General features: G+C 46.6%; 1 protein-coding gene across 1 annotated transcript; it reads left to right on the top strand.

The window, feature by feature from the left end:
- Nucleotides 1-5657: 5657 nt before the first annotated feature.
- Nucleotides 5658-104555, top strand: LOC144729102 (disco-interacting protein 2 homolog C-like). Its single transcript, XM_078609030.1, has 38 exons — nucleotides 5658-6075; nucleotides 30576-30647; nucleotides 32481-32609; nucleotides 36184-36309; nucleotides 37968-38045; nucleotides 42884-43012; nucleotides 45072-45188; nucleotides 48295-48492; nucleotides 49155-49246; nucleotides 50751-50861; nucleotides 52049-52172; nucleotides 52653-52762; nucleotides 54951-55053; nucleotides 56160-56224; nucleotides 56981-57074; nucleotides 57775-57894; nucleotides 59099-59213; nucleotides 60314-60462; nucleotides 63440-63576; nucleotides 65303-65383; nucleotides 65886-66013; nucleotides 67337-67451; nucleotides 68147-68348; nucleotides 70925-71031; nucleotides 72220-72300; nucleotides 73044-73167; nucleotides 73547-73668; nucleotides 75142-75253; nucleotides 76566-76675; nucleotides 78487-78617; nucleotides 83382-83550; nucleotides 85509-85679; nucleotides 89082-89143; nucleotides 89612-89669; nucleotides 90672-90746; nucleotides 92497-92671; nucleotides 94203-94326; nucleotides 98105-104555. Exons 1-38 carry the CDS (start codon nucleotides 5994-5996, stop codon nucleotides 98355-98357), a joined length of 4551 nt encoding a protein of 1516 aa, XP_078465156.1. The 5' UTR covers nucleotides 5658-5993; the 3' UTR covers nucleotides 98358-104555.
- Nucleotides 104556-144179: the final 39624 nt, after the last annotated feature.

Consider the following 144179-nt stretch of genomic DNA (forward strand, 5'->3'; position numbering starts at 1 on the left):
TGCTGCTTCTCCTACATTAACATGCTGCTTCTCCTACATTAACATGCTGCTTCTCCTACATTAACATGCTGCTTCTCTTACATTAACATGCTGCTTCTCTTACATTAACATGCTGCTTCTCTTACATTAACATGCTGCTTCTACATTAACATGCTGCTTCTCCTACATTAACATGCTGCTTCTACATTAACATGCTGCTTCTCCTACATTAACATGCTGCTTCTCCGACATTAACATGCTGCTTCTCTTACATTAACATGCTGCTTCTCTTACATTAACATGCTGCTTCTCCGACATTAACATGCTGCTTCTCCTACATTAACATGCTGCTTCTCTTACATTAACATGCTGCTTCTCCTACATTAACATGCTGCTTCTCCGACATTAACATGCTGCTTCTCTTACATTAACATGCTGCTTCTCCTACATTAACATGCTGCTTCTACATTAACATGCTGCTTCTCCTACATTAACATGCTGCTTCTCCGACATTAACATGCTGCTTCTACATTAACATGCTGCTTCTCCTACATTAACATGCTGCTTCTCCTACATTAACATGCTGCTTCTACATTAACATGCTGCTTCTCCTACATTAACATGCTGCTTCTACATTAACATGCTGCTTCTCCTACATTAACATGCTGCTTCTCCTACATTAACATGCTGCTTCTCCTACATTAACATGCTGCTTCTCTTACATTAACATGCTGCTTCTCTTACATTAACATGCTGCTTCTCCTACATTAACATGCTGCTTCTCCTACATTAACATGCTGCTTCTCCTACATTAACATGCTGCTTCTCTTACATTAACATGCTGCTTCTCCTACATTAACATGCTGCTTCTCCTACATTAACATGCTGCGTCTCCTACATTAACATGCTGCTTCTCCTACATTAACATGCTGCTTCTCTTACATTAACATGCTGCTTCTCCTACATTAACATGCTGCTTCTCCTACATTAACATGCTGCTTCTCCTACATTAACATGCTGCTTCTCCTACATTAACATGCTGCTTCTCTTACATTAACATGCTGCTTCTCCTACATTAACATGCTGCTTCTCCGACATTAACATGCTGCTTCTCCTACATTAACATGCTGCTTCTCCTACATTAACATGCTGCTTCTCTTACATTAACATGCTGCTTCTCCTACATTAACATGCTGCTTCTCTTACATTAACATGCTGCTTCTCCTACATTAACATGCTGCTTCTCTTACATTAACATGCTGCTTCTCTTACATTAACATGCTTCTCCTACATTAACATGCTGCTTCTCCTACATTAACATGCTGCTTCTCCTACATTAACATGCTGCTTCTCCTACATTAACATGCTGCTTCTCCTACATTAACATGCTGCTTCTCCGACATTAACATGCTGCTTCTCCTACATTAACATGCTGCTTCTCCTACATTAACATGCTGCTTCTCCTACATTAACATGCTGCTTCTCCTACATTAACATGCTGCTTCTCTTACATTAACATGCTGCTTCTCTTACATTAACATGCTGCTTCTCTTACATTAACATGCTTCTCCTACATTAACATGCTGCTTCTCCTACATTAACATGCTGCTTCTCCTACATTAACATGCTGCTTCTCCTACATTAACATGCTGCTTCTCCTACATTAACATGCTGCTTCTCCGACATTAACATGCTGCTTCTCCTACATTAACATGCTGCTTCTCCTACATTAACATGCTGCTTCTCCGACATTAACATGCTGCTTCTCCTACATTAACATGCTGCTTCTCTTACATTAACATGCTGCTTCTCCGACATTAACATGCTGCTTCTCCTACATTAACATGCTGCTTCTCTTACATTAACATGCTGCTTCTCCTACATTAACATGCTGCTTCTCCTACATTAACATGCTGCTTCTCCTACATTAACATGCTGCTTCTCTTACATTAACATGCTGCTTCTCCTACATTAACATGCTGCTTCTCCTACATTAACATGCTGCTTCTCCTACATTAACATGCTGCTTCTCCTACATTAACATGCTGCTTCTCCTACATTAACATGCTGCTTCTCCTACATTAACATGCTGCTTCTCCTACATTAACATGCTGCTTCTCCTACATTAACATGCTGCTTCTCCTACATTAACATGCTGCTTCTCCTACATTAACATGCTGCTTCTCCTACATTAACATGCTGCTTCTCTTACATTAACATGCTGCTTCTCCTACATTAACATGCTGCTTCTCCTACATTAACATGCTGCTTCTCCTACATTAACATGCTGCTTCTCCTACATTAACATGCTGCTTCTCCTACATTAACATGCTGCTTCTCCGACATTAACATGCTGCTTCTCCTACATTAACATGCTGCTTCTCCTACATTAACATGCTGCTTCTCCTACATTAACATGCTGCTGACATACTTGGACTACGCCCATCTATAAACCTTTATAAACAGTTTGCCTATTGAGGCTAACCCCCCTTTTCCTGATGACGACCGCTTGTGTTGCGATCGAAACGTCACGGTTTAAAAAAATTGTTTTACTTTTTTATTATTATTATTATTATTTTTATATCTATGCGACTTTACCGAATAACCCAAAGAATATAAAAAGACTAAAAGCTCTATTATGGACAAAATTGGCATTGTTGTGAACAAAAAAAAGATAAGCAATGTCTCCTTCATATATAACTCGTTTCTCTGCTATAAAAAAAATAAGTAATTGTTTAACGCAACCCAACAGCCCCATGGCATTTTGTTGGCGATTGACTCCATTTGAATGCAGTGTTTATTTTATTACAAACGATGTTTTATTCAATTCAAATGCAGGATTATTTAACGTAATGGTTGTTTATTTGTTATTCCCTTTTTTGTTATTTCCACCTCTCATAAAGCGGAGAGAATACATGATGTAACTCAACACATTCGTCAATTACACTGTGGCCTAAAAGGGAAAGACAGGTGATGCTTCGGGAAATAAACCTTCATCATGCCACATTCGTAGAGAAGGCCAGAGAGAGAGAGTCTCGATGAGAGTTGGGAGACTACACTTTACACCAAGGGGCCTGATGAGAATTACATTTAAAAAATCTTTCCTGATGGAAAAGGTGTTCATACCCTTCCAGTGAAGGTTCTCCAAAATCCAGCGAAATTTGGGATTGTGGTCTGGGGTATGGAGACCGAACGGATTTATTTACATATTCTTGGTTTTTTCGGTAAAGTCACGTAGAAGGGAAATAATAAAGTAATATAAATATTAAAATAAAAAAATATTAAAATTATTTTATTATTTCCCTTATACGTGACTTTACCGAAATAATAAAATAATATAAATATTAAAATTAAAAAATATTTATATTATTTTATTATTTCCCTTCTACGTGACTTTACCGAAAGAACCAAGAATATGAATTCCTGCAGTCACGAAAGCTTTAAATCAAAAGGATGTATTTACTTTAATACATTTTCTCTGCGATTATTTTTTAATAGTTACGTGTATTTTTATCGTTATTTATGTATTTTTTTTTATTTGCCAAGCAGTGGTGTTTTGTTTTTGTATTATATTATCTGTGTAAAGAACGGGATAATTGATGTGCAGCGTTGTGGGATGCAATTGCATGAATTACGCTCTATAAAATGAAATGATGACACGTAAACTTAATTTTATTAAAAGTGAAAAATCATAAAATACCAGTAGCAGATTGCTTTATGGGTTGACCGTTGTATAGTGAAGTAAAAACATGTATTTTCATAATCAACTAATTATTGTATTGCTTGCGCAATTATCACAAATCAAGTCGACAGGGATCCAAGGTGAATAACAAAAACTCCAGACATTCATCGATACCAGTGCTACCTTAAAAGGTAAAATATATATTCGGTGACGTTTCAGGTAACGGACCTTTTTCACAGCACGTGCTATGAAAGAGGACTTGTTGTATATGTTTTCCTCGCAGTACGATCGACGAATGCGTTTAGTAGTTTATCTGTGCACATGCACCACTGCCAATGAAGCAGCAGTGGAAGCAGCAGCAGCAATCACCGAAAACTATTGTGTTATACTGGTAGGAACCTCCTGGTTACACCAGCCCACAGGGGATTATTGTGTCCGTCCGCCGTGCAGGGAGGGGCTGGGTGGGAATGGAGGGGCTTGGTGGGGAGGGGAGGGTGGGGAGGGGCTGGGTGGGGAGGGGAGGGTGGGGAGGGGCTGGGTGGGGGGTGGGAGGGGTGGGACTGGCTGGGGAGGGGCTGGTCACCCCGTGGTGCCCTTATAAAACTCAACGTTTAACCTACTCACGCCGGCTTGTGCCCGCCCTCACAGTCGGGCATATTTGCGGAATACACCACGCCGCCGTTGACCCTGGCCATTGACCGAGCAACCCAACGTTCCTACCAGCTCATTCCGCAGGAATGTGTTCTTGCCGCGCGACTATCTGTTCAGAAGCTAAATACCAATGTCGAGGTCTCCTAGCCACGACGAGAGGGCTTCAGAAGAGAGTTGGTGTATTTTGCCATTGCTCAGTTGAACATGCTCCATATCTGCCAACCCCTTATCAGTGCAGGCCAATTCAGACCTTATTGGTCACCCAGTGCCCTTATAAATCTCAACGTTCATACTACAAAGTCTCATCACAAGGGAGAAACACAAACAAAAAGACAAAACAAATGAAAAAAAATGTTGCCCATTGAAACGGCTGTACGCCGTATGGACTTGAAAACGTACTTGTACAGGAATATGGGTAAATCGTATGGGTTGACAGCTATGGAGCTCAGACTACAGGTTGGTTTGCATGACCACAATCGCACTCTGGCTTGAATCTTCAATGTTTATGTATCTCTACGAGTTTCTGTGGTATCTCTATGGCCACAATCGAACCGTGGCTTGCATCTTTAATTTTCCATTCATACAGCTAATCTGGCTGTGACGGTCCCACCTGATGACGGAAACTTGTGTTGCCTCCGAAACGTCGTGATTTTTGTTTTTATTTTATTTTACTTTCTGCGTGGCTTTACCGAAAGAACCTAAGAAGATGATTCCTTGCAGTCACGAAAGCTTCAAATCTAGAATGAAGGAGGTGTGAGCACTAAGAGCCCTGTTGATGCTTCTGTTTTAATTGAACGAGGGCGAATAAGGGGAGGGGGGGGGGCTCTGGGGGGGGGGGGGTCCCTGGTACGTGGGGCGGGCCAGGGACCCCCACCGCCTCCCTCGACGCGGGTGGAGACGCTGGAGGGGTGAGGGGGAGGGGCTGGAGGCGGGCTATAGGGGAGGAGGCGGGGGCGGGGTGAGGGAAGGAGGCGTGGTCAGGGGGAAGGAGGCGTGGTCAGGGGAGGAGATGGAGGCGTGGTCAGGGAAGGAGGCGTGGTCAGGGGGCTGGAGGCGTGGTCAGGGGAGGAGACGGAGGCGTGGTCAGGGAGAAGGAGGCGTGGTCAGGGGGAGGAGACGGAGGCGTGGCGAGGAAAGGAGGCGTGGTCAGGGGGAAGGAGGCGTGGTCAGGGGGTTGGAGGCGTGGTCAGGGGGAAGGGAGGCATGGTCAGGGGGAAGGAGGCGTGGTCAGGGGGAGAAGAAGGCGTGGTCAGGGGTAAGGAGGCGTGGCGAGGAAAGGAGGCGTGGTTATGGAAAGGAGGCGTGGTGAGGGGGATGGAGGCGGAGGCGGAATCAAACTTCACTCCTCCCGCCCCAATCCCAATCCGTCTGTCTCATCGCCGCCGCCGCCGCCTCCTCCTCCTCACGCGGCTCCTCCGCGCTTTGCTGTCTGGGTCGCTTTGCCGTCACTCCCGGCGCGGCCGCACGAGAATATTCATTTTTAGTTTGGGGTTTTTAGCTCGGGCTTGTTGGCTGTCGTTGCGGCGTTAGTTTTGTTTGGAGCGAGTTTTGTTGTTGTTGCTGTTGCTGCTGCTGCTGCTGTTGTTGGTGGAAATCTTGAACCGGGGTCTCGACGTAGAGAGATTAGGGTGGTGGGGGGGGAGAGTTTGAGGAGGTGGTGGTGGAGGAGGCAAAGTCGACGATGGACGAGGCGGAGAAGAACGGCGCTTTGCCCGCCGAGGTGAGGGCCCAGTTGGCGGAGCTGAATCGAGAGTTTGCCGAAGGTAAATCAACAAACAATGACGAAGAATGCACCGACGCAGCTCGTACGCGTGTAGCACGCTTTGTGTGTGTGTGTACACCTCCACTGCTGTGTGTGTGTTTGTGTTGAGCCCGACTTGCACAGCACGCTGGTGTGAAGAAGGGCTTGGTGAATGGGACGAGTGGTTGGTGCTTAGCGGATGATGTTGCCAGAAAGAGGCACGGTGGGTTCTGATTAATTCGATTATCACTCGCCGATGATGATGTTGTTGTTGGGGCCCTGGCACGCTAATCGGAACTTGCGGTGCGCTAACCGACTGCGCCACCGCTCCTCGACGCACTCATTTAGGTGGTTGCGTAAGGCCAGCGGTGGAAATTCCACGTTCCTATGCTCGGGTCCAGTTCAGCCATGACGAGAACTCACTGTTGGCATCCCACAAAGTGGTATCAATTTTATCGACCTCTGACGGGCTAAGTTAGAACTCACCCCAGACCGGGGCTTATAAATTGGCAATCGTCACATTGCGATTCAAAAACCTCGCCAACATTAATCGATAATTGAGAACGCAATGTTACAGAGGAGGGAGCGGTGGCGCTGTGGTTGACGTACCGCACTATGAAAGATCGAACTGCAGATGGATTCCCCGGTCACGGCTAACATTAGTGGCGAGTGATAATCTGAAGCGGTCCTTGGGACCACACTTTAAACATGCCACACTGATCAGCGTGGTTCAAGTATAGGTCTAACAACTACAGTGATTGACAGCGTGGGGGGGGGGCTTCATCCAGCAGTATATTGAGAAAGGGTTACACAGAATCATTGTTATTAATGTATTTTTGTCATATAGGGAGATTACGCGTCACAGTACCACTCCCGCAGGAGATGGAGCGGTGAAATGGTTTTGTAGCAACACTGGCGACGGCGTGATGAGGAATTCAAGCCAGCAGTGGATAGACCATTGCTGGTGATAAATGGTAGAAATCTTGAGAACGTGCGAGTTTGCGTTCGAGTTAAGGCTGTTGGTGGAATTGTGAGAATGGCCCCACCGATTGTTGGTGCAAAGTTGAATGCGGTTGGGTTCCCTGGCTTGGCTTTGTGTCGTGGGCATTTAAATATCAAAGAGCCATTGTGTTTTGCTTTCTTTTTCATGTATTCTTCTCTTTATGCCTGGGCCTTCATTCCTATGCTGCTGCTACTGCTGCTTCTACTACTGCTGCTAGCTGCTTGTGAGCTCTGCGATGCGAAGTGTGTTCTTGTGAAAGGGCCATGTGTGTGTATGTAGGTCGACTCAGCCTTAAATGAGTACCTGGTACGATGTGTAAACATTGTCACGAGGGAGACAAAGGCGTGGTGCTGGCCACCAACCCACCCCCATCGTGTGTCATGCTCGCTAGCAGCACTTGCCCCAACATCTGTTAAAGGCCGCATTGGGGATCTTTGCTTCGTCACACTGATCAGTGTGGGTTGGTGACGATGGGGGGCATAGTACAGTTAAACAATTGATTTGTAGCACTGCGTTCACCCGACACCACAGCAGCCCATGACACTTGTTTGTCAATGGTGGTCACCCATCAAAGCACTATCCTCAAATTTGGTTAGCTTATGATGTCTTGACTCATCCCGGGTTATTTAGTCGTAGACATTAGTTTGTATACATTTGTGGCTGCGTATGTGTTTATGTCTGTGTCCAGTTGATCCTTTGTTGTAGCTTAAGTACTGCTCATTGACACATTTGTCTCATGCAGTGGTGGTGTCCCATTAGGGCGGTCTCAGAAAGCAGGCATTAATGCATCAATGCCCCCTCAGAAAAAGAGGTGCCGGATGCGTTATCTGACAGGGTGGATGACAGGAGGAGGGTGGCATTATGCAAATGGTGAGCTTGAGGTCATTTTGTGGCATCAGATCCAATGTGTGATCAGCAAGGGTAGTTCAGCATGTGGTTTGGCGGAGTGGAGGTGACTGTGATGGTGACAGTGGTAAAGGCATGCATTAGTTTTTTTTATGATGCTCCACAAGCCAAAACACTCGTTGAGCTGCCAGATATTTGGCAGGTTGGAGGTGACAATGAGTTTGACGATTCTGTTAAAATTAAAGTGAGGGCCCTGTTGTCAAATTTAGTTATTATGTTGATTCATCCTTTGAAAGAATGGATCATCGTAGTGTTAGGCTTGATGAGTGAATGAGAAAGTGGCACCTTGGAGGGAGATGTTGCACCGAGATGGCACTGCCCGCTTTAATCGTATCGCTGGCAGCGATTCAGATATACATTTAGAAATATGCGTTGAGTTTTGATTTGAAGCTTTCGTGACTGCAGGAATCCATACTCTTTGGTTCTTTCGGTAAAGTCACATCGGTAGAAAAATAAAAGATGACGACGTTTCGAATAGATCACGACGTTTCGATGACGATTGCTTGTGTTGCGATCGAAACTTCGTGATCTATTATTTTTCTACCTACGTGACTTCACCGAAAGAACCAAAGAGTATGCATTGAGATTATTTAGATAATTTTGGTGCTATAAATGTCCAAATGATGAGCCACTTTGTTGAGCTATCATTTGTGGCCAGGTCACTTCTGAAAAATAAGTTAATACCTCAGTGGGCTTTGCTGGTAGGATGGGGATGGTTTAGTTTTGTTAATGTGTTTGGGTGATTCGTTTACCTTTCTTGTACTTTGCACGATAATCATGTTTTTGTACTGTTTGTTGATGTAAAGTTTCAATTCTAGATTGATGTAAAGTTCTTACCTGCCTCGATTGGACATCTGTGAAAAATAGCTTTATAGCTCATCGGATTCCTCCAGCATAAACAAATATCCTGATTCTGATTCTTTTGAATCCGTCAACTGGCTCACTCGCAAACCAGTGGGACAGCGGCAGGAGCGTTCCCTAACCTCGCCGTGAGCGTATTACTACTAACTTTGGTGATCAACCAGGAAGAAGACTTCGCTCGAGGATCATGAATTGTGCACTCATTATCTTGCTTGCTCTTCGTACGTCTTGTGTTAAGCAACAGGCACACAAACGTGCGTAACATGGCGCAGCCGAGGTGCTTCGATCACGGATTTGGATGCATTGAGCAGCGGCTGTCAAGTTAAAGCCCACAAGAAGATGCAGCAATACGCGTTACAATGGCTTGTTTTGTTTTCGTGCCAGCTGCCACCTGCAAGACGCATACTTGGCAGTGGGGAAGGATATTTTATAGAAGTCCACATTATTTCGTGAAACACAAAGGGTTAAGTTCTACTTGGAGGTATTTAAACTATGGGCAAGAAGCTTTTAAAAAAAATCCACACGGGTAAAGTTACAAATTCATTTTTCATTCCATTCCACAAATGCATTGCCTTGGGTTTTGCATTTCAATTTTATCGGCAGGATGCGAAGGGGCCATCCATTTAGTACGTACGCATGGAGGCGGGGGGGGGTTAACCCAAATGCGTATACTTGCGTATGGGGGATCTACTGACAAAGTACGCATAGGGGGGAGGATTAAGCCTCGATAATAATTTGTCTACATTGGCCTTCAAATTAGTTAGATAGTCCGGCGGTTGACTATCTGTTTGCTTGAACACGTTAATATTATTAATCCTTGATCCTAGATTTGAAGCTGGTGAGACTTTCCCCTCATTTACTTGATACAGCTATCGTGCTGTGACGGTTCCACCTGAAGACGGAAGCTTTTGTTGCCTCCGAAACGTCGTGATTTTTATTTTTATTTTATTTTTTATTTTACTTTTATTAATTTTTATTTTTTTACCTACGTGACTTTACCGAAAACACCTAAGAATATAATAATCCTTGATCGTTTCTGAGTGGATTAAATGTCGGCCGTTCTATAGGATTCGGGTGGGGGGTGCGTTAAGCGTACGTACGCACGCACGCGGGTGGGGGGGGGTATAAAGTCCGCGTGCGTACAGGGAGGGGGGGAGGGCTCTGGGGAGGGCTCAAGTTTTGACAGATTGTTTGCGTGCCTACTAAATGTATGGCCCCTAAATCCAGTTCCAAGTCTGTTGGCGCAGTTGGGTGGGGTGACGTACGCACCTCTGAGTTGTCGTCGTGGTGGTGGGGAATGGCGAAGGTGCATCTGCCAGTCATCTCTGCCAGTTACCCCACACACACATGGGCCGGTCGCATTACCTTTTGCCAAAGAGCCGTCTCTTTGGGATCCCTGGATGAAATGCGTCTTACAATCACTGGTTATATCACTGCCACTTAGTCGCAATTACCGTTGCTGTTCTTTTGCACATCTGCCAGTCATCTCTGCCAGTTACCCCACAAACACCTGGGCCGGTCGCGTTACCTTTTGCCAAAGAGCCGTCTCTTTGAGATCCCTGGATGAAATGCGTCTTACAATCACTGGTTATATCACTACCACTTAGTGGCGAATTACCATTGCTGTTCATGTTCTTTTGCACACCTGTAATATGATGAAGTAGTTGGTCGGTTACATAATAGTTGGAGCAATCATCTGATGTGCATAGTGTCAAATATATCTTTTTTTATTCAAATGTGATATCTCTGGACTCATAAGCATATTCAAGTAAGAAAGTCTCCAAAATATGTGCACCACTTAGAAGTGCACAAGAGTCCCATTGAAGGAAGGGAGATTATAAGTAATTATGCGATGTCATCGTCCGGGGACTGTTGTGATGCAACGCGATGTTTGGCTATGAGCTGTGAGAGTTCTTGGTGCAAAGTTCCGCTTCTCATTACATGAAGCTGATGACACAATTGCAGTACAATTGTTCTGAACAAAACGCGAGCAAAAGTGTCATTTTTCGATTTAAAGCTTTCGTGACTGCAGGGATTCATCTTCTTGGTTCTTTCGGTAAAGTCACGTAGAAGGGAATTAATAAAATAATAAAAATAAAACATAATAAAATAAAATAGATGTGTACGTCGTGAGAATTATTTTATTTTATTATGTTTTATTTTTATTATTTTATTACTTCCCTTCTACGTGACTTTACCGAAAGAACCAAGAAGGAAAAAAGTGTCATTGTTGAAAAGCTCTCCTGAAAAAAAATATCTTCTAACTTGGTGAGACTTTCCCTTTGGACATTTCTCTGTGTGCTGTCAAGAGGTACTTTACCCGCAGACTTGCCTTTCTACCACTATTATTGGGACCTCAATCACAGTTATACAATCACAGTTATCACACCAAGCCTGCCATTGCTACTCTCCAGTCACCGACATTCACGATTGTTACCTGCGCAGTGACGGCACATTGCGAAACAGTTAACTCTAACCTTCTAGGGCTATCAATTCCTACTCTAATGGAGCTCTTGAGTGACAGCTATAAAATCTGAAGTTACCTGATGGAAAAAACCCCATGCCCAAATTCAAGCATTTCTAGACATTGCCTAACAGCACCGGTGGGTGCGTCTGGTATTGGTCTGACAGGATAAGTGCTACGGAGCCTAATTCATTCCACTGAGTAGTGATGCATCTCTATCACTTACAAGCCACCGGTGTGCGCTCAAGGGAAGTCGTCACGCTCTGTTGGTGACCCCACTATAAAGGACCTCCTTGTAAAAGCTGAAAAATGAGATGTGCGCCGCACCATGTGACTGCACCGTGTTGTTTTTTTGTTATTATGAGTTCATCACCATGCAAGGGCAGCACATTTCCCATAATGCTTTGAATGTTCAGGGAGAGCGGTGGCAGAGTGGTCTGCGCACTGTGGTGTGAACTTGCTGATCTGACAGGTCTCTGAACCGGTACTGACCCCCCCACCCTCCTTTTACTAGCTATGCTCTAGCAGTGGATTGACAAAGGTGCTAAGTATTTGAATACTATTCTAACAATTTATATCCATGCAGCAGTTACCAGTGGTTCAAAGGCTAAAACGATGTTAATGCTTGGGATGTTGATTTATTGAATCATAAAATCAACATCGAAAATATGAATGTCTTTGTAGCCTTCAACGTTCTGCTTATAAATTGGATTTTCATGCTTTGAGTAGCATACGTAATTAAATTGTACATGGAGCAGCTATTTAATACTGAGCAAACACATTATGTAAACTTGTTACCTGCCCCTCACTGTATTAGACATATATGCACAGTTTTCTGTTTTATATATTTATAGTGTAGCTTCGGTGGTAGAATCTACAATTCCTTGTTAAACTAGTTTTACATGGATCCTCATGGCAGGCATGCAGAATGGCAAACATACATTGTTTATTGCACCTTACAATCATTGCGCTTTGATGGATGTAATTTCTTTTTGCACAGAAATAAAGCCAAGTTTGGTTAAATCAGTGCGTAGTTTAATATTGTCCGTAAGTTAGTATTATTTATTTATGTGTACGTTAATTTAGTGTTTTAGCATGACCGAACCGATCGTGCGGGCAAACGGTTTCGTTTGTTTTCTGGAAACAAATGTTTAGGGCTGGAGGCAAGTCTTAGCATGCAGTTTTACCGTGTCCTATTTCATCGGCTCATTCAATCCATAGCCGCCAGATGCAGTCGCAATTGCAACATTTGCTGGGAGCTGTGGTCCCTGCAATTTGGCCAAGACTGTAGAGTCTCATCGGCTCTCACCGGCAAGGAACGGATAAAATCGGTAAATGATGAGAAGTGCCCTATAATTACAGAAAACTAGTTCAGGCCAGAAAAGCATGAGTTTACAACAACACACCAACACGTGTAATAGGCACTCATTATTTGTGCATTATGAAAAAAAGACATCAGGATTTCCTGAAGAAGTGCATTGTGGTCCTCTTGGCACAAGTCACCGGTAAAAGTAAAATTGAGCAAATATGAAGGACTGACAGCAGCGGTGGCAGCGAAGCAGAGATAGGCATCTCTAGACCAGTTTTATTCTCATTAGAACACATTATGTAAACTTGACAGGATAGTCACCGATGCTCATTGCTGCAAAGTCTGCCTTTGGGCACTGCGTATGTGTGGGGGGGGTCTCCATTTCCACGCCATGAGGCTCTTTAGCGTGGCCAATGCCAACAAGAATCAAATTTGTTAATGACGAGAAAAATCCATCATGACAGAAAACTCGTGCTGAACTAAAAGCAGTGCAGTTGCACATCAATACAGATCTGTAGCCAATTTCAACAACTTGCAAACGTAATGGATTTCTTTCTCACCCACTGTATGCGTGTGTAACCTTCATAGCGTCATGCAATCTTGACTGCGAACTCGGTTCCAGTTTGTCGGCAAGCTTCCTTTGAAACCAGATCTTACATCAGCCACGTCTTTTAGCTTTCGCGTGTAGTTCCTGTACACCGCAGAGTCGGTTCATGTAATTTTGATCTGTTGCTACGACGCACTGTAAGTTCCTTTTCACAGAACGAGTCTTTCGACGGCGTGCGCTATTTTGAGTCTCCACCCCCCCCACCCATGGCTTCGACAGTGAAGGTGAGCACGCCATGGCCCATGGCGCAAGGAGAGTTGGCCTGCCGCCTGCCTTTTGTCATGAGACGTTGTGACCGTCATGGGGCACTAATAGGGTTTTCCCCCTTTTTTCTGGCAACAAAACTGACACCTTTTGTAAGGAATCATGCTTACATTAACCACAATACTTGCAGTCAAATGCAAACAAAAAAAATAATCTGATAATTTATGCATTGTCTTTGAAACTGATTGGTCCACACCAGAGACAGCTTTCTTTAGAGCCTAGTCTCATATGGTGTTCGACCAGATGACGCCAAAAGGCGCACAGTTCAAAGACAACGCACTACCAGAGTAATGAGAGCTCGGGGTGAAAAACCCTATTAGTATATTTTGGTACTGGCAAAAGGAGGTCCCATGATGTCATGGGGCAGTCGCCCTTGCTCAATCAAACGTGAGCCAGCCAACTCGCACGTGCGATTGTTTATGTCCCCGCTCGCATCATCCCTACGGTGGTCTTGCCCAAGCAAGGAGGTGGGGGGGGGCATTTAATTTAGAGCCATGCCACTTCTTTGCCGTGGGGGGCAGTGGGGGTGGAGGAAATCCATCCTGGAATGCGGTGCCATAACTTAGCAAGCTTTGCAAAATGTTTGTTTCCCCCAAACGAGTTTATTTCATTGACATTTATAGCCCAATTGTGCTTGTGCAATCGCCTTAAGAGTGACGCGCCATTATTTGTGAATGGCTGTGGAGGAGGAAACGCAGGAACGTGTCCGGTGTGTTTTCACGAGGCACACTGGCATGATAATTACTTGATTGTCGGCGAGCGGCGAGGCATGATTTAATTGGTTGAAATTTGATGGTGACCACTTCGCAATGTATGCGGCGAATTGCATGTGGGGCTTGTGTTCAGATTTTATATTACTTAAGATTGGTGGTTCAAATTACATGCAAATCATATGCACATTGTATGTTAATGTTTCATTTGGGTCAACGGAGGGCGCAAACCTTCGCAAATTAAGGAGGAAACACGAGAAACAATAGAAACAAACCGTAAAAATTGAGACTTAAATCGTGACCATGAATCGTGACAGGTCATTGAGTCGCTTGGTGGTGAATCAGTACATCTCTACTCGATCTGCCTCATTGTACAGTTGTATGTTGCTTTATTAGCCTATTATTAACCATACTTTAGACTGTGATCAATTATAATAATCATAATTTAAGAATAAAAAAACTAAAAAGAAATCCCTTCACAACCAGTGTATTTAAGAACTGTGGGTCACTGCAAGTTTGCCACGTCATAGACCACATTTAGGATTGTTAAGGTTCATTAGAGGTAATTTGTTGCAGGGAGAAGACCACTATGGGACTACATTATTATCAATAAGAGGACAGTGTAGCAAAATACATTGTTTCACTGTACTATGCACCCATGTCTATGCTTCCTGAGCGCACTGAGTACATCAAATAACCTCCCATGACCCAGGCAAACTTAACGAAGTTATGATACAGCAGTGAACATACAGTCCCCGACTTACGAACGCCCGACTTACGAACGCCCGACTTACGAACGTCCGACTTATGAACACCTGACTTATGAACACCCGCACTTACGAACGGGCTTCGCACTTGCCAACCGAACCGCGGAACGTTTTTTTTCCGGCGCAACAATCCTACACGAGATGTAGAGTAATGAGTCGCAGCCTCTCGTGTAATGCACAACGGCATTGAACCGGCCGGCGACATTTTGCGTTTAAGCACAGTACATGATTGTGTTTCGACTTACGAACGGTTTGACTTAGGAACGAACGGGTTTCGGGAACGTAACCCGTTCGTAAACAGGGCACTGCCCGTATTGACAAAAGTGATATACGTGGTGTACACGTATGAGACTGCTTCCTATGGAGCCGAGGGAAGCGCCGGGTCCGTATTGTAGCAACCAATTATGCCAAGCCTGGCTGTTCCCCGCGCTTGTGCCAACGCAGCGTGATAACCGACACGTCCCGATGAGCGGGGATAAAAGAACTGCTGACCAAGTGGCTTGTTGTACTCTCGGCCAACGTAACATTTTTTTTAAACACTCTTTTATTATCCCTTTATTTTCTGTCTTTTATATTGTTGTTTTACGAAGGTCGTCGTTTGTAGCTGTGCGAATTCTGCCTGCTGATTTCTGCTCTCATCTGTATGTACAGTGTGGCGGAGGGCAGGGGCGCAAATGTTAAGCAGCCTCCCGCTTTAAAGCTTTCGTGACTGCAGGGATTCATCTTCTTGGTTCTTTCGGTAAAGTCACGTAGAAGGGAAGTAAAATAAAACATAATAAAATAAATCTCACGACGTTTCGGCCACAACGCAAGCAGCCGTCCTCAGGTGAAGAATTAAAGATTATTATGTTTTATTTTTATTATTTTATTACTTCCCTTCTACGTGACTTTACCGAAAGAACCAAGAAGACAGCCTCCCGCTGTGAACCTCGGCGAGCTGAGTTCGATTCCTGGCCCTGGGTAGTATTAGCGTCGAGTGATATGTCAACTGGTTCTGGGCCCCCCCCCCCATCACCAACCTGCAATGACCAGGATGGGGAAGTATGAACAAATACTGTGACCCCTATTGCATAAAGGGAGGCTTTCACCCAGAAGGCAAAGGGCTTAAAATGATTGTTTTTTTAATGTACAGTGCAATTTTTTTAACTGGATAATTTTAAACCGTTCAACAATCCTGGAAGCATATTTGAGAAATAACATAATTTTAATCCCTTATCTGTGATCCAATTTCACAATAAAGTATTTTATAATCATTCGGTCATTGTCCACTACTAGATTATTGCATTTCCAAGTCATCACCATATCTCATGGTCTTGCGGTGTCACGATCCATCTCACTCCTGCACGTAAATATTGTCTTTTGTTTAATCTGGTGAGAGCGCATTGAGATTTATTATTTTATTTTGAATGGAGACATGTGGCCCTTGGAAGAGCAACACACATCTCTCATGGGTTGACTTGCATGTGACTATAGTAACAGATTTCCCTCGAGAGATGTGCAATTTCGGCCTTTATCTAACAAGTCCTTATGTAACTACAGTTACAGACATCTCGCTGAAGAGAGGTCTCTGAAAAGAGATGCGTGTTATGTTAGTTACGTGAAGACAGTTGTTGACAATTTAGTTGGAGGTTGTGTTGAATTTGTGTGAGAATTTGGTTTTGACAACCAGCATGTTGGCCTTAACTCTGTTGATGTTCCTAAACCATGAGTGGGAATTGTGCATTCCTATGGCAGGGGCGAGTATATCGACAGGTTAACCTGCTGTTAGACTCCTGACCAAGTGGGGAGCAGCCTTAGTAGCTTGTGCTCGATTTACCCACCACAGTGAGATGATGGGCCGAGTCAGACCATTACTGCGAATGGAACTCGCTACCTTCTGATTATGAGTAACAGGCCTTCTGATGCAGATTCTCCCCAGCCTGATGTTAACCGTTACACTACACATCATTTCATTTGGTATAAGGTGCAATATCTATTTAGTAATTATACAAAACAGCTCCAGACCTGTTACCATAAATGTAAACGTAACAAAAGAAGACATCGGTGGCTTCATTGTCCATTGGCGTGTATACAGCTTAAACTTGCGGCTATAATGAAAAATACGATGTCATCCAGCGTCTGGCTGAGCGGCCTTTATCAGAAGGGTCTCCGCGTTTCCTTTTCTCACACCCAGACAACGATGAATCAGGAAAGGCTGGCGTCATAGGCGTGTGCGTGTGTTCCCCACACTCTTGAATGTGTTTGTTTTGCTTGGCTGTAAAACTAATATTCGTTGATAGTGAACGAAGGGTCATCTGGCATGCGCCACGCATGTCTGCGTATGTATGTTGAACTTTTTTCGCATCGTACGTAGCCAGCCGTGCTCATCGGAGGTGCACTGTTGTAAGGGTTAGATTACTGCCCTATCGTTCTGTAATCCACACTTAATTTTGTCGGCGTTCACTTTTCCAGTGTGCAATTATTTAGTATTTTTTTGTCAATTTTCCAAACTTTTTATTCCACTTGTCCTATAGGAGTTTAGCGTTACATCTTCAAGTGACCTCTGCTGTACATCTCCATGTGTCTTTCTGTAGAGATGTCATTTGAATGCCAGTGGAACTAATTAGTTTAATATTCTCAACGCTGGAATTTATTGGCAAATAAAGTCAACAGTTTAAGAACAAAATTTTTTATACAGTAATTGGTGTGATCAGACTGAGACCAACAATTCCTGCTATACTTGAAAACCCAGTTTAATTACCACCGGTTTTAACCTGGATTTCAGAAAAGTATCACAGTGTTGGGATTAAGTGATCTGAGCCACCAACCATCTTTTGTGTTTTTTAAATGCTGCTGTTGATGCCAGGGATAAGACCTTTTTATTGCTGCGTTTTCATGACAATTAGAAACTAGACCCAAGCTACGCTTGGGCTGACATTACTCAGATCCTGTCCTAAAAGACAACTTCTTGGGTTTGTCCTCTCCACTTATCCCACCGCCCTATCTCGTTCCTTCTCTCCATTGTCAGGAAACTAAGTTTAGAGTGCCCTGCACGAGAGACACATTAACTTCATGCGCGACGGCTCGGAGGTCATTCTGCCTAAAATGCGGGCAGCCCCCTTGTAAAGGCGAGCTACTCAGGTGGGCCGCGCGGCCTGGTTACAGCTCGTTTGGCCAGGTGTAGCTGCCGTGGGAATCCGGTCCAGTGCTGTATGTTCCTTGGAAGGCTGCAGAACTCTTGAGAGACTTGGTCGAATCTCGTGGGGATCACTGGATTCTAACCTGGGATATAAGCAGTGCCAGCTCATTGCTCTGATAGAAGTGTTGACATTTTAAGCTGCCCAGCTGGGTTTTATAACATTGATATTTGTTTACCAGTTAAGCTCGTTGTAACGATCATTGTCTGCAAGTTTAAGGCCACCTCTTTATTATTTGAACCGAAAGCGAGCAGGTGTTTGTAATTATGTACCTTTGTACTGTGTTTGGTTGTATGGTATGTACTATAGAAAAATATTTGTATTTCATCAATTTCTTGCCAACTAAACCAAAAGAAGTTTAACAGCTGGCATATATGCTCCTAAATGTGTTTGTTTATTTTCAATGTTAAACTTAATGGTGTAAAAAATACATTAAGCCGGTTTATTTCACCGTGTGTGTGTGCGCGTGTATATTTTGTATTGTTAAAACATCAGATGCAAACGCTTGCAGACTGCAGTGAGCCTCTATTTTAAAGAATAAAATATTTTAAAGTCTTCCCGCGAATTATGACTTGTTTTTCCAGCCTGCACAAGTCGGTGTAAAGTTCACGAGAAATGAACAAAAACACAATTCTTTCCCTGCTTTTTTTTAGTTTGAATGTTATTCCATTTCTTTCCATTTGCCGCGTTGAAATGTCACTCGGTATTTACAATATTTCGCAAGTGTTTCCTCTGGCAGAGGCCTGCATCTTGGCCTGGGGCATAGAGAATCTGGGGGACCTGATTCCAGATATGTATCTGCATTTGGTTATTGATTTGTTGGTTCTGAGCTAGTGGAATAGAGAGTTCAATTTCAACTTTAAAGGTAAATTTGTTTAAACAGGTGGAGAACTCAAGAGGCCCGAGACTTTGCGTGGTCTCAAGCAAGTTCACGAAAACACCGCCGGTCATTGGGTATTGTTAAATGCACATGAGTGATGTGCGTGCGGTATTTTTATCCGCACGCTTATCCATGCTTAACAGAAGTAATCATCTTCTGCCTGATATTTTAAGCCTAAGTTTGTTAATAAACTACAACAAACTCAATCTTATGCTTGTTTAGATAAAAAAAAACCTCGTAACGTATACGTGGGGAACAACCAAAAACATTTATGTCATCTTCGAAAGAAAGAAATATAATTAAAAGTGACTGACGCCCTCGTTTTTCCCTTGTTTAAATGCCTGAGAATCCAACTGTCCTGCTTTTACAGGCCTATCTGGGGTGGACAGAGGAAGCATGGTGCCTTATCTGTGTTTTCCATTACTAACCACCAGAAAGTAGAGAAATAGGTTGACTTTTTTTTTGCTCCTTTCACGGCACCGATAAGCGTTACAAACATAGTTTTACTCTCACGTCATTTATTCAGCCCCTGTTGTTTGAAATTCCCGATTAACAAATGTGAGCGGTGGGGTGCAATGGTTAGGGCACTGCGCTGTGAACTCGGAAACCTGAGCTCAATTCCCGGTGATGAACCGGTGTTGGCCCCCTCCCTGACAAGTGTGGTGAAGTATGGTCAGACAAGCCCGCTTGACATGGTGTAGGGAGGCATTCATCTAGCAGTGAATTTACTGAACAGTATTTGCTTAATGGTGATTTAATACACATGAGACTGTAATTGCAGCCCTACCACATGTTATAGTTCATACTACGCTTGTCTTTGTTTCTGTACTGGGTTATACAATCTGTACAAATGTGATGAACAGTATTGTGTAGATTTAAGTTGAGAAAGACCGTGGTTGAGCAGTTTTGGCAATTGTGTCAGAATTAAACGGCACAGCCAATTAATTCGTAGCGGCTTGTGTACGAGTTAGCAAATGATAAATTGTATCTAATGTTTCCTACGTTGTCCGCCACTCCTGCACCACCTCCGCTTAGGCGTGACAGTTTTTATTTATTTTGTTCAGCACACTTGACTCACGCGAGTGTGTCTGAGGAGCGTGGTGCCTCATTTGTTTCCAAATATCCGGTGTCCCAACAGGGGATTCACTCGTTTATCCGGGGGTGGGAGGGTGGGACATGACCACGGGTTATCCGTGGCGAGATGTTAACCAACTCGCCTGGTATACAGGAAGTCGTGGGTTTGATCCCAACCCTGACGCCTGTTGTATATTTGGAATTTTCCTGTCTTTCTCCCAGTAGTCATGTGGATTTTACTCCAGGTCCTCTGGTTTTTCCCTTCTACATTTAAAAAATGCGTTTAGAGTATTTGGCTGTTATACATTTCCACACGATAAGCCACTTTCTTGAGCTATAATTTGTGGTCAACTCGCCTCTGAAAAAGAGCTGGATAGCTCGGTGGGCCTTACCGGGTAAAATTTAAATAGTATTCGTTTAACCCAGGATAGGTCTAAGAGCCCCGCCCACCTATAATGTCACCACACGAGGCGTGGCCATCCGGTAACCAAGGGCCATGGAGATAGAACCTCGAGGGCGTTCTGTGACGAAACTTAGGTCACGGAACGAGGTCGCAATCACCACCAGGCCGCTTACCCCTCAGGTACCAGTCTTAGGTGGTATCTCTCCTAACAGAATGGCAAACGAGCTAGCTCCCTTCCCATAACCGTCATCTCTCGGCAGCACTTACATCGCAGGCAATTCAGCATTCACTGTCAGGTACCAGGATCCGTACTTCCAGTTATTCGACCCGAATAACTAACTTTCAGCATGGTCTGGAACCCAGATGTTCAGGAGGCCATGCCCACCAGATATTTGGAAGAGAGAACCAGGATAAATGAATTGACTGTATTAATTAACTGTAAGGGCACCATGGTGCAGACGGATGGACCAAGAGGGGACCGTAGAGATGAGAGGGTGTAAACAAAACAGTGCAAATGAGACATTACACTGCAAACAAAATAGATAATTGACTCGAATTGGGATCTTAAACCATTCCAAATAATCCCATCACGGAAGTGTAAAGAGATTAGTGGGATCATTCAAAGTATTGCACTTGTCATTCCTGCTGTTATACATGCCATGTTAAATGTCATATGCGAGTTCCTTTCACGAGTGCCATGCATGAGGTTAAGATTGCTTACTAGATTTCCATTATACATAGTTCGAAAAATTGTTCTGATAGTTTATTTTTATCATGCATTTGTCATGTTTAGAAAAATTTCCCTGCTTTCGTTCCGTGCAAACCTCTGCATAAAAACCTCCTGTCCCGGGTCACCATTTAAAAAGAACCTCTTAGCTCAATGGGCCTTGCCCGAAAATAAACGCACCAACTGATTGCACGCCTGCTGAGCGTGCTCCCTTAGTGCGGCAATTGCTTGTGTGCCCTTATTGTGACGGTGAGCTGAGATGTCCCCTTCTCCGTGTCGGTAGGCCGTTGTTTATCGTGTCGTGCCGTTATTGGCGTGATGTTAAATTTGTGCTGCGTATCGCTAATGGGCCCCCCGGGTGTGTGGTTGTGCATGGGCCAAGGTGATGTCCCTGTTTAGAATGGTCATTGAATTTTGTTTCAACACTGCCTTAATAACCACAGATCACTTACGTTAAATCCTGGACGTGCCATCGACGTGCAAATTGGAGCGTTCAGCGTGTTGAGTTCGGCAGTGCCGCGTTTGGTTTACAGGTTTTTTGACCAGTGCCACGTTTGGTTTCCGAACTATTTATTCTCCTCCTATGCGTGTTGGGTTGTTCCTGGACACTGTGGTTTCCTCCAAACTCGCGAAAATACCCGAAAGGAAATTGTTAAGCATACCGATCAGGATTCTCCAATATAGGCTTCTGAATCCTCTTTGGCTTATCTGGGTAAAAGTAGAGTAATTTCTTACTCACTTGAGGCCTACATGTAGTACCCAACTTGCGTTCGAATATGCACGTGTGGTTTGTTCGGCCTGCAGTTATTTTTATTTCAGTGCAGACATTTTGCGCACGCGTAGACAAATAGTGTGACATTCATACAAGGGGACTTGCGCGCAATTTGACACGCGGCTTTGAAATGTTATCTGGCCCGATTTTAAATAAAACTTTGCGTTTTGGCTGTTTGCTTTTGAACCAGGTGCATTGCAGCTATTTCTAGCTAGTGGAGATTAAGATGTGTTCTCTTTGTGTCGAGGAGCCCTGAGAAGCAATTGTAATTTTTTTCTGGGACTTTTAACAAAATTTCCATGCTGTTTTGCTTTAGTTAGCTTTTTGCGTGCAAAATGTACCACTTCCGTCTCATTTCATTTTCATTAATTCGGTGGCAATTATTGTGCCCATTAAAGCAAGCCCCCCCCCTCGGCGGACTCCCATCCAAAAGCAAACCAGGCTCAGCCCTGGTTAGCGTCAAAAGATCTGACGCGCTTGGCGGGTGCACTAAGGGGAATTTGGTCGTAGGCTAAGGAACGAGTTGCCTCCAGTGATACCTTGGCTGCATTCCTTCAGGGGACACTCAATGCCGACGTAGTGCTTAACCCGCTTGGTAAACGTGTCGAGACAAAACTATTTAAATTTTAATGGGCCGCCACAGGTGCCGTGACGCGCTTGTACACGTCGCCGCCAGCGCCGGTGGGGGGGGGGTGTTGCTCATCGGACGCCTCGAGTGAAAGAGAAAAAATGGAATCGTATTTCGTGTACGCGTCGGTGACGCTCGTTCCCTGATTTAGAATCGGAGCGCTTGCGCTTTGGTTAGAGCAGCCCGTTCGCAGTTGGAGGGCAGTGTTTTTCAAGCTCCAGTTGTGGGGCAACTCGTCACATCGGCCCTTCAGTGTTATTGCTATTATTCCTACGGGCCAATATCATAGGAGTACCTGAAGAAGCTACCAGCACGTGGAGCAAAACGGTAGACATCGTGCCGAACATTACACGGCAAAAAGCTGAAAACAACATCGGAGAGCTTTGCAGCACAACCACAACAACCTACGCAGTAGCAACACGAGTTATACTTGTCTGGAAATTGCCAGCAGTTGTGAAACTTGCCCCTTCCATGGGAATGTGTAATTTCCTGGCTCAACTTGCCAAGTGGATCCTCTCTCACTGCCTAGCGTTTGTTGGGGCATGGAGACACTTTGCCATTTTTCTTTTTTATACACTGCTCATCTCAAAAATCGATCGGTTGATATCGAATATCAGCTTCACTTTTGTTGTTCAGCAGAGCGAGCGGCTTGCTTGCTCCGTGCCACCGCTCGGCGTTTCCCACGGCACACGACAAACATTCAAAATAACACAATCCTTATGCCGCTGCCTCGGCAGATTTTCCTTTTTGCCTCGTTTTAATAAATAATGCTGGGAAATATAATGTAGTGCCCAAGTCCTTTGGTTGATGTTATTTTATTACGGCGATGAAACCGGCCAAGTGCCTCGCGGATTATTTTTAATGGATTATTTTTCCTTTTGGAAAAGTGAAATGGGTGACTTTAAATCGTGGGGCCGCCAGTGTGGACATTTTGCAAGGTTGAGCGCCGCTCAAGGTACGCTGGCTCCACTTGTCACGTGTTTTGCGTGCGATGGCGCGTGGATAACGCTTGAACCCGAAGGGTATTCCGTGTTCAGGGTGTCCTCCCTTAAACCCTGACCGCTCCAGTCCAACGCCTTCCTCTGGTCATTAAATCGGGAGCTGCTGAGTTGTAAGTACAAGGTCTCCTTTGCACAGTACGTGCGCACTTTTAATATCGGATGCACATTTGCAAAGTGCGTCTGATATTGAGCTGTGTCAAAACTACAGAGCAGCAAAGTGTATCCTATGACCAATTTACCTTGGCTGTCAGATCTTATAAATGAAGCACAGTTTAGCATGGTTAGTACTTGGATGGGAAGATGGCCAGGGAAATTCGATGTTCCACGCTTGGTTTGCGAGGTGGCAGTACAGCAATAGATAAATGTAAGTTGAATTTCTTTCGCACTGTACGTAGCCAACCATGCCAATCAGAGGTGCGGACTTATATCTGTATGTGCCGAACTTTTGAGTGTTACCCTTTGTGTACGTGTCGGTTTTCTCCGGCCACTGCAGGGTCCTCCTGAAAAAACAAAGTATTCAAATTTACTGAGATCTCCCTGCCTCTAGAGGGCATTACAGTAGAGAGAGGGCATCGTGTTCATTATTTCAACAAAGCAATACAGAATGCGGTCAACGGGCTGACGTTTGTTTATTTCCTCTTGATAGGTGAGCGTGTGTTTGCTTACATGAGGAAGTTTGTCGAAAGAAAACGGCGAGAGGTGGGGAAGAGACAACGGTGCGCCTGCATTGGCACTCACGGATCAGAGGGACACAGCGCCGGGTGACAAAGAGTGGGGAAACTGGCCAGGAGGCCCAGTTTCATTACTTTTGTAGCCCAGGGTTCGTGCCAGCCATACTGCAAATCGGAGAGGTCTAATGAGCAGGATGATTTGTGTACTATAATGAAGGCCCATTGCCTGAAATGTTGCCTGTTATGTACATCTAGATCTTACGTTTTTGTGACTGCATTGATCCGTACTATTTAGTTCTTTCGGTAAAGTCACGTAGGTATAAAATAAAATCAATTAGAATCACGACGTTTCGAAAGCATCCTGATGACGGTAGCTTGTCTTGCTTTCGAAACGTCCTGATTCTAATTTATTTTAGTTTATACCTACGTGACTTTACTGAAAGAACTAAAGGGTATGTTAAGTACATATATATCAATATATTTCCGTTAAGGCGATGTCATGGACGAATATGTTGAATTTAAATTAGGAGACCACCATAATGGCTGATTTTGCTGGTGCTTTCTCTTGTGTGTGTGTGGTGGCCAGAGTGGGGTGGGGGCGCAAAGAAGGCGGCGTTGTATTAAACTTCATTCTACCCACACGTCACAGTGCTGCTGGTTTTCATCTTCAGCTTTGCTTAAATGCTTTCAGTCTGCTTTGGTAATTTGCATCTGAATAGAAAACATTGGTCAAGATGGAAATCTGCACGGCAGGGGTGGGAGTGCAAGGACTGCTGGTGTGAGGAATCAGGAATCTCTTTTTGTAAACTTAGTTCTTTTTTTTATCAACAATGTCAAATAGGAATGTGCTGAATTCCCTCAAATGATTTGTGCAACTCCATTTGATCGTCATTGTACACACATGCGGTCTTATAAAAGGTGTATTTGTGTTTTTTGGCCAACTCTCCCATGCTGGATTGATGTCTTGCAAGAGATGGGAATAGCCACACTTTACCCCACCACCACCACCAGCACATGCCACCTTGCAGATCGACTAACTGTGATGTACCAGTTCTATCCTGCGGCGTTGGCACGGGCATGGGAGTATTCATAAGCTTGTCCATTGCTTTAGCTGCTGCGCGAGGAGCTTGAACCCAGCGACCTCTGGACTGGAAGCCCCGTGTGCTGACAATGCACCATGACAGGGTCCCCACGTGTATACTTCATAAATGCATGAGGTCATATATTTTTTTCTCCCGATGTCTGCGTGTGGGCTGTCTTCTGCGGGCACTCCCGTTTCCTCACCACGTGAAACGTAAATACCCCCGCTCAGCGATTGGCCAAAAACATCCCAAGCGAAGGACTCTCTTGATACACGGTGGATGGAGGCTTTCCTAGGTAAACAAATGAAATTAAATGTAAAGGGCGCTGTTGTTGGTGTTGTGAAAGATCACGCGCTCGCTCGTGTCTTTCCCCCAAGGAGGAGAATTTCACGTGAAAATGTATTGGCAGCAGCGGTGTAGGTTGTTTAGAGAATTCCCGTTCCGTGCTGTATAAACGGTGAGAGGTAAACCACTTGCTGTTTGTTCAGCTACCCCAGCCGCTTGTGTTTACTGTTTGTGCACAAATGCTTTACTTACCTCCCCCCCCTGCTGATACGGTTTCCAGAAGGTAACATTTCGATCAATGCTTTCATTGTTATAGTGTTAAGAAAGTCTGCCAAGTTGTGGTGTCATCCTGTGTACTTTAAAAAAAAAAATATGTGCTTTGATTGAGGGAGGTTTTTTACGACAAATATTTTTATGCGCGTTATTACAGTATCTCTATTGCTGCCTAGTCAAAATGTGGATGCTTAAAAGCCAGAGATGAATGTAAAACGGACTCCAACTCGGTGTTTCATGTGGAATAGGATAATAAATGTGTTACTTTAAAAACTTAATATTTTTAAAGATATGACATTTTTCGTATGCAGAGGAATTTAAATGGAAATTTCGTGGATTTACCACGTGGTGACCTGTTTTCTTATGAGTAACGCCACGGATAGGGTGGAAGCTTGACGTTTACGCGGGACAACGTTAAACACATCTGAACTTAGGTGTACTTTCACCTAAAAGTTGATTGTCAGCTAAAGACATCTTTAATTGCCACTGCCCCCAAATATCAGTTGGGTGTTGCAGCTTGTTTGTTCTCGTTGTGTTTGTTTGTGGGTGAGGATACGGAGGTGGGTGGGGTCAGAGGACCAAGTCGGACTACTCAGATCCAGATTTTGAATCTGGACAGCCGCCTCTGGTGACATTGAACTCTCAAGTCTTGCGAGTTAATGTCCTCAGCCTGTTCCGCCCGCCATTGACTGCCAAATCAAACACAATAGTTAAATGTCGTTTTATGTTGCACGCCGGCTAATTTAGAGCTTGGAGAATTTACTATTTCAGTTTTATTGCGAACGGCGGCGCTAGTGAGGATAAAAGAGGCCTATTGAAGTAAGTTATGTCATGGTCTTCTGGTGACGTCTTATGACACAGTAGTGATGCATTACTTCCCGCATGATCTCTGGGCTTATTTAAACTACTAAACATGTTTTTTTTTATTTTACCAGGTAAGGCCCACTGAGCTATATATATCTAGCTCTTTTTTCACAAGCGACCTGGCCGCAATTGATAGCTCAACGAAAGTGGCTTATCATGTGGAGGTTTATAGCAGCCAAATACTCTAAATGCATGTTTCTAAATGTGGAGGGAAACGCTGGAAGACCTGGACAAAAATCCATGCGACCACGGGGAGAGAGACGAGAACACTCCAAATATACAGGCATCATCAGGGTCAGGATCAAACCCACGACCTCCTGTATACCAGGCGAGGTAGTTAACATCTCGCCACCTGGGGTCATAGCATTTCACAATATTACCCCAAAAGCACAGTTGGGATACAATTGTGGAAAATATGCAATTTATTTGGTAAATAAGAATTGCTTAACGGGGGATGCCCACGTCCATACCCTAATTATCAGGGTACATTACATCTGGCCTGATGTATGTTACATGTTGTTTGTATGTTACATGCTGTTCCGCCCTCCCGTTGATTTTCCCATTGTGTTCTGGGCTTGTGAAAAACCATGCTTGGCTTTGTGATGTTAAACCGACTCCTTGCCCTGCATTAGTACATCGCAAGTATTGTTTAATACGTCGTAAGTATCGTTTAATGTGGCTGGGTGGGTGACTCGGAGGTCAGAACGCCGAGCTTCTGCTGAGATAGTGGTTTCAAATCTGGGTTACAGCCACTCGCGATTAAAACCACGGACCCTCAAGCGGAGCAGGTTGATCGTCTCAGCCTGGTCACCAATGGCTGCACTAAAATCCATCGCGTTAAATTAGATTTTTGGCACTTCATTTGTATTTATTCCAGTTTTGACATGTAAAATACCCATATGACTTTGGGACAAACAATCCCATTGCAGAGCCTGTGCGAATGTGTGACCCCTACTGTGTTAAAAGACTAAAAAAGCCACTTGAAGGAATGCATTGGGAGAGAAGGCCTGTGAAAAATATTTTCGGTGGGCCCTTTGCTGACAAAGCGGTGGGGGGCGTTGCTATCCAACTCCGTGAGATTTCCAAATCGATTCCTGGTCTCCTGCTATGATGCCGCAAGCACAGTTGGAATAACTTTGAGGGGGTGGGGGGACAAGAGAGAACAATTATCGTCAATGATGGAAATATCTTAGCCGCTCCCAGTGAGGACCATCTCTTGCTTGAGATGTAATGGAAATATTGTGATTGCGTGGAGTTTGTCATGCCTCTACTCTAAGCTGTAAAGTCAGTATAGTAGTAGGATTTGTTTGTGCTACAGCCAAGACTTGATTCCTACTGCTTGCAGTTTCCGCTCGCCAAACTACTCTGATGTGTTTCGTGGGTAAAATTCTGCAACGTGCATGCAAGTGTGAGCTGGATGTGACTGAATTAGGATAGTCTTGTGAATGCTGCATTGTCACGCAAGATGTCACACTCTCATAATGTACAGCCCTTTGTCTATTCACTCCTGGGTAAAGGCCTCCCAATGCTTGTTGGTACTTTACCACACTGGTCAGTGCAGGTTGACAAATTGGCAGGCATGTATGTACTTATGGGATTTGTACTGATGTACTTAATGTATTACGATTTTATTTTGTATTATTTGCATACCTTTCCTTTTACTCTTCACTGCTATATTTTTTTGCATTGGAATTTGTACTCTTATGACTTGGTGACCCACTCCTGCTGGACATTTGTGAAAAAAAGCTTCGTTGCTCATCGGATTCCTCTAGTCTAGATAAAGATTCTGATTCCGGAGGCTGAGAGCAGTTCAGATATGACTCGCCGCTGGTGTTAGCCCATTTCCAGGTATCAAACTTTGGGCACAATTTCATAAGCGGTTGAACAATGTAATGTGTTTGAACTTTTTTCACTTTGGCAAAGCTTGTGTTTAAGAAACACAGCAGTTGGATATTAATGCTATTGTTTACTATAACCTGCAATGAATGCTAATCTTTGTTGCATTCATTGCTGGACCTTTTGACGTTGTAAGGTTAACACTCAGAAACTGAACATTATGTTAATGAAAACAAAAGTTAAGGCACAGTCATGCAATTGTTTGTGCCTCGATTAAAAGGAGCTTTAGAGAGTCCCTTTGAAAGGTGTTTTGGCCTACTCTTCCATGCTGACCAGATGTCGTAATATTATAATTGAAAACATATATACACACACTTGTGTATTATTATACAAGCTTATGTGTATAGGATGCAGACCGTTATAGCCAATGGGCTAAATATAATAATGAATAAGAATACATTTGGCTTGCAGTATTGGAAAAGAGTTTAATAAAAGCGGTAATTTATTTTCCTTTATTCTACTTTGAACTATTGCCGCAGGTCTGCATCGTGACAAAGCAACAAACGCAATTCAAGCGGCGTTTTATAACTTCAAAGAGCACAGCAAACCCCACTTTGTGCAGAAATTATTCAGAAATACTGTCTGGGTTTGTGCACCCTTGGAATTCCATCCAGTAGCATTCCTTATGTCAACTCAGTCGGTGAAGGCAGAAGGAAATTAGCTCAAGTTGGGTCCAGGGTTCACAGAGAATATCTGCTGAAGTAGCCATGGTAGGATGCATGAAACTGGTTTTGGATCAGGATTTGCATTTTGTTGAAAGAGGGGTCCTCAAGTGACACTTGGCAGGAGCCGATCAAGATTGAATGGTTACTAAGAGCTTAGCTCGTGGTCTCAGTCCAGTCACGGATATTTGCATGGGAAGCCCATTGTCGGGGAAAGGTAATTGCACTCAATTTGGGTACGAGCCTAGCTCCAAGGGCTATTTAACCAGATGTGTGCCCAGTGAAGACACTAGGGCTGCACAACAGAGTGCGCACAAGACCAGGGAGACCCCTCAAAGGATGGTCAGGCCCCACTCGTGTGATATCATTTCCCAGATGTTCACCAACATGCCGTGTGACCTGCAGCTGTCAGTGGTGGGTTTTGCTCAGTTCAAGTTGAATTGTTTGGCGCATAGGTGTCAAAAATGCAGCAATGATAAGGCTGTTTAAAATAAAGAGTTAACACTGGTAAAAAACAGAACCGAGATAGCTGGCTGTCTTGTGGGTGTCGACTCGGCCATGGGGAACATGTCCGAGCTGGATTTTCCACTGCATGCATCTGCACAGCGCTTGCTGTTTGTCTCTTGTATTGAATTCCTTGTTGCTGAGACAACTCGCTCACAAAGGACCCCACTGTGTGAACTATTAATATTACGTGACCCAATTAAGTGCCTTTTCAAGGTTAATTTTCACTCTTGCCCTGCAAACACGCAAGCTTTTGTCAGAAAAATATTTAGTTTTGCGTTCAAATATGAAGCTAACATTCAGTGGAATAAATTGTATTTTTGTTCCATTGAATTCAAATTGTCCTCCTTGATCAACGATGATTGTGCGCTGCCTACATCGGACGACGGTTTTGAGTCGGTGTTGAAAATTCCATATTCCTATGGCCAAGGCCAGCCAACTAAGTGCTGTTCTACGTCCCACAAAGGGATACAACCTCATTATATGGTGCTCATGTTTCTCAACCCGGTACGATCAAAGTGATGATTATGGCGCCGCTGATGATGATAATGAATTTGTTGGGACGATAATGCTGGTGATGATGAGGATCATGGGACTGAGTTGACCCTGGTCCGAGTGTGAACTTGCAGTCTTATAAATGAGGAACCATGCTGTTATTACCATTTGGGCTGTGAATTACTATCGTTTATGGGGAGAAACATAATTTTTTTTAAACAAGGTCTTTGTTTTGCAGGTGACCTCACGAGGAAAGGATATGAGAAAAGAAGACAAAAGCTGCTCTCACCATATTTATCGAAAGTATCAGGTATGAACTTTTGTGCTCGTAGAACGTGGCCGTTATGTGGAACGGATGACTGGTCGACATGCTAACAAAAGAGCCTTTCATTGCGGTTCACTCATAAAAATGTGGCACTTTAACCAAACGTCAAACCTGTTTCGGGCATCCCGAGGTATTTTCACGCACACACGGACACGCACAACAACAACTGCCATTCGCCACTAAGTGGCGGTGACGTCACCACGACGCTTGTGCCAGGCTATGTGCACGTGAGGTGTCAAAATGCCCGCTGGCAGGAGGTCACGTTTAGCCCCCTCGATCCGGCCGAACAAAAGCTGTTTAGGCATGCGGTGGCTGGGCATGCGGGCTACATGACCCAGCCAACGCAGCCTTGCCTGCCGGAGGAGCTCACCGATGGGACTTTGCCCAGATCTTTCAAGGATTTGTGAGCTTCCCACACAATCCAGACTGGTTAAACCCAGGATGGATCATAGGCAGGCCAGCCTAAATGTTTCTAACTGGCAAAGATGTTCAATTAGGGGGTCCACATTTCGCAAGCGTACAGAAGGGAGGGAATGACTGTGGCCGAGAGGACCTGAAGCTTCGTGTGGAGCGACAGATCAGGTAGCTTCCACACAGCGTTACGCAACCGATGAAAAGATAATGCCACTCGACTGATTCGGAGTGAGACGTCTGTTGTCAAACCAGAGCCGGTCATGAGAACACTGCCCAGGTATGGGTAACTCTCCACTCTCTCCACAACTGCCCTATCACCAATTGGAAGTTGTGGAGGTGGAGTGTCTGATGGTACAAAATACCCAGGCAGGTGCTTAGTTTTGGTGGGGCTGATTGTCAGTCCACACCTTTTAGTGGCAAGCTCCAGGTTCAGCAGCAGCACCTCCAACTCCTCCTCTGAGTGAGCAGCAATTACCAGATCATCGGCATACATAACGTGGTTGAGCAATAGGGAGCCATCCCTTGACCGCACCCGGGTATTGATCGGCCTCCCATTGTATCTGTACTAGATGGAAATTCCTCCGGTACAGCTATTGAAAGCTTCACGAACTACTTGGTCGAAATAGATGTTAAATAATGTGGGAGCCAGAGGACATCCCTGTCGCACCCCAAAGTGAACAGGGAATGGCTCCAACTCCCGGCCACATAGTTTTACCCGGGCCCACTCACCATCATGAAGGTCCTTAATGATCGTGAGCAGTGGGTCAGGGACTCCGAAAGCACGAAGAACAACCCAGAGCCCAGGCCTACTGATGGTATCATAGGCCTTGACCAGGTCAATAAAGCAGAGCTGTAGATTTTGTTGGAATTCCCTACACCTCTGCTGTAGCAAATGGACAGAAAATATAGCATCTGTGCCGGACCGCCCTTTCCTGAAACTGCATTGGGGCTCCGCAAGCCTCTCCTCAGCGTGCCTGACAAGGCAATGTTGAATAATCCGGACACACACATGGACACACGTGCACACTTGCTTAAATATTGAAGTTTGGTATGCAGTGTAAACATTGATAAGCCAGTTAAAATATTTACATTCCAATGAAATGTGAAATCTTAAAAAAATATATCTGTTAATTAAGGTGTGTGCATGCATGTACACGGTGCCTATTTATACTGCATTAGCTTATTGCTCATAGTCGCTGCTTTGTGGTAATTTGCCAACGTTTATTTGCACAGTGTATGTGCGTTGCGTGTGTATCGACGACCAGTCCTGGGATCTGTTGCGCAATAGGTTGAGTGCATGGTGTTCTGCACGTGCTCGTGTGTGTGCCCCGTGTGCGTGCCCGTGCGTGCCCGTGCGCGCGTCTCCTCGCGTGGTGTCCCCACATCCGCGCGTCGCCTGGGCAGGTGGCTCGAGCACGGAGAAGCTGCCGATGCCGAGCCCAAGGCTTAGTCCGGCCCCGAGCCCGGGTCCGCCGGCCTCCCCACAGGACTGGCAGAAGCAGGGCGGCCACGCGGACGAGAGCTGCCAGTCAGGTAACCCCCACTGGTTCATTGTCTGCACGGACAACATCGGGTTCCCACTCGAAGTGGTGGTGGTTGCTGTGGTGGGGGGTTGTTTGACCCTACTTTACTGCGCTGGTTTTGTGTGGGTGGTTGAAGGACCGGGGTGGAGGGGTATTAGGATCCATTCAGATATTTCTCATCACCAATGTTAGCAGTGGCCAGGAATCAAACTCAGGTGCCTGGGTAGCACGGTGTGTTACTTCATATGCCACTGAGCACATTGTTAATTTTGGCAGCTGCCTGACTATGCTGCTGTAACCACAAGCGAAACATCACGCCCAATTGTCAAATGTTCTGGATTGCTCTTCGGCGCACTGATGTGCTGCTGAAGCGGGTAATAAATTGGCACATTTGTTCACGTGGCGTCTTTATGAACGTTTTTCTGTTCCGATGATGTGCGTGTACGTCATCAGTTTTTCTTCTGCAAGGAACCGGAAGAAAAACTAAAATAAAATAACTTCAATACCGAGGCTTCCGCAAGGCCACGCGGAAGGGCGTGGCACAGTTTGGCGCCAGCTATGGTATAGTGCCGTTGTCGCTACGGTTCTCTGCAATGAGTACAGCGTCTTTAAAGACAATGGCAATTTCATTGGCATGCAGTGAGCGTTTATTCCTGGGCATATACAATATGTACCCCCGAGTGTGGATGTTGAATTGACTTCAGAAATAGCTCAGTTACATCACCTTCCTGGGACATTCTCTCATACAGAATAGTTAACTTGTAGTTGCAAGAGTTCCATTAATTAAAATGTCTTAATCTCATGACACTATACTAAGCTCTTGTGACTCACTGATTTACACCCCAGTCTTGGCAGGGAGTGATATTCTGGACCGATTGGCACGTACGTGGATATCCATCAATCAGATATTTAATTGTCAATGGAAAGTCCCATTTTGCCAGTTACCCAGCGAGTTTGCAAGGGAGGTCCGTAGTGCATTAGAAGGGAATGAAGAGCAACAACATCACAGAGGAACAAGGCAACAACGGAACGGATATAAATCAACGCATAAGTCCATTTTGACTCGCCATTTTGACCCATTAGTATTAGTAGTGTAATGGCTGACGCGTAAAACAGAGATGGACAAACGAGTGACACCGGGAAGATGGGGGCGGTTCAGTTTTGCATGGCCGTGGCACTCACTGTTGGCCTTGGTTAAGGGCGGCTGAGCTTGTTCACACCCATTCCCACCCGAGTGCTCTAGTACGCATGTACAATGGAACCATTTTTTTTGCTGCTCTCAGTCAAGGATTGGGTTTCATCCATTTGCTTTGTCTCGTGCTCTGGGCCGTTGAACACTCGCGTATATAGCACATGACCAGGTACTGTAGTCGCTGTCCTGCGCTGCCAGCGTCATGGATTATTGCTCAAATACAATGCTGCCTTTCTCTTGAGGCCTGTCCGAAGAGTCGCGAGTGCCGTCTGAAGGCACTTGGGCTCCGCGGTCTGTTATGATTAGACCCAAATAAATGCATGCTCCTTGAGTGGTGGAGAAGATATTATGTTTGTTTACTCAGAAAAGTCAAACTGAGTCTCTTGACTCTTTTTCAGGAGGGTCTTGTGAAGTTTTCGCAGAAGGGGGGCCATGATTGCAGTGTGTAATTTCTGGGTAATTTCCCGAAATTTGGCAAGTTTAGACTATTACACTGGCACACCACCCTTTCGAATGACGGTTCAAATATTTTTCAGCGATGTTGGCCATGAGCGGAAATCGAAGTCGGGTCGCCGGGTTCTTAGCACAGTGCGCTATCCACTACACAAAGATCCCCGGTATAGCCTTCGACAGGCTGTTGGGGCAAGTGCTGTAAGAGAGCACCTATGAAGGCCAGAACAGCACCACACAACCGCCTTCAAACACATTGAGTAGATAGGCGCATAAGTGGTGAGTACAAGTTATTGAAACTTTAGTTTGAAAACACTCATTGCGCAATCCAACACCCTCAAGGATAACTAAACTAAGCTATTTTATATTTTACCAGGTAAGGCCCACTATGCTATATAGCTCTTTTTCAGAAGCGACCTGGCCACAAATGATAACTCAACGAAGTGGCTTGTGTGGAAATTTAAAGCAGCGAAATACTCCAAATGGCATGTTGCTTCTAAATGTGGAGAAAAAAAACCAGAGGACCCGGATAAAAATCCACACGACCACGGTAAGTTTATGCAAACTCCAAATATACAGGCAACAGGGTCAGGATCGAACCCACATCCTTCTGTATACCAGGAGAGGTAGATAACATCTCGCCACCATGGCACCCCCCAACGCCACCGTTCAACCTCCGCCCGCCCCAGCACTCTGGCACCAAACATTTACCTGTTCCCACTGGGCATGTAATAGATTAATCAAATTAATTAAGGTAAATTCTAACACTCGCAAGAGAGTTCAGCGAATCGCAAGAGAGTTCAGCGAATCGCAAGTGAAAGATTTTATCATTTACATTTCACGTGAACGGAACAGTCACGTATTGGGGGAAGCAGTGGTTAAGTGGTTTGGCCTCTGTGCTAAGGGACACGAATTTCAATTGCTGGCCATGGCTAACATTTGTGATAACCCCCTACCCCCTTCACCATCCCACGCTGACTATCAAGGTGAAGCATGAACAAACAACCACCATGACCAACAATAAAATGGGGAGGCCTTCATCCAGCAGTGGAAATTTACAGCAGCCAAGTACTGTAAACCGGAGGACCCGAAAAAAATCCATGTGACCATGGGGGAGAGAGACACGCAAACTCCAAATATACAGGCATCGTCAGAGTCAGGATCGAACCCATGACCTCTTGTATACTAGGAGAGGGAGTTAACATCTCGGCACCGCAAAGCTTTTACAACTCTGTCTCTTCTTTCACTGCTCATCATTTATGACTGATGCGGTTACCAGTGTTGCTGACATAATTGCCTTTTCTTCGTCTCAAAATACCGGGCATTTGACCTTTCATTGAAATATTTGGCATTTCTCTCGCACTGTTTCATTCGAACAACAACATTGAGTCTCTAACCACGGGGACTCTCAAGTCTCGATACAACGTGTGTCGCCAATGTCATGGGGGGGGGGGTCATGTGGAGGTTTAGAGAGATGAGACTCGATAAAATCATAATGCTACCAAGTATGTGCATGTGTGCAGTCTCACTGACCCAGCTTAAACGGCTGTCTAATTATAACGATTTAATATGGGATGGATAGTACTTGTATGGGTGACCACCATGCATGACAGGCTCCAGGGCCTCGTAGTGGGCAGCGGAGGGCGGCAATGATTTAAGTCAATTGCTTTGCCATAACCGTGTGCTCCCACATATATGCTCACCACCTTCACCAACCCACACTAACCACTGCAAAGAAGTACGATCCAATCATGCCCATGACCCGCACATTTTAGGGAGACCTTCATCCAAACGGTGGCTTGACTACTGGCTGCGCATGTACAACTATGGACGAGAACTACAACGGGAGCGGCATCGTATTCTGTAATGGACACGTGAAACGTTGTGCAGCTTGTGCCGCAGTTTGTTTATGAAATGCGCACCACCTCTCGTGTGGGCACAGACGCGCACGTGGCAGCCGTGAAAGCGGCGCTGGCGAAGCAGGGGGAGGCGCAGCTCATTCTGCCCATGCCCTCCAAGCGGCCGGCTGCTGCCCCGGGGCATTACAGATCAGAGATGCCCCAGCAAGGTACGTCAACCCCCCAGGCATGGTACCGACGATGTAACGTCCTGCCTTGGTAAACTGCGAACTGGAAGAAAGTTAAAAAAAGGTTAGCTGGCTTGATACAGGGCAGGACGCGTCGCTGCAAAGGATGGTGGTCGATGGACGAGACTGGCGATAGAATGCCAGCCAAAGGAGGGAAACGTGCCCGAGAGAGGACATCCACCCGCGGTATATGGAGCGATGAGATCAGCTCGCGTGCAGGAGTGAGACGGATTGTGGCATCGCAGGACCTTGAGAGATGGTGGACGGTGTTAGGAGGTCTTCATTTAGCAGTGGATAGACCATGAATGATGATGATGGTGAAGAATCTCCAGACTTGCAAAACAACACTTTAAAAGTGACATGTTAGCGAACGCAACCGCACCATTTATACGCCGCTATTGCACGTTCCCGGTGCGCGCCAATGCATGAGAACGCAGCCAGGCCCTTCTCTGATCCCACCGGACCCACAATCCTTCCAGAAAATCATATTTAATTCCAAGAAATGGAATTGCGATATCCTAGGCTGGGAATTGTGACGATCTCTCACAGCTCTGCTGACCCCAACATGTGTGGCTTTTCAGGAAGTAGGAACCCTAAAAGTGTTGAAGCACAAACTCACCACACTCCCTGCTTGGATCGGTGCCCGTTAGTTAAATCCACACACACTTGCCAGGATTTTATTTTTTCTGAATGTAGCCGCCCTCCCTTGGTAGACGCTGACCTTTTCTGAGAGGTGATTAATGTGGGAGGGTATGAAAGCAGAGGGGGCGGTAAGGGATAGCATATTTTATGAAGTAGGAGCACATTTGAACCATGGTGTTATAAAATTTACATTTTGCTGTGACACATCTTTACTTGAATCTCTCCATAGAGGTGTGTGCCACTGGTAATAAAAAACAACACCTGGTATTTAAGACATTCAACCTGTTAACGATTTATGATTTGAAATGTTGACTATTGAGTGTCAACAAAAAACATTGAGTTAATATTTACCCAGGAAAGGCTCAATGAGTTTCCATTCTTTTTTTTGTTCAGCAGTGTGTTTTCTTTTGAATATCCAGTCACTAGGGGAGGAAATTAGAGCACCTCGGGAAAACATTATACTGTCAGGGAATAGAAAGTCACATTTTGAAACCACGACGATGGTGGTGGTGGTGCGTGTTTTCAGGGTGAGCCATTTCGTGCCCACTACTTTGCTTGAAATATTTGAGGTTAGGCCACAGCTCATTCCCCAAAACGATGTCAGGTTTTATATAATTAATAATGCACTTTATTTATCTAGGAAATCCTTATTTGAGTATAAGGACATTTGCAGGAAGGCCCTGTATTGGGATGTGTTTGATCAGCGCTTGGTCTGGGAGAAAACCGGACCACTCTGAACAAGAAACAAACTCAGTATAGGAAATATTAATCATTTAAAAAAATTCAATGATCCTTTGAAGTATTGCTGTCCCTTGACCACATCACAGCCCTACTCTCAGGCAGTCCTCCAATGCACGTTTTAACCATTTTCTCAACCCTGCCTAGCTTCCAAGACACGACGACCTTGGGGGAGTAATTGAGTGTGGTTTGTCGTAGGCGAAAGTCGTTTTGATCTGTCCCACTGCTTTTGCTGGATCGCTGTCGCTCGTTCTTTTCAGGGCCCTTGCAGAGTCCTGCCGGTCACACACGCATTGGTGTCAACGTCCTGGCAGACTTCAAGTCGCCCTCACTCCCAGGTAACGTTCCCAGCATTGTTTGGTCGGTTCGCGCTGCGTCGTGAAATCTTAACGCTCGATGACCCGACTCGTCTTTTGTCGCCTTCCTTTGCTTATGATGGAGCCATTTGATAGACAGAGCATAGTACTTTTGTAACTTATGGGTCCGTGTCCTCTTCTTGGTTCTTTCGGTAAAGTCGCGTAGAAGGGAAGTAATAATAATCGGGGAGACAGCGTCTCCCCGACAGACCTGGTCTTCACCTGAGGACGGCTGCTTGCGTTGTGGCATAAACGTCGTGAGAATATTTTATGATGTTTTATTTTTATTATTTTATTACTTCCCTTCTACGTGACTTTACCGAAAGAACCAAGAAGATGAATCCCTGCAGTCACGAAAGCTTTAAATCGAAATTTAGGTCCGTGTCCTGTTCAATTCTCTACAATAATAATGGTCATGTATCAGTCTCCTGCTGGATAAAGGCCTTTGCATGCTGTGTTCATCATGGCAGTTCTTCGTTCATACTTCACCATGCTGGTCAGTGCAACTGGTCCAGGATCGGTTCAGAATATGCGCTGTTAATGTCAGCGGTGGCCTGGAAGTGAACTCCGGTTCGCAGGTTTGTAGTGCAGTGCCCGACATCACTGCACCACTTGCCCTTCCCCAATTGTCTCTAAATACACATGAACAAAATAGAGGAGTATTCCTTTTCCCAAGTCCAGCGAATAACAATGCGGAATGTTTTCGTAAAAAATTCCGTTGCAATATGCTTTGGATTTATGTTGCATCTACGGGCAACCACATCTCAAGACTGTACAAAAGCAGTGTAACATGTGCGGGGAGCAAGTAGGAATATATATATATACACTTAACGTATACATAGTATTTTGTAAGCTATGACACGGTCATCGGCAGGGGAGAAGATAAAAGTCTTGAGCCTGAACAGGTGAAGTGAGTTGATAATAAAAAAAAAAATGAAGTCTCCGTTCCATTGCTCCTCGCCCACAAATGCATTTGAAGCACACGGACGGGCGCAAAATGATTCTCTGCCTCTGAATTTTCCAAGTGCCCGGCGTCTGTTTGTCACCAGATTGGCGCTTTGCGCACCCACCCCCCCAAATCAATTTCCTAATCGGATCCGAGGTGTACAGTGTTTCGCTTAGCCTGCTTGCCATATGTAACCCCAATTGACGCCCGTCAGCACAGTGAACCGTGTAAACACTGCTCTCGGGTTAAAGATTCTAATGCGCCAGCTTTAGGAGGCATCGATGCTCTCAATGCAGGCGAGATTAGCGGCAGCCTACGTGCTCCGCACGTGCACTTGCGTGTGTGTTGAATGTGCGTGCCGCACCTGCTGTATGCGGGCGCGTGCATGCAAATGTACGTGCGTGTAGTGTAGCGCTTGGCACGCTGCGCTACGAACCCGGCCACCCGAGTTCGATTCACGCTCACGGCCAACACCAGTGACAATTATCTGGACCAGTCCTGGGCCTCCTCTAGGTCGACTCAGCCTGGGGAGACAAAAATGGCCGGGCGTGGTGCCTGTCACCCACCCGTCGTGTGCCGTGCTGGTTTTCATAGGTGTGCTGCTCACTAACATCACTTCCCCCAACAGTCTGTTAAGGATATACAGGGGACTTTGTTATCAAGGAGTGTAATGGATGTGTTAGTTATTACCTATAAAGTCCAACGTGGCACACGAGGGGGGTAGTGTGGTCACCGCTACGCCCAGACCGCCTTTTCTTTGCCCATTGCGAGTTTGTTGACCCACCACACCAGGTACGGTTTGGCCGAGTCTTCTATTTGAGGTTGTGTGCGTTTGTGGCTGTAGGTTTATGTGTTCCATGGCCATTGTAAACTTTGTACTTGACCACTAATCAAGGTACAGCACAGCTTTTAACTTCACGGTAAACCATAGGCACGTATTGATGCGCGTATTGATCGGCGCGCTCGGGGATGCGTACATTAGATTCTGGGAGTGAGGACGTGTTCGCTACTCTGCGTCCGTCCGCTAGTCACTTAGTTTGTCTTAGCAGTGAGCCTTTCCCCTCAGGGTCTCGGTTCTTGATGCTGCAAATGATATCGCTCGTGTTGCACTTAGGCGAAATGGAGGGGGTTAAACTTTACGAGCGAGACGGAACATTCGAGACAAAAAAAATCCAAGCGAGGTGAAAAATGTACCGATTGTTCAATGTAATTGTAACGGTTAATTTATTATTAGATGTATAAAATGTATAATTTTTATAACAAGCATCTCACTGTTGCCATACTCATTGTAATATACAGCGAACCTATCTGTATTGGGCATTTGTGTGCACAAACACGTGGTAAGTTGGAGTAAATAAGAAAATATGTTGCGGTCATTGGCAGGTAATTGAATGAGACTTCCAATTACCCGCCTCAATAACTCTAATTGCCTGCGATGTGGTTCTCTTCCAATTATCCGTGAAATTTGTGTAATCACGATAGCCTCCTCCTGACTTTAGCAACATAATTGGTGTCCCTGTGTTCGTGTATACACCAGTCGCGTTTGTTTTTAAGTGTGCCTCTGGGGAGGAAAGGCATTTGTGGGATAGGACTGATACGACTGTATCCCAGTGACACAGGTTCGATTTGTCATTGGCATATTAATTATGGTTCTTTCGGTAAAGTCACTTAGAAGGGAAACAATAAAATAATAAAAATAGAAAACAATATTGTTTTTTTTTGTTTCCCTTCTACGTGACTTTACCGAAAGAACCAAGAATATGAATCCCTGCAGTCACGAAAGCTTTAAATGGAAATATTAAATATGGTTATCTGAACCTTATGCGTTTCACATAAACACCACATATAAACCCATCTATTCGTGGAAACAATGCTGGTTTGTTATCTGCGTTTAGCACTGAATGTACATCTCGATGTACGTCTGAGATTTGGTGGTGTCCTGCGGTTTATCAATAATCCGGATTTATCTGCTCACCTCCAGACCGCTGTGGTCAGGTCTCAATTAATCCGGATCAGTCCCCAATTATATACACATGGGATGACATTGTTAGTTTTTTATAACCAGAAATAACTTAAAAAATGTTCCTTGCTTTTTTTGTTGCTTCATCGTTTATCGATAAGTTAAAAATGCCTATCCGAAGACAGGAAATGTCAGCCATAATCGAGGTTTTTGGGTGAGATTGCGTAAATATGAATGTGTCGTTAAACCGGCCACCACCCCACACAGCCAGTTAGTAAGGTTTGTCACGTAAATAAACCATGCCAATTTGTTACTAGTTCAGCACACCGGTGTGTTGGAGAGTAACCCCACAACATTTACAATTCGAATACGACGTTTCGCCAGTAATTACAACTAGAATCATTGGCCGGACAGCCAGAGTTGTGGAGAAATCCTCCTCTTAAATAGAGGGATAAATGGGATGTCGTGACTTGTGAGCCATACAGATGCGAATCTAACCCAAAAACTTCTCGTGGATTACTTTGGTCGCGAAAGCCTACGTGTTAAACAGGAAATGTCAGCGAGAGTGGACGTGAATTCATTAAAGAGGAAATATTAATCTGCCAAATGACTTAAAAGTCCGGAGCAACCCTAAAGGGCTGCGTTGAATTTGGAGAAGTTGATTAACTGCATTTCAAGTAGAGTTGCAACTCTTTGCCTCCCACCCCTTCCCCCCGGAAAATCAATGGATTGCTGTGGCTCACGGTCATCGTTGGTTTCAAGAACCATTTATTTTACATTACGGCAAGTGTGGTTTCCACTAATGGCCACAGCGATCACGTGAACCCATATTTGTGTGAATATGCGCTCACGTGTAGACTCTCACGCGATGTTCAAAGCACGCATTGTGAGCTTCAGAGAATTGACTGGAATACAGTGATACGTTGTTGCATTTTTAATTTCGATATGTCTTCGAGGACAGTGCCATTCACAACTCGGAATCCTCTTTTCTTCTGCCAGATCTCGTGGTTATAAATTCGACACCTGACCCCCCCAAGGTCTACTTACATAATCTCCTTCGTCGGCTCGAGGTTTTCTTGTCTCAGCTCATGCATTCCCGGGTTATACATTCTTGCGATGGTTTTTTTTTTATTTCTCTAAGGGCTAAGGTTATCCAAACAGGTTCATTGTCCTTTAACTTTGCGCAAGCCATCCTGGTTAAAAATAAACCACACCAGTCAGCTATTGCTCGTCTATATATGAGCAGAAACTTGCATGCAAATGAAGAGACTAGACGGTGACACTTTCCTCTGCATCCTTTTAGGACACTTTGGGTCCGTTGCTGTCAACGAGCACCTGTTGAGGCCTAGGCAGCGCACGCAGGGGTGGTATGGTTAACACAATGCCTGGCCGCCTTTGTTTCCCCAGTGCTGATGTTTACACACACTGCACCAGAGGTACTCACTGAAGGGTGAAACAACCTTGGGGATGCTCAGGACCAGTTCTGTTATCACTTGCCACTTATGTTAGCCGTGGCTGGGGAATTTAACTCACGTGACCAGGTCTGTAATACGTTGTGATGACACTGCGCCACCACTCCCCGAACGCAAAGTTCCCCCAATATAGCCTTTTGCAGACTGTTGAGAAAAGTGCTGTTAGCGATGCAAAAAACAACCGTTAGAATATCTGCCAATTACCGCTAATTGATGGTGATGACACCTTATCGTCTGTGCCAGGCTAGGTATACTTTGAGGCAAGGTGAAGGATCGAAGGCTCGCTTGCAGTCGGTCACATACAGAACCAGGTGTTCCCGGTTAACTGACTGAGACGCCCGACAGATGGCACCACCGCCTGCACTGCGCACTGTGTCACACAGACGCGCGCGCACGTTAAATACACGGCCGGTGTATTTCTGCGTGTGTATCGTTGTTACAGAGAGCCCGTCCCCGCAGCCTGACATCACCAACAACCCCCCACGCACATTTCACATCGAGAGGCCGCAGGTGGTTCCTTTTCGAGAGCAGCAGAAGATTCAGAGCGAAGAGCGGACAGAGTCCGGGAACGGTGAGTGCTAGAGGACATCTTCCCCGCCCGTTTTACTTTCACCGTCACGCTGGATTTACGCGTCGTCAGTTGTGACCAAGCCACAATCGTCGAGTCGTTCCTTGGGGAGACCGGGAGGAGCCGTTGTTGATCGGCGTTTAATCGCCGGATTGGTGACGGCATTTAGTTGGAATTTCACACGTAACAGAGTGGGCCGCGTTGAAGGCTGCCATCTTCCAGTTCGCGATCATTAACTCGGGACGAGAGAGAGCATTTTGGGGTTTGTTTGTTTATCACAGGTGGATTCCTGGGATCCGAGTTGAGAATTAGAGCGGTTGCTGGCTCATTGCTATGATGCAGGCAGCAAGCACTGATTTAATTTCAGTGTTTTTTTTATTGAATTGGCGTCAACGATACTGCTTTTGGGGCTTCTCTGATTACTGGAACAAAGGTGGAACGATTGATGTGTTCGGTCAGCAAAAAATGGAAAGTGAATGCCTGTTGATGATGAATATAACATGTACATAAACATATATGGAACTCGTTTATTTAACATGTTTTCACAAATACGTGACATGGTTTTCTTTTTGTACGCATCCATAACATCCTAACCTCCTACTTGTGGGCATATAACTTATATCTACACCATGCGTACATGCGTGTACACATGTATGATTCCCGCACGTACAGATACATTCACTAGCACATTGTCTGTGCATTCAGACAGAGACTCAATCCACTGCTGGATGAGGGCCTTCCAATGCCATGCTGGTCACGCAGGTTTTTTTGGCCGTACTTTACCACGCTGGTTGGTTTTGGTTGGTGATAGTGGGGAGCAAATATGGATCAAAGTACAACCATTCATTTTGCGGCACTGCCCTCTGTTGAGAACATCACCCCACAGCAGCCTACAATACCTGTGTTGTGCGTAATCATTGCCCATCCAAGCCCTCATTCATCCTCAACCCTGCTTAGCGTCAACGATCTGAATAGATCGGGTGCGTTCCCAGTGATTTGGTCAAATGCACCTGCGCATACAACCACGCTTATGTCCTGTACGTTAATGGCAAACGCAAATATTAGTTATTCGGACATCAACAGGAGATGTTTGGTTTGAGTCATACCTGCGATCCAGTTGTGTTAATCTGGATCCTATTTCTGGCTGTTTCATGGTTCCACCTCCACAATAAACAATATCCTTACACAAAGGGAAGTAAATAGATTTTAACGAGACCGATTTAATCGAACTGCTCATGTAAGACGAGGTTAAAGCATTTTATCGTCTTAAAACGTGAATTGTCGCACACCTGAAGGAAGTTTTTTTTTATTGTTCAATGTTTTAGTCAAAGCGTCTGCTCCTAAACGCATTTTTATTATTTTACTTGTAACTGGCTTTGGTATTAATCTGCTTTCTATCAGGTTCAGTGTAGCACTGGTCTAAGAAATACCTGGGGAATTAAGTTGGTAAAAATGTCAAATTTGGATTCAGCACTCTCGAAATCTTTCAACTTTTTTCTAGGCTTGGGTTGAACTTTTTCCCCCCACAATTATTTGAGGTCCAAATGCAGATTTTGGATGATGATGTTACATTGCAATTTAGTACCCTACAAAACCTTGAGGTTAAACAAAAAAAAATTGCCCTCAAATATTTGTGGGCCAAAATCGGTAATTTAGCTTTTCAGATTGTAATAGGTATAAGTGTACACTCAACCATATTTGGGCCAAATTTCAGCTTTCCAGCCCATTTTTAGGCACCTAAATTTATTTTTTAATCATCAGCTTCATCAGCGACTCACTCACTCGTGGACTTTCAGTCTATATGTTAAAGTTAACGGTGCAGGGCTGCAGTTACGAGCTCACACCACTGCCGGCAGAAAGGCCTCCGCTAGAGGGTCCTCAAGAGGCGTGCCGCTGTAGAAGCTATTTGTCAGACTTCTTGGAAGAGGCGGGAGTGCCAACACTTTACCCCACCGCACCGCGAGAACTAACTTTTTACTTGCCATCTTTTTTTGATTGATAGAGCATGCAGATCCTAATTCACCATGTGCCACCCCCCATCCCCCCCGGTGTCTTCTTACAGGAGCTGTGAGCAACAGCCACGTGTCGTCCAAAATCCAGCAGCTCCTCAACACGTTGAAACGACCCAAACGGGTGCCGGTCAAGGAGCTCTACACCGACGATGAGGACATGCTGGAAGGTATTGGCGTGGCCGGCGCTTCGTACCCAAATGCAGTGCGACTCCCCTTACCGGAGGAGGGGGGGGGGCGTACCTTACGTTGGCATCCTGGCACGGGAATTTCCGCTTTGGCGACGCCTGTGGCCCTGCGTAGACTTGTTTGGGTGAAACTGCTCATACAGTGCTGCCTTTTGGCACCAGTGGGGGGGATGCATGGCTGTGGTCGTGACAGCCGAATGCGTTTAAACGTAATGCAGCTTGGTTTTTAACATAGCCTGACTGTCCAACCGCTAAGGCGTCCCCTCAACAGTGGCGCTAAAAATATTAGTTGTTTTTACTACATATGAAATATATTCTTGGTTCTTTCGGTAAAGCCACGTAGAAGGGAAACAATAAAATAATAAAATAAAATAAAGAATTTTCTTGCTGTGCTTTTCACACCTGATGACGATTGCTTGTGTTGCAATCGAAACGTCGTGAGAATTTTATTGTTTTATTTTTATTATTTTATTGTTTCCCTTATACGTGACTTTACCGAAAGAACCAAGACTATGAATCCCTGCAGTCATGAAAGCTTTAAATAAAAAAATACATATGAAATGTTGCCAACATTTCAACTGCACAGTTCCAACTGCTGTCTAATTATGATTTATTACAGTTGATACCTTTATTGACACTTGGTGGAAATGTTAGGTGGATTCGGGTTTTCCATGAACCTGCCAGGTTTCCATGCAGCTGTCTCTTACATTCCTGTATACATATATATAATGTAAATCACACAATGTAACCGGGATTGGCCCAACATCTCAGTGCTGAAAATGATATACGAATCATTCAATGAGGATTACACACACAGCAGCATCATCATCCTCGACTGCAAAAACTTGGCAAGACCCCTCTTGTAAAAAAAAGTCTTGAGATAGTGAGGCTTGCCTGGGTAAAAAAAAACGTAATAATTATATTATAATAATATAGTAATAGTCAGTAACATCCTCTCATCAATCCACTGCTGGGTGAAGGCCTCCACATTTTGTTGTTGGTCATGGTGGTTGTTTGTCCATGGGTAGGGGGTTATCGCTAATCTTAGCCATGGCCGGCATTCAAACTTCGTGTTCCTTAGCGCAGAGGCCAAACCGCTTAACCAATGCTTCCCCCAATACGTGACTGTTCCGTTCACGTGAAATGTAAATGATAAAATCTTTCACTTGCGATTCGCTGAACTCTCTTGCGAGTGTTAGAATTGACGTGAATTAATTTGATTAATCTATTACATGCCCAGTGGAAAACATGTAAATGTTTGGTGCTAGAGAGCTGGGGGAATTGGGCGGAGGGTGAACGGTGGGGTTGGGGGTGCCATGGTGGCAAGATGTTAACTACACAATGTTTAAATTTCGATTTAAAGCTTTCGTGACTGCAGGGATTCATCTTCTTGGTTCTTTCGGTAAAGTCACGTATATGACTTTGCGCTATAGTTTAATTAGCATATGTATGTCCCAATGGGCTCGCCTGTCTGTGCTATGGAAGCTATTGCTGTTGCAATTATCTACAGATTGTTTATATTATAGCTCTATCCATATCGCTGCGGTGGCGAGATGTTAACGACCTCGCCTGGTATACAGGAGGTTGTGGGTTCGATACCGACCCTGACGCCTGCTGTATATTTGGAGTTTGGATATTCTTCCCGTGGTCGTGTGAATTTTTCTCCGGGCCCTCTGCTTTTCCCCTCCACATTTAAAAGCAACACTTCTGTATATGTCCATACGATAAGCCACTTCATTGAGTTATCATTTGTAGCCAGGTCCCTTCTGAAAAAGAGCCTGATAAGAAAAAAGAGGGTTGGGTCGCACACCCAAGATGCTGAGTTCAAGCCCCCCCACACTGTACTGTGTTAAATAAAAACAATAAACCTCATACGTAAAGGGTCACACCAGGGTTTACAGACTGTGAAACTCTTTAAGCTGGCTCACTGGCTTGCAATCGGCGCCCGACTGTTATCTTGAGACCGCACCGCGCATCTGGCTGTGCGTCGCTTTATTCGACATTGCAGAAAATATTGAAATATTGCGCGGGCGGGCGTGCTGGCTGGCGAGCACTTGACCCCTCGTTGGGGAATTTTGGTTTCCTGTTTGCACGCGTACACAAGTGGAATGTGTTTCACAGCTCATTGCCCCAACCTGTGCTCATTCGGCGAGCCTGCCCGCGCCGCCGTGTGCAGATGTGAGCTGTGATTACAGAGTGGCGGCGCAGTTTACTTGGGGGGGGGGGGGGGTGGTTTATTGAGCTTGCTAAGCCAAAGCACCATCGCGTGCGCGCCTCTGTAGCCCTGCCAATGTTAACAGTCGCTGCACGCCTATTGCACCTCCCAACCTCAGCTGTGCGAGTTTTTTTTTTATAGCAGTGCCCACGTGAGATTCCATCTCATAAGCAACAACTGCCAGGCACAAAAGCAAACATCTACAATGTCAGTCAGATCAGTCTTAAGTGAGCCCCGAGCGAATGCAGGAACATGTGGTTTCATTTTGTGGTGCCGTTTTCTCCACGTGTTGAGATGGCCTAAACAAATCTATAGAAATTCATTTTAACTCGCTAATTAGTGCAATTTCATTGTTTCTCAAAATATCCTATCAGTTATCCAGCCAATTAATGAAGAAGAAACCGACTTAAATGGAATTGCAGATAAGTAGGTGAAAGAACTTGGCACGAAAGTGAGGGAACCCATTCTTTCTGTTGTGTTCATGGTGTATGCTAAGCAGCATTTGGCCTGGATAGCGCTCAGATGGGTGGCCACGATGTACAAAAACAGCTGCTCTCGGCTGCTGTGGGGCTACGTTCTCAGCAGAGGGCAGTGCAGTAAAATCCATTATTGTACTGTACTAAGCTCTAACGTCTATGTACCGCACCTTCTCAACTCACACTGACCGATGCCTTGAAGTATAGTAAACCTCATGACTGGAACGGTTTGGGGACACCCTCATCCAGCAGCGGAATGACAAAAGGGGCTGTTACGTGTACACATGTACGACGCAACATATTCAAGGAATTTAACCGATGAATGATGATGGTGGATATGACTGTTATAACTGCCCTTTGGCACGCGCTTCTTTTTTTTTTGCCTTCGACAACCCAGTTCCGGTCCAGGACCCGAACCGACCCCGGCCGGAGGGGGCGGAGATGATCCCGGTGCAAGGAGAGCCGCTCGGCGTGGTGAGCAACTGGCCGTCGGCGCTGGAGGCCGCTCTGCAACGATGGGGGATACAATCGGCCAAGGCGCCCTGTCTCACCGCCCTCGACACCAACGGGAAAGTGCTCAACACGCTCGCGTACGGTGCGTGAATTGCGGCGGTGGTAACGGTTCGCCCCCTCCCCCCACCAAACTATCGCCCCCGCCCCACCCCCAACGGTTTGATAAATTGTATGGATATAAGTTCAACATCTTTCGCGCACCGTACGTCGCAAACCGTGCTAATGGAAGGTGCGGCGGCAAGACGACAAACTAACACGCTGGACATGGGTTGCGATCCACGGGTGGACGTGGATCTCAGGACGAATCGGAACAAACACTGATGTCATTCGCAGACAGTAATTTTCATGACGGCTGATGTGTATGCAATTCGATTCAAGAATTGATGCTCTTCAAAGCTTTCCAACGAGCGTCGAAATTCGTTTATATACTATCTCTGTCTGTAATGGGGCAGGGGGCACGATAACTCTCATAAAGATGGCACGATAAGAACCAAACTCGTGTAAAGTTCATCTTCTTACTCTGTTCGGCTATTACCACATGCGAGAATTCGTCAACATTTGTTGCTTAATCCCCCACCTTCCGCATGGTCTCCGTCGTATAAACTTGCACACTGCTATTGGGGAGTCATGCGTGCGAATTGGCACGATCGTAGTGGGTACGCACAAGTTCTGCAATTTTTTTCTAAGCCATAGAAATGTGATCGTGTACTCGGTATGTTTCTGTTGTTGTTGCTTTGTTTACAGGAAAACTGTTCAGCAAAAGTCGTAAAATGGCCTTCACGCTTTTGAACAAGCTGGGCACCAAACAAGATCAGCTCCTGAAGCCCGGTGACAGGGTGAGACGCTTGAACAGCCCTTTACTGGAGATGGTTTATCTTATTTACACGTAACTGAGGGATCGACGGTGTCGCTGAGTCACAGTGACCGAGGCGACGGTATTAGTTGGGTATGCTATATCGTAATGCTTCAACGTGAGGGATCATGGGAAGGTTGCCACATCCTCCTCCCTCGAGCGTTTCAACGACGCCACGCCCAAAGCGGTTGTTAAGTGATTCACGATGCTCGATATTCAGGTTTGGCTTTCCGCAAAACAATCTAGCCGCCGGCCACCAGGAGAGGAGAAAGACTGGAGATGTTATTTCTGTGAAGTGAGTGTGACATTCGAAGTAATCCTCAATTTTTCTTCAAGCTCTCCGCTTGTATCCAATGTGAAGCGGGGTTGACACCACTCCACATTTAACTGTGTTTGTGCAAAGTTGAGTAGCATGGCCGTTATCCAGTCGGGTTTTTTTCTTTCTCTTTAGTGACTACCACTGGTATCTTGTGCTGTGATTCATGCATTGTGTTTACAGCCGCCTCCCAATTTTAACCTGCCTGTGATTGGACAGAATACAGCACGAGGAGCTGATTATAACGATCATACTCCGTACCTGTGCCATCAGCCTTTTGTTATGCTGCTACCGGATAAGTGCCTTCCAATGCTGTGTCGTCAGTGCTATTTGGCCTTAATTTACCATGGTGGTCAGTGCTGGTTGTTGAAGGTGGGAAGCATGGATATCTCTTCTTCCGTATGGCATTTTTGGGGATTGCAACAGATTACAAATTTATGTCGCTGATGTGTGCTTCAGATCGCCGTTGAATGATCCGATTGGGGGCAGTCGTTCACGAGATGTTGCACGGTGTGAGATGTCGCACCAGTCACAAACCGGACTGTGCCCCCCTGCTGCCCACAACATGTCCTCCACAGCAACCTATTTCACCTGTTAAAGAGCATCATGAATGGTATTTTTCCATCCAGGCACTGTCATTGCCAAAGCTGTTCAGCTTCTGAAATATGAACAGATCGGTACATTAATGGGCAATTTGGTGAAAGGCAATTTGTTGAAAGGCAACATTCAAAATCCGTTTATACGAGGTGCGTATAAATACTCACGTTGCTCATGAGTACGATACATTTTGTGGAAAGACATAACACGTCACTATCCATAACTTTATTGAACGAACAAAACTTATTTTTTATAAGTGAAACGAAACCTAACGTGTGTGTGTGGGGAGCGGTCGTGTAGCGGTTAGCTCCGTACCCGGTGACCCGAGTTCGATTCCTGCTCATGGCCAACACCAGTGACAATGATCTGAACCGGTCTTGGGCATCCCGTAGGTCGACTCAGCCTCAAATGAGTACCTGGTGTGGTATGTAAACATCACCACTGTAGAGACAAAGGCGGTCGGGCGGAGTGATGTCAGCCTTCATAGGTGCTAATCGTTAACAGCACTTGCCCCAACAGTCTGTTCAGGCTATATACGGGGGATCTTAGTCTTTGTCTTTGTGTGTCCGTGCAGGTTGCGCTCGTTTATCCCAACAGCGACCCCATCGCCTTCACGCTGGCGTTCTACGGCTGCCTCCTGGGCGGCCTGGTGCCCGTGCCCATTGAAGTGCCGCTCACAAACAAGGTAAAGCTTTGGTTACGATTAACATTGAGGCCATTGTGTGTCTGTATATTGAGCTTTCTTCCTCACCCATACGTAGCCAACCGTCCCAATCGGAGGTGCGGGGAAAAATGCAAAGCTGTCACCAACTCTTGTAGGGGGCGATATTGCTGCATTCTTTTTACTCAATTAAAATATCTTCAATTATGTATTTATTTGTTAATTGTCAAAGATGGACTGTGATGCCAGCATGCGTGGCCTCCTCTCTTTAAAATAATGTCACAGGATCTTCAACAACTGCAATTTAGTGGATGGGGATTATTGAATGTGAATACACCCACAGTTTTTACCATGGCAGTTATTTTAATTACTATTTGCTATAAATATTTTACCAGGTAAGACCCACTGAGCTATATAGCGACTTGGCCGAAAATGATGTCTCTAGGAAGTGGCTTATCATGTGGAAATTGATAGCAGCCAAATACTCTTAAAAGCATGTTTCTAAATGTGGAGGGAAAAACCGGTGGACCGGAGAAAAAAACACCTCCACGGGGAGAGAGGCACCCAAACTCTACATATACAGGGGTCAGGGTCGGGATCGAACCCACAACCTCCTGTATACTAGGCGGGGTCGTTAACATCTCGCCACCGCGGTGCCCCCAAGTTTCATGCTTCGAGCCCCACAGCTTCGTGCCAATGGGCTCGAAGCATCAACCTTGGCAACAAGCGGCAAACACGCGACCACTTGGCGGCAAACACCTGACCGATTGGCCGTGTCAGAGCTCTCTGACGTACACATTGCTCAGGATCTATTTAGGTCATCATCCTACAAACCATTGTAATTTTACGTTTGTGTTCGTCAATAAATGACGCCTATTTTTAGTTTGCTCAGCCATGTTTAGAGAGCAGTGATTGTAGAGTCCGCAGACTCAGCAGCCTGCTCGTTTCACCCTGCTAAACGTCCGCTCAATCGCTACAAAGTCACTTTCTCATCCATGATCTCCTGCTGAACAGCATCATTGACATTCCTGTCTCGCTGAAACTTGGCACACAACATCTGAGCTCCACTCCCTCTCTGAAGCTGTCACGCTCCTGGCGAATACACATGTTTCATTTATGATGTAGAGGCTTTTGGCACACTCTTTAACGCTCCGGGAAGGCTTTGGTGAGCTGGTAACCCTTGATAATTGCCCGCATTTCAATTCCGCCAGGACACGGGCTGCCAACAGATTGGGTTTCTGCTGGGCACCTGCGGCGTGACCGTGGCTCTGACCAGCGAGCTGTGCCACAAGGGGCTTCCCAAAACTCCTGCTGGTGACATTTTCCAGTTCAAAGGTCAGTGCCATTGCTTGTACCCCCCCCCCCCCCGTCGCGCAATGAACTCACCATGAGGAAGCTCGTTTGGGAGCTGACCCCGTAAACGGTCATGATGTGTCACCTGGCCACTGATGTGTATAGCAGTCAACCACTAGAAAATTACTCGCACATTGAAGGCCCCCCCAGCCCCCCCACTGATCGAAATTGTGGACTTTTGCTGGTGTTGCCTTGCTGTCCTGGATGTCCCTGGGACCCATTGGCCCTGGTGGCTCGGTTTCATCGTCTGAGGCTGTTCCACGGTGTTGCTGTCTCTCCTCTCTCCCAATGTTGGCCTGCCCCTGACCCCTCTTCTACCCTCATGTAGTTGTCTTCGTTTTCGTAAAGCGTCCAGAGACGTTGCTATAAGTAAAATGGAATTGTTTTTGTCGTTCGCGGCTCTCCCACTCATTGCGGTCGCGCTTTTTCTGCCCGCTCGTTCTCCCCCTCTCCCCTTGTCAGGCTGGCCCAAGCTGCACTGGTTCGTGACCGATTCCAAGAATCTCTCCAAGCCGTCCAAGGACTGGATGCCCCAGATGCGCGACGCCAATGACGACGTTGCCTACATCGAGGTGCACATGTCCTCACGGAGGACGGCGGTCGATCGGCTGCAGTCTCTCTGCGTCACCTCTTTGCGTTGTTGCGTTATTGTCTTAATGGCTGTCAAATTAGCTGCTTTCTCATTTTATTTTGTTTTGCAATTTACGTGTAAGTCATCAGTTTTTCTCCGGAACGGAACCGGAAGAAACAATAAAATAACCTTATCGGTACCGAGGCTTCCACAAGACCAATGCGGAGGGAGGGGCTTGCGGCACAGTCTGGCCCCAGCTATCGTAGAGTGCGGTCGTGTTGCTACAGTTGTCTGTGGTGAGTACAACAACATCTTTAAAAATAATGGCACTATTTCTTTCTCTAAATAAAATTAACGCTCGCCACTTGCGCGTTCCGAGATTCAGCGATGAACGGCACAAACCCTGCAACTTGCAGACTTCTCGGAATGGGAAAGGGTTAAAATGCAATGCAGCTACTTCTGCGTTGGCTCAGAACGGCGTTTAAATGTGAATGCATCTCAGGCAGTTGTACAAAAGTGGGGGGGGGGGGGGCGCACATTGGGAGGAGAAGTAATGAAATTAGTGACAAGGAAGACGGTGGAAAGAGTGTGGGGATGTGGTGTGAGAGGTAATTGGTGCAATGTGAGGAATAATTTGAACAGGGGGATGGAGTCAGCACTGTAATGGAGAAATGCACAAGAGGCCAATTAGAGTTTTTTTGCAATTACCTACAGCCATATCTCAAGGTGTATCTGTTGTATTGCAATTGTGAGTGCCGAGAGAGTCTTTGGAGTGTAGTAAAATGCTAGTAAGTGTGCTGCTATTACACTATGCTGCAACATCACGTGAACTGCTGTCATCCTCGCAGCGGCTTTTGGCGAGCCATCGAACGTAAATGGTCATTGCATCGTGTGCTTTCAGATGCGCTCTTGCGGCCGTCTGGAATGCTCTTCCGATATTAGGAAGCCACTGGAGCAATGCACATTTTAAATATAGATGGAAAACGTATTTCTTGAGAACTGCTTTTTGTGTTTAGTTTGTTTTCGTTCCCCCGAACCTGCGATTAGCACGGTTGGCTACGTATGGTTCGAAAGAAGTTGAACGTACATAAATACAAACCACCTGGGTTCTCAATGCCTGGTCATATACAAAACCAATGGCACTTTTATATATTAACAAGACAGTTGCTGTGAGCAAGTTTAATTTAATTTACAGTCTCTTGCCTGCAATTCTAGTGGTTGGCAGAGTTGCTTGTGGAAATGGAGGTTTTGAATGGTCGGATTTACACTTGCAATCATCTTATTTGGTAAACGAGTTACTGACAATTTTATCGGGCTGAACTCCTACTGGATTGTGATTAAATTTAATTTGGATAGTCATTTCCCCCTTAACCATTGGTAAATGTTATGGCCAGCTCTCCAGATAATCTGCGTTCCGGGTGCGTTACGCGTAAAAATTATGAGTTATGGATTAAATTTAAAATTAACGTGTAACGAAGAGGCAAATACAATTTTTACTGCATGACTTAAGTTCGCATAACAGATAAAGACTGACGCTAGCGCGGTCAAGGAATGGCCATATGATCCCCAGGGCCCATTAGGGGGCGTTTGGCAACGTGTACCACTAAACTACAGTACATACTTTGAGCTGGTCTCTCAGTTATTGTTTGTTTTTAGGTCAAGGCCTTTCACAGTAGTCTAAAGTAACATCGCAGTTAACGTTTAAGGCTCGAGCTAAAACTACACGCCGTAAGGTAGCATTTACGTTTGTAGATTATTTATGGAATTGCTTTTGGTTTCAGCTGGTGTTGATTGTGTCTCTTTTTACTCACATGGTGTGAAAATTGCTAAGTATATATGCCAGTCTGAAGCCTCCTCATGGAATATTAGACGGTAATGGCGCAGCCCTGCAATGATTTGCTCACCCCACTGCTGACGGATGGATCTCTGCGAGAGAGCGCTCCATAGAAATCCTCCAGTGGTTATAATTATTATAATTAATATTTTTCTCATGATGCATTTTCAGGAGCGTCCTGCTCACTTTTTTTTGGAGAGTGGGGGGGGGTTTGCAGTGATCCTTATGTATATTCCACAGTGAGTAATTCTCAGGTAATCTTTTAAACCTGGCCAAAAATAAATACGTGGTGGGGGAGAAAACGTGGCGGCTGGGCGTACGGTGCCTCGAGTAACGCTCACGAACGCTTCCGCAGTACAAGACAAGCAAGGACGGCAGCGTGATGGGCGTCGCTGTGAGCCGGGTGGCAATGCTGGCGCACTGCCACGGCCTGACGCAGGCGTGCGGATACACCGAGGGTAGGACCCCACCCTCCAACCACGTCCGCACCTACATGAACGCCTGCGTGCCCCCGCGTGTGTTTGTGTGATTTATGTTCGGGTGGAGCTGTGATGTTTGTGGTTGGCAAAGCTGCGCTGCGAACTCGGATGCCCGTCTTCGATTCCTGGTCATGAATGATAACAGTGGCGATTATCCAAACTGGTTCTGAGCCTTCACCTAGGCTGATTCGGTATCTTGTGTCGTGGGGAGACAAAGGGGGCCGGCTGTGGTATTGGCCACACATCACCCCGTCGTGCACTGTGCCAGGCAGTCATAGGTGCTTACACTTGTTCCTACAGTTTGTGTAGGCTATATGGAGGCTCTTTGTCAATGTCATTTATAATTTTCATCAGCTTATCGCGGAAAGCCACAGCTAGCATTGTGACTCGGCTTTCATGATAGTCATGTATTACGATATTTATGCCCCCTCTTGAAATATTTGCGAAATTCTGTTCTGCAAATCTGCTTCAATTATCTCTCAGTCCAGGATAACAGTTAACAACCACTCATCAAGACAATTACTACTCAACGGCTCAACGAGATACATGCCTCATGAATACAATAAGGACCACCGTCATCCCGGCGCCCATGATTATTTGCAATGCACTGACCAGGGTGCGCTCAAAGCCCAGAGCCAGCTCCCAATTTTTTATCAAAGTGGAACTCCATAATAGAGGTTTTTTTGGGGTAGATCGCATCAACATAAATGTGTCTTTCAACCCGCCACCACCCAACAGCCAATTGGAAAGGTTTTTTGCGTAAACAAAACGTGCCAATTAGTTACTAGTTCAGCACACCGGTGTGTTGGAGAGTAAATGCACAACATTTATAATTCGAGTACGGCGTTTCGCTAGTGATTACAACCAGCTTCATCAGGCGATAGCCAAATTTCTAAAGAATTCCTCCTGTGTCAGTCTTGAAGTGGAACTGCTTAACCTGCCGCTTGTCTGCGCACAGCTTTGTCACCCTTTTCCCCCCTGTATCTTGGTTGGCACGTGGCCAGGCTCGTGTGCCATCGGGGGGCAGGCTGGTGCGGTGTAAAGTGTGGTCCCCCCCCCCCCTTCTCGTGTTTCGCCCCGTGCAGGAGAAACTCTTGTCAATGTGTTGGATTTCAAGCGGGAGGCCGGGTTGTGGCACGGCATCCTCACGGTAAGGCTCGCGGTCGCGGCACGTGTGGGCTTGTCCTGTTTCGTTGCTCGCACTGAGGCTCGCTCGTTCGGACGGAATGTCCAGACGGTGGCCTTATGTGCCCGTGTGGTGCCCGATAACAGTGTTGGGCGTTGGGCTGCAGCTACTCGCACTTTGTGCGAAGCGCTCGTTCGTTGTCAACGTCTTTGCCCATCACTCCTTCTTTGCCACTGTTTGGGCGCTGTACCTCTGATTGGCACCTCCGATTAGCACGGTTGGTTACGTACGGTGCGAAAGCAGTTCAACGTACATAAATACCTACATATGTAAAATAAATCATGTTGGGATAGTGGGTATTACCTGTCCTTGTTTTGAGCAATGTGGCCTTACTGTAAATATTTGCCTGGCAGTAATCCAAATCTGTAACCTCTAACCCTCATTCCAGCCATAATCCTAACCTTCATGCCAACCTCAACTATAATTGCTGCGCAAATTTCTGAATCCCATGGTGTTTGGAGTGAGTTTCATTGAACGGCAGTTGCGTTGTTCGTGCGAGGTAAGGCGGCATACAGACCACAGAGTTGAGAACATTTTTTAAATAACCTGGCAGGGGTGGCTCTTCGGCGCACGTAGAACCCGTTTTACAGACGTGGCTTTTGGCTCCTACAGCTTAGCGTCAATCCACAGAGAAGCCCCCTTTTGTTGTTGCTGCCAGAGCAGTGCACAGTTTTTGATGAATGTTTGTTGTCCTCTGCCTCCTCCGCACCCTCCACGCAGGGCGTGATGAACATGATGCACATCGTGTGCGTGCCCTACACGCTCATGAAAGCCAACCCCCTGTCCTGGATACAGAAGATCCACGCCTTCAAGGGTTAGTTCACCTCCACTCGCTCTGTGCCATTTACCGCCGAGAGATTTCTTCGTCCGTGTTGGCAGTGGCTTGGAAGCTTGAGCTGTGGATACTCTTCTACCGACTTCATTTGTCGTTGAAAGTCAAGCGCCTTGCTGCTCAAGCAAACATTTGGGGGTAGCGCTTATCTCCAGTAAGACCCTGAGCCAAGAGTGGAGAATTCAACATTCCCACACTGAGGGCCAATATCTCCATCGGACAAACACTGTTGACTTCCTGCAAACCCGTACTCCCTTCATTGACTCCATTAAGATGGTTGGTTCACCCAACTGGGATTTGAACTCCATAACTTAACGACTGAGAGCCGCTTGCTCTGACCATGGCGCCACGTGACTCAACCATAAATTTCGTGATCATCATCACCATCATCAGCATCAACCATGATCTGTTCAATTGTGCACGAAGGCCTCCCCAAGCAAGCTTAATAAGTGTTTCAAAAAAACGGAGGCGATTTACTTTGGGCCTAATTTCAACCACTATCTGTCTGGATCAGTGACCCGGAAAACAAATGTTGGCACTCGGCACACTGCATCCTCTATATCTCTCGCTATGGCTGTGGCTACTAATCACATGCCACCTCCCGGCCTACTGCAGTCTACCAGTGGAAATGATTGTTAAGGCTGTACGGGTGATCTTTGTTTCTTTGTCTTTGCGTCTGCAGCAAAGTTGGCGTGCGTCAAGTCTCGGGACATGACCTGGGCTCTCATGGCCTTCAAGGAGCAGAAGGACCTAGCCCTTGGCTCGCTGAGGATGCTGGTGGTGACGGACGGCGCGTACCCATGTAAGGGAGGCATGCACGTGGTGCCACCTGAGCATCGGTCCCTTTTTTTTTCTCGATCCATTGTCGGGGAGGAGTGGACCAAAGGTCGCCGTGGTGTGCGTGGAAATAAAAATATTATTCACCCCTTTTCCACGATGCATTCTTTTGAAGCAGGGATATATTCTTCTTGTCTCATCTTTATGGATGTGGCACTTGTAGTTGATTAAACTTTTCCACTCGCCTTTGGTGTTTCTGTGAACACAGTGCACTTAATAAAATGTTTTATACTTTATTGTTATGCACGTTATTCGATACATGTACCATGAGTCTAAAATCACTTTTAATTGGGGAAAACTTTACAAACTTATATACTGTTGTTCTTGCATGTGTCTGGAGGAACGGTAGCGTAATTGTTTGTGCCTTGTTCTATAATAATGTTTTGTTTAATATTGTGGCATTCATGCACATTGCATCTCACAAATCACTGAGCAACCACAGACAAACTGGAAGGCAGCCATGCTATGAGTAAACAATTGCCCAAGCTTTGGAGTCCTCTATATATCAAGCTGTTTTCTGCCAATTAGTGTTTATATGATCTAGGCTTTTTGTGTTTGGTGGCTGTTCCATGGACATCAATAGCAAGTGGGGTCTATATCTGTACTACTAGGCCACTTTTAGGTTGACTTAGCATGATTTTATGTTATACTTATTATACTTGTTTAGCTAGGAAAGTAATTTACTAGCGTCCTGCCAAGTTGTCGCAGAAGGGGGCAATGGTTGGTATGCATATTCAAATGTTAATCAGGATTTTTTGACCATGCTTCACCATGCTGGTATTGTATGGGTAAAAATGTTAGATTTTTATGTTTAATTAACAGTGTGCCCCCATATCTGGTATCGTTTGTTAGTTCTTTGAGGCAAGGCATTGAGAAAGGTTACAGACTGGCAAAAATGGAGAGACTGATGCAGAACACATAGTAAAAGTGGCCTAAATATATCATACTGGTGTAGCCTTTACGTTCTGCACTCTAATCATAGCTATATATTTCCTCACATCTTTGAGCAAGACATTCAAATTGTGTGGTACACGCTGTTTTGTTTGTATGTTGATCTTCTTTCGTGCCGTGCGTAGCCAACCGTGCGAGACTGAATACCTCATGGAATCAGGCTATGTGCGTATCACTTCATTGCAGCGTCCGCACGCGCCGTGTGTTTATCATTGCAGGGTCCGTGGCGACTTGCGAGGCTTTCGTGAAGACGTTCCAAGGCAGGGGCCTGCGTCGTGAGGCCGTGTGCCCCTGTGCCTGCTCACCCGAGGCCCTCACTGTATCCATGCGCCGGTGAGCCGTGCTACTGCTCCCATTCCATGCCATAAATATCGGAACTATTTAATTGTAGCCACGGCTGTCACCGATTATTGATGTTCATGAATGTATAGTTACAGACGAAGCGTTTGACAGGTCTCCCATTTAGTTATGAAAGTTTCTAATTGACCTGTTTTCGAGAGAGTGTATCGTCACTTTCGTGCCGATATGTTGCACTTCACCGGCACCACCACTCGCGTTGTATTGTCAGTTTGCCTCCATGATTTTACTTCTCTCAAAACAGAGCCACTGGGCTGTTGTTATTCACAATCTCAGCGTGTGGCGTTTGACCATGATGTGCAAAAGCAAGTGTATTACACATGCCTGTTTGAAACCACAAACTCACTCGGCTGCTATGATGCTTAATGCATGTCTACTTAACGTGTTCTCTGGTATGGTGGAGTGGCAGATGTATATATAATGTATATATGAAGTTGGCTAGAATGGTTATTTGAGCATTGATGGACTTGTGATTTATGTGTATTGTCTTTTGATGGCATTCTAACCGCGAACACTTTACACTGCACTACAGTGCTGCACTACAGTACGTCTGTATGTATGTTGAACTCTTTTTGCACCGTACGTAGCTAACTGTGCTAATCAGAGTTGCAAGGGGAAGGACAGCAAACTAAACAGAAAAAGCAGTTCTAAAAAAATACATTTTCATTCTAGATTTAAACGTACATAGCTCCAGTGGCTTCCTAATATTGGAAGAGCGTTCCAGATGCCCGCAGAAGCGCATCTGAAAGCGTGCTGCGGTGCAGTGACCATCTTTGTTCGATGGCTATCCAAAAGGTAGCCTTATCACATTGGCCCAGGATCTGATCATTTCTGTAAAAATAAATTCCATGGCATGCACAACAGGTGCACGTTTGCACACGGTTTGTGTTTAATTTCCATTGAAATCTATTTTTTCCCCCCACCAAACAAACGCACATTCACGACAACCCAGTTTTTCGTCGGATACCTTCCACTTGCAATCGCTTGATCTCTCCGATCCCCCTGCAACTGCCGCGCTTGGGCAGAACTCTCTCTCTCCTTAGGGTGCAGTCGATAACCGCGCTGTTCGCCCACAGGCCCTTGACGGAGGGAGGCTCTGGGTTCCCTCCGCCCGCCCACTCCTCCCTTGTGCTTTACGGCCTGAGCTACGGCGTCATTCGCCCGGCGACGGACGTCTCGCAGTCCGCGCTCGCTCTGCAGGACGTTGGCAACGTCATGCCCGGAGGTGAGGCTCCCATCGGCTCTCCGAAGGCGATGGGAAATGTGCACACCGATTTGTGGAAAGTCAACAATGTGGGGGGGTGGGGGTCATTTGATCGGGGAAAAAACTTGGCCATTTGCCGTGGAAATGTGGAATTTCCACCGCTGGCTCTGGGTCGATAGAAGAGATTAGTGCTGCCCCATTTGCTTGATTGGAAAGGGAGATTCTTGGATTTTTATCTGGCAATCCAAATGCCAGGAACAAGCTCTTGTCGAGACAAACGTGTGTGGGAGCATCTTGGGGCCATCTGATACAAGAATGAAGCTGCTCCTGAGAAGGCGCTTGGAAAGTACAATCACAAGGTTGGACTGCGCTGCCATTTTCAACGCGTGATGTCACCGAGGTGTGACCGGTTTATATGCAAGCGATAAGCTATTGGAAATTGTTGGCATTTGCTCAAACGTTTGTAAACTGTGTCCTGCTGCTATTATTTATTCAGCGATAGACAACTGTGGACCGGTTTCATCCTCATCAGGACTCATCAGCGGAGTTTAGTCATGAGTGCGCACTGCTGCCAAGTACTTCCCAACTATGGGGCGTTCACCTGCTTGGCTAATGCCAGCAATATTCAAATCTGCAAATGATGCAAAAACCCTATCATAGGTGCAACATGAGGCATATTGTAATCTTCGGAAAAAATATCCTTACTCAACACATTCCCAAGAGACACTACTGTGCCCCTCTGACTGCACTAAATTGACATTGCCGTGTACAGTGCATTATGGGATTGCGTGGTGATGTGTCATTGGGGTTAAAGTGTCATGTTTCGTAGTAGCCACAATGAATTCAGTGCAGGTGTTGTGGTATGTGAGGGAAAAAAACCGTCACTTTCCTTCCTACGCAAAGTTATTTAATTCATGCCATTTGCACAAATAATATTTTTAATAGTTAAACAACATTGTGCTTTGGTTTTTCAGTAGTACCTTCCACGATGCTCTGTCGATGAGTGCTGATATATATACCAACATGATTCTGAAGCTTTAGCTTCATCTTGAATCATTTAATCGTTCAATTTAATCTTTCACCATTGAACCAATCCCAGCCATTGACAGTCACTTTAACCCTAAAGGTTATCCTTCCATTATCCCACTCAAATCTGTTGCTGTTACCTTGAGAAGCTTCATTGCCAAAAGCAAACAGCTTCCTTCTTCTCATCCCATAAAATCCCCGACTTTCAATCTCTAGGTTTTACGTGCAGGTATCAGCGCATGCGTGAAAACATTCCTAAAGTTTCTCCGGAAGAAATCGCATAAATGATTTAAAGTTTGGACAGAATGCAACCTTTTTCTTGGGCTCCCAAAGATGACAGGAGTCTGTTTTCTTGAATTATTTATGGGGTTTTTTCTTCCACAGCATCATTTTATATTCTCTTATATGCCTTTAACATAAGATAGCTACAAACAAAAACGTATTTTTAAGTATATAGGTTTTTCTCTTCCTTTGATATCGATGTGTTTTTGTGCTTGCTTGTTGTCCTGTGCGACGCTGTAACCAACTACAAGGGTGGATATGTCGGGCGATGCACACTCTTTAATCTGCAATAATACTAATAAAGGACACGAGGAGACGTATCCCCACGTTATGGACATATTTAGTACCACGTGGTAACACGCCCCTTCTAATTTGTCTCTGGTTAGCTCGGTCATGTGACCGCGCTCCAAATTTGCAGAGTAATGACCTGGCAACTTATATTAATTGGAAATGTTTGCCCCAGTGGAGTCTCGCTTTGACTCAAGACCATTTTAAGGGGTTTCCTGTTTCAAGGTATTCAGCCAATTATTAGTTTTGAGTAAAAACACATGCTATGAAGAAATCGACATCCAGATTTGTATTTCCATGTAAAAATGTAAACTGGCTTCTAGCCTTTCGGCCTGTTTGCGCAGGAGATTTGTGTTGACCGGCAGCGTTTGTTTGACCTCGTAAACTCAGGACAGAAATTTAGAATTTCTTGAGGGTGCTCATCAGTAATCAGTAGTGTTGAGACTAGGGTCTAAAGAAAGCTGTCTCTGGTGTGGACAAATCAGTTTGTAAGACAATACACATAACCAGAGCATGTTTTTTTTCGCATGTTCACCACAAGTACGTGTGGTTAATGCAGACATGATTCCTTGCAAGAGGTTTCTGTTTGGTGTTTTAACAGCTCACCTGTTTTATTGACAGAAAGGGTAAAACCAATTCTTATGTTCTAGTTTTTCCAGGCGTTATTGGCAAGATCACTCCTCTGCCAACGGAATAATTATTATTTTATTTTGTATAGATATTAAAATTTGCACTGTAATGGGGCATTCTGTGTACAACCGTAATAAACATAATTTAACTAATAAATAACTTGCCTTTGAGCGATAGGGGGAGACGGCCTCTGTGAAAGGCCTGAAACGCATCCCGGATACCGTTGAACAATTAATTTTTTTCGTCTCAAAATGTGTTTAATGCTATATCAAAAAAATAATGAATATTTTTTTAAACTTCGTTTTGTAAACATATGTGCGACTACTTGTGCCTGCGGCCTTTAATTCGATTTTTTTTCAAACGCCTTGTTAATTATTTTCTCTGATCTCTGTTCTCTCAATGGGCTTGCACCTGACTACACAATGAATGAATAAACACGTTTCAGCTGCTGCTATGTGCTGTGTATATGGTGCAAGCTAGCCAAACATGTAGCTTGTTTTTAAGCGCATTCAGCGACTCGGGCTTTGTAAATACCATCAATTGTATCAGTGAGTGTGCGTGTGTATATTTTGTGTTATGTGTGGGGAACAGTGGCGCAGTGGGGCTGACCACTGTGTTACAAATTCAACGGCCCCAGTACTTCCTAGCGGGGCTCCCTAAAGAACCCTATCGTGGATGTCCTTCCACCAGCAGCGACGTGAACCGGCATTTGCAGCGGTGTACCTTTAACCTGTGAATTGACGCACATTTTCGTTGGGTGTGTGCGGCGCAGCGATTGCGTGTGTGGTGCGGCCCGACGGACTCCCACAGCTGTGCCGTGAGGACGAGGTCGGAGAGATCTGCGTCCGCTCACAGGCCACGGCCGCCTCCTACTACGGCCTTGCCGCCATCACCAAGAACACCTTCGAGGTGGGCAGTGAGCTCCACGATGCACCAAGGGCTTCATTTCAGCCATGTCAGGCTGGGTCGGCGACCCCGGTAATGTCCGGGAAATGATTAAAACTTTCCCGTTCCGAGATGTGTCTGCACGTTTCCGGGCGGGTGTCCTGTTCACCGTTGATTCTCGGAACACGCAAGCGGTTCAGCGTTAGTTTGTTTTTAAAGACGTTGTACTCACCGCAGCAAACCGTAGCGACACGACCGCACTCTATGATAGTTGGCGCCAAACTGGCACACGCCTTCCTGCATGGCCTTGTGGGAGCCTCGGTACGGATAAAGTGTTATTGTATTTTTATTTTTATTCCGGTGACGTTCACGTACGTACATGTTCATCGTCCAATAATAATAATTTCAACTTGTAATGCACCGCCTCCCACGGCAAACTAGGGACGCTAGCATTTACTGCAATGTTAATAAAAAGAATCCGTGATTAATTTCGATCATGAACCCTGGATTTGTGACAATTCATCAAAGGGTCAGCGGGCTGTGAATCATTCCAACCCAAGTGGGCAGTGCAATGATGCACCCCTTCCCTAAAGACCTCAAATAAAAGCTAATTTACAACAGAATAAAAAGTACATCTTTGAATCAGGGACTCTTTTGTGCATTTTTTTTCTAAATCCACTTAGGGGTAAAGTCATTCATTTAACGAGGTGTGTGAGCCCATTACGATGGTCGTACCTTGCAAAGCAGCAAACCACGTACTCTGTGCGCCCACTCTTGCTTGTACAGTACAGTACGTTTATTTTTGCATCTTTCGGCTCTCTTTTAAAAGGTATCGGTTACATTTTAATGTGCAGCAGCGCGCGTAGAGATGTATGTCCAGTGCTGTTCATTAATGCTTTTCTGTGGGGTTTTGTGGTTTCGCCAACTATGCGTTATGTGTTCCGGGAACGAATGTGGTCATCGCTCTCGCATAGTTCTATTTTTTTTATTTGTTGCTTGCACGGCATTAGCTGTTGTCTGCCGTTACCAAATTAATTACGAAAGTCAGTGCGACACAACCGATAAGGCCTTACGATGCACACCAGGCCATACTAGATGGGCTTGCGTGTTTGTCTGTGTCTTTGTATATATTTGCATTTGTGAGCCGTGGTTACCTACCACTGCATGCATTTCAATCCCAGTGGGTCCACTCACACCGGAGTTTTTATTCCACACACCGCGCACCAGGACAAATGTATTATTTTGCCATCCGCTATCATGGGCCCCCATTATGTCTCTTTGTACTAAAATGAGAGCATCTGCTGTGATCTCATCAGCATCCTTATTGACTGGGGAGATCAAGGTGTTTGGTTTTGTTGGTAGTGAGTCACACCACTCTTATACATGTAACCCTGAATAGCTTTCTTGCTTACAACACCAAGGGGGGAGGGGTGGGGGGAGCAGTGCCCGCAGCGTTTAGCGTACAGCGCTATGAACTCAACGATCAGAGTTCGGTTCCTATCCACTGCTCACACGTTTGACGAATGATATTTGAACCAGTCCTGGACCGTACTCAATTGCCACCGATGAGTGTTGTTGACGGTAGGCCAATACAACCTCCGTAAAGTGGCACGGCATGGGGGGGAGACTTTAAACCTGCAGTAGATTGACAGTTTTTGGACAACAGCGCCAAGCCCGGCGCTCTTTAATAAAAAAGAAGGGTCTACAAATGGGAACTGTCTCTGCGCGTGTGTGTTGTGTGTCCATGCAGGTGTTTCCAGTGAATGTTGTGGGAGCTCCGTTCTGCGAGCATTCCTTCGTCAGGACAGGCCTGCTTGGTTTTGTGGGAGCGGTGAGTAACGAGTCCCTTCGCAGTCGCACTGTCATCTGGTCTTCTGTGGTGAATGGTACCCAATGGAATATGTCAGCAATGTGTGTGTGTGTCGATTCGTCACTGTTTTGGGCGTCCAAATATTTGTGGTTGGGTGTGCATGTTGCTGTACGTGTCTGTGTATGTGTATGCATGTGGGTGTTGCTGTGCTGCATCTGCCAGTCATCTCAGTTGATCAATCTGTGGCACCAGGATCTGCCCCGTGACCTGCTGGCGGGCGTGCGACACCTTACGTGGCCTTAAAGTGCACATCGCCTGGCACAAGCGCCGTGGTGACGTCATCACCACTTAGTGGTGAACGGCGGTTGTTGTTGTCGCTACGCTGGGAGCCAGAACGATAGCAGTAGGAACACGTGGATCAGTAGAACACGTCCGATTGTATGCATGCATCCCGGTGTGGCTGAATTGTGCTCCCAAGGTGTTTGTAATTTTATGTGAGGTGTATGCCTGTCTCGCTGTGCAGGGTGGACAGGTGTTTGTGGTGGGTCGCGTCGAGGGGGTGATGACGGTTGGCGGACGCCGCCACAGCGCCGATGACCTCATCGCCACTGCCCTGGCCATCGAACCGATCAAGGTGGTCAACCGTGGCAGGTGAGCGAAGTTTAAACAAATTCAAAGTCATCATGAGAGAGCGGAGTAGGTCATGGGACCAAGTCCTAAGTCAGACTGCCGAGGTTTTGGTTTCAAACCTGCGGGTTGTCATTCGGAGCGTAAGAGGCTCTAGTGCAGAGCGTTTTATATCCTCAGCACAGTAACGTCTGTATAATTGTGTGAGTTCCTCATATATTAAGGATACATTATACAGTTGCAAGTGTAGAGAGTAGCTCACCTTTTTGGAAAGCCAATTAGTGCAATCTAGAGGGCGATCAAGAGAAGCAAATTTAAAAGATTTTGATAAAAATCTTCAAGCGGGATTTTTTGGGCTTTTCCACTTCAATGTGAGCGGTGTCCTTTGTGCGATAAATTTTAATCGGAGCAAGTTAAGATTTGCAATACCTGCTTTTAAGTAAGAAAATGCTTATTCATTTGCATATGAACATCTCGTAAAATTGTACTTCATTATAGTGGTTGGTTAACTTGGACGTTCCCACTCGGGTCTGTCAAATCACACGAGCATTTAGCGAAGGGAGGTTGAACAAATGCAGTGGCTTTCCTAAACTTTGGCCATGACGTCTACGCACAGCAGGCTACTGTCATAAACTCCAGGGGTGGTGGCTTGCTTTGATGCGCATGTAAGCGTGCGCACGCATGTGTACGCATGGACGTGTCCACTCTCGAAAATATAACTTTTTTTGTATCGGAGCTATCACTTGTTTTGTGATGGTAACCAGGGTGCGATCTGAACGGCTGCATTTAACCGAAGCCGCTGGCTCTTGTCACTTCCTGCAACATGAGAGACGGCCCCGTGGTGTTTTCATCCGTGCTCATTTCCTGCGCGGAGAGCTCCCATCGAGAGCGCGCACGGGAAAAACAAACCGCACTTATCAGCGGCGCCGGCTGCTGCTGCTGCCGCCGCCGCTGGGGAACAGGACACGTCGGTGTCACGAGCATTGTGGGTCAGGAGGTTGTGACCGCCGCGTGACTGTTTTGACCCCTTCTTGGCTATCCCAGAATTCCCAGGACCAAGGTGAAAGGCATTGGGAGGTAATCTAGGTCATCCCGTGCTCGCCTAGGTAAAAGATTTCCCACAAGGTGGGGAAGTCGGCAGAATTTGTACTTCTGTTGTATGGCGTATTGCAGAGATACGAAACAGATTTTTGGAACAGCAACAAAAAAAAGTTATAGATCGATGTTTCGGTTCTTTTAGCCATTGGACGAGGTGTAAATGGTGCACTAAGGAGAGTTTTTTTTTAATTTATTCACGGTGGCGTGCTGGCACGAGTGGAATGTTACACTTGCTCCTCTATCTGTTAGGATCGTGGCTTTCTCGGTAACCATCCTGCGGGACGAGCGAGCCGTGCTCGTCGCTGAACAGCGGTCTCAGACCTCCGAGGAGGAGTCGTTCAAGTGGATGAGCCAGGTCATTCAGGTGAGGAGAGATTTTACTTCCGCACGATTATTTTCGATGCGAGTCGCAGTAGTTGTGCGTAGTCGTAACACGCGGTCCCTCTGAAAACATTGACAGCTGAACCTGTGGTGGACATTTCACATCCCTATGGCAGGGGCTAGTCATCTGCATAGTACTCAAACAGCAATATCTTAGTGATAATAATGAGGACCACGTTATCACTGTTAGCGGTGTCCATTATTATTATAACTTCATTTGGTTAGCACTCGTTTATGTTGGAAGTATTCTCATCGTGAATACGGTGAATATTGTCTTGATCATCATCCATTTTGCATGTAATCATTAGAATTCGAAACATTTTATTTCATTTTACCATCATTTTTTAACCATCATTGCCCTCGAACAAAGATGGTCACTGCATCACACGCTTTCAGATGTGCTTCTGCGGCCGCCTGGAATGCTCTTCCTTCCGACATGAGGAAGCCACTGGAGCTGGGCACTTTTAAATCATCTCAATTGAAAACGTATTTATTTAGAACTGCTTTTAGTGTTTAGTTTGTTTTGTCGTTTCCCCGCACCTCCGATGAGTCCGGTTGACTACGCACGGTGCGAAAGAAGTTTAACATCCACACGTAGATACATACATACGTGGTCATGGTGGTCGTTACAACCACCATCACCGGCACCTCCTGACACCTGCGCTTTGCCCCCTCCAGGCTGTGGACACCATCCACCAGGTGGCGCTCTACTGCGTGGTGGTCGTACCGGAGAACTCGCTGCCCAAGCTAGCGCTGGGTGGCGTCGACCTGTTCGAGACGCGGCAGCGATTCCTGGAGGGCACCCTGCACCCGTGCGGGGTGCTCATGTGCCCGCACGCTGCCATCACCAACCTGCCACGGCCCCGCGAGAAGCAGCAAGGCAAGTGGCGGTCGTCGCTGGATTGAGGGGGACTCTTTGGGGTTTTCTCGAGTGGCAGTGTTTTTTTGAGAGCGGCTAAGCGGCAAATCTAGCGACTGCTTTGGACGAATTGCATAATGTGAGTCGGGAACAATTTCAGGTATGGCTTTTTAGGAACCTGTGTCCCGTTTCCTTCGCTGAAGACTTGGTACATTGTCTAGGGACATATTGACTTCAAGCTTTCGTGACTGCAGGAATTCATATTCTTTGGATCTTTAGGTAAAGCCATGTAGATAGGAAAAATAATAACAATATCACGACGTTTCGATGGCAACACAAACAATAATCTTGACATGAAAAAACAAGACGATTGCTTGTGTTGCGATCGAAACGTCGTGATATTGTTATTATTTTGATTATTTTTTCTATCTACGTGGCTTTACCGAAAGACCCAAAGAATAGGGACATAGTCTTGGTTCTTTTGGTAAAGTCACGTAGATAGAAAACTAAAATTAAAAGCAAAAAACCCACGAAGTTTCGATCGCAACACAAGCGGTCTTCTTCAGGTGGAAAGAAAGAAAGGAAAAAACGTTTTGATGTTCGTTTTGTGACTTTCCCCCTGAAGGAGTTGGCAACGCTGAAGGCAGAGATCGTTTTCTTGCTACGATCGCACGAGCCTCGCTCTCTTCTCCGCCGCACCAGCCGACGGCAATGTTTAATTACGCCGAGATTGTGATGCCAAGACTTGGTGTAAGACGCTGACCCCCACTTAGAAGTGGGTCAGGGCATGCCGAGCGCTTGCTAAATGAAGGGAGATTTCTTAATGAACTTTAATTCTTGACTTTAAGCTTTCGTGACTGCAGGAATTAATACTCTTTGGGTCTTTCGGTAAATTCACGTAGATCGAAAGTAATAAAAGTAATAAAAAAAATCAAAGTTTCGATCGCAACACAAGCAATCGTCTTCAGTTGATGATATCATTTCCCAGGTCGACGTAGCCCTTAAAGGTTTGGGACACATTCCTGCAGACGTGGCGAGATCGGAAATCGCTGCAATCATAAATAACGCTAAAACCAATTAGCAACATCAGCAAGGATGAGCGCTTTGAACTTGCTCAACTGAAAAAGAGAGATGACATTGTCATCCTCTCAGCTGACACTGTCATCATGGATAAAAACACATACAGTAACAAAATTTAGGACCTACTTAATGATGGCAGCTATACCAAAATCAATAGAGATTCTACCAACCGCCTGGTTACGAAAACCAACAATATCATCACTGATTCGACATCTTTAATCGAACCAACCAAGCGTCTCTCTCTAAAACCCTCTGCTGCTAGACCACCCAGATTTTATGGCTTACCAAAAATCCATAAAGAAGGTACACCACTCTGTCCTATCTTCGCCACCATTGACTCACCCACCTACAAACTGATTTCTCTCTGAGACCTTGCTGCCATTCACTGGCAGACCACCTCAGCTGTACTTAATTCAGCTCACTTGGTATCTCTAATTAAATACATCTCACCATCTCCAGGTGATTTGCTTGTCAGCTTCGATGTAGTTTCTTTGTTTACCAAAGTTCTTGTGCCTGACACCATTGCAATCATTGAAGATTTGGTCCAACAAGGACTGAATGTTGGAATGGTACATTCTACAAACAAGTTGATGGTACCCCAATGGGTTCTCCCTTATCTCCAGTGGTAGCCAATGTTTTCATGGATAAATTTGAGACAGATGCCATCCAGACATCCATCCTACGTCCTTCCTTGTAGAAGAGATACGTAGATGACACGTTCGTCATCTGGCGACATGGCCTGCCAGCTCTGAACCAATTCTTCAACCACATCAATTCCATACACTCAGCCATCAAATTCTTACATTTACTTGCAAATTCCATCTCTAGCCCCGCCCACTTACTCTTGTGTTGTACCCATCTCAAACCAATATAACCTTTGGCTGCAGTAGTTCTCTCGCTACATTTCTTACTGCCTCAGCAGTCCGCCTGTTGTATTTTTTCACCTGAAGACAATTGCTTGTGTTGCGATCGAAACGTCGTGATTTTTTACTATTTTTATAATTTTTTATCTACGTGACTTTACCGAAAGACCCAAAGAGTATAACTTAAATTCATAAAAAGTCAGTCAATTATATGACCACTCTGAGACTTGCAGTGCACAATGTGATGGTTGATATGCTCTGTAAATGTGAATTTGTTAATTATTGTATTAATTAGAATTGACTGCCTTGGTATTCCACACTAGGCCAGGGTGGTCTTATTTGCCCAGCCTGGATCCTTACCCCTTATTTAACCTACTGCACCTCTCTTATCCTCATCTCCTTTCCAGAATCTTGCTTTATATATTTTTTCCTGAAAGAAAAAAAAAAGCATTATTCCTTGAATTTTATCATATGGCTCATTAATGTGAGGTTTCTTTTAAACACTATAGATACATATTGCCGATACTGGGCATGCAGGGTCAATGCTCAGTGTGACGCGCACTGCAGGCGACCTTGGATAATCCTTCCCGATGCGCGTAACCGGTGCGTTTAAGCCGTGGTGCATTAATGGACCTCGTCGTGTGTGCTCGGCAGAGATGGCACCGGCGAACATGATGCTTGGAAAGCTAGTGACTGGGAAGAGGATCGCTGAGGCTATTGGTCGAGACCTGGGCCAGAAGGACGACGATCAAGCCAGGAAGGTGACCGTTTTTACGATCTCAATCGGTTCCATTTGCTTGCAGGTGTCACCACCACCAGTGTGTGTCAACAAACATAGGGCTTTGACTGTGAAAGGACAAACGTTTGTTTTGTTTGAGATGTATTTTTTACTCCCGGCGTTCCGTTCGGCAAACTTAATTCGGCGGCTTGGCACCGATGCGCAATACACACGCGCACGGCTGTGGCACGGCGCCGTCCGTTTGAAGTGCCGTACCCCGGCAATGTAGGATGTGGCTTGGCTTCTGCCAGGGCAGACGGGGCTGACGCACGTGGCAAACAGAGTCGCAAGAGACGTGCAGTCGTTCATCGCAAAAGCGCCGCGGTGTTTTGGTTTTGCGGTGAATGTGAATGCAGGCGTGGGGGGTGGGGGGGGGGAAGCGCCTGTTGGGTATGCGAGTGCCGCGGCTCTGTTTTGTGTTTTTTGTGGAGTTGCCCTCGTGCCAAAAGTCTCACGGAAGTCCCGCGGTGGTGCTGTTCCGCCAAAGAATTGCGCACATTGGACGCGACGTGGGGAAGTGTTTTTCCTCGAGCGGATGTGTTTTCTTTAATGTCTGAAACGTTCTGGCTTGTTGTTTTTAATGCCTTTTTCACAGTTTTTAATATATCCAAACCGCAGGGAGAAATAAGTGAGACTTCGGTATGAATAATGCACAGTGTGTGCGCGCGCGTGTGTGTGCATTGTTGGCTTGTGCGGTTGCATTCATGGGAAATGGTAATGCAGAGGTTTGCACACCGGTGCTAGGTGCTGTCATGCTTATGGCCTACTGGGTACAGGGTTCTAACTATGATACAATTGGTATCTAAACATGACATGGGCTTCACCTATGTTGATAAAAAAAGAGAGATTAGGTCACACGCATTAAAAAACTAAATGAATTACTTCATTACACTCATCTTGTGTGACTGTATCCCTGAATTATCAGTGGCTAGTACAGTGAAAAAAGAAGGTTACTCTGCATTCGGTGGTTGTTTATGGTGTCGATTTCTCAGAACGACGAGACGTGACGCGCCGCCGTGGAATATTACCCTCCGCAGCACGCGTGCGTTCATCCTCAAGCGGCGCGTCCTTTCTGTGCTTTTTTGTCAGCGTCCGCTTTGCTCGAGGAGCTGTAGCTTGCAGGCACGCGAGCGTGACTGACGTAGCCGTGTTTTGGCGTTTGTGCTGCCAGTTCCTCTACCTGTCGGACGTGCTTCAGTGGAGGGCTCAGACTGCGCCGGACCAGAACCTCTTCACGCTCCTGAATGCCAAGGTAGATGCCGGTGTTCGTCTCGCCGTGGTGAAGTCACCCTGGCTCCTGCAATGGGAGTGGCTTAGAGACGAAGGTCGCGTCGAGGTCACCGAGTGCGTCGCCTCGCTCAAACGCGCCGGGGGGCGGCGCAGTTTGGAGCCAGCGGTGGGAATTCACACTGCTGCTACGGGCAATTGATAATATATTTTTAGTACGCACTGCTATTGTGGAAGGAGAGGCTGAGAGTAATCTTGACAGTCTTCATTTAAGAAGCCTAACGAAGGAAACTAATCTGCTAATTTGTACTCCCATAAGCACTGTGTTCGGGCTTCTGCCCCGCGGAATTTCTGTGCCCCCCTATTCCCTTGGTACTGCTCACGTTTCTGTGCCAGGCTCTTGTGGAATAAAAAAAAGCCTAAAAGTTGTATTCATGTCGAATACAAATGCAGTCACGTCACAATATGCTTTAGACAAAGAACAAAAAACACCTTATGGTAGAAGGGGGGGGGGGGCGCGGGGTGGTGGAGGAGTCGGATCAGGGAACCAACTGGGGAGAGGAGGGAGAGCAACACCGAGACATCAACAGCAACAACGATGAGCCCCGCTTGGCAGCCAGGGGCAGCAGCAGCAAGACATCGCCAGGGCATGCTCTGTGTAGTCCTTTTCCAGTGAGTCCCTAAGCATCCACCAGTGTCACCAACTTCGCTGTCTTTTGAAGATGCCGTGCGAGACATGTGCTGCGCTTGCATGCGTGCGGTGCACAGGGCGCGGTGGCCTCCACGATGACATGTGTACAGCTGCACAAGCGTGCGGAGAAGGTGGCCGTGCTGCTCACGGAGAAGGGCAAGCTGAGCAAAGGAGATCACGTGGCGCTCATCTACCCGGCCGGTATGTCAGCGAGTTCTCCCGTACTCGCGCGTGCACACACGCACTTGTAGAAAGAAAATAAACCTCAGCGAATTGGCTCGGTTGTATTGAGCAGCTTCACACCGATGGAGAGTTGATGCTCAGTGATGCTAAACTTCAAATATTAGTTGCACTGTTTTTTATATGCATCCATTTCACACACGACTGTACAATAACCTCAGTAATTCAGCACAAAACTTCACTGCCCTTCACAGTGAGCATTTGCATGCTATCACAGTTTTTTTGTAGTACACCCTCCATGGACACTGGTGATCGTGCAGTTGAAGTAACCGATGGCTGGAGATTTTCAGCAACAGCGAGGGACATGCTTCATGCTCTGTGCGTATTGTTTCCGTGCCAGGCCTGGACCTGATAGCGGCGTTCTTCGGCTGCCTGTACGCGGGCTGCGTGCCCGTGACAATACGACCGCCAACGCCGCAGAACCTGTCCACAACGCTCGCCACCGTCAAGCTCATCGTCGAGGTGACCTTCGCTAGAGGCGGTTGCGTGCGCGTCTCATGCGAGAAGAATGATAACAATAATATTTTGCGTACCAATTCACAATGGATGGAAGGCCTCCCTACGCCGTGTCGATTATGGGGACTGTTTGACCATACTTCACCACGCTTGTCAGTGCGGGTTGGGGGGGGGGGGGTTGCCTAGGACCTGTTCGGACAATGACTCGCCGCTGATGTTAGCCACTCCTGTGGGCTTTACCGTTTGTCGCCACTAGGGGTCAATAGGTGGTGGCAATCGGCAAAGGCTCGGCCACAACTTGGTGCGGTCGCTGGGGAGAAGGGGTGTTGAGAGGGGGGGAAGAGTCATTTCACAATTAGAACAGGCACCGCCGAAGCCAGTAATAAACAGACTACATAGAAACCAAATGATGTCTTAACCTTTGTATGTTTTCGTGAAAGTGATTTCTTGCTGAAATGAGCATTTAAGTGGCGATCATCTCCTATTTACAGCCCTGATCCAGTGGTGGAAATTCCACATTCCTATGGCTGCACCTATGGAGGGGGAGTGGGGAGATGGCGGGTGAGGGTGGGGCAAGTTTACCATAGGATGACCTTTGGATTGTGATATAATGCCTCCCAGCATTACCAGATGGCAGCGATGGGATCCAAACCCTGGAACACTTGCAAAGCTGGCTTACGTGCAAAGTAGCTAAGCAGCATTAGTTTGCTAAGCTGTGCGGTGAAAAGCAAAGTGGATGTCCTGCGTGGCTGTGCAGCCTCATTCCTGGGCGACTCAACCAGTTTTTATGGAGTTGGCAGTTTGCTTCTGCTAAATCTGCCTTCTATGAGGAGTGCGTTATGAAAAATGTATTTATATAACCTGAAATGTGTTTAAAAATAACATGTGTTGGCTTCATTCGAATTGTTTACAATTTTCTTTTTGATATTTTTATGGTGTTCTCTACAGATAAGCCACACACACCTTATTTCATCCACTCAAGTTAAGATTTCAACATAAGCCTATCTTCTAGACAATTTGTGGGTTATCAAGTTTTTCCAGGTCGGCTATTTTACTCGGTCACACCATGAGCTATAAGGTGAACTCGTAACAAACTGTATGGCATCGTGTCCTGGTGCGAGAATCCTAATTAGGCGGAACAGCCACTGTTGTATTTGCTCATAGTTATTCCTTAATGAATATGATAATGAATTTGATAAAATAGAGGGTGTTCATAATTTTTTTGACGAGCATCTAGATGGAAATGATCATTAAGAGGGTGCTGCGGTGGTGACCCTGATGCCCGTATGTTTGGAGTTTGCATATTCTCCCCTTGGTCGCATGGATTTTTCTCTGGCTCCTCCAGATGATAAGCCACTTCTTTGAGCTATCATTTGTGACCAGGTCACTTCTGAAAAAGAGCTATGCAGCTCAGTGGGCCTTACCTGGCAAAGTAAAAAATTATTATGACAATGAAATGTTTCCCATTTCCATCTGCAGACAAGCAAGTCAGTGTGCGTGCTGACCACGCAGCTGCTCATGAAGCTGATAAAGTCGAAGGAAGCTGCTGCAGTTACCGACTCTAAGGTCTGGCCCCCGATGATTGATACGGGTAAGAATACATCCCTGGTCCAATTGAACGTGTGCACTTTTATATTACGTTTACACTTTACATTTAACGCACGTATGTGACGTTTGCGGTCGTGTGCCATCATGTGGACTGCCGGTGTTGTCTTCACGCATCGAACGTAGCCGTGTAGTCCTCTTTGGCCTCCATTTGTCAAATCAGTCTTGGTACAAGAGCTGAGCCGTGGAAATTTCACAACTCGTCGGATTGAACTTTCTAGCCACCTGCTTCTACTTAAGTGACTTGAGGATACACTCGCATCGGCATTGAATTCAGTTCATCGTTCATGTTAAGTGCAGAAAAATAAAATTAATCGGCCATGATCAGTGCACTGCTGAATGAGAAGGCTCTTCAAGCTGCCGCTGTGTCTCTCAGTTCTGAGAAATAACAATCCACAACGAACACATCACGAGCCGATTTAATTGCTTACCTTTCTGTCTGTTGTGTTCCTCCCTTTGGCTGCCACTGTCACTCATCTCGACCACAGGCCCTCATCCCTGTGTGTGTATATATATAGAAGGATTTTTTTAACTTATAAATAATAAAATAGATTACTGTTTTTTTTATCCACAGTTGCAACTGTGATTTCTCACAAACAGTTCACCTTTAAATATTCACCAATGCTCTCCACTTGAATGCCAATTAAGGTGTTAACACTATGACGTGTAAAAATAGGACATGTAATTAGGGCACGTAACTATTATTGCATTTAAAAATCGAATGTTTTTTTGTCTCTTTATTTTTGCCATCTGTATCGCATTGTTCCTCATTCTGTCTCATACTGAACAGTTGTTTGCTCAGATAGTAGCCTCAGTGCATGATCATATAATTAGCAGAGCATATACGCATGCATTTAAAATAACCATTTCTCACACAAATGATTCTACGAATGTATCGTGAGCATAAGAATGTATCTGAATCAATGACTTGATGCATCATTACATGCCCTAGTAATAGCAACAGCAACAATATAATTTGTACTTGTTCACCATCTAAATGCACTCATTTCTTTAGAAGTGCTTTTGTGCTAACTTTATTGTCCTTCCTCCGCACCTCCGATCTGCATGGTTGGCCACGTACGGTGCAAACGAAGTTCAACACGTGTACACGCGTGTGTCGTGACGCTGTGCAAAGCGTAGTGAGAAGATAACAGCGCGTTGTGGTGGGAAGTGACCGCCGCGAGTTGGAGAAGTGCTGACCTAAACAACAGCGGAGCGAGACGTGGCCATCGACAGAGTAGGAGGAGACGCTGATTCTCCTTGTTTGGCTGCCTCTCTGTGTGTGCGTGCACCCACAGACGAATTGCCCAAGAAGAAGCTGTTTCAGATCTACAAGGCACCCACGCCGGAGATGCTGGCTTACCTCGACTTCAGCGTCTCCACCGTCGGGATGCTGGCAGGAGTCAACGTACGTCGGCGGGAGTGTAACCGTTACCACGCTGCGCTGCAGACCCGGCAACCCGAGTTCAATTCCCGCTCACAGTCACTCACCGGTGACGATTATCTGAACCGGTCCTGGGACTCCCCTAGGTCGACTCGGCTCCAAACGACTACCTGGTGCGGTGTGTAAACATCGCCACTGGGAAGACAAACGGATTGCCAGGTCTGGTGCTGTCCACCCACAAACCTCGTGTTCCGAGCTGGCCTTAATAGGTGCTCGCTAACATCACTTGCTCCAACAGCCTGTTAAAGGCTATACGGGGGATCTTTGTCTTTAGATTTGTCATTGTGTATATGTATATGCACATGCTGTAACAATAACAATAAAAGTAGGGAGCGGCAATGCGATGATTCGCACACCGCGCTATGAACCCAGCGCGTCTGCGTTCGATTGCCCTTTGTGGCGAAGATCAGTGGCCAGTGGTATCCGAACGGGTCCTGCATCTCTCCCACAACCCTTTGTCAGACCACTGCTGGATGAAGGTCCTCCCGACATTGTGTCAGTGACGGGGATGTTTTCAGCATACTTCACCGCAATAGTCACTGTGCATTGGTGGAGCGTGAGGGTCCGGAACCGGTTTGAACATCACTCGCCACTGATGTTAGCTATGGCCAGGAATCATGCTGTCCACTGCGCCACCGCTCCACCGCTCGACCCCTTAATCCAGGGGTCGGGAACCTTTTTGACTGGGAGAGCCATAAAAGCCAAATATTTCTAAATATATTGCATTGAGAGCCATATAGTATTTTTAACGTATAATAAATTCAATGTCTTACTTTTAATGCAACTTCTGGTGCTGCATGGTTTTGCTGATGGCCTTGTAGTCTGGTTCGTACATGGTGAGGTTGAGCTTCATGCAGGCGTTGAGGCCCCGTGACCCGTGAAATTTATCTTCAAAACTAATTTCTGTTTACTTTAAAAGGACAGTATTATTAAGCAATATCACAAGTATTTTAAAATCAGTTCCAAACTGATTTTTTTTTTTTTTTTTCAACTCAAAATTGTCTGGGAGCCATATGCCGTCACCAGAAGAGCCATATATGGCTCGCGAGCCATAGGTTCCCGACCGCTGCCTTATACTATATTCATATATATATGTGTGTGTATATACACACACACGCACACAGCTTAAACATCTCCACACCTAATTGAGCAGCGGTTCGTCGCGTGTCTACTGGCGACCCTAAGCTGTTGGCAGAATGTAACCATTTCTGTGGTGAGGACCAGTCTGTCAAAAGTGTAGCCACTCTTTTGTTTCTGCACCCATTACACACACACGTAAGATTGTAGTTCAATTAAATCATGTAAACGAGTGTTTGGCACTAGTGTACAAACGCAAATGAAAAAACAACTCATTAATGGTTTGTTACTATGAAAAGTATAAACTACAAGAGGCAAACATTTCAGGCAGTGACCCAGCTTCTGAATAGGGAGGGAGGACATAATATATTGATTTAAATTTGGAGACAGTGATTGATGCCCTTTATCTAACCCTAGTATTATATATATATATTTACACACGAAATATGTTTGCATTATAAGGCAGCGTCACTGACAAAGGTCATGGTGTCATTTGATTTGTGCTCGCACAATCATAAGGCGTCCTTCGGTCCAGTCGTCGGCTCTGCGGTGAATTAAAACGAGGTCAATCCTGGCCTCTTAGGCCATTGCGGATACACCGCCGTAATGTGTGTGTAAGAGCGGAAAGCTATAGCACCGCTCACACCTCATCGCCCCCACCCCCCATAATCCCCTCCCGCCCCGCCCCATCGTCGCAGATGTCGCACGCGGCAGCCAGCTCACTGTGCCGCTCAATCAAGATCCAGTGCGAGCTGTACCCGTCCCGTCAGATCGCCCTCTGCCTCGACCCCCATTGCGGCCTGGGGTTCGTGCTGTGGTGCCTCTCCGGGTAAGGGTCGCCACTCGTCGGTCGGACGTTCGCGGCCTTCCCTGGACCCTCCTTCCAAAGGTTGTTTCGGCCTTAAATGAGTTCCTGGTGTGGTCTGTAAATATCAGCGCCGGGGAGGCAAGGCAGTCAGGAATCGGGAATCTCCATTTGCTGGGTTTTGTAGCAGGGTGTGTCAATCGCAGGTGCTGATGGTGAATACGCTGCACGGAAGGTGCTCAATTTAAAGCTGAGACGAGCGCTGTCAGCCACGCGTCTATGAGCGGGGGGTGATTTGGTTAAGCACCACCACCCGGGCCACATTTTTCTCCCCACTGCCGATGTTTACACACTGCACCCAGATACTCATTCGAGGCTGAAATCGACCTAGGAGAGGATCGTGGACCAGTTCAGATGTCACTGGCCACTGATGATATCCACAGGCAGGGAGTCGAGCTCCGGTTTCACACCTATACATTTTTGCGACCCAAGACACCTCACTTGAGAGATGCCCCCCGGGGCCTCGTTGCTCCTGCGACTGGGACTCCAAACGCAGTCACGGGTTTGTGTTGTGTGGACTCGGTCTCAAAGGAGCGAAACAAATGAATGATTTTTTTTGTAGGACAGTCCCCAGTCTCTTACCTGATCCAGAGTAAAGAATGTGCCACGCAATTCGCCAGAGTAAGCCATTGTGTGCTGGCAGCCATGGACAAATTTGTCTGGAGAAACTGCCCCCAATTCCGCAGGAATTCCCAGTAGGGAGCGTGTGCAGCTTACATGAGTCTGAGCGTGCCTGCTGAGAAAACGCACTGGAAAAAAAAAAGAGGTTATATAATTTAATGAAAAAATGTTCATAACAATTAATTTTTAATCAGTTCTGTTATCAACAAACAATGCACTTCACAGAGGTCCCGAGCGTACTTTGCACTCTCTGGGCTGCGGTTGTTTATCACGTTTGAACGGGGAGCTTTCCTCTGTTAATTAATTTAAATACACTTATTTATCAGCAGCGCGTGCCTCTTCAGTCATACTTTCTCTTGATTAGGTGATGCTTATTTCCAGTTAATCAGCAGAGAGCCAACACCTTCTATGAAGAAGTACGTTCTCAATTAAATGGACAATGTTTAGTGTTAATGAACTGCCAACGTCATTAAATTGTGTTTTTGCGGTATTCCCTATGCAGCGTGTTTTATATGCCCGTTTGTTTGTCTTTGTGTATAGTGCATTGTTTTTGTGGGGAGCGGTGGTGTAGTGGTTATCTTGTTGTGCTACGAACCTTGCTTTAATCGCGTTCGATTCCCGCTCAAGGCCAACAGCAGTGACGATTGCTTGAGCCGTTGCTAGGCCTCATCGGAGTCGACTCAAACTTAAATGAGTACCTGGTGTGATGGGTAAATATCCGCACTGGGGAGACAAAGGAGGCCGGGCGTGGTGCTGGCCACCCACCTCTTCTTGTGCCGTGCCGGCCTAAATAGGTGCTCGCTAACGGCACTTGCCCCAGCACTCTGTTAAAGGCTATCTTTGTCTTATACTTGTCATTGTATAGATCTATATGTACATGCTGTAATAATAACAATACAGGTGGGGAGCGGCGATGCGATGATTAGCACGCTGCGCTGTGAACCCAGCAGACCTGAGTTCGATTGCCATTCGTGGCTAATATCAGTGGCGAGTGGTATCCGAACGGGTCCTGCATCTCTCCAACAACCCTTTGTTAAACTACTGCTGGATGAAGGGCCCCCCCGACGTCGTGTCAGTCACGGGGGGTGCTTTCAGTGAGTATCTGGTACGGTGTGTGTTAACATCAGCACTTGGGAGAACTAAGATTTCATAGGTGCTTGCTAACAGCACTTGTCCCATCCGTCTGTTAAGGCTATTCTGGGGAAGAAGGCCTTTGTTTTACAGTATTTATGCATACATTGTACATGTTGCCCATACAGCTACCATCTATGATGAAATCATTTTAATTAACCTTATTGAAATTATGGAAATGTATTCCTTATGTACTTAAGTTTTTTTTACAATAACTTAAGCTCTCCCAAGACATTGGCATATACCTGAGCCGCCCCCAGATCTCGATACAATATACATCACCAACACCCTGGATTGTTGTATCCAGGGACCGTGAGAGATGGCAATGGCTTGGGGTGGTGAGATGTCGACTACCTTGCCTGGTATACAGGAGGTCGTGGGTTCGATCGCGACCCTCACGCCTGTACATTTGAAGTTGGCATGCTCTCCTCGCGATCGCGTGGATTTTTCTCCGAGTCCTCTGCTTTTTACCTCCTTATTTCGAAACATGCGTTTATAGAGTATTTGCCTGCAATACATTTACACGTGATGAGCCACTTTGTTGAGCTATCATTTGCGGCAAGGTTGCGCCCGTTTAGTTTGAGCATCGATGCCTATTATGGAGCAGTTTCAGCGGCGGCAGCGGTGGCATTTTTACGTGTACTGTGAGCACGGCTGGAGGGGCTGGTGGTGTATTTGCAAGTTGGCAGCCAGGATTCCCTGGGAGGTCGCCCTCTGAAAGATTACACAACACGTGTGAGCTGCAGGTTCAGTGCAAGATGCAATCTGTGCCGACAGGCAGGAGGTGAGCGTATTGGCCTTCGTAGCGCGAGTCCTGGCTACCCTTTCCCTTTGTTAGAGTGATTAATTGAAGTGTGCGAAATTAATTGTACGGGAGCTCTTTTGTGTTCCTGCACGAGTGCATTGAAGGTTTAGTTTGCAAAAAAGCGATTCAGTACATCTTAATTAGGCATTTTTTGTATTATTATATTTGAACATCCATATTACAATGCGCCCGTGTGTTCGTGACATTGCTCCACTATTTCAAAAAATAAAGTCGGGTAAAACTGTTTAACACACAGGCTGGTAAAACGATCAACCTTAGCAGAATTTTACAATGTCTGTCTTGGTATTAAACGGTCTAATTTACACTTTTATGGGAAATCTGGATTAGTCTCGTGGGTTCACGAGAGCTCTTTTCCCAGTGAAGTTACGAATAACATCTCCTGCTGTCCGCCGATTCAAACGTAGAGCGGGCAACAAAAAGCGCTGCTGTTGATGAGAACAAGCAACGACCTCGCATGTAAATGCACTTTCACATCGCACCCGCATGAAGGAAGTTGCGGGCGATTTGAAGTCTTTTGCGCTGCTGCCCTAATGCACTTTCTCCTGACAACCCTGCATACAGTCGCGTGGGACACCGAGCAGTTTGATGGCAGTTGTTTGCCGTACGCTTCTATTAATCACACTGACAATAGGCGAGGTAAGCGAGGGGACTCTGAATGGGCGAGCTGATGCATTGCCCCTGTCTTGTCTGGACAGATTGCATCTTCACTTGACTACTCTCCTTTGTTGTATTTAATTTCCCCCTCCCTCCCCCTCTTCTGTCCTCTATTGCAGAAAGTCTCCAAACAGATCAACTTCATAAAATAATCTGCATCCAGCACACCTTTAATGACGGGCCTTCGAATCGTCGTCTTTATTTCGTCCTTGACTCCAATTGTCATTCCGATTTGTGTGTTATCGGCATCATACCACGAGATGAATAATCTATTGGGAAATGTCGCAGAAGCAGCGCTTGTTGGAAAATGGTCTGCAGAAGGAGATGGCAGAACATCTTCTGTATATCTTCACATCACCTGTTCACAACACGGGGGGGGGGTGGGTGGGGAAGCACTCTCCCACATGCCCCCTGCCACAGACAGAAATATTTGTCACGTGGCAATCAAACGGACATATCCGCTGAGCTGGAATTTTAACAAGGTCAAGTGAAACACCATATTTAATGTGATAGTCTTTGTGCCGTCGGGGCGACCGGCGTGAAATCCGTCACTTGGCTTCACTTGAACACCCCGTTTAAACACGAGCAGCAGGTCCGAACCCGGCATCACGGCCGTGTCGGCTCGGCGCTCTGACGTCTTGACTCACCCAATCATAGGAATCGCCGTCTTTAAGCGCGGCAATTTCTGTTACGCTACACGCAGATTATTGACCGAGGCCCCCTTTAGACTTTAATGTTTTCGAGTGCACGGACAGCTGCCACACATATCCACGTTCACGCGCACTCATTTCGTATCTATGAACAAGTGCATTTGCGGAAAGGCGTGGGCTATCTGATTGGGAACTGCAGTTGTAAACGCAGTGGGTTTGTTGGGGTCACACCCCGGTGATGCTTGAGTGGCTCGTGCGTTGCCGCTGTCGCTGGTTATTAAGATGCGCTTCGTGGAGTCGACGGAATTAAGATGCTGGATGTGCAGTTTATGTACGAACGTACGTCAAGCTTTATTTCGCATCGTAAGTAGCCAACCGTGCTAATCGGAGGTGAGATGTTGTGTTGGTGTCAGGGAAGAGGCAAGAGCAAATTAATAAACACGTGTTAATCAAATGTAAAACTAATTATAGCAACCCTGCAAAGTAAATTGCGAATGTCAACCCCTACGTGGTTTATTAGTGAACATCGGTGCGTTTTTTCATAACAAATGTACTTTTTGGCTTTATTTTGAAGTATATCATCCATGCAGCCCGTAGGAAAAAACTAAACATTTTATTTCAAAGCCTCTACGCGTCTCCCGCCGGTCTGAGCACACTGATTACATCGCTTAACACCATCCTCCCCACGCGAGATACAAATCCACCACTCGAAATGGATCAACCTTTGTATTCAAAGCGCAATTTAATTTGGCGTTCACCGACGGTTGTATTAACGAGCAAGCGAATGAGATTTCACGGAACGTGTGTCCCCCCCCCCCCCCCCCCCCCACTGTGCCGTGCATTCAGGGTGTACGCCGGGCACCAGTCGATGCTCATACCCCCCGCGGAGTTGGAAGCGAACCCGGCCGTGTGGCTGTCGGCCGTGAGCCAGTACAAGATCCGAGACACGTTCTGCTCCTACTCGGTCATGGAGCACTGCACGCGCATGCTCAGCACGCAGACCGACGCGCTTAAGGTGATGTGCCGCTGCTGCTGCCGCCGCCACCGCCACCACCACCGCACACGGACGATGGGTGCCATCTTGTCAATACGGCCACGTGGTCTTATTGTATTCAAACCGGGGAGAAAGAGCCCATTGAGATTCTGTTGTGCATATTTGCTTTTTTCTAAGTGGAATCCAAGTGACTCGTTATGTGTGGCTGGTGATATATGTCTGGATACGAATGAACAGTGTCCGTTTCTGCCTAGGCGACGGCATAAGTTGTAATCTAGATTTTAAGTTTTCGTGACTGCAGGTGTAAGTTGTGTTTAAGGTGACATGAAAACAGGTGAACAGGTGGCCATCGCGAGTAGGCTACCACGTCCCACCCAAGTCGGCGCTACGTGCGTTGTGGAGGTTTATTTAAACACCCTTCAAACCGCCCCTTTCGGCTTGCATTGGTGAAGGCAGGGAGCATAGACGCACAGAGAACTCTGCGGCTATTGATCCTTTCGGGCAATGCCTTCTGCTGCTCCCCACGTGTTCCCACAGCCTGTAACAACCAGACGGTGCGAGGTGAACGGCTTTGCTAAGCTCCGCGTAGCTTCCCAAGATCTGACGAAATGGAATCTGTTTTGGGCGATTTGGTGAAAAGTACAGAATCCATGGCGAGCACCTTCTTATAGACGTGAACTTTAATTGTGGACATTGAAGGCCCGGTGGAATTATTTGCAGGGAGTGGTCATTGTGCGTGCAGGTATTATGGCCTAAATACAAATTAAAAAATAATGTGAAGACTATGATATATACTCAATAGCCTTTCACACGGTTAAATAAGAGACTTTGACAAATCAAATATAAGGTTATGGATTTAAAAATTCAATGCTAGGAGGGGCGTCGGGTTATTATTGAACTGTGCTATTCGAGCTGTTGATGTTGCCAGATGGGCCTCTTGAGAATAACCGCCTTCAAGGGAACTATTTGAAACAAAATGTAATCGAATTAGCATACGGCGTCTCGCAACCATCACGTTAATTATAGTGTTTGTTGCAGTTGTTTTATATCAATGACTCGACCGACAACAATAATAGTTTATTCTATAATTGCTTTACAGATTTGAACCTAAGCTCTGGGACAAGTCGCGTGAAAAAAAAAACGTTTTAATGGTGTGAACTATCCTAAAATATACTAATTAAAACAATGACAGTTTAGTTCTAGTTAGAATGTTGATTGTTCGAGAAAAGCTTAGTAATACTTAAATAATGTTCGGTTTCACCACCAAACAATAGCATTCAGGTAACAAAAAATTGTTTGAAAATGTCTCTTAATATTACAATACTCAAACTGAAGGACATTGCTTTAGTCGTTTTGGTTGTGTTATTATAGTTTAATGGTTTTTTTCTTTATTGATGAACATTTTGACTCTGCTGCTATTATGTAATTTGAATACATTTTTACTGTACCACTTCAGGACCCTGGTCTTAGAAAAATGCACTTTTAATTTCTAAATGTACATTTTAGTACAGCCGTTTTGTCAATCCACTCCTGGATGAGGACTCTCCGCTAGGTCCTTGGAGTTACTTTACCATACTACCCCATGCTCGTCTTTGTGAGTTGAAGGCGGGTAACATAGATTTGGTGGCATAGAAGTACAGCACAACGATCGATTATGCTCCACTGCCCTCTGTTGCCCCACCTTGCATGTCCGATGACGACCTGTTTGTGCACACTTGATCACCCATCCAAGCATTATGCAGGGCTCAACCCGCCGTAGCATCCATGCTCTAATGTGTTTTAGTCCTCACTTAGTTATCGGTAAAGTTGCCTAACACGGTGGGCCTGTTCTTGTTAACGCTGTGTGTGTGTTGGCGCGGTGTGGTATGGCGTGGCGTGTGGTGCTCTTTGTACATGGTGTTGTATGGCACGGTGTGGTGTGTGGTGTGATGCGTTGCCGTGGTGCGGCTCGGCGTGCGGTGGTGCTTCCGGTGTTGCAGGCCCGCGGGGTGAACCTGTCGGGCGTGCGCACGTGTGTGGTCGTGGCGGAGGAGCGGCCCCGCATCGCGCTCGCTACCTCCTTCTCCAAGCTCTTCAAGGACCTGGGGCTCTCCCTCCGAGCCGTGGGGGCCACCTTCGGCTGCCGGGTCAACCTTGCCATCTGCCTGCAGGTGAGCGGCGGCGGAGTCGGCGTCGTCCTCTTCGTCGTCATCATAATAATCGACAGCTCTGATCTATCTGCTGGATGAAGGACTCCCATCTCTCACGGTCTCGCAATGCAACGGTCCACCGAGCATCTGCAATCGCGCGTATTTCATCACTCCGTTTATGCATTGGACGCCCTCTAGGGCATGTTCTCTCCTTTGAATGTTACTCTGTTATTCGTCTCGACCACCAGGGTCATCCCTTCTCAACGTGTTCTGCACAAGCCCACTTTTAAAAATTCCTGGCATAGCCATTGGACCCCTAATAATCGACATGCATCTTGCCAGGAGGCACTATGGTTTAGAGCATTCAACCCAAAATGTTAATGCCTGCAAGTTCAAATGCTGGTCGAGGTTCAATTCTGCATATAATCCTGAATAAGGCCTTATGAGTGAGTATCACTCTCTGGAAAGACATTAGTTGCTCATACTATGCACAGACTGGCCAATCACTGTGAGAATGTGGAATTTTTGCCTCTGGTTTATCCATCAACGGAGATGATTGTTGTGCCATTGAGGAGAGAGAGACTTGGTAGTTTAAAAACCCAATCTTTACAGAAGAGAGCCTCAATGAGTCTTGGGAATCTTCGAAAAGGGTCCTATTTGTAATGTTTGATCATTGTTCATGATAGCAGAGCAGCCAGAAAAACTGAAAAAAACCCATACATTTGAGAGGCGCTAGCACTTTCAATTATGTAGAGTGCGTATTAGTAGCCAACTTGCTGTGCTGTCACCTCAAAGTAGTCATGCAGGTTTAGTGTCTCCTGTTTCTTGACAATGATTTGTACGATGTATGTTGAACTTCTTTCGCACCGTACGTAGCCAACCGTGCTAATCGGAGGTGCGGGGCAGGACGGCAAACGAAACTCAAAGCAGTTGTAAAGAAATTCGTTTTCAGTCTAAACAAAGAATAATTTTCAATCTTCAATCTGATCCACCAACCCCACATCTGATGGGCCAGGTTGCAGGCAAGCGACGTCGTGCCCAGCACAGCCGGCAACTCCCCCGAGTCATAAAGCCATAAAAAAAAAATCATTCAAAGTAATTATTCTAAAATAAAACATCTCGTGGTATGGAAGCAACTGGGTGGCCAATGTGCACCATTCACCTCGTGAGGTATGCTGTGTTGCTGTTGCACAACGTATATATAGAAGCATATTTTTCAGCTGAACACCAGTACAATTGAGAGAACGATCGAATTTATATTCTGAGGTGCATTTCTGAGTGAGAAAGGGGAAGCAGGTGGTGGCTATGGGTGCTTAAGCCTGAAAACAAGGCAATACGTTCGAGGCCATAACGCTGTTTCTCACATTAACCAAGAGAGTGAAAAGGAATAAGCATCGCACTTCCCCGGGCCTCGGAAGAGTTTCTCTCGCTGGGAGTTTAATGGCCTCCGCTCAGTCGCCAAAACCAATTATAATAAGTAAGTAAATATAAATCAATGGGCCAAAGGTAAAGAGCACAGGCAATTTTCGCTGCTGCCATTCCTCAGCATGACGTACAACCTCTGGATTGAGGAAAACTCTGCCTTCTCTGCCGAAGTCCAGTCAATTAGGCAAGCCGGGCCCTCCTAGCTCACACTCCATTGACTTCGGCTCTGGTGTGCACCTTAAGCCAAGACGGTGGGAAGTTGGGGTAGGTGGACTTGTGAACTGTCAGGTGCAAGCATCTGTGCGCTCCTGACGCCTCTAAACCAGGGATGGGACACCGATGGCCCTCGAATTATTTTCACGAATCCCATGGCCACATGTGGCCTCCCATTTTAAAACCGTATTTATCAGCCGTGCCAGTCGGGTTCTAGAGGGAAATACCTTTGACCTGGCACCGTTGTTTTTTTAGCATTATTATAATTTTAGCACACTCAGTCCCTTCTGTCACTGCAAAAGACTCCTGCAGTGACAGAAGTGGCCATGTTGTGCGCGTGTCAATGTGTGCTTTGCCCACGGTGTGTAAACATTGCCACTGGGGAGACAAAGGCGGTCGGGCGTGGTGCTGGCCACCCACCCCCTCGTGTACCGTTCCGGCCTTCATAGGTGCTCGCTAACAGCACTTGCCCCTACAGTCTGTTAAGGCTATACGGGGGATCTTTGTATCTTTGTTTGCCCACTAAAGGCATTTGAAAGCTCGATTCTACCCTCAATAAGGAAAGAGTCATCCAACCCTCCCCCGGTCTCAACCAATTCAGGCGGTGGAATCACTTGGCTTCATATGGCAGAACATGAATGTGTTTGTTGGGAATACCCGATGTGATTAGAACCTCGCAGCAGCAGCAGGTGTTCAGTACCATTTAAGACGGCGCCATATATTTTTTTTCATGTCGGCGAGTTTCTCTCAAGGTTTTTTAAATGCCTGCCAAATCCCATTTGTGAGTGATTGGTTGAAGGGCTTGTTCTTACGGATGCGCTTCCCTACCTCTTGTTAAACGCTTTTGGTTAGAGTGCTTTAAAATGTTCCTTTGTTGCTCGAAGAGGAGTTGCAGCAGTTCAGCGCTTGAATTTATGCACCAGTTCAATACTGCTGATGTCTTTTTGAACACCTGGTTGGCACGAAAGGACGCATTTCTTTAGAGCAGGTGTTTAGTTTAACCTTGACTCGTGCGTGCATTTTTCTGCTTCAAAGAGCTTCGCTGAGTGTTTCTAATGCTCATCATGTCTAAGATACCAGCTCTGAATAATGATCACGTAAAAATAGCCCTTTGTTGTGTCTCCTTCATTCAACGAAACGGTTTTGTAAGTTGTCAAAGAGAAAGGAACTTTTAAAACATATTATCCTGATGATTTCCTTTGCATTGCCATTAATAGACTTTGCTGTCTTATAAATATTGGCCTGGGTAAAGCAAAGACCTTAACTTTGGGACTAATTGCATTCGGCAGCATTTTTACCACCAAATTGCTGAATATTTTGGTGAAATCGGTGAATGTGTCCAATTGCAGCCATTATGCTCATTAATCTGAGTAAAAGCCACTTGCCTAATGACAGAATTTTCTCAAAATAGATGTTTTAAAAATATAATGTGATGAACATCTTGCGACAGGGTGTAAAGTAAACATTGCAGAGTGCCTTTGATCTGGCTGGTAAACACAGACGTGCCACTTAAAATAGCAGAACTTCACTAAAATCTCACGGTCTTGTGTCTTGTTGTAGTCTTCTACAAGCCCCGGCGGTGGTGTGTTGTAGGCAACAAAGCCATATTCTGTTTTATTGTTTACCGGCTCTTTAATGCACAGTTCCAAAGCAGACCTCTGCAAATTGTAAAGATGACTGATTGAGTCAATATCCAATAACATGTGTAATGGAAATTGCTTCCCGCCCCTGCCTCCTGACTTTAACAACGGAACGGGTCAATAATTTATTTTTTCTTTATTTCAGGGCACATCTGGTCCTGACCCAACCACGGTCTACGTCGATATGAGAGCTTTAAGAAATGACAGGTATGGCTGCAGCGCTCTATTGCGTTAATCTATTACAACTGCACAAATAAATACCCTCTGGGAGATTATCCGTGACTAGGAATGAATTATTAAGCAGCCTCGCCAAAGTCCAATTTTTGTGTCTTGCGAGGTTCAACTTTTTTTTAAGTGACATGTAGATTTAGAGCCCCTTTCTTGATGGGAGCCGGCACTGTTAAGCCCCTTTGATTAAAAAATGAAAAAAATTGGACCCAAAACACAGCTAGGGAGTTTCTAGACTGTGCATCTCCATTCTGGCCAAGTAAATCAAATGAGAGTGCTTTCGGAAAGCCTGCTTTTGTGTATCTGCCCAAAACTCTAAATCAGGGCTGTCTGGCCATTACTACCTAATTCAGTAATCTCCGCTGGCAGTACGTCAGAGGACAGACTGGTGCTTGTTTTGATTTCTGGCACTGCTTTTTTATTAATAGCGCGCCGATTTACTTTCAGGGTGCGTCTGGTGGAAAAAGGTTCGCCACACAGCTTGCCCCTAATGGAGTCTGGAAAGGTGGGATCATGCTTATCCATTATGCATGCCGTCCATAGTAAGGCCACGCTGTCACATATCTAAAACATAGCACAGGTAACTTTAATGTGCAGTTATATATATCTTATCTCGCTTCCAAAAAAGGCACTTTAGAATTTACATTGGTTTCATGCGGTCTTATTTTCTGCTCGTTTCAGGTGTTTTTAAGCAGTGGTTCGCAAAAAAAATGTGTACATTAAATTTTGATTTAAAGCTTTCGTGACTGCATGGATTCATATTCTTGGTTCTTTCGGTAAAGTCACGTAGAAGGGAAATAATAAAATTATATAAAATATAAAACAATCAAAATTTTCACGACGTTTTGACTGTAACACAAGCAATCGTCATCAGGTGTGAAATCCACAGCAAGAATTTGTTTTTCAAAATTTCTTGCTGTGGATTTCGCACCTGATGATGATTGCTTGTGTTGCAGTCGAAACGTCGTTAGAATTTTTATTGCGTTATATATATTTTATATTTTATTTCAATGTTATTTTATTATTTCCCTTCTACGTGACTTTACCGAAAGAACCAAGAAAAATGTGTACATTGTTAAAATGGAAAAGAAAATAACCGCTTTATTTTTTAATGTCCCGTGTAATGCACAAACACATTTTTTCATGGTTGTAAATGGTTGCAATAATAACCGGAGGTCACAGTTTAAGTAATATTCGCAATTTCCGCGTTACGTATTAATGCAGTTATTAGTCCAAATGACCGGCAGCATCGATTCAGCCAGGACTAGTTAGGGAGGTCACGTCACTCGCGGCCGATAATGTTAATTAACTGATTGATAATGTTCATCGTCGTTTTCACCTTAATTGTATCGGACAGAACCTGCCTTGAGCCCCTCGATCTGTGCCGAGCCAGCACTAAATGTGGAACTGGGCGGGGGGAGTTGGGGGTGGTGGGGAGGGCGGGTGTCCTTTGTGAACCGTGGAGGGTTTTTGCATAAGAGGGTGATTTTTATTTTTATTTGCGCAGATCTTACCTGGAGTACGCGTGATGATCGTGAACCCAGAATCCCTTGGGCCACTGGGAGATTCGGATCTGGGAGAGGTAAGACTTCATCTTCTTGGTTCTTTCGGTAAAGTCACGTAGAAGGGAAGTAATAAAATAATAAAAATAAAACATAATTAAATAATTCTCACGACGTTTCGGCCACAACGCAAGCAGCCGTCCTCAGGTGAAAACCAGGTCTGTCGAGGCGACAGCATCTGAATGAAACAGCACACATGCTTGGAGCATTTATTTAAGTTGGGTTGGAAGGGGGGGGGGAAAGGTAAGACTTCATTTGAAATGTTTTTTTTTTCATTTTTACGACAGAAGGCCTGATAATCTCAAGATGTTTGCGGGAGAGTCCTGCATTGGGATGCTTGGTCAAATCCCATTAGTTAGTGTTTTGGCATGTGTGAGGTAAACCGGATTACCCGGAGAAAACCCACATACACAAGGGGGGGGGGTGAGACTCAAAGCTCTGCACAGATACGTTCAAGAAAACATTCCTGTACCGCTATCTCCCTCGCCACCTTGCCGGCCAAGCCTACAAGACATCGTAATCCCAGGCAGTCTCCCATATAAATACTAAACCAGCCTCAACCCTGCATAATTTATCATTGTTTCTGCCTCCGCGTACAAGCAGTCGCTAAAATAACAAGAAGTTGTTCCTTTTTTAATGCGGGTATAAATATCTTAAACAAGAGCATTCGGCTACATTTGAGCACCATCCTTTTGTTCCTTGTGGAAAGAAACTCGTATTTTTTTATATCATTGGAAAATTCTATTTCTTTTTTTTTAGTTTGATGTCGCTATTGTGCTGTTCTTGTTGTTAACGTTTCTGTGAATACGGTTAGTACGTCTCTCATACATGCTGCTGTGCGTGGTATTGAATTGTCTACATTGCAATTGGACCGTTTGGCAGTCGCCCAAGACTTTTGCGGTCCAGTTCATATCTCGCTTGTCCAAGTCAATCAGCTATCCCACAGTACGTGTGACAGGGGGCGCTATCCAGCTATGAGGCCAACAGCCTCGATTGATCTCGACAATTTGCGCACCAGCAGACCCGAGTACGCAATGTCATTTCAATTTACAGAGCGTAGGAAAATATGGAATCTTGCGAAAATATAAATTTGCGCAATGGAGAGATAGGAGACTGCAGCTCATAGATGGGAGAGGGTGATAGAGTAAAATATGGTTGAATGCATTTAAAGAGCGGCAAGAAAATCTTAGGCAGAGAACAAAAGGAAAATCTTCAGCCTGGATTTGGACAGGTTTAGATATGGCTGGGTTTGATGGATTTTCAGACGGATGAGAGGATGAGGAGTTGGAATAACAGATCCATGGGGGAATCTGCGCAGAAGGGGCGGAGTAACCTTCCATTGAGCGGAGGTTGAGTGGGGGGTTTCTACAGAAGGCGGCCTGGGTTACTGGAGTGCAGCGCACATGAAGGGGAGTAGACGGAGATGAGAAACAAGCAGCGTGTCCAAAGACAATCTTAAAGATAGTAAGGACGATTTTGCAGTAAATTAAAATACACACACGATCAGGACTCTCCACACCCCCGATATACATACATACAGGATCTCCACATGCCTCCGTACCTCCGAGTAACACGGTTGGCTACATACAGTGCGAAATAAGTTCAACATACATACACACACGTGTTTGCATCATCACCGTAAACCACAAGTCGTATCTCACTGTTGTACACGCAAACCTTTATGAGTGACCCACGGTTCACCGAGTTCGCTCGTGTCATGCGTTTTGCCCCGTCGACCCTCGCCTGCTTTTGCTCCACTCTTGCCGACAGATATGGGTTCAGAGCCCGCACGGGGCGAGCGGGTACCACTCATTCGTGGGCGACGCCTCGCTCATCGCGGGTCACTTCGACGGGCGGCTCAGGGTGGGCGACACCCATGCCGTGTGGGCCCGCACCGGCTACCTGGGCTTCTTGCGACGCACGGACCTCACCGACGCAAACGGAGGTTCGCTCCCTGACGCCTGGGGTCGCTTGCTCCCGTGTGGTTTTGTCGAATTTCGCACAGCAATTTTTTTATACTTCCAATGTGTTTTCTTCCCTGGGCAATAAGGAATTGTTTTGAAAAGCTATTACCATAGCGCAGCGTAACAATTTCAAAATTGCCGTTATTATCGGCGTAAATTAAATAACGTGCTATTCGATCTCGCACACGAAAAGCAAACCAGTGACCAACATAGCACAAGGGCATTTAAAGCCCTCCGGAATTTCAGTCAACCAAGAATAAATTTAACCCATGCAACTACAACACCAAATTCACAAATATCCTGGGGAGTATGGGAATTGTAATTGGGGAACTTTTTTTTTTTTCCCTCGGAGAAAAAGACTGACACAGGTTCATCATTGCTGAATAAATTATGAGGCCTCGCAAGGTCTCCGTTCAATAACGATCGCAGCAGGGACTAAGTGTGTGGTTTTCTTTTTTTTTTTACCAAACCGCTTAGAATGCGATCGTCGTTCTTAGTAATGAACGAATTAATGAATAAATTAATGCCCCCTTCCCCGTGTAAAAAGTCCGCGTTCCCGCTCGCACATTCCCTGTGTAATAGAGTTCACGACTCTTGGACGCCGGAGTTGGAGGCACACGGGTTTTATTCACACAGCACGGTTCTGGCATACAACACTAGAGGGGGTGTCGGCCCCCTCACCCGGCTAGCTGGGGATACACGCGCTAGCTACTTCCTAGCCTGCCTCCTAGTCCTCCTCTAACGGGCTAGGGGAGGCTATCTGGCCCGACACTGGTAAGTCGGGCCCGGTACCCTGAGTCCCAGACCAGCGCTGACAAGAGCACCGGCTCTGGATCTCGGGACCACGCCGCTGGCTCGGTCCTGTTCGGCCCTGATAAGGACGGCGAACCAGGGGAGTCCAGGGCTCTAGCTAAGACGTCTTCAGTCTTCACTGGTTAGCTTAACAAGAACCCCGAGCCCTCCACTACATCCCCTTTTATACCCAACCCCCCGCTGAGGGGTGGGGCCCCCCCGGGGTGCCTGGCGCGGACGTCGTAGAGAGCACCTCCCCGTGCACTCACGTAGCCCCGCCCACTGTGTTTGTTTGCCATAAGCTGCCATGCATAACGGGCTCTCTCTCTAACACCCCTACATCTGTGTAAGGGGGGCAGTGAGCCCATTTTTCCCCCCTTTGCCCCAACCCAATGAACACTGTGTTTGGGCTTCTGCTCCACTGAATTTCTGTGCCGCCATTCCCTCGTTACTGCTCGCATTTCTGTGCCGGGCTCCTGTCAAAAAAAAAAAACCCCGCAATGAATGAGAAGAGAACGAGTGGCCAAGGTCGATGGCAGTGATGTACGTACTTAAGTATGTATGTACGTCAAACTTTTTTCGCACCACTACGTACGTAGCCAACCGTGCTAATCGGAGGTGCGGAGAAAGCAAACTGAACACAAAGAACTGCTTTTAATGAATTGCTTTTTGTCTGGTTGGGTTTTCGTCGACCGACGTTTTTGCGAAACCGCCTTTCAGAGCGTCACGACGCGCTGTACGTGGTGGGCTCGCTGGAGGAGGCCATGGAGCTACGTGGAATGCGCTACCACCCCGTGGACATTGAGGCCTCCGTGCTGCGAGCTCACAAGAGCATCACCGAGTGGTGAGGCACGCCGCGGCTATCGCGACTCCCCCCCCCCCCCCCCCCCCCCTGTGATCGCTCGCACCCAATGGCCATGGCTGACCGGGAGCAATTTTCTGGCATTTGTTGCCAGAAGTCACCGCTGGTTATAGTTGCCGCAATGTTTTATGTTACGTGCAATTGGTTGCAAAAATCTGGACGAATTGCTATGGCCACTCCCCCTATTGAGCAACTTGGATGACAACGGCCATATCAGATTACAGATATAGGTCACATGACTTCCCAAGGTTGTGTGCCCTGTAAAACCAATTATTCTTAATAATATCACGATGTTAAAAAAAATCTCTTTTCATTGCATAGATGGAACTATGCAATCGTCATAGCATTTTACTTTTGTGTATAATGGCTCTAACTCTAAGATGCAGCCCTGGGTCCAAAATATTATATCTTTGGTATATATTTTACAGGCTCTTGCTTGACCTTATACAAGACATTTAACATTTATTCACATAAAGGGATCAATAAGGGATCTTTTCTTAGCAAATATATCATATTGCTTGTGCAGATCTTCAGAACAGTGTAGAGTATTTCAAGACTTCGGAGAGCGAGTGCTGTTTCACGTACAACCTGCGGATATTTTCTGCTTAGATGCCGAGGTACAGTGATTCTCCGCTCCGGCAGACTGGGGTTCAACTCCTGGTGTTGCGCATTAGTGGCAAGTGTGCTGCAAATCGTCCCTGGGTCTCCCATCTATAATTGGCTCAGTCATAAAACACAATCCTGCGGAGGGAGCTGGTAGGAACGTTGGGTTGCTCGGTCAATGGCCAGGGTCAACGGCGGCGTGGTGTATTCCGCAAATATGCCCGACTGTGAGGGCGGGCACAAGCCGGCGTGAGTAGGTGAAACGTTGAGTTTTATAAGGGCACCACGGGGTGACCAGCTCCTCCCCACTCAACCCCACCCCTCCCACCCCTCACCCAGCCCCACCCTCCCCACCCAGCCCCTCCCCACCCAGCCCCTCCCCACCCTCCACACCCAGCCCCTCCCCACCCTCCCCACCCAGCCCCTCCCCATCTAGCCCCTCCCCACCCTCCCCTCGGCACCCAGCCCCACCCTCCCCACCCTCCCCTCCCCACCCAGCCCCTCCCTGCACGACGGACAGACGGACACAATAATCCCCTGTGGGCTGGTGTAACCAGGAGGTTCCTACCAGTATGAATATGTGGCACAGTGTGTAGCTGTCAACGTCGCTAATGGTGGATCTCAGGTGTGGTGATAGCCACACCGCCACCACTCCCGTTCCCCCTTCCTGTGCGGTGCTGCCTGTAACGAATGGGTGCTCGCCAACGACAATGGGGCCCCTTCTTCAGTCCGTAAACTTGATTCACGTGCACACCAAACGTCTTGGACGGTTGCAGTTACTTGCAGTGGTGTTTGTAGGCGCTTGGGAGACACTTTAATGGCGTTCATAATCAACGATTTTTGGGTTTAGATCGCGTTATTTATAAATGTGTCGTAACCCTCCACCACCCGACACGGCCAATCAGTAAAAAAAGTGTCACGTTGACAAAAGACAAATAGTTCACTGCTTTAGCCCACCGGTGTGTTGAAGCGTGAAACCACAACATTTACAATTTGAGTACGACGTTTCGCTGGTAATTGCATCCAGCATCATCGGGCAATTCGCCAGAATGGTGAGGCTCTGCTGTGTCTCCCGTTCTTATATAGAGCAGCAGCAGGGTGACGTCATCATTAACTCATTAACTCATCAGGTGCAAAGATTTGAGGGGGGGGTTATTGTAATTATATACTTGATTAGTAATAAGGCTATTGTTACGATGCGAGTTGTAGATTAGTAATCATTTGGAATGTGTTCTATTGTGATTATGCTACATTAATAATGATTATTAATGATTATTAATGTAGCATAATCACAATAGAACACATTCCAAATGATTACTAATCTACAACTCGCATCGTAACAATAGCCTTATTACTAATCAAGTATATAATTACAATAACCCCCCTCTCAAATCTTTGCACCTGATGAGTTAATGAGTTAATGATGACGTCACCCTGCTGCTGCTCTATATAAGAACGGGAGACACAGCAGAGCCTCACCATTCTGGCGAATTGCCCGATGATGCTGGATGCAATTACCAGCGAAACGTCGTACTCAAATTGTAAATGTTGTGGTTTCACGCTTCAACACACCGGTGGGCTAAAGCAGTGAACTATTTGTCTTTTGTCAACGTGACACTTTTTTTTACTGATTGGCCGTGTCGGGTGGTGGAGGGTTACGACACATTTATAAATAACGCGATCTAAACCCAAAAATCGTTGATTATGAACAATATTGGTCGCGAAAGCCTACGTGTTAAACTGACTTTAATGGCGAATATTAAACTCACTGCTTTTGCATCTCACTTAATTTACCACGGGAGAAAAGAGCTAAAAGTTACATGCACACGAAAAACAATGGAAGAAGTTCAACTGCATCCCATTTCATTACACTGACCTTCAGAAAAGCAACTTGCCTGTGAAAACTGAGGAATAAAAACTAATTAATGACTGGCTGAGCATTTTTAAAAATTTGTATGAAAACGACTATTTTAAATTATAGCTACACTTGCATTGGCACGAAGCTCCAGGTTACAAGCAAAGCTGAGCTCATCCCCATACTGGTACTGTTTGATAACAAAGGTCTTAAGGGTTTTAAAAGGCCCTATTTAATTAAAAACGTATTGCTGCTGAAACCCAAAAATTTGCGTCATTAATAAAACGCATTAAGCAAGCACTATAACGCTGTACATCGGCCAAGCCAATCAACATTGCACCTTGTGCGTAGATTCGCTCTGCTTAATTAATTAAAAAAAAATCTGTTCCATGGATGAGCGATTTCAAGGATGTTAAGTGCGCACTCACCCATGCCATTCAAAAGACAATGACAAAAATCCCCCGTGTAGTCTTTAACAGACTGTTGGGGCAAGTGCTGTTAGCGAGTAGCACCTATGAAGGCTGGAACAGCACACGAGGGGATGGGTGGCCAGCACCACACCCGGCTGCCTTTGTCTACCTAGTGGCAATTATTACAAATCGCACAAGGTACTCATTTTAGGCTGAGTCGACCTAGGAGAGGCCCAGGACTGGTTCAGATAATTGTCACTGGTGTTGGCCATGAGCAGGAATCGAACTTGGCATGCCGGGTTCGTAGTGCAGTGCGTTAGCCGCTACACTACCGCTCCCCATCCACTTACACACTTGCGCACCTCGTACGCACCTGCCTTCACATCCATCTGCACATCCACCCACGCACCTATGCACTCAACCACTTACATACCCACGTATTTATCCGTGAACCCACCGACCTACTCGTGTCGCTATCAAAGCACCTACCCACGTATAAAACTGCACGCTTGCCCGGCGATGTTTGCACAAACTCGCCCACATACTCACCCACACAACTATCCACCCACTCCTCTTCTTGGTTCTTTCGGTAAAGTCATGTAGAAGGGAGGTAATCAAATAATAAAAATAAAACATAATAAAATATTATAAATAATAAAAATAAAACATAATAAAATATGTTTATTTTTATAATTCTATTACCTCCCTTCTGCGTGACTTTACCGAAAGAACCAAGAAGAGGAATCCCTGCAGTCACGAAAGCTTTAAATCGAAATTTTATCCACCCACTCATCGCGCCTGCGTGCACACCCACAAGCTCATCCCACACATCCGTCTACTCACCCGTGTACCAATTCTGTCCCCCTCCCTCCCCCCCCCACAATTCTCACAGTGCCGTGTTCCCCTGGAAGAACCTGCTGGTGGCCGTGGTGGAGTTTGGGGGCCCCGAGCAGGAGGCGCTGGACTTGGTGTCGCAGGTGACGGGCGCGGTGCTGGAGGAGCACTACCTGGTGGTGGGCGTGGTGGTGCTCGCCGACCCGGGCACTGTGCCCATCAACTCGCGTGGCGAGAAGCAGCGCATGCACCTGCGTGACGGCTTCCTTGACGACAAGCTCGACCCCATCTACGTCGCGTACAACATGTGAGCGAGGCGCGCGGTGCGTGGCGGGCGGAACGAAGGCGACAGACGGATGCGCCACCCGAGAGACTTTTTTTTTTTAGGTAAAGCGAGTGCTGGGGGGATTTAGGGAGTCTTGCCGGTTTTAATAAAAAGGTTGAAAATGATGAAGAAGGGAGGAGCGATTGGGTGGAAAACGAATTTTGGTTATGGTTGGGACAGTGAAGGTATGGCCGTGGCGTGCAGGCCCACCAGGATGGCTGGGTTGGGACGGAGAGCAGTGGTGGATCGCTTGTCCCCATAAATGTTCACCGTTTGTGTTTAGTCAGTGCCACATTCACCCCATGAAGCTTTCAGAATCCCCATTGTCTCCGCTGAAATCCCTCAAAAGTCCTTGGGATGATTTCCAAAAGCTGGGCTTTAAACCGTACAGATATGCTGGTGGTCATGCTGTGCGTTTTGTCTATTTAAATACTATTATCCTTTTTTTTTAATGTTAATATTTTTCCCTGCAAAATGTCTGCTTGCACAGACCTGCGTGTGGGCTTTTAGAGTAGTGGGTCCATTGGCGCAGAAGCATAATGCACATTACAGCCACACGCCACATTGTGTACCATCGTCATACCAAACATCACAGCCACACAGCACACACGCCACACACCACGTATGACTGTTGTATAACCCAAACCACACAGCCACACTCCACACATCACCGTCACACCACCACAACAGAAATATATTTTTAAATATCATCCTCCTGTTTCCACCCATCCCCTCATCCACCACCGAACAGGATTCGTTTTGCCCTCCTCTCCTCTGGGTCGCAGTTTTGCTTTATCTCGGCAGTCATTCTACCCATAGGCAAATGCCGAGTGCTAAAATGTTCCGTATTAATTTTCACATTCATATTTCCTAATCTATCCTTGGCATTCTTTATGCATGAACCAACAGTGCGAGTAAATGCCACGGATCTGGCCAGGGATGTCGTTTAAGTTCGGTAAAGCAGCAGGGGCACCTAATCATGAGATTTAGTTCAAATCCAAGCCTGGGTTGGCTTAGACCCATCATCTACATGACCCCCCCCCCACTACACCCCCCCCCTCTCCACGGGGCGAGTAATTAACCAGCACCACCTGGTGAGGCTGCCCCTATTTCGCGGGATGTCAACGGTGGTTGTTCTGTGGAGAGAAGAAGACTGGTCCTCACAATACTCAGACCGGTTATCGGAATGTGGAATTTCTATCGGTGGCTCAGGATCTCCAAAGGAAACATATCACCGCCAAATGTTAATTTGGAGACATGCACATTGCCATTCCTCTCTAGTTATATCTCGATGCCATTTAAAAACATTTTATTGTTGTCATTGCCAATTTTATATTCACCCCCTTACGTTCCGTTTGTCGGTGTGTTCAAAGCTCGCTGGACGGGGTCCCCCTTTTTTTCCTGGGCGGGGGTGGGGAGGGGGAGATGCGTGGGGGGGTATAAACGGCGCGATGCAGCCTGCGTGTCATCAGCCACGCGCGAGCGCATGGTTCGGTGCTTTGGCAGAGCCTCCCTGCTGAGCATCAAAAGAATGCTTTGCCACACCCTTTATGTGACCATTCCCACCGGAGGTAGAGCAATGAAGTGATGTCTCTATTTCAAAAAAGCAACAACACTCAGTCATCATCCCTGACCTCAGCGTTATACATAATTGGCCAAATGTGCCACAGAGGAGACCTTCCCTGATGAAGTCTTCACATTCATCAATCTTTTGTGCACAAAAACTCTTTGTATTTCTAGAAGAAATCATCATAATTGCTTATTAAATTTTGGATCTGAGGAGGCTATGCCCTGCTGGTGTTAGTTCAGAGTTACGTAAAAATAGATTTTCATCTTGAAGGGTATTCTATTACGTGATTTTTGTTTAGCAACTTCTGAAACCTGCTGCATTCGATCAATGGTTAGTCCATTTGGCACGTTCCCTTTTGTGGTTTAATTGCATTTTTCTGTCAATGTCATTGCGTCTGCAGTGATTGCGCTTTAACGATTGGGGCATTTTAAATTGTTTATGCGAGCGACACAAAGTGCGGAGTAAATGTTTCGCGGCAGAAGAATTCCAACGCGACAGTGCAGGGACGACTGTGATTCTACCCCCAATGCGCCTCGATCGACGTTAATGGCCATGTTTTATGCAATGACCCGCTCAGTCACTGTCCACTCCAATCCATTGGCTTCTCCAGCTGCTCATGCCTACCAGTAAGCGCACGTGAATAGTGTCAGTGACCGTCTGATGTGCACATGGATGAGAGGTTTGCTCGGCCGTGAAAAGCTGGGTCTTCGTCGGGGTTCCATGGGGGGCAGTCGTTTCAGAATGGCTGCCTCCTGCTGTGTGCCCCGTTTGTTTTTTTTGTATTTATATAGCACGCATTAAAAGCACATGCAAGAAAACTTCAGAGCTTCCTTACAACAATGAACGCTCATGGTGCAGTGCTTGCTTGGGTTAAAGCTCGGCTAGAATATTTGCATTCTTACCATCTCTCCCCTCCATGGAGTCTTTGCATCCTTCTAGGGAAATCGGCCAGGGGATAAAAGGTGTGAATTTATAATGCGATTGAATTTTACCTTTGCCCCACCGTCCCATCCCCGGTGAGGGTTACGGTGGTGAGCGTTAATGTTTGCGTGGTGAGTGTGAATGTTTGTCTGGTGAGCAGGTTAGCCTGTCCGTCTGTCTGGCCATTGCATCCACACGGTGACTATGTAAACTTGTTCCAGGCCCTGATGGCAGGGCCTAATTGTGCGTACGTAGGTAGAGCTGTCACGTTTGTGTTTTCATTACGCACTGCGGATAATATCACGCCAACAATGGTGAATTGGAAAGCGTGGCTCGCATCACTGAATTTCATTTTGTGTTTGCGGTTTTTTTTTTTTGCTCGGGAGAAACCGCGAGTGACACGAGGCACGCAAAACCGCCAGCCTGACGATTGACGCAAAAAAATACAATCTGCCAAAAGATCTGTTCGCATCTTCAGAATTGAATCAAATGTCATTAAGCAGCGCTCTGGCATCTGGTTGTTTATGCCAGTCGTGAACATCAACTTGCAATAATGTGGCTGAAATGTATTCACTGCTCGGATAATGATTCTCTGTCCAAACCTCTTGGGAGCCTTTCTTTTCTGTAATGCAACCCCCCATTAGTGTTTTTTTTCCAAATTGAACAACAACAAATTCCGGGTTTGAACTCATTTCTGCACTACCCTCAAAGACATGACACAGTCTGTCAGAGTTTCTAATGTATACACATTTCTGCATTGAGCTTCCCAGTCATACACATAAAACTGTCCTCTGTAATTCATGCGTCTCGGTGTACCGCTCTTGCCACTTGGACATTTTCTTCCCCGTTACGGATTAGCAGGTCGTCCAGTGTCCCTTTATGTTTTGCATTTGGAGGCCGGGTAGCGTGGTGCAGCGGTGCTTGGTGTGGGATGTGAGTTTTTTTTGCTTGATTTAGAACACCAGATGGTACGTACTTCCTTGGCAATGTTGCACTTGAAATTGTACATTGAATTTCTTTGTGAATTTGAGAACGTCTGATGACATTCTTGCACGGCTGTGCTTCCAAAAAGAGGTCAGGTGCGTGCGTGCAAGATACTTTGTCTTGTAGGCATGTCATGTGACGATTCACCCTGCTTGCCCAGTCACATTGTCACAATCAGTGACGCGATTCGAATCAAATACTAATTGTTTTTTTGTCGTGGTTTATGTCTAAAAGTTTACCATCTCATTTGTATTGTTTCGTTTTTTTTTGTCTTGCCTGTACATTTTTTGTTTCCCTGCTCCATTAGTTTCAATGTGACATCATATCCCTTGCATTGAATTATTATAAATAATCAAATCTCACCTGCACGATTTGCCGCTTTTATCGTGAGCGTAAAAATATTTTTATGCGATGAATCATTGTGCTGAGTGCCTTTAGATATTCAGAGGTGGGGGGGGGGTAAAGTTTAAAAGCATTGAAAAATAATTTCTTTAACAAAATGATGGCAAGGTCATCTGTTCAGTCGTGACCAAATGAGCACTGCTTGCTGCAAATGTGTACTCTTACCATTTGAATCCATTGCTTTGTGGTGACATCTACAGAGTTTATTAACACTCTATGATGTTACATCTCTATCGGTTAACAGCAAAATATTATTAAAACGTCTGCTTCAAGTTTTCAGAGAGCATTCGCTCGTCGGCGTCGATAAAGGCTGCTCGTAAACTTGGACCAGACGGCAACCTTTCTTGGGTAACGGCTCCAACAGCCTTCTAATCTCACATCTCTGTCCTAGATACGCTAGTTCCCGGCGATGTAGCCTGGGGTAGGGAGAGGAGGCGAGAGGGGTGGTTTGGTTGAAGGCGCGGAATAATATCAGCAAACTTTGCCCCTAATGGGTGGTTGCATTCTGACGAAAGAGCCGTTGACGTGCAGAGGCATTAATGCACGCGTACAATTCACGTGGTGCGCGCGCGCGCATAAAATAACATGCAACTTAGTGAACATTATCAACGTTAAATTATGAAGGGGTTTTTTTTGGGGGGGAGGGGGTGGGGTGGGGGAAGCTTTATAGAACATGGACTATATGCAACGTCGTTTCTTTTAAGTTTGTGCCATGGTGACGTTTCATCACAACCACGCATTTTGTTGGAAGTGCGAGGGGAGGTCGGAAAGTATTGCGTAATTATTAATGTTTTAATACCTGCAAACTTTATTTCATTGTAATGTGATGTGTCGTTCATATGTAATTATTGGGCCATAACAAAAGTGTGCTGGTATCGCAGGCAGTAGGGTGGTCTGATGACAAGTTCAAATCCTTGTCAGGTTTTACTAATCCCATGATGATGATGATCATCTCTCATGCGTCAATAAAACGACACCACAATGTGAGGTGTAAAAGTAAAAAAGCTCCCCCCCCCCGTCTTTTGGCAATACTGTCATAAATGTAGGGCTTACGAATTTACAGGGTTTGGTTGAATAAATGTTACCTTAAATGATTTTTGAATAATTTTGACCACCCCCTCGGATATAGTCCTTATGCAGTATATAACTGTAACATTTTGACGATAGATAAAAGCTAAAATATTGTAAAAACTCTTTAACAAATGTTTTCACAGCAAATGATATACCAATGCCAAAATGTGTGAAGGTTATTTGATCAATAAAATACAAAATAACTTAATTGTTTTATCTGACGGCCAGCATTGTCTTGTTTAGATAATTAAATGTTTAATGTCACTAACGGTTTCGTGATGTCAACATTGCTATCTAGAGAAAAGTGCCTGCAGAGTCAATGCCCACAATCGTAGCTTTTAGGCCCGGTCCACACATGGGCAAATTTAACAAAGCCACACACGGTGAACACAATGACAACTTCCGCCCGAATCCGTAGTTCGCTCATAAATAGCACTTCGTGCCAATTTCACACCAAAGGGGAGAGCGTCTTGCAGAGGCTAAGACGATTGGCGGGCGAACGCATCATGACGTGGCCTGACTTTCACGTGATATCACTTCCCTGTGGAACGGGTGCGAAGCTGCGAGCGGGATAGGAAATCACGGTTCGGTCGCCAACTGGCCCGTCGATACGTCTCGATAGAGCGACGCGTTTGTGCGACGGTCGTTGTGTTGCTCTGTAAAAAAAAAAATCTCTGTGTGGCCTGGACTTTGTGTAGTTCCACCAGCTGAAAGCGACTTGCTTTTGCACTATGTTATATCTAGAATCAAAATTAACTTGGTGGTGCGCCTTTAATAAACCTAAATCTACCACTGAACCATGTTCCGCAAGTTCATGAGTTCCCCGGCAAAAAATCTTCCCTGTACGCAGGAACAAAATCTCGCGTGGCATTTTAAGTTTTAATTGATTTCATAAAATGTTTCCACTAATCTCATAACTTGAGTTCATTCACTTTACGTTCTGAGCAATAGTATGCACATAATCAGGGTTAAGGTGTGAAATAGATTTAACTGTAATAAAAATGAAATTAAAATAAAGGGAGTTGATCTTAAGGATATCGTGTTGATGGAACTGTGTCGCAGGTTCGGTTTGTATACACTGGAAATGTTTAAGCTCCAAACTTGAATGATATGTCATTTTATCAGCTTTCGTTTAATCATGGTATCATTGCTCTGTTGTCGTTTTGTAAATATTTATGTAGCAATGCTAATTTTCTATTGTAACGAACTAAATAAAGATTTTTTTCAAACAAAAAATAATTGGCGATCTTGGTGGCTATGTATTAATTTTTGTTTTTTAAGCGATGGCAGTGGGTGGTCACACTGCTGCTGAGCGTACGTGTTTTAAGGATGTTCCAGCAGATGGCATTATGGCACACAAAGATATATGCTTCCATCAAATCTTCTCCTTTTGCATAAATGTGGTTACATTCAATGCAATTCTGGGTTCATTGAGAGTTTCAGAGATTTTCATCTTGTAGAAATAACACTTAACAAAAAAAAAACAGGAAGAATAAAAACCGTTGCTCGCTGTGGTTTTCAACCCTTTGTCTTATTAAGAGAGTCCTTACCGTTAACTTTATGGTAATGCCACATGCTGTGTAAATATGATACAGACTGAAAATACTTGTCCACCACCATCATCATCATTGCACTTGAATGTGTTTATCTCACATACCGATGTGTAACTTTGAAGCATAGTTTATAGGTACGTGTGCAAGTTTTTTTCCGATTTGTTTTTTGTGCGTTTTTGAGCACTAAATCCCTGTTATTGTCAGAAAAATTATTGCCCACAGATTTTTTTTATATTTGTAAACCATTTAGAATAATTCACCCATTAAAAAATATCTGGTTAAAAGCCAGGTGTGTCAAAAATAATGTCACAGATGGCAGAATTAATTAATAGGACAAATCAAACACAATTAATCACTTTCATCTTCATGACTCGGATGTGTTTTCTGGTTGTACGGCATGTTGTTCAGCATGATGTCCGAAGAGAATATTCAGGTTTCCTAAGAATCTTTGCAGGTACGTGGGGTGGAATGTCCAGACATGGTCTTGCCGAACAACACAATGGTACATACAACTTGAAAACATTGGAGAGCTGTAAAGCACAAACGTGAAAAGCTACGCAATACGATCACTAACGCTATTTGATAATGGAAGCGTTTACATGTAATAATACGCTATCGTTTTGAACAATGGTCCTTGTTCAAAGCAGAGAGCACGATTAACTTGCAGTTGAACATGCACTGTGGTGCCCCAAAAATATTAACATGAGCGAATTAACAATTCTTCATTGTTATGAGAAGAGTTCTTAAGCGAACAGTTGCGAAATATTCCCTCGATTAAAATAATATCTGAATCATTGTCATTTATACATTTACATAAGAGGCTCAGTTCAGCACATCTGCCTTTTGGAATGTGCTGAGTCAACTGTGAAACGTTTTTGTCCTGCAGCCCCCCTCATTCACAGCCACTTCCCCTCTATGGAAATGAGTGCCAGTTCCCGGTCATATACCTGCTTATTTCAACCATTGATAATAATGACGACGCCTTTTTCCAGGAAAGTTTATCTATCCAAGAAAGGTCTGAAAATCTCGAGACTTTCTTTTTCCCAGTATTTGTTCCTGCATCTGCATGTTTAGCCAATTCCACAAATGAGTTGCGTGTTGGCGGAAACCCGGAGTACCTGGAGAAACCCCATCACACATTCAAGGGGGGAGTACTCAATGCACCACAACGCAGAGTTAAGACTATTACCGCACTGCCATCTCTGGCCACCTTGCAACATACACCTACAACACCTGGTAATCAACTCGGCTCAACCAAGTTAGTACTGTACCAGCTTAGATGCGATGAGACCTAACGCAGATGAGGTGATTTGGTTCTGATTTTGAGGCTGAAGATCGACGCCATGGCTCAAGGCACGGCACATTCTAACTCCCAGACCTGGCTCCAGCCCTGGCACATCCATGTGGAGCATCAGGCAAAGTGTGGTTCCAGACTACGATCGCTTTGTAAGGGAAGTGTGAGTGTACTGCTGCGTGGGTATTTGCTGGTGACACTGTATAGCTCTGCTATGTATTTTCGGGATGTACCACGTGTTGCTCAGCAGGAACTAAATATTCTGATCCTGAGGCAGCTCCCAGCACGTGGAGCGAAATGGACATCATGCCGATCAACACGCCGAAGACACATTCGGGGTCAAAGTCAGTGATTTCCTGCTCAATTGAACCTTTAGACGGAAGTCATCTCCTGTTTGCAGCCCTGATCCCGTGATGGCCAATTGACATTCCTACGGTGGGGTCAGTTTCTCAATAGGACAACCAGTGTTGACTTCGCCACAAAGCGGTACATATTTTAATGACCCCAGAAACATGACGGGGCCCGGGTCAAACCGTCAACCAGGAGGGTGAATTCGCAACCTTGTTATTGCAAAGCTGTCCACCCGATCGCTGAGCTGCCCGGCCAGATTTTAAAAGGGAGTGGAGAAGCTGAAAAATTTGTAGGATGACTCCCCTTCCCACAATTTTGACGGCATTATTCGTCACACCTCGGAGCAAATTTTGTTATGAGTAAAAATGTAAAACTGGCATTTCCAGAAATTATGTTTTCGCACCCCGTGTCGATTATATCCAATTAGAGCGGGTGCAGATCTTGCCGTTTCCTGTCAGAGTTGGAGGGGGGGGGGGGTGCTTTGGTTTAAACAAAACAAAGTTAGATGGTGGCATCTTTCTCATTTTGGCAGGTCGCGTAGCAGCGATGTGACTGGGATGTCTCCGGCCAGCACTGAGAGACCCGAGATTTGTCATTCTCCTCTTTCCACCCCACGGTGATCAAAACTGCATTCAATACCTGTGCAGTGGCGTAACGCGCGTGGTTTGCAAACAGCGGGTGCAATTTGAGGGCGAGCAGGTGCAAGCGGCAAGACATGGAGTAGCCGCCAGAGAGGCGCCAGCAATTAGGGGGAGAAGCAGTAATGAAGCGGGTGCATTTGGGGACAGGCAGGTGCGAGCGTGGGAGCACGGGGTAGACGCCGTAGAGGCGGGAGATGGAGGCGATAAGAGAGAGAGAGCTGGTGCAGGAGGTGCCGCTGAGGCGCCGGCTTCATTGGGGGTAACCTCTGGACCCTGAATGGGATTGTTGTTCGTTGGAGCTGAAGGAACGGAGAGGACAAGAGCCGGGGAGAAGAAGCCTGGGACCTCGCCCTCCTCACCTCGTCCTGCCCAGCGGTGTTGGCTGATCCCCTGCTGGGGGCAAGGACCAGTGTGGAGGTGTGAGGGAAGAGTGACAGGCTAGCGAAGTATCGAGACGGAGTTCGTAGCAAGGGTGCGTTGTGTTTGTGTGAGGAGCATCCACACGGGATGCGAAGTAATGAAGTGGCACAGGAGAAAAGCTGAAAGTGTCCGTGTGAATACACCACGGCACCTGCACTGTGTCGTGGTAGTTCACGCCTGCAGGTTGAAGAGGAAACAGAGGGGCGCCACGGTTGCTATGATATGCTAATGACCTCGCCTGCTTTGCAGGAGGTCGTGGGTTTGATGCTGACCCTAACGCCTGTTGTGTATTTGGAGTCTGCGTGCACTCTCGACCCGCGGTAGCGTGGATTTTTGTCTGGGCCCTCCGCTTGTTCCCCTCCACATAGATAATCAACATGCGTTGAGTGTTTGGCTGCTATAAATTTCCACATGATAAAGTAACTTTTTTGAGCTATCATTTGTGGCCAGGTCGCTTCTGAAAAAGGAAGCTATGTATATTGCTCGGTGGATCTTACCTGGTAAAATAATAAAAAATAGTTTAATAATTTTAGTCCGTTCCGGGTTTTCCCGTCTCAGGGTGATCATGCGTGCTTCTGGATTCGTCGAGAAACTGGAATGTGCTGCAAGTGGCTTCATCTTCCACGCTTTCATACATAGAGACCCACACATTTACATGAAGATCCACACACTCGCATTGACACCCATAGCTTGAGATGGAATAATATAGATGCCCAGAGGCTCACGCAGAAACCCACAGATTCGCATTAAAACCCATACACTCAGATGCACACAGATTAATAATGACCCAGAGGCTCGTGCAGAGACCCACACACTCACATTGAGAACCAGACTTCGGGATGCGCAGGCCTAATTTAGAGGTGCGTAGACCACATTAATGAATTTTAAAAAATGTTTACATGCTCAAATTAGCGTATACTCAGTCTGTGAGCAGAGTGCAGTGTGGTGACATGGCACAACTTTGCAAGCCACACTCACAGCATAAAATGAATCTATTGAAAAGAGCTTCATAGCTCATCGGATTCCTCCCGTATAAATAAATAATCTGATGAGGAACACTCTGGTCATCATTGGCCACCGATTTGAGCCATTTTTAGGAGTTCAACCCAAATCACCGGGCTCGAAGCGCATTGCACAAACTAATTAGACCACCACTCCGCACTTGAGCATGTGTAGTGGTGATACGCGCTGGGTGTATATGTCGTGTGCCAGCGCGTATGTACGGGTGTGTGTGGTGACGCGCGCTGACGGGGAGGAGCAGGCGTCAGTGCGCGGGTGGGGGTAGTGCTGCTGATTGGCTGTGTGCCGGTGACGCGCCCAGAGGGAGTGATCGGGTAGCAGCGCGGTGTGATTGGTCGGGGAGTGGAAACACGCGCTGAGCGGAACCGGATCGTAGGGATAGCGCGTGGGGATTGGGTAACTGAGGAGCGGTGCCGACGTTGAGGTCCGCATCCGCTCCGTCTCCCGGGAAGAAGGGGTATATAAGGTGATGCACAGAGGAGCAGGGGCAGAAGTGGAACCATCTAAGAATGAAGACGAAGGTGCAGAGATAGAGCCCGGAGAGGAGAGTAATGGAGAGTAATGGAGAGTAGAGGAGAGTAAGGTATAAGTGTGTAGCCAGCGAGAGAGAACGGTCTACACGAGCTGAGTAATGTATAGTGTGTAGCCAGCGAGAGAGAACGGTCTACACGAGCTGAGTAATGTATAGTGTGTAGCCAGCGAGAGAGAACGGTCTACACGAGCTGAGTAATGTATAGTGTGTAGCCAGCGAGAGAGAACGGTCTACACGAGCTGAGTAATGTATAGTGTGTAGCCAGCGAGAGAGAACGGTCTACACGAGCCGAGTATGCATACGGTGTAGCCAGCGAGAGAGGAAGGTCTACACGAGCCGAGTATGCATACGGTGTAGCCAGAGAGAGAGATGCAAAGTCTACACGAGGCGAGTGGAGAGTGTAGCAGAGGCGCAGAGTCTACACGCGGCGAGAGAGGAGTGTAGCCGAGGCGCGGAGTCTACACGAGGCACAGAGAGCCGGCAGCACAGAATCCAGAGTCAAGAGAAGCGCATTGTGAAGAAGAGAGGCCACGCGTTGTATTGTTACAAGTCAAGATTTAATAAAAGAAGTGTGTTCCCGTCAAGGAGTTTCCTGCCGTCATTTTCCAATACTTCATCTGGCGTCAGAAGTGAAACGGGCTTCCAAGTATGGAGACGAGGAAGACCCGTAGGACCCACGGGATTGACCGCGAGGAAGACCTGGACGACTCGGGGCCGCTGGTGGCGGGGGGTGAGGAAGAGGACTTGCCCACGCTGCAGGGTCCGTCGACGGCGCCGGCCGAGCGACCGGGGACAGACGCCGGGCTTCGTGAGGCGCACTCCCGACTGGCGGAGCTGCTGCTCGCCGCCGCGTCCATCTTGGCGGAGATCAGCTCGTCGGGAGGAGCGGGGACGGTGGGGGACATTTTACAAGGTCGCCCCGCAGTTTCCCGCCAAAACGAATGGGGGATTCCCGCCATTGCGCCTGGGCCTACTTTTGGCGGGAACGGCAAGCGCCACGTGGTGGTGGGTTCCCAAGCGCGCGCATCGACGTCATCTGCGCGCGAGGGGGTCCGCCATCTTACGTCTGCTGCTGGAGCCGCCATCTTAGACACCGACGGACAGGCGGAGAGGAACCACGAGGCGGATGACTTCATTTTTCAGCAGCGCCTGCCCACGTTGTCAGCCTTCAAGGCGGAAGGCGGAGACTGGGGCCAATTTCAGCGAAGGTTTTTGGCGCATCAAGAGATGTCAGCGTGGTCCGATGCTACGGCGCTGCGGGCATTGCCCGCCATGCTGGACGACGATGCGCTCGCGGCCTTCAGGGCTGCACGGAAGTCGGACCGCTCCACGCTGAAGGATGCGCTGGGTTTGTTGGCCAGGGTCTACGGGCCTCCCTCTACGTGCCGCCATCAGTTCTACGCAAGACGGAAAGCGGCCACGGAGACCGCGCTGGCCTATCGCACGGCGTTGCTGGCTCTTGCTGATGCTGCGTTCCCTCGGATGGACGAGGAGGGCCAAGACGCGATGGTTTTGGAGCAGCTGCTCAAGTTGGCGCAGGACCTGGGGGTCCCTATCAACACAGCTGACGAGATTGATATTTCTTCTTTGAGAGTCGCCACGAGTATTCAAGCGCACGAGGCCCTGCAACGGAAGCAAGGCGTTGGTTGCAACGCTGCTGTCGTCGCAGCCCCGGGTTTGGTGGTCGCCGAACCCCAAGTCGTCAGCCCACGAGAGGAGGCGTTCGCCACGGGACGACCAGGGGACTGGAGGCCGGGGGCCCGGTCGCCTCTGCGATCGGGCCGAAAGTCGGAGCAACCAAGATCTACTCCGACCCTCGTCACGTGCTATAACTGCGGCCTCCGGGGCCACGTGGCGTCCGGGTGCCGCGCTCCGCGGCAGCGCGCCATGGGAGCTCGGCTGGACGACGACCGAGAGCCCAAGTCATCTCTACAATCCCCGGCAAGTCGCGGCACCTCACACGCTCGGCCTGTTTATTCGGCACACATGGGACGCCGCGTTGCGGCGGAGGAGGGCCGGTTAAGGTTCGGGGATTCGGTTCGGCGAGGGGGGTTCGGCCGGGACCAGGGAGACATTGAATGGGCGGAATTGGGGCATAGAATTGTGGCTGCTTCGGCGGGTTCGTCCGTTGTTACGGGATCTATTGATGGGGTTGAGATTAGGGTGTTAGTGGACACGGGGGCATCGGCAACTATTATATCGGACCTCATTTATAATATTCTTCCGGTCCAATGTCGTCCGCTGCTTCCAGTGGATGTGCCATTTTACGCCGCTAATGGGGGATCGTTGGGCATTATCGGTCAGGTTAGGGCGTCCATTTGCATTGGAGATATCAAATTGTCGGGACCCGTTTTCGTTTCGTCTTCTTTGGCAGTTCCGTGTCTTTTGGGCACTGACTTTTTGGCTAAAATGCCCATTAAAATTCTTATCGATCAACGATGCATTGAACTGCCATCGGGTCGCCGGATTTCATTTTTGACGGGCCCTACTGACATTCGGACGGCGTGCGCTACGATACAAGCGGTGGCGACGCAGACAGTGCAAGTGCCCCCGGGTTCACAGATGTTGATTCCCCTCCGGTTGCGGAAACCATGGGTGAGGGAGGCTTCGGGACAGAGTATGCTTTTGGGTCCTTCTAACAAGGCTGTCGGGGGTCTTGATTTATCGGTGGCTCACACTTTGGTGCGGGCTGACAGGGATCCGTTTGTGATGGTTTTGAACGCGGGGTCGCGACCAGCTGTCATTCCGCAGGGCACCGTGCTGGCTCACGCGGCGCAGGTCCCTGGGGATGATGGGTTGGTTGCGCAGGTGGGCTCGAGCCCCGCGCGGAACGTTGAGCCAAGGGAAGACCTTGAGTGGGTCCATTCGTTATGTGCCGCCTCGGACGATTTGTCGGCGGCGCAGTTGGGTGCGCTGCGCGAGTTGCTCATTGAATTCTCTGATGTATTCAGTAAACATAAGTATGACATTGGGTGCACGGATTTGTTGCACCATCACATTGAAACGGGCGATGCGGCGCCGGTCAGGCTAAATCCCTTCCGACTGAGTCCCGTGGAGAAGGAACATGTTCAGTCGGCTGTTAACGATATGCTAGAAGCCGATATTATTTCGCCCTCCTCTAGCCCGTGGGGAGCGCCTATTGTGCTGGTTAAGAAGCAGGACGGGTCCCTGCGATTCTGCGTTGATTTCCGTCGCCTGAATAAGATCTCTGTGGCTGACGCGTATCCGCTCCCCAGGATGGATGAGTCCCTCGATGCATTGTCTGGTGCGCGATATTTTTCGACTCTTGATTTGTTATCGGGGTTTTGGCAGTTGCCGCTCGACGAAGAGTCGAAACCTAAGACAGCATTTCGGACTCCAGGGGGGCTGTTCCAGTTTAACCGGTTACCCATGGGACTTCACTCCTCTCCAGCGACGTTTCAGCGACTTATGGAGCTGGTTTTGTCGGGCTTGCAGTGGGATACATGCTTGATTTATATGGACGATGTCATTGTTTTCAGTAAAACGTTTGAGGAACACCTCCGGCGATTGAGAGGGGTGTTCTTGCGAATGCGATCGGCTAAGTTGAAATTTAAACCGGCCAAATGTCACCTCCTTCGTAGGTCCGTTAGATACTTGGGTCACATTGTCGATTCTTCGGGGATCTCCACCGATCCCGCGAAGACGGATTGTGTCGGTTCGTGGCCGACACCTACGTCCGTTTCCGACGTGCGTAGTTTCATCGGGTTTGCTTCTTATTATCGGCGGTTCGTTGAGCACTTCGCCACTATTGCAAAACCCTTGCACGCTCTAACGGCGAAGGGAGTGAAGTTCAAATGGGGACCGGAGGAGGAGGCCGCGTTTCGCTCCCTCCGGGACGCCTTGGTGGGTGCCCCACCCTTGTGTTATCCCGATTTTGCCAGTCCCTTTTTTGCTGGACACGGATGCTAGCAACACGGGCATTGGGGGGGTGCTATCCCAAGTCGTTGGGGGTGTCGAAAGAGTTGTCGCCTACGGTAGTAGGGTGTTGTCTCCGGCGGAGCAGCGCTACTGTGTCACCCGTCGCGAGCTGCTTGCCATTGTTTTTTTTGTGCAGCAGTTTAGGCCATATCTTTATGGTCGTCACTTTACAGTCCGAACGGACCACGCGGCGCTACAGTATTCATTGAGGGTCGCCCAGCCCTCGGGCCAGTTGTCGCGTTGGTTGGAAGTCCTCCAGGACTATCAGTTTACGACTACGTACCGTAAGGGGTTGCGACACACGAATGCCGATTGCTTGTCGCGGTTGTTGCCTTGTGATGAATGCGCGTGTTTGTCGGGATCGGCGCGCTGTAAACCGACGCTTGCGGGGGAGATGGGGGCACTGGCTGCGACAGCGGGCGCACCGATCGGGGATGATTCCACTGCCTCTCAGGGTCGGGACTCGCTGCTCTCGCTGTCGCTCAGCGAATGGGGCCGCCTCCAGATGGCGGACAGCTCGCTGCTAGCATTGCGCCGCAAGGTTGGGGGTCCCGAGGGGGACCAGGAGCGTACCGGCTCCTATGTACTTGAGCGGGGCGTGTTATTGAAATGGGACAGTTTGTCCCGGCGGAACGCACTCGTGGTGCCTTCCGCTGTGAGGGGGAGGGTTGTCTTGGCGGCACACGAACGCCTCTTGCACTTGGGAGTTAACAAGACGCTTGCCCTGCTTCAGCGTGACTATTACTGGCCGGGAATGGGAAGTGATGTGGTGCATATTCTGAAGGGGTGCGTTGAGTGCGCCAGGCGTAAACCACCGGCCGTGGCAGCTAATCCACCGCTGCAATCTATTCAGGTCTCGCGTACCAACGAGCTCGTTGCACTCGATATTTTGGGGCCCTTCCCAGTCACGCCGAGAGGGAATAAATATTTGTTAGTGGGGGTCGAATACTTTACCCGATGGCCTATGGCGTGGCCTCTCGCTAACCAGTCGGCAGCGGCTGTGACGGATGCCTTCGTCCAGGGCTATGTCCTGGACAAGGGGGCTCCCGAACGCCTGCTGACCGACCAAGGTAAAAAAATTTCGAGTAAATTGTTGCAAGAGGTGTGCGATCTGTTGGGTACCAAGAAGGTGCGTACCTCCCCGTACCACCCGCAGACTGACGGGATGGTGGAGAGACTCCACAAAACCTTGACTTCCATGCTGTGCCAGCAGGTGTGCGAGGCACATGTAGATTGGGACCTGCAGGTCCCGGGAGTCCTTGCCGCGTATAGAATGGCCCCCCATGCAGCTACGGGGTTTTCCCCATTCTATTTGATGTACGGTCGGGAAGCTGACCCGCCAATAGAAACGCAACTTGGCCTGTCCGCTCCACGAACTAATTCTAATTTGGCAGAACATATTAAGTTTAATATTCACAAGCTGACAGAGGCGAGGGAGGCCGCACGGCTTAATTCGCGGGCTCGCCAAATTGCTAATGAACGGTTGCGGGCACGGAAGGTGTCCATGCACGAATGGAAACCAGGTGACAGGGCCTGGCTGCATTGCCCTCAGGCACCCTTGGCTACGTCGCCTAAATTGTTGAGACCGTGGAGGGGACCCGTGGAGGTCGTGCGCGTTGCACGGCCCCAGTGCGTTCAGATAAAGTGGGGAAAGCGCCGGTGGTACGTTCACCCCTCCCGACTGAAACCGTTCTCGCCTCCATATGGCCTCCCCGTGTGTCGTGATGGCCGGGCGTGTGACGTGACCGGCGACCCAGAGGGGGAAATGTCTCTGCCTGATCCACACGTATTTTCGCCTGATCTGCTCCCAGGTGTCTCGGAACTGACAGCTGCCGATCACCGGCGGCCGGATCTCCGCGGCGGGGCCGGCCCTTTCAGGCCCGTTCCGCGCCGTCTGGAGCAGCCGGAACCGCCGGACGGTCGTCAGTGTCCCGCCCCATACGATGGACCAGCCAGACGGACTCGCGCCAGGTCGTGCTACTTTGCATGACCTGCCTCGTGAGGAGTCGGGGCAGTTGGAGCGCCTCGTCACTGCGTGTAGTCGCAGGGACGTGGGGCGCGTTCGTTTCGAATTTGCTCGTATCGTGTTATTGTTGACTTTTCGGGTTCATTGTCAATCTGTACATAGTTATTCTTGTTGTTGTTGTTGTTGTGTTATGTTACGGGGCACACTCGGGGGGTTACGGGGTTTTTTTTGTTGGTTGTCGTTTTATCGTCGCGGTTGGTTGTTGTTAGCAGCCGGGCCGGCTGCGAGCTATGTGGGAGGGGGTGATGTAGTGGTGATACGCGCTGGGTGTATATGTCGTGTGCCAGCGCGTATGTACGGGTGTGTGTGGTGACGCGCGCTGACGGGGAGGAGCAGGCGTCAGTGCGCGGGTGGGGGTAGTGCTGCTGATTGGCTGTGTGCCGGTGACGCGCCCAGAGGGAGTGATCGGGTAGCAGCGCGGTGTGATTGGTCGGGGAGTGGAAACACGCGCTGAGCGGAACCGGATCGTAGGGATAGCGCGTGGGGATTGGGTAACTGAGGAGCGGTGCCGACGTTGAGGTCCGCATCCGCTCCGTCTCCCGGGAAGAAGGGGTATATAAGGTGATGCACAGAGGAGCAGGGGCAGAAGTGGAACCATCTAAGAATGAAGACGAAGGTGCAGAGATAGAGCCCGGAGAGGAGAGTAATGGAGAGTAATGGAGAGTAGAGGAGAGTAAGGTATAAGTGTGTAGCCAGCGAGAGAGAACGGTCTACACGAGCTGAGTAATGTATAGTGTGTAGCCAGCGAGAGAGAACGGTCTACACGAGCTGAGTAATGTATAGTGTGTAGCCAGCGAGAGAGAACGGTCTACACGAGCTGAGTAATGTATAGTGTGTAGCCAGCGAGAGAGAACGGTCTACACGAGCTGAGTAATGTATAGTGTGTAGCCAGCGAGAGAGAACGGTCTACACGAGCCGAGTATGCATACGGTGTAGCCAGCGAGAGAGGAAGGTCTACACGAGCCGAGTATGCATACGGTGTAGCCAGAGAGAGAGATGCAAAGTCTACACGAGGCGAGTGGAGAGTGTAGCAGAGGCGCAGAGTCTACACGAGGCGAGAGAGGAGTGTAGCCGAGGCGCGGAGTCTACACGAGGCACAGAGAGCCGGCAGCACAGAATCCAGAGTCAAGAGAAGCGCATTGTGAAGAAGAGAGGCCACGCGTTGTATTGTTACAAGTCAAGATTTAATAAAAGAAGTGTGTTCCCGTCAAGGAGTTTCCTGCCGTCATTTTCCAATACTTCACATGTACACAAAGACAAAGATCCCCCACAGCATGTACACACACACACACTGACATGCATAATCACGTACAGCCACACAACACACCTACTGTGGAAGCTGCTCATCAAATGGGTGAAAAAAAAGTGGGTGCCACGGGACCACATTCGGGTCATTGGCTCGCTTTGGAGACTCACGGCTCACAGAATCTCATTAGCGAGGGCCACGAGGGGCGGGGAGGCGTGTTGTGACTAGTGTGGAGAGGGGAGCGTGGCTCGAGATGGAAGCGCAGCGAGAGGGGCAGTGGGCAAGCAGAACTCGGCGGATAGTTTCTTATTTGATTATTTTACGACACGGTCGTGGCATTAAGCTGCTGGAAGAGAAGGCTCGAAGGGGTGGGAACGGCGTGGTGGGGGGGGGGTGACACCCGTGGGACTCTCACGCCTGCTCGAATCAAGTGCCAGTGCCGCTGGTGTATGTCGGTGATGCCGCTGCTGCTGCTGCGAGCGAGAGGAATAAGTGAAGGCAGCGACTTCGACTTCGGCGGGAGGTGCCGGGCACGGCTAATGGGCCGTGCAGCCGCTTGAGCCACGGCTGTCAGAGCCCCCCCCCCCACCACCGTCTTCCCTGAGCGCCAGTGCGTGGCAGTGCGTGCAAGAGAAGCGAACGCAATCGCACGCGCGTGCTAAGACGCCAGCGATTTTGTGAGATGGGGAGGGAGGGGGGAGGGTGGGGGGGAAGGGGGAGGAGAGGGTGGGGGTAGGGAGAGAGGAGGGAGGGGGTAGGGAGGGAGGCGGGGAGGGAGGAAGGGGGGGAGGGAGGGGGGGAGAGGTGGGTAGGGGGGAGGGGTAGGGAGGGAGGGAGGCGGGGAGGGAGGCGGGGAGGCGGGGAGGGAGGGAGAGGTGGGTAGGGTGGGAGCCGTTGGTTCGTGCCCGTCTGAGCACAACGCACAAAGATCTCCGTCATGAGGTGGCCCGGTTGGCTCAGCGGGGACAGAAAGACGGAACGGGCACTGTGGAGATTCGGGGTGGGGGCGGAGGGGAGTTGGCCTCGTTGAGTTTCAGCCACCATGCACTCGCGACACTTGGGAAGTAAGTTGTTGGCCTCAGTACCCAAGTCACCAATCGCTGTACGCGCACGCACGCACGCACACACACAGCACGCATCACGGTGTGGTGTGTCACTTAATTTAGCTCTGGAATTTTCAAATCTCAGTTTGGTTGAAATGTGACGGAAAATAATGTCAGAAGAAGTTCGGTGGCATCGCCTTCAAGGGCTGTTACCTGTTTACATGGTGATGCACTGCTCGCTGCAGAGCTCCGATTGGCAATTCATTAATATCGTGACACGATGCTGGCAGCGTAAATGGAATGAAATCGGCAAACACATTCGGTATACGCACCAAAATAACGTGCTCATGCCCATGGAGACTGTCAGGGGAAAGTGCTGTCGGGATGTATCTGCGAATGCCAGTACGGCACACGAGAGAGCGATGTGGCCAACACCACGCATGGCTTAACCGCTCCCCCCTCCTCCCCCCCGCCCATGATGGCAATGACACGCTGCCAAAAACCAAAGTGCTCACTTTTTGCTGAGTCGACCTAGGTGTGGTCAAAATCAGTTTCGTAGATACCGTTTGAAACTACTCTAGTGCTGTCCGTGTCGTTCACGCACCCCCCCCCCCCCCCCCGATTAGCACGGTTGGTTATGTACGGTGCGAAAGAAGTTCAACATACATACGTACGTACATGCACGGGCGCGTCCTCAACTGTTGTGGGTGATGATGATGCAGTGTAAGAGCAAACTGCCCTCTCTTTTCGTGGGAATTCTAAAAAAAGAAGAGTCGAGGAAATGATTATTCCAATTAATCATCTCGTGAAACCAAATGAAATATTGATGCTGCGTGTCATCGGGGCCGATCGATGCTCTTTAATAAGATGATTTAATCCAAGTGTAGTGGCACATCAGGGCTTGCGTGTTGCGCTTATTAAAGTAGCCACTGTTGACATATCCACTATTTGCGTAGAAATGAATTAAATATACAGCACTGTTTATTCCTACATACAACGTGTGCAGGTCATCCTCATCATCAGCTGTGCTCAATTCCCTGCGGCTGCTGCAAGTCGTATTTCTGGAAGCCATCATCTCTCACGATCCGGCGATGTGATAATCCACCTGGCACCTGCACACGAACTGATTTCACGACTCCTTCTCCAAGTTGGACGTCCTTGCGTAGCGGCTATAATTCCTTGTTTTCCCATCGGCCATCATTTCAGTGATGTGTCCTGGCCAAAGCGTGAGTGTGTGTCGGCGCGCGGCCTGTGTTGAGCATTCTGTGTGGACGCTGAACTTGTTTTGCGCCGTACGTAGCCAGCCGCGCGAATCGGAGGTTGCCGGGGAAGGACAACAAACTAAACACAAAAAGCAAGCTCTAAAGAAATGCGTTTTCAATCTGGATTTAAAAGTGCATAGCTCCCAGTGGCTTCCTGATATCGAAAAGAAGAGCGTTCCAGACGGCCGCAGAAGCGCATCTGGAAGCGCCGCGCGATGCGGTGACCGGGAGTTGGCGTAATGATGGTTTATGCTCCTTGTCGAGATCGGCAAAGGTATTGGTGTTTCATTCACGGCAGGCACTTTGGGTGTGATGATTGATGTGCTTGCATGTTTTTTTTTTATTGTGGCAAAGCGCGGCCTTGTTGTCAGTCCACTGCTGGACGAGTGGGGATTCCTCACGCCGCGCGGGTCGCAGAGGGGTTATACTTGGCCCCGCTCATCCATTGCTGTTCAACCGGACACTCGGTGCCTGCAGAAGCTGAGCGGAGAGACATCGGACATTGTGCCTGGTCAAGCACGCGGTGCGATGCGGAGTGCACATCGTGAAAGCTACGCAGCGAGCAGCAGCAGAAAGCAGCAGCAAAAAAACACAAAGGCCTCCGCAGCAATCTGGAAATGACTCACAATGCTTCCTCTCCACTTCAGAGACTATCCAGCGCGAACACGTTAGAAATGGAAACATGAATAGCAAATGTTTAAGTAAAAGCGCTCAAATTAGGGTCTGCTCCGTCTGCGAGCGAAGTGCAGTGGGGTTCCAACTGCACTTCCTCGCGAGCCACTCTCACAGCAGGGAGCCCATCTAAAGGAGCACTCTGGGTCTTTCGGAGCGAACGTAAACCAAAGAGGGAATTCCTTATTTTTTTCGTTTGACTCCGTTTCCTTTCATGTGTCGCACTTGCGCACACGCGTCTCTCGCGCGACAAGTGCCCACTTAATCAGAGGCGACGTGGGCAAATTATAAAAGGGCGTTATTATTATTAAAGACCGACACGAATGGCTGAGAAAAATAAAACGTGAAGTGGAAAACGTGAGCCGTCCCATAAGCGTGGCAAACCCCCCCAATCCTCTGCCCGTTGTACTGCACGTGGCATATTCAGCCTGAGAAGTGACGGCGTGTTTGCGGGACTGCCGATGCTGAATAAACTTCCATTGGCAGTGCAGTAGCCAACCATAATTCATAATATAAGTTTTTTGGGTTAGATCGCGTAAGTATAAATGTGTCGTAAGCCTCCACCACCCGACGCAGACAATTAGTCAGTGATTTGTCACGGAAACAAAAAGCCAAATTAGTTACTACTTCAGCCCACCGGCGTGTTGGAGAGTAAACCCGCAACATTTACAATTTAAGTGGGGCAAATGTTGTGGATTTACTCTCCAACACACCGGTGGGCTGCAGTAGTTATTATTATGAATAATATTGGTCGCGAAAGCCTCCGTGTTAAACTAGTCCCCACAAGTTTAATTCATGTAGCGGGTCCGGTAATTTTCACGCGCACATTCATATGCAGGGTATAGCTTCGTAACGTCAGGCGTGAACCGTGGTCGTGTTAAGGAGTGACCAATCTCTGCCATGTAACTGTTAAATCCTGCAGAAGTGACTCAGGACAAAAGAGCGCGCTTAACAAGTTAACAATTACCAATTCTCGTAATTTCACTCTGAATCCGGTATCCCAAGTTCGATTCCTGGCCACGGCTAACATTGTTGGCGAGCGACGAGTGAGACCCCCTCCACCCCCCCCTTCAGCACCCAGCACGGACCAACGTGTTGCAGTAACTCAACTCCCACCATGATCGTCACACGGTGGAAGATGCCTTCAACCAGCGGTGGAATCACAAAGGCTGACCGAAACTCCAAGCAGGCATCATAGTCGGTGGACTGAGACTACCAAGAGCAGGCAGCTTTGTGCACTTTTTTCGGCGCGCGTCCACGTTTCATCCGCGATTCAGGTCACACGCGTGCGCGTTTTAGCCGCGCACACTTTGTCACATTTCTGGCCGGCGTGTAAATAAATGATTGAGCGCGCAGGACGCTGAGTCCCGAAGGCACGCGCGTGATGCGAATATGCGACCACGGTGCAACGGAACAAAGGAAATCCGCCGGCAGCCCTCTTTGAACTTTCTGTGCCCCCTAGGTGGTTGTGCGCGACACGTTGGACCCGTTGTGTTCACCCCTCCCCCCGGCGCCCCGTTGTGAACCCCCCCTCGCCCCCCCCCCATTGAGCACCCCCCCCCCCCCGGGTTAAGCAACGGACAACGCAAGCTGCGTCCGGGGTCGTGAACAAACCGTGGGCCCCACGGCGCGCTCATCCCCCCCCCCCCGCCGCTTGAGTGACCCGACAGGGGGGAGAGAGAGAGAGGGGGGGGGGGCAAGCGAGAGACGAAACCTCAGAGAAGTTTTTTTTTTTCCCCCCAAAAAAAGTCTCGCTCCGCTGATGTGCACCTGGCTGGGCGCGTCCACTGAATATCCCAGCCGAACGACTCTGCGCCTATTGCTGCGTTCGGGTGTTTGGCGGCCGTGTTGCGGTTCCACAAATAGCTCACGTGGATGTCGCGCTGCGCGGCTGTGCCACGTGTTGTTGCCGGCTGTGTCACGTGTTGTTAATGCACGCTGTCCGACATTGTTTTTGCTCTACGTGCTGGGGAGTGCTACGTGGAGCGAAGCGTCGGACGTGCTGAGGGACACGCAGGGCATAACGCGATGAATACACTGGGGGAGCTCTACCCATCGCTTGAATACGCCCAGATATAGCAATTTGAGACTGACCGTGTAATGTGGGATTATTGATGAATGCTTAATGATCAAATAATATTAACGGCCCTTTTTGCCGACCCACTGCTGAATGAAGAACTCCCCTCGCTGTGTCGGTCACGGGGTATGTGTGACCATACTGCGCAACGCCGGTCAGCTTGGGTGACCATGGCCGGTTCAGATATCATTCGCCACCGATGTTAGCCGTGGGCGGGAATCGAACTCGAGGTCGTCAAGTTCAAGGCCACCGCTCCTCCCCGTGGTGCAAATTGGTCCCAGAAATCTTCGTCGAAACCCGGCACTCTCTCCGGCAACAATTCGCGTGCGGTCGCAAGACCTTGACGCAGCTGTGTCGTGCCTGGATAACGCACTGGTAATGTGTCTTGCCGGGTCACCGAGAGCGGTTCCCCAATTGATTATGTGTCTCGGTCAATCACAGCCATCGTGAGCCCTGTTTGCGTGTCCGAGCTGAGTGTGTGCACAGCACAATGCAACAACCCCCGCCAGGAGCCACCTCCACCACCGTGCGTGACATCGGCAGTGCTGGCGTTGTGCACATTTAGCAGTTTTTTTTTGCTCAACGGCAGGGAACGAGTGGTAAAGGTGCAGCCCTGCAATTCCTCGCTCATGCCACTGCTGGCAGAAGGACCTCCGCTAAGATGGAGCTCTCTAGAGAGCTCTCTAGAAAGCTTTTGGCCTACTCTTCCATCCTGGCCAGGCGTCTTGGAAGGGGTGTGAGTATCCGCACTTTACCCACCTCACCGTACATGACCTTATGATCGACGAAGCGTGGTGTATCCATTGGCACTGCTGGGTTGACGGAGGTGGGTGGGGATTTGAGAAACTTGTCCCATCGTTGAATCGAACCGGCGACCTCTGGATTGCATCGGTGACCTTTGGATTGCAAGTGCAGCGCGCTGACCCTTATACCGCTGTTGCAGCAACCGTGCATTCCTACTGTAAGAAGTATATTAAGCGTTGTGCAACCATATTTCTGTTACTGTTTTGCCAGTATCTAGATGATCAAAATAGGAACGGCTTCAGCCTGTCTGGAAATTATGCAGGCGTTAAGAAGTTCAAGCGCCAAATAGACAACTCTTACAAGGCATCAAGTCTGCATGAACCACATATCCTCGTGGCAAAATATGAAAACAAATATGCTTTGATAATGTAAGCGTGTTTTCCCACAAGCCTGTGTGGTTTGTAAGAGGTGTCGTTGTGGTGTTTGAAAATGATCACGCCTCTGCATTAATGCCTTTTCTCTTTTCATTATCTGAAACCGAATACAAAAATAGAAAGAAAAAAAATCGCCGGTTTAATTATCGTGGTTCTCTTCTTAGTTTGGGCAGAAAACCGAGTGCTGAGCTGGGAAGTGCCCCACTCACTCTAAACATTACTCGAAGGTAAAAATAATTGACTTTCATGCGATGAATGACGAATGAGTTGTGTGAACGGTGAGTTTAATTATCCTCACAGCTCACTCAACAGTTTCTCCCTGCTCCTTTTTATGATGGGTGAATAACGGACAATGAGAAAAAATATTAATAAATATTCCCAATAAATTATAATTATCGGAAGTTGGTTCATTTTTCTCTCGCGGCTACGCGCGCGGTAGAAATCACCTTCGGTCGCGGAGCTTTTGCAAATGTGGAGATTTTGATTGCGAAAATGTGGCACGTTTTTTTTTTTAAACCGTGCCACACGCGCAATCGATGCGGTCAATTGCCCACCGCCGAGCGCGTGCAAGCGACCGGGCGCGGCTTCACGCTCGCCCCACGTCTTTCGACAAATTTCGATCGAGGGGATAACAAAGTTGGCCCCTCGCCAGCGCTAAGAAGCTTGATTGCAACGACTCCCTCGATGGCAGCGGGCGCCGCGAAGACGAAACGCGGTCACTGAAAGTTGTTTTTTTGTTTTCAAATATCTCTACCAAAGCCGCACCACTTCCACGACGAATCAAAGCGTCAGGTCTTCTTCCTTATTCTTCCCCACTCACGTTGGCGGGGGCGGTTCGCTGTCCTTGCAAACCTTCTCCACACTGCCCTGTCCTGCGCCATCTCTCTTTCCAAGCTTTGGGTGTTTATTTTCAAAGTTGCGGTCTTGACGCTCAATTTGTTTTTTTAATCGTTCGACGTTCAGCGCTCTATCGGCAATCGTCTCGACGAGACGACGCGTCCGTTTTGGTTCGCTCTCGTACGGCGGTGGCTGCGAGATGAGACGGTGCACGGACGGATTTGAAATCACAAGCACCGGTCGCCGTGCCGAATCGCAGACGCGCAAAACTCCATCCCGCGGTTTAGCGAATTGGTTTGCCGAAGGAAAAAAAACAGTGGGTACAAAAATACCGCGGGCGTGGAAAAAGAGCGGTTGGTGAGGGATTGCTGTACATGAATGCGAGAGGAAAAAAAAGCCTTGGTGACAACAAATATTCATGCAAGAATTGCAAATCAAAGCTGATGCCATTGTTTTGTGTGCTAACTGTATTAAAGAGTTCTCCTAAAGCACACAGAGACCCTGCATTTGTACCTTTACTTATAATTAGGCACACAAGCATGAACAGTGTCTCTTAGTAATATTTAACCACCGAGATTCCTGCCTGAGAAATTGAATTTTAATTGTAATGAGCTGTCATTGTCGCAGTGCAAACTCTCATCCATATTAAATGATAATTGGAATGCAACAGGGTTGGTTATTCATTATTTTTTATTTCCTGGACACGGTTTTGTAAGCGAAAAATATCAAATCATTACCGAGTACTGGATAATAATTTCTCCTCAAATAGCTTTTTTTTTATAAGTTGTCGTCATTAGTGGGATGGACTTATTAATTTTTTATCCACATTCTTAATAAAGTAAAGTTATTTTAGCTTCTGGAATATTGATGGATTTAATTTAGGTTATCATGATGTAAGCCAAATATCGTGTACAGTGCACCTGTTCAGTTGAGAATTAAAACATAATAATTGTATACTTCTAGGTATATAGGGCACCAATAGTAATCATTCATAATCAGAATATGTATTAACACTGGAGGAATCCGATGCGCTATGAATCTCTTTATCACAGATGTCCAGTTAGGGCGGGTAAGAACATTACAACAACAAACTCTACAAAAACACTATCGGAGTGCAAAGTACAAGAAAGGTAAACAAATCACCCAAACACAAACAAACACGACACTAAACAATCCCCATCCTTCTAGATTTGAAGTTTTCGTGACTGCAAGGATCCATCCTCTCGCTTCTGGCCCCACCTAACCCCCCCCCCCCCCCCAATTTATATTATAATTACGCCTTAGTCAACTCCCTCTCAGTATTGCGCCGTTTGGGTTTAAGCCGACCTCTGAGTGACACTCCAATGGCCGTCTCGGTTATCAGCTCTTCTCCATTTGGCAAATAGCCAGATGATGCTGGATGTAATTACCAGCGAAACGTCGTATGACTCATTGTTAATGTTGTGGATTTACTCTCCAACACACCAGTGGGCTGAAGTAGTAACTAATTAGCATTTTGTTTTACGTGACAAATCCCTTACGAATTGGCTGTCGGGTGGAGGAGGGTTGCGACACATTTTTATTCACGCAGATGTCCTCCACCCTGCACACGCGTCCCACCCATCACGACCTGCTCTTCTTCTTGGTTCTTTCGATAAAGTCACGTAGAAGGGAAATAATAAAATAATAAAAATAAAACATAATAAAATTATTCTCACGACGTTTCGGCCACAACGCAAGCAGCCGTCCTCAGGTGAAGAACAGGGCTGCTTGCGTTGTGGCCGAAACGTCGTGAGAATTATTTTATTATGTTTTACTTTTATTATTGTATTATTTCTCTTCTATGTGACTTTACCGAAAGAACCAATAAGATGAATCCCTGCAGTCACGAAAGCTTTGAATCGAGACCTGCTCTTCCTGACGACATCTACAACATTTTCCTGCCATGCGGTGGCGTGCACGCGTACTCACGTTCCATACGTTAATTACAATTAAAACCTAGGTCTCCTAATTGACATAAATGCTTTTCATTAAGTCAAGACAGAAATGTTGCACGAGAAAGTTTACAAGTAATCACTTCTCAGTTGTGCGGTTTGTGATGCGTACATATTGAACTGCATGGCAATCCATAACAATTATTAAAATATGTGTAAAAATTAAGCAATACAAGCAGGTACGGCTGATGTCATTTGAGCTCACGTTTGTATAACAGAGGACCCATAATAGCTTATTTTTTGTTCTCATTAAACATTCTACCACAGTATTGATCTCATGCAGGAAAAGCATTAGTAGTTATGCTAAGAGACTGCCTTACTGGACAATAAAACGAATGCAAAAAAAACAAGTGTGTGATACATCAGACTTAACATTTTGCAAGTATGTCGGAAAGACAGCGTCACTGGTGAGACTAGGCCATCAAGAAGGCTGTCTTTGGTGTAGGCCAATCAGTTTAAAAGATAATACATATATCACTATGTAACACGATTTTTGTTGCTGGGTAGTAAGTGTTATTTTATAATTGCTTATGCCTCAAAAGAACCGAAAATGGATATTATTCCCCACAAACTTTGCTTTTGTGACCAGGACTTTACGTGAAGGAATGACACAAATGCACACCGCGTTTTCTCATTGAAAATAGGTAAATTAAAAAATATCACTGTCCTGTTCACAAAAGCAAAGTTTGTGGGGAATAATAGCCATTTGCTGTACTTTTGAGGCATAAGCAATTAGGAAATAACACTACCCAGGAACAAAGAAATAATAAATGTGTTATACAGTGTTATTAATGGAGTGGATTATTAACTTTGCTTTTGTTACACACACAATTGCATGTTCACCATAAGCACTGTGTGTGCTTAATGCAGACTTGATTCCTCCCGTTTTATTGGCAGAAAGGGTAAAACCGATTCTTATTTTTTCTACTTTGACACTGACAAAAAATGTCCCGTGATAATAAACATGCCAATGTTGTTGGGCCAGGGTTGCACGTTTCCTAAGGTTGTCACCAACGCCATAGTCGGGACACGTGGGGGTTTCGAGGGACGAGACTCATATGAGATAGCATCTTCACACGACCAAGTGTGTGAGCTTAGTTGTATTTACCTCGCTCAAACTGCGGTCTGATAATTATAATTCCATGATAATGGATGACACCTTTACGGACAACCCTGCATGTATATACTATGTTTTTATTTTAAATAGGTTTTTACCCTTTCAACTGGTACAAAAACTGACACTCTTTGGTTCTTTCGGTAAAGTCACGTATAAAGATAAGATAATAAATTAATAAATTATTTTTTTATCTTAAAAAAAAGTCACGTATAAAGATAAGATAATAAATTAATAAATTAATTTTTTATCTTATCTTTATACGTGACTTTACCGAAAGAACCAAAGAGTAATTCCTGCAGTCACGAAAGCTCTAAAATTAAGATTAAAAACTGACACCTTTATACAAGGCATTATGTTTGCAATAACCACAACACAAGCAGTCAAACTGAAAACAAAAAGAAACAACTCTGATAATGATATGCACTGTCCTTGAAGTTGATTGAGTTGTTTCTTTTTGTTTGCATTTTGACTGCTTGTGTTGTGGTTATTGCAAACATGATGCCTTGTATAAAGGTGTCAGTTTTTGTCCCAGTTGAAAGGGTAAAAGCCTATTACTATATTTTGCCACTGGTAAAGGAGGTTTCATAGTGTGTATGTTTTTTTGTTTGATCAGGTAAGGCCCACTGAGCTATAAAGCTCTTTTTCAGAAGCGACCTGGCCACAAATGATAGCTCAACGAAGTGGCTTGTCATGTGGAAATGCACAGCAGCCTAAATACTCTAAACGCATGTTTCTAAATGTGGAGGCAAATACCCGACGACCCAGAGAAAAAATCCACGCGACCATGGGGAGAACATGGAAACTCTAAATATACAGCAGGCGTCAGGGTCGTGTATCGAACCCACAACCTCCTGTATACCAGGCGAGGTAGTTAACATCTCGCCACCGCAGCTATATGGATAGAGCTATAATAGAAACAATCTGTGGAAAATTGCAACAGCAATAGCTTCCATAGCCCAGACAGGCTAGTCCATTGGGACATACATATGCTAATTAAACTATAGCGTAAAGTCATAAGCAAACATTGTGAGCTGCAAGCACATATTCGCGTGCTCCCCTGTGTACACAAAATGCGCCATAATATTGTAATTCTTCAACTAATGAACGCGAGGAACGTTACGAGCTGCTACCGAATGTTGCCATTGTTCAAATATAATAATACGAGACTTAGCGCCCGTGTTAAATCCTATTTTACGAGTCTCCACTAATCTTTGCTTCTGCATTATGCTCGCAACGATACACGAGGCCACAATAGTGTGGCTGGGGCTGTGACAAGAGTAACGGTGTCACAGTTGGCAATGTTACGAGTTCAATTCGCAGCCAAGGTCGCGTTATCGTTCGCCTGGTGTCGATTCAAGTATCCAAGTGAATGAGCTGCACATGCATCTAAAATTGGATGAAGCATTACGCGATTGCCTTCAATAATCTGGAAACCCATTCCCATTATATTCGCCTATGTAGAGCCCAAATGAATTTCATTAGTTGACAAATCAAAGTATCCGTGATATGCTAAAATCTAGGGCATTCCGGAGATGCGCACAAATGGAAACATTGATCTGAATAATATCCATTCCATTGTGCTTGTCTCACTTGCTCGGTTTATCTGGATGAATAAATTGGATAAACATGTGAAGTGGAAACATGATAATTTATGTCATTAACATCGCATCACCATCATTTGCACCACTTCGTGGGAAGCAAACAGTGATCGTCCTTTGGATAAACTCGTGTCCCGCCATAGGAATGTGGAATTGCTTAGGACAGCCTATAGATAAAGAGAGAGAGAGAGAAGAGCAGTGGCAAATGCTGAAACTAAGAGAAGTATGGGTCTATGTGGGTTATTTGCTATATATAGATTTGGAGTAATGGTTGTCTATGATGAAAATTACCCCGAACGCTCCCACGATGTTAGATCTGTGAAGCTGAGCAGGAGTAGAACCAGGTGTTTGTAGAGACGGGCTCCGAGGCTGTCGACCAATGGATTCTTGAATCTGTCTGTGTGGAGCTTTGAGTGTTATCACCACGTGCGTGGGGCAGATACTCTCCAAGTGCTCTGGTTTCTTCCACCATCCAAAACGTGGATCATTGAAATCGGACAAACATCCCGATGTAGGAGAACCCTCCTGAAACTGAGTCTTGAGACTCAGTGAGCCTTTAACTTTGGTAAATCAAATACATTAAAACATATTCATATGCGTGCAGTAGCTATTCAGCATAGACGTAATTTAATACTAAATTATACAGGGAACGGGGCAAATGAACTCCTTATCATGGAAATTCCATTAAGTGACAAGCATATTCTTAGGTTCTTTCGGTAAAGTCACGTAGGTAAAACATCAAAATTAATGAAAATAAAATAAAATAAAAAAACAAAAATCACGACGTTTCGGAGGCAACACAAGTCTCCGTCATCAGGTGGGACCTTCACAGCTGAATTAGCTGCATCTAATTCGGCTGTGATGGTCCCACCTGATGACGGAGACTTGTGTTGCCTCCGAAACGTCGTGATTTTTATTTTTTTTTATTTTATTTTCATTAATTTTGATGTTTTACCTACGTGACTTTACCGAAAAAACCTAAGAATATGATTCCTTGCAGTCACGAAAGCTTCAAATCTAGAAGTGACAAGCATCTTACTTGCAGCCTTCACCACAGAAAATGCAGTGGTTTGTGGTGTCATTTGTCCTTCAAGTACTCGGGAACACCGCATAGCAACGTCGGCCCCCCCTCATGGCAGACGAATGCACATTATTTGCAGGCCGTTGCTTGCACGCACCTTGTGTCACACAGGGATGGCTGCCACTGGGGGGTCCCATTGGCTAGAGTGCAGCAGGACATGGACATTGGATCGGTTGAGGTGAGATGTCATGTGAGGCGCTTCGAGCTTCCCAGGCATTTAAGCAAGCCCTCGTAAATGCAAATCCTTCGAATCCTTACTCCATACCGGGTTTGCACCGTGGACTTCTCTCTCGTGGCTCGAGCGAAGGTTTGTTGTGTGCGACGGCCGGAAGTTCGGTGGCTCATTGGAGCTTTGTGTTTGGCACGCCAAGAGACAGACCGGCACCTTTTACATTGATAGCCAGGACTGAATGCTCACAACATACGTTGTCGTCACCACACCTCAGCCCTCATTAGGAAACGCGTTGAAGCATATCAATCAATTATGTGCGCTTTCTTGGTATACATATTTTTTGTTCAAACTGCATCTGCTATACAACGCGACCCTCTTAAATTAGCTTCATTGTTTACTGGAACAGCGCGAACAGCTGGACTTCGCGACAAATCTCAGTCTCGCGCCGCTGAGCCTGCTCAATCTCCCATCGCCACCGCAGCTTCGTTCCCAAAGGGGGCACCATCTTCGGTCGTAGCGTGACGGTCAAAAGACCCGACGGCGGTGGAGCCCCGCGCTGAACCGCGCTCGGACGCAGCACGGCAGATGCGCGTCGTTCCACGTTGTTCCATGAATGGTAAATAAAAAATCACCAAATCCGCGACGGTGGTGAAGCCCAAAGAATCGGACGCATCACCGACGAGTGTGCGACATTCACGCCACACAGCCGGGCGGCATCGCTGCAATCCGTTAAGGTCCTTCAACAAATCCGCCTTGGATTTGTTGAAGGACCTTAACGTTTAACGATGGCATCATCGATACAAACTGTCACTTACATGCCGTGCGAAACAAGAAGTCAAAGGAGCTCTGCGATAATTCGCAAGATTAACGTTGTCGTGATCCAAAGGTGCCCTCTGCTGCGATCCATAGAACACCCAGGGCATATATCATGGAAAGGAGAATGTCTCACAAAAGCAGAAGTCAAGTTGATTTCCTGCTCCTCAAATAAGCATCAATGCGGCGCTTGGCTCATATTCACAGCCCTAATCCAGGGGGCAAATCTATTAATATATACATAGCACAATCACTGTTGACTTCCCCACAAAGTGGTACTCACTTTATCGAGCCCAGAGAGAGAGAGACGATGGGCTGAGTCAACCCCCAACCAGGATTTTAATTCGCATCCTTTAAGTTGTGAGCCGTTGGCTCTTCCGCTGAGCCTCCTGGCCATAGTGGTGCGTTATTATTATGCAACTGGCACAAATCTAAACCTCTAATGTCATGGGAAGACATAGATTTCTCAAGACAATGCCGTATGTATGTTGAACTTATTTCGCACCGTACGTAGCCAACCGTGATAATCGGAGGTGCGGTGGAAGGACAAAAAACTAAACACACACAAAAACAGTTATCAAGAAATTAGCTTTCAATATAGATGATTTAAAAGTGCATCACTCTAGTGGCTTCCTAATATCGAAAGAAAGAGCGTTCCAGACGGCCGCAGAAGCGCATCTGAAAGCGCGCAATGTAGTTTCGTGTATTCAATGGTTAGACAAAAGCCGCTGGTAGGATGACCGGAGTTCACGTGATGATGGCTTCTGCTCCTCAACAAGACGGTGATCCTGGGAACACCATGGCAGCTGGCAACCCAACTGTTGTTCATGTCTTACCGTTGTTCCGAATGTAACACGGCAGCCACACACGCTCTATTGGTACATTGGCGGTAAAATATACTCGTATTAAGCCCAGAAGCCATGCTATCTGAAGCAGACGCTGTGATGGGTTTAGGATGTAATGAAAACGTGCAGCCCGACATAATAGAATTTGCATTTTTGTGGCATGTATCGCCTCTCGTTAGCCCGCGAAAATTGTGGCCCAATTACCGGTGAAGGAGCACATTAGCGCTCCCGCAAATGGACGCATCTCAATTACCGCACGCGTAAGTAAAGTCTCCGGGTGTGGGACGCACCGTTTGAATTTCTAAAAGTTTGAACGGAGTCATTAGGTGGAAATTAAATTGTGCTGAAATCTGTTTTGTGGGCTTTTTTTTCCTTAAAGCCAAGGGCCATTTTGGCTCATTCCATTTTCATGCTATGGAATGTTGACTTGCATATTTGTGGACTAGATAAGTTTAAAAGTACGAAGCGGTCATTGGTGGTTGAAAATGTAATACTGTGACGGTTATACATGTGTAGTGTCATATAATGAGCCACTACGGCCGTGCAGCACCGGATAAATAAATAAGAGGTATCGGGAGACGTAGCAGCCGTAGCCTGGCGAGATGTGTGATGTGCCAAAGTAAGGTATGAGAGGCATAGGGGTGGCAGGAGGGATACATGGGGCATAGCCCGGAACCTTCCGCCCCCCGTGGCCGGGGGGCGGAGCTAGGCCGCGCTGGAGGATAAAAGGAGGGTCCCGAGGCGGTATCTGGGCTGTTTTCTGGAATGAAACCCGCCGTGCTCCGTCTTCTCCTGGGTCTTTGGTCTTCGTGCTCGGCATAGTGGGCCAGGCAGTGTGCCGACTGACCTGACCCCTTTATATAGTTATCCCATGGTGGTTACCGTTTATATAGTTATCCCATGGTGGTTACCGTTTATATAGTTAATCCCGTTGTGGTTATTGTAGAATGAAACGTGTTGCTTCCTGAGTTAGTGTGTCCCTCAGTGAATCCACTACACACGGTGCAATGTTTACAGCGGCGTTTGTTATAAAAAAAAAAAGCTATTCTAAACAATGTGAGACGTGTAGAACAGCGTAAAAGTGTTCTTGTGCGAGCCCAGACTTATACAATCAGCACTGCCAGAATGGCAAATAATCACGATTTGGCGCGAACATGATTGGGTTGGTTGGAACAGTGGTCGAGTTCTTTGCGTGGTATCCCACGAACCAGATGGCCTGCTTCCATAAAAAAACTAAGTTTTTATTACAACAAAACGCGAGGCCGATACAACACGCCTAAAGATTCCGGTGACGGGGGTGGGTACAGAAAATCTACGGTCATCCATTCCGGTGCGAGATGGAGCCACGCGAAAGGGGCCTGCTTCAACTCTTGATCATGGATAGCATCGGTGAGGAGTGATATCTCAATCAATGCTGGGCACCCCCCCCCCCCCCCTGACCAGCATGGTGAAGTATGGTCAATAAACCCCCATCGCCGACACGGCGTGGGGATGCTGTCACCCTACAGTGGGTTGACAAAGGACTGTATACGGTTGAGTTATAAGAAAGCGGTAGCAGGTCCAGTAAATATGAAATCAAAATCTCTTCCGAGGCCAATTAAAGTGGCTGTGCGTGTAAGATGGTTTCGGCGGTGTGCCAGGTGCAGCCATTTTCCGGGTCACCGACCCAGGTAGACGTGCCTAAAATGAAGCCCCCGGTATATGAATGCGAGTAATTAATTTGTACACCCCGTCAATGATTCTATGCATATAACGTTAGTGCAAGAATGGAGTTAATGTAATAATTGTTACACCGTGATAGGGACGATGAGAGAGGCCAAATGAGGACCGATGTTTCACATAGCTCAGCTAATTATGTTGTCGTTAATCTAATCAAGAGAGCCTCGCTCAGTTTCAAGACCCTTGTTTGTGATGCCTTTGGGTTGTTTATCCTTTTTTTTCAGGAGCGCTTTGTGTGTGGGAGGAAAACCAGAAGGCCTGGAACAAAGCCCATTTGATAACAACCAAAGTTCCACGCGGATGGGTTAACACCTTTGCAGCCTAACAGGGTTTGGGAATGTCACAAATCTACGCGTGATCCACCAACCCTGGCTTCCGCAGCAAACTGGATCGCAGGTGTGCATCGCGATACCTCGGCTGCGCTTGGAAGAAGAGACCGCCGTTGTCGTGTCCCCGTGGCCTCGTGTAATCGCCCAATTTAAATCGGCTTCGCCTCGTTTGCAATGAGTGTAAATGTCTGTGAGTCGAAGGGGGTCAGGGGAGGCAGGTTGAAAAATTTACCCAAATGCAAAGAGGTCAAACAGTCATCTGACAGCTGTGCTTCCTATCACAACTTAACCCTTGCTCACACACCCACACACATTACAAAGACACAGATCCCCCGTATAGCCTTAACAGACTGTTGGGGCAAGTGCTTTTAGCGAGCACCTATGAGGCCGGCACGGCACACGAAGAGGTGGGTGGCCAGCACTACGCCCGACCGCCTTTGCCTCCCCAGGGGCGATGTTTACACACCGCACGGGGTCTTCATTTGAGGCTGAGTCGACCTAAGGGAGGCCCAGGACCGGTTCAGATAATCGTCACCGGTGTTGGCCGTGAGCAGGAATCGAACCCGAGTAACCGGGTTAGTTGTGCAGCGCGCTAACCGCTCCACCCCCCCACACACACACCGACACACACACCCACATCCACACATCCACACACCGACACACACACCCACACATCCACACGCACACAAAATGACGGCCATTTAAATGAGAACACCGCGTGTATTGTGTGGCTACGCCATCTACCTGCACACTCAAACGTAATTCACGTTAGAATGTGTAGGTACAAGAAGCCGGAGGCTGCGAATTGTACATCACCAATATGGGTGCAACCTCCGATTAGCGCGGTTGGCTACGTACGGTGCGAAAGAAGTTCAACATGCATACACCCATTGCACAGTTCTTGAGTGATATCATGGACAGCGCTAAATGTAAGGGCACGATTTCGGACGGAGAGAATAGGTTTTGTTGTTGGTTATGGTCATGGTACGAAATAATCAAATAGTTGTTGTCATAAAGACCCTCCACCACCCGATAGCCAAGACAATGAATTTGTTACCTGCTGATCGGGCCGATTTTCGTTGTTTATGGTGAAGAACACCACACGTAGCACTCAGATAACGACGTTTCGCTCGAAACTACACGCCGAACGTAATCAGGACACGATCCAGCGATCCAGAATGGCAGTACGTGGCCTTAACCCCCCCCCCGAAAAATCTATTATAAATCATATTGGCTGTAAAAACCTCGGTGTTAACTCATCATTGTTGTTTGTTTTAATAGCTTCCCCCCCCCCGCCGCCCCTCCCTCCCTCCTCCTCTTTGCTCTGATTCATGAGGTGTGTTTACAAAGGAGGGCGCGAGTCAAGTTCAATGCGTAGCGGAAACGGGCCCATCGTTCCTGACGTGAACGCAGAGGCTTGGGCCAGGTGTTATTGTCTGGCGAGTGCTGTGGCCGTAATTATTTTCCCCGGAGCCTGATCGATAACGTGATCGAACCAAGGAGGAAGAGAGGCCAAGTCGTTTATAGCAATTGACAGCCGGTGGTAAATGTGAGTTCAGTGGGGGAAAAAAAAGAAACGCTGTCTGCCGAGGCCAGATTCAACAAGGCGGTGTTAGGCGATGGGTGTCAACGGCAGCTGTGAGTTGGGATGGAGATAATGCTGTGATGTGGTGTATATATTAATACTGGTAGGAACCTCCTGGTTACACCAGCCCACATGGGATTATTGTGTCCGTCCGTCGTGCATGGAGGGGCTGGCTGGGGAGGGAAGGGTGGGGAGGGGCTGGGTGGGGAGGGTGGGGCTGGGTGGGGAGGGGCTGGTCACCCCGTGGTGCCCTTATAAAACTCAACGTTTAACCTACTCACGCCGGCTTGTGCCCGCCCTCACAGTCGGGCATATTTGCGGAATACACCACGCCGCCGTTGACCCTGGCCATTGACCGAGCAACCCAACGTTCCTACCAGCTCCCTCCGCAGGAATGTGTTTTTACTGCGTCATCAATCGCAAACTACTCGAATGGCCTTTGCTTGCGATAGGGGGACGAATGCCAAACGCCAACGTGCGTGGGAGGGCAGGATTGAACTGTGTAAAGCGGTGGCTCTTAAACGTGCACCCCCTTTGGTTCTCAATCGTAAAAGAATAGATATAATGTCAATAAGTCCATAGGTTTGATGAAAAACCAAAGTAGTTGGACTCGCGTGCCCCGTGCTAAATTTGTGTTTTCGATTATTTATCTTAAAAAAAAAAATCTCGCCACGTCTCGCACCCCAGAAAGGGCATCTGGCACACCAGTGGGTGGGGTGCTTGTACCCCAGGTTCAGGAAACCATTGGCATGAAGTATCATGGTCACAGCCGCGCATTCGGAATGAGAATCGTTCTTTATTCCTGGAGAAATCCGATGAGCCACGAGGTTCCCCCCCCCCCCCCACAGATGTCTAGTAGGGGCGGCGTGTTCAGAAAGTAAGCAAATAACTAAGTAAATAAGGAAATAAAATGGATACGTAATATACGCTCAAATTGCACAAGTATAACCAGTTCCAAAGCTGGGGCAAAGCAGCAAAACATCGGCAAAAAAACTGTCACAGACCACACAAAAACAACAGTCCCCCCAATAAAATTGCACGTTCAAAATACAACTATCGATACATGGGAAAGTATGAAACTTACAAATCACTTTTTAAACACACATTATTACACCCCCACCCCCCAAGGAACAAACGTTTACGATAATTGTTATGCTAATTAATTTCACGTTTAACCGCTCGGATGTCTCCGTCGTTAGAATGTAGCGTCGTTCAAGCGAAAGTTCCTGAATTCGGTTTCTGTTTGGGGCGGGGAGGGGGAGTTCGATAAAATGATGAGTACCGACTTTACCACGTGCCACAGTAATGTGGAATTTATACTGGTAGGAACGAAGTGGACCAGACCACCAATAGATTACTCACTCCCGTCCGTCCGTCCGTCCGTCCGTCCGTGTATCAACATCGCCCCCTACTGCAAACACTTGGCAGGACCCTACACAAACCTTTTGACTCAGTGGGGCTTTCCTGGCTTAACAAGTGTAATAATACATGATGTTTATATTCTTTCGTTATTCGTTCCTACCAGCCCACCCCGCAGGGTCCTGTTTACCACTGGCTTCGGGGGTGTTAACAGGAGCCCCGAGCATCAGCTTCGCATGCTCATTTGAGTAAATGTTCATTTGAATTGACTTCCAACTCAAAGGCCACTTGAAATTGGAGTGGATTTTAATCAATTGCCTCGAGTCGGCTTCCATTTGTGAAAATGAAAAAAAAAATGTACTCCACAAAAAAACAGGGAAACTTTATTTTTCATTTGTGAAGAACGTGCAGCGGCGTTAATGGCGTTAATCAACGCAACTCGGATCTCATGGGAGAGCTAAAAGTCAGGAAATACATTTGCATCCGTAAGTACCAACTGCGGAATGTTAAATGGTTAGAGTGCGCAATTGCACTCCTTAACCGTTTAAAATCACTGCATCTTAAATGTATTGCATGTGCATGCCACATCGTTCCGGTGGTTATAATTGTTGGGAAGTAATTAAAAGTCTAGTGTATTTTTTTTTAGAGTTATGAATTGCCCATTTGAATCACCCAACGGTGAGTAATGCATTTGAAAAATCGCTTTGAAGGGGAAATTGTGCAAAGGTGCCGTTTTTTTTTATTTGTGACTGTAATGGGATACAAGTTGAGGAGTTTATAATTTTGCATGGGAATATGATGCAGGCACAATGACAATTCCACTCAATTGTGTTCTCGGTTGTGATTTTTTTGTTAAGATGCACAAATACAATAAGATCTTGAATGACGAGTTATATGAGTGTGATGCGTTGAGTTGAATCCCACGAATGTTGACTATAACTTGTTTCAGTCTCGATATAAAGCTTTCGTGACTGCAGGGATTCATATGATTGGTTCTTTCGGTAAAGTCACGTAGAAGGGAAATAACAAAATAATAAAAAAAAACAATAAAATATTTATTAATATTTTGTTATAATAAAAAAAAAATCTTATTTTGTTATTTCCCTTTTACGTGACTTTACCGAAAGAACAAGAATATATTTGTTTCAGTCTGGTTCCTAATCAAAACTCGCATATATTTTTTCATCATTTATATTTCTCTTATCCAGGGTGTGTAACTATTCACCCACGCTCCGGTAATTTGACTTATTGCCGACTCGATGCACGGACATGACCCCAGTTTACATCTCCCGCCTTAACGTCGTTTCGCAAATGCGCCGTCGCTTTATTATTAATACCACCACCTGATTAGCGTCGCCTCAAGCCCACACTAAGTTGCTGCCAGCATCGTCCATCCTTTGTCGTTATCCGTCGCTTCTCAGCCTTCGCCTCCACCACCAACCCTGTGTACAGAAACCACTTTGCGTTGCACACAAAGAAAATCACTTTACTGGATACACCAGTGCTGAGTCTCAGTATTTTTAGTAAATTAATATAACGTTGTGGGTAGGTCTAGGATAAAGATGCGCGCATTAATACACAGCGCCACCTGTACCATCCGTTGTTTTTGTTTAACTCTCGTGGAAACATTGCTTTGATTTTACGTCGTTTCGATACTCAGCATATGTTGCAGCACATTCCCGACGTATATATTTAAAATAAACGTAGACGCCTCGACTTACGAACATTTGACTTACGAACATTCGACTTACGAACAATCGACTTACGAATTTTCATAGGTATGAACAAACCTGTCCATAGGTCTAGTTTCCTGTTCGGACCGATATTCTCAAGTCGAACCACCGTACAATAGATTGAGGTGGTGGCATCTACATCTGCAGAACGTGAGGAACCGGTGGCATCTACATCTACAGGAGATTATACAACTTTTAAAGCCATTCCCCGTGTTTAGTGTACATACCGTACAACATGTTTTGAATTGACATGACTTAGAACAGACCTCTGGAACATAATTTAGTTCGTAAGTAAAGGAGTCCCTGTACTGTTTCACATTGTGGTGAATGTAGCAGTGGCTGCAATAGTTCACGCAAACGCTCTGCATACAAAACACAAACGAATTGGATAAAAAAAACACAGTGTACTTTACGCACGCGATTCTGTGCATTTAGAGTGAGCCTCATAATCCAGGAATCGATGTCTTTACACCCCCTAATTTCGGTGCAGCAAGGTTCTTAAACGGGTCAAATTGTAGCCCCACGAAGCCTCTTGAAGTGACCGGCTGAGCTACGGCCCACAGAGACCTCTAAATGTGAGATGAAAGTAAGATTAAAGAGATGAACAAGAGAGAGAGAGAGCGAATGGGATACCTGGAGCGAGGAGGTACAGATTAGCGCTCGCATGCACAGACGATATGATGTCACGTGCCTTCACCAGAGTCTGCAATTTTAAAGTTTTTTGTAAAAAAAAAATTGTAATTGGTAACGACTGTTTCTGAACGAGGTCATAGCGAGTAGCATTTTATTACGAGCAGGTAGCATGTATGATTAAACGCGTCCTTTTCCCCGACACATTAGCATGTTACAGTTCATAATGATCAAAATCCGCCTTCTAAAAGCCCTTCAACTTACGTCCGTCTGCCTCTTAATTTTATCGCTTTGATTTTGGTTGGCATTAAATATGCTGCCCTATACAGACACTTCACTGCAATTAAATATAAGTGCATACTTATAAACCCCAAAAGTACTACAGTGCTTGGGAATTTATATATATATACAAATAAATATCTTGTTGTGTTGGCCTTGCTACATCGAGTCTCCTCTTGAAATAAACACCGTGGTAATGTCAGCATTCCGAAGCCATGTGCCCTCTTGTAATGAGCACAAAATGCAGACAAGGAGGCATTTTCACCATCCAACACCACGGGCACGCCGTACAATAACATTTGGACGGTTTTTATTATGCTTTTATAATGAAGTCAAGTTTTGAGAGGGGGGCAGGAGGGTCTACTATGGCCTTGGGGGTTCCAAATAATTTTATTTTGCTTTTACAAGAATGTAGTCTTCGGAGAACTCATTTGGTGCACCGTGCATCCCCTGTAGTGTTGACCTAAATTTCTTTCATTTTTTTTGTTCAACTTTACGAGAACTTCAATAATAACTGTGCAAATGCCTTGAATAATGTCGGCGACTGAAGGCCGAGCGTGTAGATGATGATGATGATGGTGGCGGTACACTTCGTACCCCAGCGCACGAGTGATTAACTTGCACAACACTATTTAAACGAATGCCCAGCGCATACGTTATTCATTCACCCGCATACTTTACTTGAGCGGTATTCAATCTATCCAAAAGCCTCATCCAAACTAGTAAAAAAATCCAAGTGGGCTTGAGCAGGACCCCGTCTCTAAAGGGGATCCGCGCGACGGACGATGGTGAAGAATCGTAGGGAGCGCATTGGCGGCAGAGGAATGGAACGCGCCTGAGGACCTCCGCCGAGGAGATGGAGCTGAAGAAATCGGTTTCCTGTGCGGCTGCTCGATGGGTTGCTTCATCGCAGGATTTGTGCAGAGGTGGCGGCAGCTTTGGGGGGGCGAGGGAGGGGCGTTTACCCGTACCGCCGATTTAATACGGTTGGCTATGTACGGTGCAAAAGAAGGCCAACATATGTACAGCAGTGGATTGACCGTCAATGCGACTCTGTGTAGGGAGGACAGTTTAGTAGGGGAGGAGAGTTTAGTAATTAGTAGGGGAGGAGTGTTTAATAGGGCGGAGTGTTTAGTAGGGTGGAGAGTTTAGTAGGGGGGCAGTGTTTAGTAGGGGGGAGTGTTTTTAGAAGAGTGTTAAGTCGGAGACTCCTCGCTGTTGTTAGTGCCAAGCTAAGTGATGGAAATTCCACGTTCGCAGGACCAGTCTATTGACAAGAGGCCCACTTTTACTGGAAGGAACCTCCTGGTTACACCAGCCCACAGGAGATTATTGTGTCCGTCCGTCCGTCGTGCATCCAAAAATGGGAGGGGTGGGGCTGGGTGGAGAGGGGAGGGTGGGGAGGGGCTGGGTGGGGAGGGAGGGGTGGGGCTGGGTGGGTAGGGGCTGGTCACCCCGTGGTGCCCTTATAAAACTCAACGTTTAACCTACTCACGCCGGCTTGTGCCCGCCCTCACAGTCGGCCATATTTGCGGAATACACCACGCCGCCGTTGACCCTGGCCATTGACCGAGCAACCCAACGTTCCTACCAGCTCCCTCCGCAGCAGGACAATGTTGTTTGGTAATGATACAAATGTGAGTGTAAGCTCACCGTGCTGGATGCAGACAATCCCCACACGCATCCACGGGAGTGGTGGGAGAAGGGGGTGGGGGAGTTGTCATTAATTCGCTATGCCGACCAATTCGTGATGACAAATAAGAAGAGGGTTTGCCCCTTTCTGGCAACAAAACAGGAGGCGTCAACATGTTAAAAGACCAAATTGATAGCTTTTTTTCAAGGCATTAAGTCTGCATTAATCACTCATACGTGTGGCAAAAAAATATGCATCGTCTTTGAAACTGATTCGCCTACACAGCCATACTCGTTGTTTCTTTCGTTAAAGTCGCGTAGGAAGAAAAATCAAACAAAATAAAAAAGACTTTAAATTTTCTACCTACATAACTTTACCGAAAGAACCAAAGAGTATGGATTATTTCAGTCACGAAAGCTTCAAATCAAGATTACTACACAGCCATCTCCATGGCCTAGTCTCATGAGTGTTAGACCAGATAACAATGCCAGAAGGCGAACAGTACGACAATGCATTTATAATTCTCAGAGAATATTTCTTTGCATGTTTTGCCACAAGCACGTGTGGTTATTGCAGACTTGATGCCTCGAACAAAGGCATCTCTTTTGGCGTTTGATCATCTTAACACCTCCTGTTCATTGCCAGAAAGGGTAAAACGTATTATCATTCATCACCATTTTGGATACTGGCAAAAAGGCCCCATATATTTCGATTTAAAGCTTTCGTGACTGCAGGGATTCATCTTCTTGGTTCTTTCGGCAAAGTCACGTAGAAGGGAAATAATAAAATAATAAAAATAAAACATAACAAAATAATTCTCGATTTAAAGCTTTCGTGACTGCAGGGATTCATCTTCTTGGTTCTTTCGGCAAAGTCACGTAGAAGGGAAATAATAAAAGAATAAAAATAAAACATAACAGACGCTGTCTCCCCGACAGACCTGGTCTTCACCTGAGGACGGCTGCTTGCGTTGTGGCCGAAACGTCGTGAGAATTATTTTATTATGTTTTATTTTTATTATTTTATTATTTCCCTTCTACGTGACTTTACCGAAAGAACCAAGAAGATGAAGCCCCATATAGATATGACCAATGCGTGTTGGTGAAGGGTGGGGGTGGTGGAGGGGAGGGGGACTGGTTCGAATTAGCTGTGGCTTGGAATCAAACGAAGGTGGCTAGGGTTTATCCTGCAGCACATTAACAGCTGCACACTTTCACTTTGCACAGCTTATTGTTACAGAGCTACAATGGCAGCTACCCATGGAAAAAGAACGCACAATGCCCAACATTTTTCCAACAGATTTCAATGTTTCCCCCCCCCCCCCCTCTGAAGGTTTTCTCCACCTTTTCAAACGTTGCACAATGACACACGCTATCCCCCAACGCGTTCTGAGATGAGAAGCAAGTTGTTCTCCCCACATTCGTACAACCCTATTAACGGCTTGGGTGGAGACAGAATATCTTTCTCGGCGTAAACACGGAGCTGTGTGCATGCACCGCACTTTAAAATAGTCGTGCGCGCCGTGCCGAGCGTGCAGTTGAATTTAAGCGATTTTCTTTCTTTCTCTCTCTCGACAATAGATGTGTTGTTAAATTGTACAAAGGATAAAATACCGTGATGTCCGTGCATACATGCCAACCGTATCATTTGTCGTGAGACAAGTGACTGACCACAGATCTCTCTATCCATCCTTCTGTGTGTCTGCCTGTCCGTCTCTTTCCGCCCGCCTCTATCCTCGCCGTCCGTCAGACGCCCGTATCTTTTTTTGTGTGTGTGTCTGCCCGTCACGCGAGCTTTCTGCGTGTGCCTCTCCTTTGGTCAATTTGATGTCTGCCTATCCGTCCATCTCCCCACTTGCCGAGCCGAGCGGTGAAATACGTACCATATATATGTGTATTTTAGCATTTCGAACAAAAAAAAATCGTTGCCGGAATTCATTGCCGCGATGAAATGATTGCTTGCGTGGGTGACCGAGGAAGCCGCTCGCGAGAACGGATGAACGGCGGATTAATTATCGCGAGGTGTCGCCGAGGAGGCTTTTCGATGAATGGCAACGCGGTAAATAACACGCGACTTGGTGCAAGAGCGAGAAATCCCCGTGACATGACCGAAGGTCTCTCGTGAGAAACATCCTTTGCTCTGGTGTCTCGTTAACGGCGGCGAAGACGCAAGTCAATCTTGTAAATATCTGGATGCACACGACGAGTGATTTTTTTTTTAGTCCGTGGGTCAGAGCAGAAATTGACGTCGCAATTCTAATACGGTTATTTTTTTTTAAGTCAATTGATATCATGCGCACAGCCAATTCACCGTACTGGTGAAGTGCGGTTTTGGTGAAGGCTGGAGTGCCCCAGGACTTGGTCCAGCTGTCGCTGCTGATGTTAAATGTGGCCGGGGATGGAACTGGTGCTGGCCGGATATCCACCTAGTTCATAGCATAATGCGCCAACCGCTGCACCACCACTCCACTTTTTAAATACCATGATGGTATTTAAAAAAAGTGATTTGTTAACCTTTCCTATACTTTGCGCTCCTATCGTGTTATATTTATTGTTTTTTTTGTAACCAGCCCCTACTGGGCATCTGTGAAACAGAGGTTTACAGCTCATTGGATTAATACAGTATACATATATATTCTGATTCTGATGTAGGGAGCAAAAAGTAAATTCCACAGTGATCCCGATGCACACTTGCTCATTCATTCACCTATCCAGCCGATGCAAAGACAGTCACAGCATCTTGCGTTTTCAGATGCGTTTCTGTGGCCGTCTGGAACCTCTTCCTTCCGATATTAGGAAGCCGTTGGAGCTATGCACTTTGAATGAATCCAGATTGAGAACTCATTTATTTAGAACTCGCTTTTCGTGTTTAGTTGTCCTTCCCCCGCACCTCCAATTACCACGGTTGGCTACGTGCGGTGCGAAAGAAGTTCTACATACATACCATAGCTAGTGGTGGTGGGGTGGGGGGTGTTTGACAAAAACCTCACCGTAATGGTCAGTGTGGGCTAAGTGAAAATGCCAACCTGAAAAGGAAACCCGCCATGATTATACAGGCCCCCCAATTGCAGTTGACTACAGTGAAAATTCGTAAATGTCGATCAATGGTCTGGCACTATAATCCTGGAATTACTGCGATAATAAACACAATAGCTACGGTTAGAATAATGAATTGATAATTGGAGCGATTGCAGGATGAGATTTCCGACTTTAGATTGTAACTGCAGAAAGTTATGTTCGCTGTGCTATTGCAAAAATACGTTTAGTCCTAAATAATGAAACAATCCAGGGAAAAATAGATGCATTTCTAATGATGTTGTTGCTTAATTATCCGATTTAATCCGTGAAAATGATTTCGATGCACGAGATGAATTGCATAAAACACGACTTCGCGAAAAAAACCGCATGAGTTCTAAACGAGGCAAACTTTTTTGTTTGTCAAAGAGGAGAAAAAAAAGTCGGTAATGAAGTATTGTTTATCGCGGCTGTAAAACTCGAGAAATCAACTTGGAACGCAAAGCAATGAGTCATATAACTGTGCGTGTCACCACGCTGAAATAAGCGCAGTTGTGCAGACATTGGTAACCGCAAATGTTCTCCCCCCCCGCCCGCCCCCATCTCTCAGGTCGCGCGTGCAATTGCAATCTCTCATCCGGGTCTATTGGCTGTGGCAGAGAATGCATTTTAGGTGAAAATTATTAAACACGCAGTTTGTAAAGGTCGTTAATCTGTGCTATAAAGCGCACCTGCACATATATATCGTGTCTATTGCGGTGACTTTTGTTTCATATGGATCTGATCCTAGATGTACTTGTGTCTCTGTTATGAATGGATTGAGTGTGTATACAGAGAATGAATGTCAGCAAGACAAACAATGGGATTTGCATACAAAAAAATAGTCAAA

The sequence above is a fragment of the Lampetra planeri genome, chromosome 31 (genome assembly GCF_965212315.1).
Source record: "Lampetra planeri chromosome 31, kcLamPlan1.2.h2, whole genome shotgun sequence".
NCBI classification, from domain to species: domain Eukaryota; kingdom Metazoa; phylum Chordata; class Hyperoartia; order Petromyzontiformes; family Petromyzontidae; genus Lampetra; species Lampetra planeri.

What these genes read in the sequence shown, in the direction of transcription:
- LOC144729102 (XM_078609030.1), top strand. Translation starts at nt 5,994, where the DNA reads ATGGACGAGGCGGAGAAGAACGGCGCTTTGCCCGCCGAGGTGAGGGCC. An exon ending in CAAGTCGCCCTCACTCCCAG is followed by an intron (nt 38,046 to 42,883) that starts GTAACGTTCCCA and finishes TCGTTGTTACAG; the next exon opens with AGAGCCCGTCCCCGCAGCCT. An exon ending in CCCTAATGGAGTCTGGAAAG is followed by an intron (nt 89,670 to 90,671) that starts GTGGGATCATGC and finishes TTATTTGCGCAG; the next exon opens with ATCTTACCTGGAGTACGCGT.